Genomic DNA, 101,567 nt, shown 5'->3' on the forward strand with positions numbered 1-101,567 from the left:
TAAATATCACGACGGGCCGATAGTCACTTCCTCCCTCTTTGCAGTAAGAGGAAAAGCGGTAAACAAACATTGCAATTATCAAAATAGCAAGCTGGAAATAGCTAAACTAAACTGGAAACATAACGAAATTAATTGCTACGCGAACGTAGAGCCAAGGAAGAAAGTCCATCGTTGATCTTTGCAAATGTGTGGTTTATTTTGTTGCCGATGTTAGAGTCCGCTACTGCGGAAACAAGGTTGTACTTCAAAGCAAAAAAATGTAGGGATGACTTCAAGGGTTTATCAAATACAAAAATACACGCGATCGCAGAAAAGGGGTAAAAACACAATGGGTCCTTGACAATAGGTCGACGGGGATCAATAAAATACTAACCTAAGCGGTAGGAAGAGCACTGATAAGACTACAAAACAAAGGCAGCGGTATTCTTCCCTCCCAAGCCAGCGGGATTCTTCCTTCCACCCTTCTCTTGGATCGCCTGGGCTTAAATGCAGTCTTGATGAGCTTGAATTGGCTGCAATTACGACGTCGGAATGCTCCCTCCTGAACAAATCTCGATTTTACCAACGTAGTGACAGCCGATGTCGACCAAAAAGGACGTAATGTCCGGGTTATAAAATCGTACCAGCAGCCCTCCCTACACAGAGAGCGCCAGTGAGCAACACAGGACAACAAGTCTATGAAAGTGTCCAACCCGTGTCAATCTTGGGACATCTCTACATGCATGAAAGCATTGACGCAAGTAAATCCCGTGTCACTTTACACGGAAGTTTCCCTGGATATTTGTGTGAAAAGGGCTTGTGTAATCTTTACATCACCTGTCTCCCAAACCTTTACGTCTGCGGACCACATTTGGCGTGTGATTGTGATGGGGGGCCAGTGTTGGGTGGCCTGGCCGGTATAACATAGAACTCTATGAGTTGCAGCAGGCCTTATTGTGTAGTAGAAAGTATGAACAGAGCAATTGTGAATTTTCTGTGTTTTACCTGATTCGGCCCCCTCTCTCGTATTTACTGTTATACATAGCTAGTGTTTTGCAGTGACTAAAAAAGTCGGATGTGCTGCATGTGTTGACAGGTATCAGATAATACCCGAACGATACCCAACCCTAAATTGCCTATAATACGTAAGTATTCACCCCCCTTTTGATGCGTTCTCCTTTTATTGCACATGGGCAAAACAATTTGGCATTTTTAACACAAAAACTAATTGGAAAAAAACGTTTTAATATCAAAGTGAAAACAGATTTCTTCAGGGTATTGTTAATGAAATGAAAATATATAAATGAAAATAATATATTATTCACCCCCTTCAAGTCAGTATTTCGTAGATGCACCTTTGGCTGCAATCATAGCAGTGAGTGTGTGGATAAGTCTCAATCAGTCTTGTACTTTTGTCCACTGCAATTTTACTCCATTTTTCTTTGCAAAACTGCTCAAACTCTGTCAGGTTGCGCAGGTATTGGGCATGAACAGCCCTTTTCAAGTCCAGTTACAAATTCTCTATAGAAGTGAGGTCTGGGCTTTGGCTCGGCCACTCCAGAACATTGACCTGGTTCTTTTTAACCATTCTTGCGTAGCCTTGCAGTACGCTTTCAATCATTGTCTTGCTGAAAAATAGATCTTCTCTCAAGCCGTAGTTCTTTTGCAGAATGAAGAAGATTGTCCCACAGGATTTTGTTGTATTTTGCAGCATTCATTTTGCCGTCTATCTTTACAAGGCTTCCAGGTTCGGCTGCTGAGAAACAGTCCCACAGCATGATGCTGCCGCCACCATGCTTCACAGTGGGGATGGTGTGTTTTGGGTGTGCAGTGGTTTACGCCAAACATAACATCTTGTCTAAAGGCCAAAAAGCTCAATTTTGGTCTTATAAGAATTTGTGGCTGGACTTGAAAGGGACTGTTCATGCCCGATACCTGAGCCAACCTGACAGAGCTTGAGCAGTTTTACAAAGAGGAATAGAGTAAAACGGCAATGGGCAGATGTGCACGACTGCTTGAGACTTATCCACAAAGAATCTGGACTGTAATTGCAGCTATATTGTAGGTGCAATTACAAATTACTGACTTGAAGTGGGTGAATAATTATGCAAACAATTATTTTCGTTTATATATTTTAAATTCATTGCCATTACTCTGTAGAAATCTGTGCACTTTGACCTTAAAAGGTTTTGTCTCATAACTTTTTGTGTTAAACATGGCAAATTGTTTTGACCATGATTGATTTATGCAAGGGCGTAGGTTTGGTCTCAACATTGGTAGGGACGATATAACAGCATAACCTGCATGTACACTTTTAGCTGGGGACGGATCATTAATAAGACCCAACAAATTGGGTAAACGGGGGTCAGGGCTACATATCTCAAGATTATGAAACTAATTAATTGATAGGCTAAATGACTATTGCAAAAATAAACCGTATTGACTTATAATAACTTTCATATGTATTGGTTCAGGTGATACACAGTTTGATTCAAACCTTTGTTTTCAAAAACTATTGAAGAAACATTTTGAAAACTTCCAGAATAAATGTCTGGATTTTATTACTTTATTTTATTTATTATTTTATTGCAATATTTGAACATAACTTTAGCAAATTACACCAACACACACAACAAATACAAATTTGATAATAATCTCTTAACTATGCAGGAATGCTAAAAACAAAAGATTTGTCTTAAGACCACTCAACTTTATCTGTCTAAATAAAGAAATTCAATATAACTAAAAAAAAAATTTTTTTTTTTTAAAAACTTTGTAGGTGGGGGATAACAAAAATAAATAAATAAATAAATGGAGGTTTCCTTCAGGTAAAACACTATTGCTTTTGTCCATAAGACAGCCAAACAAAAAAAAAAATCAAAATAAAAAATTGAAAGCTCCTTTGGGCTGCTTTAAGACCACATAAATAAAATAAAAATGAAAATTGCGGTGAAGGGGGTACACCTGGGTTCACTACATTTCTCAGAGTTTAAAGTAGACAACAGTAGGACAGTAGAAAACACGTACAGGAGGAAGCTTCTCTCAAAGCAGCTTTCTACTTGAGTTTTGCAGGTTAGCAAATTCACATAGTTTAATGTTATGCCAACTCTGATGCAGGTTGGACTAATTAATATGCTCACTCGCCATCCTGTGGTCTGGGGTGTGAATTGCAACCTGTCAAAATGACGGATGGACTTCAGTTTTTTCCGTCACCGTTTTAAAAAACCGGTCAACGACGGAAAATATTCGGTTAACGCGACCCCTGATATATACACATATATATATATATATATATATATTTTTTTTTTTTTCTTCCCCCAAGTGGGACCTTCCATGATCCTAATACATTTAATAATAATAAAATATTATATCTATATATATTTATATATATATATATATATATATATATAGTATATATATATATAGTATATATAGTAGTATTAGTAGTAGTAGTATAGTTTTGTGAGGAGTGAACCAGCGATTCACTTGATTCGTTGTCATCCTTCACTGCATCAGTCCCTCTTTTTTCACCTCTTTTATCAACACCATCGTCGTTTTGAGGCTTTTTGAAGAAACTTCGGACACTCAGTTGCCTTGACATTTTCCCGAGTAAGGCCAACAACGTCATGCATCAAGAGAGACAATAGCTAGTTAATATGCTCACTCACCACCCTGTGGTCTGGGGTGTGAATTGCAACCTGTCAAAATGGCAGATGGACTTCAGTTTTTTCCGTCACCGTTGTAAAAAACCGGTCAACGACAGAAAACATTCGATTAACGCGACCCCTGTTACCTACATAACTGAATTTATTATATAATGCAAATAATGTTGCTCAGAAGTTGGTGGGGACAATTTGACCATCCTGAAAAATTGGTAGTGTATTGTCCCTACCGTCCCTATCCAAACCTACGCCCTTGGATTTATGAATGCAATAAAAGGGGAGAAAAAAATCAAAGTTGGTGAATACCTATGATAGGCACTGTATCTGAGATCTATTGGCTGATCACAATCGATGTATTGGTCAGCTCCAGTCTACGTAAACAACTACAACCTATCTAAAAGAGAATGCTTCTTATTAGTTTATACATCTGACTTAATCATTTAAACATATACCCGAAGTGACATCACAAACTCTAATTCAAGTTTTAACTGAAACAAAAGGAAGAACAGTTGAAATTGTTCCAATGTGGGCCTATACATCAATACTGAACCATAGTATAGCTGAGTATGTGCATTTTTTCCCCAAATTGCAGCGAATACTGTGTGAAGAATATACATTTAAAAACATACTGAAATAAAGAATCTGATTTAGTTAAGTTGACTTGTTCCATTATTACATGATTCATGCAACACGACTTCATTTTCACAGAGCATCAGTTTTCCGCTCCTTGTTTTCTTTGACAGCACTGCTTCTTGTTAACATGACATTGTATATTGACTGTTGGGTTTTTATCTTAAATATGTCAAATCTCTCTGGGATCAGTCCCTTATTGAACAGCAGTGAAGCCAGGTAGGAGAACACCAAGGTAGAGATAAAATTGCACAGCATGCATATTGTACTAACAGGTGCGTGCTGCACATACACTCCATTTTCAAATGTGCACCCTGGAAAGGGGAGGGTAACAGGTAACCCCAGAGACGGTTCTCCGCTCAGCAGGCGCAATATCGCCCCAATAAGGAGGCCCGACATGGCGCCGTAGCCATTTGAGATGTCAACGAAGAGGACGCAAATGAGTTGAGGAAACAGAAAGACATAAGTTATGGTGGATCCGAGGACCCAGTATGACATAATGCTGACCTCGAGGAAGGCAAGGGATGTACCTGCGAGACCCGTCAAGAGCATAGTAATCTTGATCACCCACTGTACTTCTCTACTGGATGCCTGCGAGTATGGAAAACAGGGGACCTGATATCTATATGATATTATTAAACCTCAGGAAGCAGTATCAAACTCTGTTACCTTTGTTCTCAAGATACGCTTGTAAATGTTGGACACAAAGAGAGATGCTACCGCCAGCAGAAGTGAGTCCATTGAAGACATGACAGCAGCAGCGGTTGCTGATATTCCAAAGATGGATATGTAACTTGGGGTGAGGTGCTGCAAAGTGATCGGCATTATAAGACTGGTCTGTCCACATTCTAATGGAGATGGTGATCCATATCCCGTCTTATTCCAGTCTATTGCCAGACATAAAGTTTGAACATTGACAATGTACACCGATTTACACTACAATTTTCTGTACCTGTGGATGCTGCCACTGCTCCAATCAGGATAGACGGGATCGAAAAGACGAGGACGGTTGGTGCTGCAATGAAGCCGATGATCCTGGCTGTGGCTACAGACGAGGCTGACAGAATCCTCTGGTGGTAGTCTTGACAGGCTAGGTTTCCAAAAATCTAAAGTAAAAAAAAATCTGTCGTCAACAAAAACTTGACTGACATCAATAGGCCAAGGTGCAAACACAAGTACCAATGTTTTAATCCAATGTTTATTTATTCATAAAAAATACACGTACAGTTCATGAATATCAAAAGTCTAATCATCCCAATACAAATGCTATGACTGAGAAAAAAAAGCGGGGCGCGGTAGGAGTGCAATATTGCTTTCATTGGACAATAACACATTTCCTCGCATTTGATTGGAAGAATCTGTTAAGGTCCGATGCAAATAAGATTTAAAATTTTAGTCACACATTCAAAAGGCATGGTACTGTAGGCACAAACACAACACTGCTCATTAGTACTAAAAGAACACCATACACACAGTGATGCATTGTGGTAGCACCGTGGCAGCATCATTCTTTGGGGCAGTTTTGCTTTAACCCCTTCTTGCCAAATGTATCACATTTGATACACTTAGAATTTCATGATTTTGAGACTAATTCAGACTATGAATTCAGACTCACTAATTCATTTCCTAAAAAAAAAAAAAAAATGATGCAAGTCACCTCATGCATCTGCAGGTTCAATGAGAAAAAAAGGGTTAGCAAGGGTTATAGATATTAGAGCGCTTATTACACATATTAATTTTTTTTCTTTTTTAATAATTAAAAAAAAGACCTTATTTTTCAAATTTTGTGATTCACTGAAAATTGCTTCATATTGCAGGCATTAAGGGGTTAAGCTACAACTAGGACCTTTGACAAAGTGGAAGAAAATATGAACACTTCCAAACAGCAGTCAGTGGCAGCACAAAGCTGTCGGGCTTCTACTAGGAAGAACAGTCGTTAAATTATTCACCTTGTTCTCGTTAGTTAAAGGACACAAAAAGATATTCGGACCATTGTAGACTTGTCGAGGTACACATACTGGAAGTAGTACAAAGCTCTTACCAAAAGCAAAAATTGATCATTCCACCTCCACGCTTTGTCTGATTTAACAGAAGTGATCCAGGGGCCTTGGTAAGTAAAGTTGAAAGCCGTTTTAGTGATGTCTGCTGAATGCGGATTCATCAACAGGAAAGGGACGCATAGCCACTAAAAGAAATACAGTTAGTTACGATAAATGTCTGTGGAATTATGTGAAACTAATTACTCACCAGACCAAAGAACATTAGCATCAGCTGAACAATGTCTGTGTAGGCTACAGAAATGAGTCCCCCCAGCAATGTGTAGACAACGGGCACCTAAAAGTGACAAAGTTGTGACGTGCAAATTTGTATTCATGTTCTGGATTGTGCTTTCTAATGAACGAAGCCATCTTTTATGTGAACAGCAACATTTTTACTTACCCAAGCCAATGAGAGTTGCCGGCACCCACACAAGATCAGCCATGATCAGTGCCACAGACAGGATGACACTTATTACCGTTCCATATTTCTCACTGAACGGGTTGATCAGTGTCACATAATTTTTCTCTCTCATTGGCTTAGCGAAGACGAGACCTCCTTTTGTCACACGTAACTGTGAATGTTAGCGCCAACCAAGTGAAATTTAGATATCCTCCTTTAACCACTGAAGAGTTATTAACATACACGTTTTCATCTAACACAAAATCTATAATTCCGATAGGGAAGAACTAAATAAAATCAAATAATAGACCCAAGGGAGGTTCTTACCTATCAGAGCACATAAGCTCATTATAATTGGCATGACAGCCCAGGCCAGTCCCAAGTCTGGATTGTAAACTACCTCACTCAGTCCAACAATGAATCCCCCTCCAATGAATGTAGCTGTAGGATGCAACACATACATTACAATAGTTTGATGAGAACAAGAGTGTCCAAACGTCTTTTCTCTAAAGGCCACTTTCAGAAAAATCAAAAAATGCAAGGGCCAACTTGAAATCCATAAATAAGTCACCCTCGACTATAAATTGCAGGATTCAAAATGAGGGGAAAAAGTAGCGGCTTATAGTCCGAAAATAATGGTACTTCTGGCCTCAAATAGGCTGCAGGGAAGCTGTAGAATGCAACTTATTGTGGACCATTTGACTTAGAGGCTAGCACCGAGTTGTTTGAAAAGCAAAGAAATACGTAATTGCATATTGATATTTAGTGCATAATGAACAGGTAGAACTTCTCGTTAATCAGTACACAAGAATTTGAGTTGCTGTTTCAAAAAGGTAAAATGGTAAAATGGTGAAATGTCACACACGTCATTCACCACAAAAAACCCACAGTAAAAAAAAAAAAAAAAGTTTGCCACCACAAACAATTTGTCTGGTGCCTTTTTAATTCTTTAATTTTATGCATAATGTGCTAACCTGGATGCCCTGTGGCATGGTTTTATCAAACAGGTTTGTCTTTGAACTACTACAAGCTAGTACAGTACAGTCCCGTGTGAGAAAACGGGATAGTTGGTGGATCTTTTCTTATTAATCGTGGGCCGTGTAGGTCACCACATAGCAGGACTAGTAAGGAAAGAATAACATTTTCTAATTTTGTCCTGATGTTAAAACTGGACTGATGAGCAGCATGCTGTCTTTTTTTGTTGTTGTTGGTAAAAATGTTGTCTTTGGTGTCACAGAATGATGTATCCTCCAACGGCTTCCAATTATGCATGCATAATTCATATTTCATTAAATATCAATGTTTTGAGCACCTTGAACCGAGAAGAAATATTTGTACTGTGCAAAGAAATATATTTTATTGCATCTAATATTTAAACAAGGGCGTAGGTTTACATAGGGACAGTAGGGACATAACACTACCAACTTTTCAGGATGCTTCAATTGTTCCCACCAACTTTTAAGCAACCTTATTTGCATTATCTAATAAGTTCAGTTATATAGGTCATTTAGATTGTCTTCCCATTTGTTGTAAGGACAGAATTGACCCTACCATTATTAAGTGAATTATTTTCAGTATGTTCAGATTTACATTTACCCCCTTTCACTTTTTAAATGTGCTGATCCATTTTTTTCCTCAACCGCCCGTTTGATTGGCTGATGACTTCACAACTTTCACACGTACACGTACATGAAGCCAGCCCCAAGTCCTACGACACAGAAAAACAACATTCCGCCTCCTCCGCCCTCCTTCGAAGAGGAGGGATATTACAAGTTTTGTTTCGGCCAGTTGCAGCCACAGTAAGTAATGTAAAAGTTGTCGTGGAGGTGGGAAACACACCACTTACTTTGCTACTGAAAGTCCGACCTGCATCAGAATTAGCATTACATTGGTTCTCAAGTTTACTGTGTAAACTTGAGAACCTGCTGCTGTAAGAAGCTGCTTAGAGAGAAGTGTCCTCCTGTGTGTGTTTTCTACTGTTAACGTTAAGTAAACTGTAAGAAATTTCGTGAACTCTGCCGCAAACTATAGAACCACAAAAACATGAGCAAGAAGCTGCTTAGAGAGAGAAGTCTCGAGACGCTAAAAAATACAATAAAATACGGTGGGGCAAATAAGTATTTAGTCAACCACCAATTGTGCAAGTTCTCCTACTTGAAAAGATTAGAGAGGCCTGTAATTGTCAACATGGGTAAACCTCAACCATGAGAGACAATGTGGAAAAAAAAAAACAGAAAATCACATTGATTGATTTTAAAGAATTAATTTCCAAATTAGAGTGGAAAATTGGGATTTGGTCACCTAAAAACAAGCAAGATTTCTGGCTGTCAAAGAGGTCTAACTTCTTCTAACGAGGTCGCTCCACTCGTTACCTGTATTAATGGCACCTGTTTTAACTCATTATCCGTATAAAAGACACCTGTTCACAACCTCAGTCAGTCCAACTCCAAACCCCACTATGGCCAAGACCAAAGAGCTATTGAAGGACACCAGAGACAAAGTTGTAGACCTGCACCAGGAAGACTGAATCTGCAATAGGTAAAACGCTTGGTGTAAAGAAATCAACTGTGGGAGCAATTATTAGAAAATGGAAGACTTACAAGACCACTGATAATCTCCCTCGATCTGGAGCTCCAAGATCTCACCCCGTGGCGTCAAAATGATAACAAGAACGGTGAGCAAAAATCCCAGAACCACACGGGGGGACCTAGTGAATGACCTACAGAGAGCTGGGACCACAGTAACAAAGGCTACTATCAGTAACACAATGCGCCACCAGGGACTCAAATCCTACACTGCCAGATGTGTCCCCCTGCTGAAGAAAGTACACGTCCAGGCCCGTCTGCGATTCGCTAGACAACATTTGGATGATCCAGAAGAGGACTGGGAGAATGTGTTATGGTCAGATGAGACCAAAATAGAACTTTTTGGTAGAAACACAGGTTCTCGTGTTTGGAGAACAAAGAATACTGAATTGCATCCGAAGAACACCATACCCACTGTGATGCATGGGGGTGGAAACATCATGTTTTAGGGCTGTTTTTCTGCAAAAGGACCAGGACGACTAATCTGTGTAAAGGAAAGAATGAATGGGGCCATGTATCGAGAGATTTTGAGTGAAAATCTCCTTCCATCAGCAAGGGCATTGAAGATGAGATGTGGCTGGGTCTTTCAGGCAAGACAATGATCCCAAACACACAGCCAGGGCAACAAAGGAGTGGCTTCGTAAGAAGTATATCAAGGTCCTGGAGTGGCCTAGCCAGTCTCCAGATCTCAACCCCATAGAAAATCTGTGGAGGGAGTTGAAAGTCCGTGTTGCCCAACGACAGCCCCAAAACATCAATGCTCTAAAGGAGATCTGCATGGAAGAATGGGCCAAAATACCAGCAACAGTGTGTGAAAAGCTTGTGAAGAGTTACAGAAAACGTTTGGACTCTATTATTGCCAACAAAGGGTACATAACAAAGTATTGAGATGAACTTTTGGTATTGACCAAATACTTATTTTCCACCACGATTTGCAAATAAATTCTTTAAAAATCAAACTGTGATTTTCTGGGGGGTTTTCCACATTATGTCTCTCATGGTTGAGGTTTACCCATGTCGACAATTACAGGCCTCTCTAATATTTTCAAGTGGGAGAACTTGCACAATTAGTGGTTGACTAAATACTTATTTGCCCCACTGTACAACACATGCTGATGCTTTTTGTTTCTTGTAAACACCCTAGTTTAGAAGGAAAGAAGTTTAAAGCATGTTGTGACTTTACACTTTTTAAACTAAATACATATTAGCGCATTTCATTTATTAATTAAAATGTATTTATTTTCAAAATTATTTTTTCAACATAATTTTCAATTGCATCCTATGCAAAAAAAATTTTTCAGATAATCATTCATTGATCATAATCAAGGTATAAAATTTAATTCATATATAAGAGATTATTAACGAGTTTGTATTTATCATGTATGCTAGTATAATTTACATTCAAATATTTCCATTTAAGTTTGCTTATAAAATCCAGACACTTATTCTGGAAGTTTAAAAAAAAAAAATTGAGATGTTTCTGAAAACAAAGGTTGGAAATGAACGGTTTATCACTTGAACTAGTACACATGAAAGTTAGTATATACTAAGTCAATACAAATTTAATTTGCAGTGATCCTTTAGCCTATCAAATTAATTAAGTTCATATTCATGAGAAAAGGAGCACTGACCCTTGTTCACCCAATCTGTTTGGTCTTATTAATGCGCAGTCCCCAGCAAAAAGTGTTCAAGTAGGGTATGCTGTTATGTCGTCCCTACCAAACCTACGCCCTTGTATTTGAAATATATATATTTCTAACAGTTTTACAAACAGTTTCTCCTGATAATCTTTCCAAATCTGGCTATACTGAGTACCACATAAATGAGTACCACTTAAAATCATTGAAATAATTGGATTTGATGTCCATCTTCTTGTTTATACTTTACCTGTCATGGTGAAGACTCCCACTATGAGATGTATCCCTCTATTTCCCAGCAGTGTGATGTCCATCTGATTTGCCTGCCAGTTCTTATGCATCCTCTTGGTCTTCCTAGAAGCCCAGATGCCAGTGCCCAGCACCAGCAGGTAGAAGACCACTATCAGGGCAACACCTGGGATGTTTACACTCATTTTGCTCACAGCGAATGACTTGTTTGCTACTCTTCACAGACACTTTATTTCAGCATTCCAGCTCTAAAAGGAGTTTGCAATTTTGATCGTCGAGCCAAACAGGTTTGGAATTTCGCATTCCCATTGAACAAACTTTACATTTTTAAAACATCATTTTGATGATAATGGTAAGTAAACATGTACAACCAGTCATAGAAAACCTTCAAGTTCCATTTTCTTTACATGCTAATCACACACTAGCATCAAGACATACCCTGAAGCAGCCGGAATCAGGTTGACCTTATAATCTCTACATCAGTTGTCCCGGCACGGGAAGTCGGGTGCTGAGGGTGCCACAGCAACCCCTGGCTTGGGGAGTAAAAAAATAGATTTTTGGTAGATTTGTTATTATTATTTTATTTATTTATTTATTTTTTTCTTTACAGTTTTTCTCAATTGCTTTGGTGCGTTTCTCAGATCACAATTGCAATTCTCAAGAGTACTTTTTCAATCCTCTCAACATGTCGCACTAGTAGCAAAACAACATGGATTACCTGCAAAAGCCATTTTTTTGTGCAAAATACTTAGTCTATCGCTCTATCGCGACATGAACATGTCCTTGTTCATTGTGTACAGACAAGATAGTCAAATGGCTTAGTCATGCTCTCAATTGAACAGTTACTCTGGTGGAAGGCTCTGATGCTGAAGATGGTGTACGTAAGTTTTGATGAAAATTGCAAATTACACCTTTGTATGTGGGAGATTGATTGCAAGAGACTGGACAAGACTCAGTTTCCACTTTTATTGTTTAACAATTTCTTGACAGACCATGTCATTGCGATACAGAAAGCAAAAAACAGCAATGAGTATCACAAAGAAAAAAAAACAAAAGCAAAATTAGAAATGTGAACATAAGACAATTGGCACAAATTTGAGTGCTACATGTCGGGATTTTCCCCCCCATTCTTTCTACACATCTTGACATTCTTCCCTGTTGGGCCACATTATCATCCACGTTATAATTGTTGTCCTCTATTGCTCTATAAGCTTCTTGAATGCCTTATCCAGCCTCTGCAGGCATCTCCTGTGATGTCACTGCATGCTGCATTCATGACATCCAGAAGAGTCATCTGAGTGTGAGGCTTGCGATCATACAGTTGCCATTTCCATGTGGAGAACAATTCTTCTATGGGATTGAGGAATGGGAGTATGGTGGGAGGAACTCCATTACCATTCTGTTGTGGGCTGTAAACCATTCCCTACAGTGGCTGAGAGGTGTCAGGCAAAATGCAAAGTACAAACACTTTGCAAAAAGAAAAAAGCATGAACCCCAATTGCAAACGCTTTGCAAAAGAAAAAAGCACAAATGCAAAATGCCATAACACCATCTCCAATTGCAAAAGCACTATTGCAAATTGGCAAAAGCACGAACCTCAATTGCCACAACGCGATTGCAAGAAGCCACAACACGACAACAAACTGCCACAGCACAACAGCAAGAAGCCACAGCGCGACTCGAAGAGGAAGACCCAGAAGTAGACTACATTTCATGCAAGTAGACATGAGGACTACAACTCCCACACTCCTGCGACCGCGTAACCCCAACTGATCATTTCCACAGTGCAGAGCTGGAAAACATAATTTACAGAAATTTGCTCACACATTCACAGTTTGAATATTTCTAAATGTGCTTTGTGACCATCTCTACAGACCTTCACGAAGTCGCCCCCCCATCCAACGCAAATTTATATAAAACAGATGTCAATCTTTTGTGCTGTAAAAGTTTCGTTTTAGTATTTACAATTCTTTTATAGGTAAATCTGTGGTCAGCTACCCCCCCCCCCCATCATTTCGATTTAGAAGTGTTGTTATTCGTTTGTGCTGGAACGGTTTAGAAGATATTATGCTTTTAATGAGATATTAATTCCGAGTGGTGACGTCACCCGTAGCTTTTCCGTAGCCTAGATCCTGTGGTTAATGGAGCGTACCCAATCGCTCAATAACAGAGGGGTGTCCAAACAACTAGCATGAACGTAGCACAAACGAATGGTACCACTTTGGGTCCATTTTGCAGTAAATGAGGGGCTGAGAGTGATGTAATCACTCGAAATTAAAGTGCCTACGACATGATTAAAAATTAGTCTTAAAAAACATTATTATGTGAATTACAATCATATTTTGAGACGATTCGACTATATACAACAATTTGGCAAAGCGAAGTTGACGAGAAATTAGTCTTTTAATCTGCCGTTTAGCCACACCTACCATTATAGGGCTCTAGCGTTCCCAACAGGAGGATGACGTTGGCAGGATCATGGTTTCATCTGATTTATAATTCAGCCCATTGAGGGGGAATTATTCAGAATGAGGAAAATGCGACAAGGAGAGCCACAAAATGTCATTGTTTCAGTCTCTCTACTCCAATATTTTGACAGGATATTCTTTTTATTTATTTTTTCTCCAATCGCTAAATAAATAGTATGGTCATGACAAATAAGTCTTGTGTTAAATGGAATATGAAATATTAAAAATACATTTACTCAGTACGGCATGGCGAAATTTACTTCATAATGGTCAGAACGCTCCACTTCTTGCACCTCCTAACTATATTTTATGCCACCACAATTAGACCGGCTTTTGTCATTTCCCTGCCCCGGCTTCAGAGAGCGTAAACAAACCAGGAGGCATGACAGCTAGCCGACATGCTAACCAGAACTGAGTGATGTTTCAAACTCTATTCTCGGCTTTCGAAGCAAAAAAAATCACTCAAAACTACCCGGGAACATGTCACACGGTGGTGGGGTTGTTGAATGTCTTCGCCGATCGGCAACCCGCCCGATGCTGAGCAAGTTACAGCTCGTAAGTAAATATTCCTTTATTTAAAGAAAGTTTTTAGCGTTTACTTTGTAATCGCTGTATTCGCGGCCATTTTTAACACAAAGGAAAATTTGACAGAACACCGGGCACACGAAGGGCGCAATAAGCCAAGTATAGCGCTCTCCAAGAAGGGGGAAATGCAAGCCACCTCTGTATTAAAACTTGTGCCATGATCCCAGTATTTGACGTAATACAAAACACGATGTTTACTCACTTCCTCGTAAGTGCAATGGTCCCACAGTTGTCGCACACTTGTTTTGGCTGATCTCGGGGTGAACGGGAACTTTCTGAAACCCAAAAAGGCTCACACGCCTCTCCCTGGTGCAGCTACAAAAGCCTGCAGCCGTTTGGTGGGTGTGATGCGAAAAATAAACAAATTACTCTACAAAATCAGCTGAATCCGCAGTCCATCTGCATGCTATAAAGCAATGCTGTATTGTGAGATGCTGACCCGGGTGACGTCACATTCGCATTTGTCTTAAACCCTATACTGGGGCCGGAAATCACTCATTTTCGTGGCGCGGAATTCAAAAAATTGAATATTTAAAACGATCGCTTCAACACTCATCCAAGCGGTCCATTTCATTCAGGAGCATGAAATATGAAATAAACATGCTTTTTGGTGTTATATGCACTTTAATATCTCAAGCCCCCATTTAAAGCAAAACGGAGTCAAATTTCTTTGTGATATGTTTGTTGTTGTGGACACCCCTTTGTTATTGAGCTCTGTTATTTGGTACGCTCCATTAGCCGCGGGATCTAGGCTACGGAAAATCTACGGGGTGGCTAGCTGAACTCATATTTACCATAAATATCTCTAAAACTACAGCAGCACAAACGAAACTTTTACAGCACAAACGACTGACATCAGTTTATATAAATTTGCGTCTGATGGGGTTGGGGGCGACTTCGTGAAGGTCCGTAGAGATGGTCACTAAGCACATATAGAAATAATCAAAGTGTAAATGTGGGAGCGAATTTCTGTAAGTTACGTTTTCCAGCTCTGCATGTGTGTGGAAATGATGAGTTGCGGTTACGCGGTAGCAGGAGGAGAGTGGGAGTTATGGTCCTCATCTCTACTTCCGTGAAATGTAGTCAGTCTACTTCCGGGTCTTCCTCTTGGCTGTGGCTTCTTGCTGTTGTGCTGTGGCTATTTGCTGTCGTGTTGTGGCTATTTGCTGTCATGTTGTGGCTATTTGCTGTCCTATTGTGGCTTCTTGCTGTTGTGCTCTGGCCATTTGCTGTCGTGTTATGGTTATTTGCTGTCATGCTATGGCTTCTTGCAGTCGCATTGCCATCCATTTGCAGTGACGTTGTGGCAATTTGGGTTCGTGCTTTTGCCAATTTGCAATTGTGCTTTTGCAATTGTGGATCGTGTTGTGGCAGTTTGCAATAGTGCTTTTTTCTTTTGCGAAGCGTTTGCAATTGTGGTTTGTGCTTTTTTCTTTTTGCAAAGTGTTTGGATTTTGTATTTCACCTGATACCTCTCGGCCACCGTAATTCCCTGATTATGTTGGAGTGGTGGAAACCCACATTTTCCCAAAGTATCACAAATTTTGGCAGGTTAAAATAAGTTACATAAAATAAGTAACGAAAATGCTTAAAAATAAGTACAGATTCTACATATTCTGACAACATGTGCATGCATTTTGCATGTAAAGACTTATGCAATGAAGTAATGACTAAATGTTGTGGGTGGTGAGACTGTTCTGTGGAGATCCATGATCATCCATTTTGACCATCATGACAGATACAACTAATAATGTAGGAAACAGCAGAGACTTGTTCAAAATCATCTGCATGGATGCACAAAAACATCAGCAACTTGCCCAAAGAAAGGAGAAACTTGCTTTTTTTTATGTGCACTAGAGATACAATGTTGCGAGGATTGAACAAGTAGTTTTGAGAATTTCTATTCTGATCTGAGAAAATTAACAAAGCAATTAAGAAAAACTGCAAAATAAATCAGTAAATAAAACATTGAAACTATAGCGAATTTACCTTTGAGGATTAAATGGATATGTTGGAAACATTTTTATCTTGTTAATAACACCACCTGACACCTTGCTTGCTACCGGGTCCCATTGAATAAGGAACTATAGGAACGGAAAAGTAAACTGTAAACAGAGGAGGTGTTTCCATGGCACAAAAATGAATTAGCGCATTGTTTTTTTAACAAAAACTGTGAATTTTTCTGAAATTCAATTTCAAGATTGTTATTTCAAATAGGTAAGACATGCCTTGCATTGCAGCCATATTATTCTTTGTCTTTGCTGTTAAGCTGCAGCTGTACAGAGCTCTGTTGGATATTTGTGTGCAATTTTATTTTAGTGTTGTGAAAAGGGGGTGTTAAACTGAGTCTTATTGGCCCTTTTAGTCTTCAAATGTTTTCGTGTATCACTTTACGGTCTAGTTGTGTGGATTTGCATTAAAATACACGGGCACTTTTATTTCCAATACAAAAACTCCAACACACACCGTTGGTGAAATAGAACGCTGTCTTTGTAGTAGCCTAGTAGTATTAAGTAAACCAGCATGTGTGTGTACTGCCATTGTGCATGCCTTGTATGGAGAAAACACAAGAGCATGACAAATTAGGACCGAAATGGCTGTTTTTGGATGGGGGAAAAAAAAGATCCTCAGCACCCCCTGCTGTGAGTGACTTCCAGCGCTCCTGGTCTGGGGACCACAAATAGCTCATGACTGTGATGGGGGGCTGGGGTTGGGTGAGCCGTATAACATAGAATTGTATAACTAGCAGCATGCCTAATTGTGTAGTAAAAGGTATGACCTTAGCAGTCGAGAGTTTTTTGTGCTTTACCTGTTTCAGCCCCCTCTCTCGTACTGTAACAGCCAGTGTTTTGAACTGACTAAAAAGGTCAGCTGTGCCACATGTGTTGAATTAGGTATTGGTTCAAGAACAATTTAGGCACTGGAACCGCATAAAAAATATACTGAGTAATAAGGGGTATCGGATAACACCCAAACGATACCCGATCCTAAATTCTATCATAAGTATTCACCCCCTTGGATGTTTTCCACTTATATTGTATTCATAAATCAATCATAGTCAAAGCAGTCTGGCATTTTTAACACAAAAATTTATTAGAAAAATATTTAAATGTAAGAGTGAAACCAGATTTCTACAGAGTAAGTTCAATGACTCTAAAAAATATAAATGAAAATAATTGTTGGAATAATGTTGCATATTCACCCCTTTCAAGTCAGTATTTTGTGGATGCACCTTTGGCTTCAATCATAGGAGTGAGTCTGTGTGGATCAGTCTCAATCAGTCTTGTACTTCTGCCTGCCCACTGCAATTTTACTCCATTCTTCTTGGCAAAACTGCTCACGCTCCATCAAGTCACGCGGGTATCAGGCATGAGCAGCCTTTTCAAGTCCAGCCACAAATTCTCTATAGGACTGAGATCTGGCATTTAGCTCGGCCACTCCAAAACATTTACCTGGTTGTTCATTTTTCATTCCAATGTAGCTCATGCAGTGTGCTTTGGATCATTGTCTTGCTGGAAAATAAATCTTCTCCCAACTCGTAGTTCTTTTGCAAACTAAAGAAGATTGTCCCGCAGGATTTCGTTGTATTTTGCAGCATTCATTATGCCGTCTATCTTTACAGGTTCGGCTGCTTAAAAACAGTCCCACAGCATGATGCTTCCACCACCATGCTTCACAGTGGGGATGGTGTGTCTTTGGTGTGCAGTTTTTAGTATACTGTATGCCAAACATAACATTTTGTCTCATACCTGTCAACCAGAGGCCGTTGGCAATCTTACAAATAGTGACGTATTCCCTTACAAATTGATGACTAATCTTACAACGTTTTATATAGCGTGCAATATGAAAGAAACAAAAACAAAAAATAAATAATATGAATTTATTGGTAATATTGTCACATATAACCTTGTGCAATCAAAGAACAATCAATATCTTCAGCTACATCATGATTACTAAAATTTCTTTTTATGGCTGCACTTCATGGCACTTCAGTTCGCAATTCAGTTTGACTTGAAGGTAGTTTGTTATCAATCAATCAATTATAAATTAAAAAGGTCAATTGATAAAATTAACTTACCGATGCAATCTTTGAGTCAGGGAACATTTCTTTAGTTTATTCTGAGAAGTGGTCAGCAATAGTTGCAGGCAAATTGTGTTCGGCAACAAATTGGCAGAATAAAATCTCCGCTTTCGTCACTTTTCATTCTGCAGACTGCATCTTTATGACCAGTGTTGTTAATCTTACTTTAAAAAAGTAATTAATTACAGTTACAAATTACTTCTCCCAAAAAGTAATTGAGTTAGTAACTCAGTTACCTGAATGTAAGAGTAATTAGTTACTTGGCAAAGTAACTGGTTCATGTATTTTTTTTTTCATTTAAAAAAAGAAAAGAAAAAAAAAAGAAAGAAAAAACATAGTAACCTTTGCTATGTTTGGAAGTCATTTAATGTTGTGAATCAGCCGTAAAAGTTGTTAAAATTGCTCCCGTTTTTGCATTTGTTCCCTTCTTTCTACTTTCGATATGTGAACGTTTTAAAACTGTTTCATCATTTAAAGATAAATTCAAGTCAAGATTCTGCTGATTTAGGAGAATTTTAGATAAAAAGTTACTTAGGTTCGCTAGGAAGGTTCATTACAACAGAGCCTTTCTGAGAAGTCTACTGCTTTAAAATGGCGGTTGTTTACTAACGCCGCCGAGTCTGTCATTTCGCATCTAGTTCTATATGCATATGATATCTAGTGTTGCATCAAGTGGGCATAGATTGTAGGCTGTCGGCTACAGTCAGGAAATATTGGAGCCACCTAGCCTAGCATCGCGTCTGCAACAGCGTCACAACTCTTCCTTTCTTCCCACTCCCGCTCATCTCTTTCCGTGTCTCTGACTTTTATCTGACTCATTCAACCAACGTAGGAACGCATAGTAACGCACAATGTCTCGCTGCCGAAACGGTGACAAAATCCGAACAGAGAAAAAAAAAAAGTAATTCACGAAAAATGTACAGATTTTGAACGTACGGCGTACACGTTTAAAAATCAGTGCGCACTTGCACAAATTACGCCGAAACCATACAATTTGACAGGTATGCATTGTCTGATGGCCAAAAAGCTCAATTTTGGTCTTATCAGATGAAATAATCTTCTTAATTTTAGTCTTCTTTAAGTTTAAGACAGTGTTTTAAGTTTCAACCTGTGTGCCGTGCCACATGAGCGTGTCATGAGAGATCGTCTGGTGTGCCACGAGAAATTAAACAATATTGTTTTATTTTTGTTTTGCTTTTTGGTTGTTGTTTTTTTTACGTCGTCGGGCAGAGTTGCAGTAGGATGCAAGGAGTAGGTAGAAGGTTCTTGGTCGTGTGCAGATGATCGAGGCATTGCTCATGTCGCATTCAAGAACTGCTCGGATTTCTAGCCATCAGCCACATCACTGTCTGCGACAATGTGGACCCCAGCACGTCTACTGTTCATCATTTGATTAGACTCGTCAAGTGTCGATACACATGAAAGTGTCCTTTCAATTTTATCCATATTTGACCGTCAATCCTCCCCGTGTTTTATTCCAACATATTGTCAAGGACAGCAAGGTGGCTGATGGCTAGAAATAAGAGCAGATCTTGAATGAGACACAAACAATGCCTTGCTCACCTGCACATGACCTAGAACCAATTCCTTGTGATGCACACACAGGTCGTGGTGGCAGTCATGGATAACTTTTTAAAAAAAGCACAACTTCGAAATCCAAATTGAGCCTTGGACAAGATTCTGACCCAGATGAAGGCCCTAGTATGAGTGGTACTAAGAACGGAAAAATAAAAAAGCGAAGACTGAGAGCTGAAATGCAAGGCAATACAGTGAAAGCTATGTTTCGTTCGGATTTACTTTCACTGGTTTGAGATGACACCTACTCCAATATGTCCTGCGTGTGGAGAGAAGCTATCCAACCGTGCCATGGTGACAAGGAAGTTTTAAAGTGCCTATGACAGCAAAAAGCATGTTTATTTCATATTTCACGTGGTATTTTATGCTCCTGAATGAAATGGGCCGCTTGGATGTGTGTCAATTTATTCAATTTTTTTAATCCAGCACCATGAAAATGAGTGACTTCCTGGATTTTGGAAGAATGCGAATGTGACGTCAGCTGGGTCACCATCTCACAATACAGCCATTAGCCATAGCATGCAGAAGGGCTGCGGATTCAGCCGCTTTTGTGAATTAATTTGTTTATTTTTCACATCACGCCACCCCAATGTGCTGCAGGCTTTTGTTGATCCACCAGGGAGAGGCGTGTGAGCCTTTTTGGGTTTCAAAAAGTTCCCTTTCACTACGCGGAGAATGGCCAAAACAAGTCCGACAACTGTGGGATCACTGGACCGACGAAAGGTGAGTAAACTATGTGTTTTGTATTATGTCAAATACTGGGATAATGGCACACGTTTTAATAAGGCGGTGGCTTGCATTTTGTGGGTGACAATACTCCCTGTACACCGAAAAGCCCACTGGCGGTTTGTCACATCCCCCAGACCTCTTCGCGTGACCGCCCACATAGCGCTTTCCTCTGCTTTGCCCCGAGCAGCCCCCTGCTCCTCCGTCGGCCGGTTTGTCCACCGAGAATGCGCTATTTTTGGCGTTCAGGCCCGTCTCCTCTCTCTGTCTGGACGCTGGAGCTGTACGACGAGCCATAACTTGCTCGCCGCCAGTGTTCTGTCAAACTTGGTTTTGCACCCCATCAGAAATTGCAACTTTGTGTTAAGAACTGCAGCGAATACAGCGGTTATAAAGTAAACACTACAAAATTTCTTTAAATATAGGAATACTTAGAATACTTACTTACGTTTGATCATGGACGGACATGGAGAAAAGTTCTCAGACACATCCTGCCATGTTAGCTGCACACAACAACTGCACGCCTCTTCTCACTGTTTACGTCTTCGCTGTGTCATTAAGCATTAATTTACGCCATATTCGTGTTGAACATGTAAGTTTACGATGTTACTTGTTTATTTAGCATCTGTGGATAACATTGAGAGTCCAACTGAATGTAAAAGAGGGCTTATTCACCGCCATAACAGCTTTGGGAGCAAAATATTATAAGGGTGCAAAATTTGGCAGAACACCAGGGGCTGGCCGATCGGTGATGACAGTCAACCCCGTCGCCGTGTGCGACATGGTCCGGGTAGTTTTGTGTGATTTTTAGTTTCCAAGAGGTGAAAAAAGACTTGGAAACGCTGCTCGGTTGGATTTAGCATGTCGGCTAGCTGTCACGCCTCCTGTTTTGTTTATGCCCTTTCCTCCGTCTCCGAAGCCGGGGCAGGGAAATGACAAAAGCTGGACTAACTCTGGTGGTATAAAATACCGTTCGGGAGGTGCAAGAAGTCGGCAGTTTCGTACAGAATAAACACATTTTTTATGTCATATTCCATTTAGCACAAGACTGTTATTTGTCATGACCATACCATTTATTTAGCAATTGGGGAAAAATACTTAGATAAAAAGAATATCCTGTAAAAATATTGGCGTTGAGAGATTGAAACAATAATGTCATTTTGCTGCTCTGTGTCGCATTTTCCTCATTATGAATCTTCTCCCTCAATGGGCTGAATTCTAAATCAGCTGAAATCGTGACCCGGCCAACGTCATTATCTAGCTGGGGATGCTAGAGTGCTATAATGACAGGCGAGGCTAAACGCAGATTAAAAGACTAATTTCTCGTCATCTGCGCTTTGCCAAATTTTTGTATATAGTCAAATCGTCTCAAAATATGATTTTATTTCACATAACAATCCTATTTAAGATTTTTTTTTTTTTGCTGTCACAGGCACTTTAGAAGTAATCTCCAAACAAAACACCCGTCGCTTCATAACAAGTCGATGGACTATTTTGTTCGCCTTTGTAAAAACACAGAGAAACAGGCAGCTTCTTGACAAAAACTACAAAGGTAAACAAAAAAGCCCTAAAAGCCAGTTACCTTGTTGCTGAATCCAAAAAGTCCCCTTCAGTGGCAGAGACATTAAAACTAGCTGCCTGCAAAGCCATTGTCAGCGAGATGCCTGCCAAGATATCAGCTTAGTGTTCATCCAAACAGGCTCAAGTTTCATACCTAGTAAGAATAATTAGAGAGAAATTACTTTATAATTAAATATAGTGTTGTAGCGGATGATGTTGTTGAGTCTCGATAGCTCGTTGAGTAGATGTATTGTCGTGTTCGGCCGCTCGTGTCTCTCGTGACTCTCTTAACTCTAGAGTGTCTGTGCCGGAAACGCACGCGACAACAAAGTTTTCCCCCTGGAACACAACATGCCCCACACCAGTTCCCTAGGTGAATTCTGTTAAGAGGTAGTGGTCACTACACTGTACAGAAAGTAATTTTCGAACATTTTTGGTTTGTGGAGTGCCGCAAGATTTTTTCCAATCTAAAATGACTCAGAAAAGGTTGAAAAACACTGGTCTAAGAATCTTCTTTTTTGTCTGATAAGAATTTGTGGCTGGACTTTAAAAGGGCTGTTCATGTCTGATACCTGTGCAACATGACAGAGCTTGAGCATTTTTGTAAAGAAGAATGAAGTAAAACGACAGTGGGCAGATGTACAAGACTGATTGAGACTTATCCACAGGAATAATTATGCAAACAATTACTTTCGTTTATATACTAGTATAAGGGGAAAACATCCAAGGGAGTGTTTACTTTTGATAGGCACAATATCTGAGATCTACTGGTCGATCACAATTGATGTATTGGGCACCACGAGCCTACATGAACAATTAGAACCTGTTTATTTGAGAATGCATCTTATTAATTCGCACATCTGACTTAATCATTTAAACATACGTCCGAAGTGATATCACAAACTGTAATTGAAGTTTAAACTGGAACAAAAGCAAGAACAGTTGAAATAGATCCAATACAGGCTGATACATTAATATCGAACTATCGTTTAGTTGAGTATGTGCATTTTCATTTTCAAATGGCAGCAAATCCTGTGTGAAGAATATACATTTAAAAACAGTATATAGGAATAAAGAGTCTGGTTTAGTTAAGTTGGCTTGTTCCATTATAACATGATTCATTGAGCTTCTTGTTAACATGACGTTCTATTGTGACTGTTGGGTTTTCACCTTACATATGTCAAATCTCTCTGGGATCAGTCCCTTTTTGAACAGCAGGGAAGCCAGGTAGGAGACCAACAAAGTGGAGCAAAAATTGAAAAACATGCAAATAGAACTAACAGGCGCGTGCTGCACATACGTTCCATTTTGAAGTGTGCACCCCGGAAAAGGGAGGGTAACAGGTAACCCCAGAGACGGCTCTCCGCTCAGTAGCCGCAACATCCCCCCAATAAAGAGGCCCGACATGGCGCCGTAGCCATTTGAGATGTCAAAGAAGAGGACACAAATGAGTTGAGGAAACAGAAAGACGTAAGTTATGGTGGATCCGAGGACCCAGTATGACATAATGCTGACCTCGAGGAAAGCAAGGGATGTACCTGCGAGACCCGTCAAGAGCACAGTAATCTTGATCACCCACTGTACTTCTCTATTAGATGCCTGCAAATATGGAAGACAGGGGACATGATATCGAGACGATATTTCGAAACCTCAGGAAGCTGTAGCAAACTCTGTTACCTCTGTTCTTAGAATACGCTTGTAAATGTTGGACACAAAGAGAGACACTGCTGCCAGTAGAAGCGAGTCAATTGATGACATAACCGCAGCAGTGGTTGCCGAAATTCCAATGATGGATATGTAATTTGGGGTGAGGTGCTGCAAAGTGATCGGCATTATAAGACTGGTCTGTCCACGTTCAAATGGAGATGGTGATCCATATTCCGTCTTATTCCAGTCTATTGCCAGACATACAGTTTGAACATTGACAATGCACACTGATTTACATTACAATTTTATGTACCTGTGGATGCTGCAACTGCTCCAATCAGGATAGATGGGATTGAAAAGACTAGGACGATTGGCGCTGCAACGAAGCCGATGATCCTGGCTGTGGCTGAAGAAGAGGCTGACAGAATCCTCTGGTGGTAGTCTTGACAGGCTAGGTTTCCAAAAATCTAATGTACAAAAAAAAAAAATCTCCCATCTACAAATACTTGCCTGACATCAATAGGACAAAGCCAAGATGCAATGACAAGTAGCCTACTAATGTTGTAATCCATGTTTATGTATTCTTAAAAAAATACATGTACAGTGCACTGCAAAGTCTACTCATCCCTATCCAAATGCGAAAATAGAGAAAAAAAAAATTGGGGGGTGGGGAATAATGGGGCGGGGGGGATCGATCTTGGTTTCTGTCACGCCTGGGTGAGAGTTGTCCTGTCTAGGTGTGACAGTTTCATTGGACACATGTCCTCACATTTCATCGGAAGATTCTGTTAAGGTCCAATGAAAACAAGATTAACGGTTTTAGTCATACAGTGGGGCAAACAAGTATTTAGTCAACCACCAATTGTGCAAGTTCTCGTACTTGAAAAGACTAGAGAGGCCTGTAATTGTCAACATGGGTAAACCTCAACCATGAGAAACAGAATGTGGAAAAAAAAAAAAAAAAACAGAAAATCACATTGTTTGATTTTTAAATAATTTATTTCCAAATTAGAGTAGAAAATAAGTATTTGGTCACCTACAAACAAGCAAGATTTCTGGCTGTCAAAGAGGTCTAACTTCTTCTTACGAGGTCTAACGAGGCTCCACTCGTTACCTGTATTAATGGCACCTGTTTTAACTCATTATCGGTATAAAAAACACCTATCCACAACTTCAGTCAGTCACACTCCATACTCCACTATGGCCAAGACCAAAGAGCTGTCGAAGAACAGCAGAGACAAAATTGTAGACCTGCACCAGGCTGGGAAGACTGAATCTGCAATAGGTAAAACGCTTGGTGTAAAGAAATCAACTGTGGGAGCAATTTTTAGAAAATGGAAGACATTCAAGACCACTGATAATCTCCCTCGATCTGGGGCTCCATGCAAGATCTCACCCCATGGCGTCAAAATGATAACAAGAACGGTGAGCAAAAATCCCAGAACCACACGGGGGGGACCTAGTGAATGACCTACAGAGAGCTGGGACCACCGTAACAAAGGCTACTATCAGTAACACAATGCGCTGCCAGGGACTCAAATCCTGCACTGCCAGATGTGTCCCCCTGCTGAAGTCAGTACACGTCCAGGCCCGTCTGCAGTTCGCTAGAGAGCATTTGGATGATCCAGAAGTGGACTGGGAGAATGTGTTATGGTCAGATGAAACCAAAATAGAACTTTATGGTAGAAACACAGGTTCTCGTGGTTGGAGGAGAAAGAATGCTGAATTTCATCCGAAGAACACCATACCCACTGTGAAGCATGGTGGTGGAAACATCATACTTTTGGGCTGTTTTTCTGCAAAGGGACCAGGACGACTGATCTGTGTAAAGGAAAGAATGAATGGGGCCATGTATCGAGAGATTTTGAGTGAAAATCTCCTTCCATCAGCAAGGGCATTGAAGATGAGACGTGGCTGGGCCTTTCAGAATGACAATGAACCCAAACACACAGCCAGGGCAACAAAGAAGTGGCTTCGTAAGAAGCATTTCAAGGTCCTGGAGTGGCCTAGCCAGTCTCCAGATCTCAACCCCATAGAAAATCTGTGGAGGGAGTTGAAAGTCCGTGTTGCCCAACGACAGCCCCAAAACATCACTGATCTAAAGGAGATCTGCATGGAGGAATGGGCCAAAATACCAGCAACAGTGTGTGAAAAGCTTGTGAAGAGGTATAGGAAACGTTTCGCCTCCGTTATTGCCAACAAAGGGTACATAACAAAGTATTGAGATGAACTTTTGGTTTTGACCAAATACTTATTTTCCACCACGATTTGCAAATAAATTCTTTAAAAATCAAACAATGTGATTTTCTGTTTTTTTTTCTTCCACATTCTGTCTGTCATGGTTGAGGTTTAGCCATGTTGACAATTACAGGCCTCTCTAATATTTTCAAGTGAGAGAAATTTCACAATTAGTGGTTGACTAAATACTTATTTGCCCCACTGTACATCCAAAAGGCATGATACAGTAGGCACAAGTAAAAAACTGCTTATACCTAAAAACAAAAACAAAAAAAAAACACCATACCAGAGTGATTCCTTGTGGTAGCACCGTGGCAGCATCCTGCTTTGGGGCTGTTTTGCTTTAAGCTACACTGCCGGCCAAAAGTGTTTGCACCCCTGCAATTCTGTCAGATAATGCTCAATTTCTCCCAGAAAATGATTGCAATGTTAGTCGAGGTTCTTTATCCACCATCCGCACAATCTTTCGTTAAATTCTCTCATTAAAAAAAAAACACACAGGAACATTCAGGTCTTTGAAGATGGACTTGTAGCCTTGAGATTGCCCATGCTTCCTCACAATTTTGCTTCTCAAGTCCTCAGACAGTTCTTTGGTGTTCTTTCTTTTCTCCTTGCTCAATGTGGTACACACAAGGACACAGGATAGAGGTTGAGTTAACTTTAATCCATTTTAACTAGCTGCAAGTGTGATTTAGTTATTGCAACAACTTGTTATGTGCCACAGGTAAGTAACAGGTCCTGTTAATGACACAAATTAGAGAAGCATCACATGATTTTTCAAAGGGTGCAAATAATTTTTTCTGGCCTATTTTTGGAGTTTTGTGTAAAATGATAATGATTTTCTTTCAATTCTGATTCAACAAAAGTGACCCAAAGGGCTTGATTGAAAATCGGGCCGAATGCACCATTTTTCATAGGACCGGAATCAGGTGAAAAGGATCGGATTTTAGTTTTTAAAATATATTGATGTTTTTCTGCTTCATGCTCATACAGCCTCTCACTCTCCGTCCTGCTGCTTTTCTTGTTCAGGGTGCACTGGAGTTTGCGTATTGAAGTTAACGATGATTGAAAGGTTTGACTCTTTGATCTTGCCAGAGTAGCCTGGTAGCTCTACGATCAAAGGCGCAGATCTGTCAATCGTCATTCAGCTTGTTAAACTCTAGCGGTAGTTTGCTCTGGCAACTCATTGTGTAAGTGAAGCGAGGCAAGTCTCAGCAGCGTGAGCATCAAAGCGTGAGTGAATTTGAGTGATGTCACTCAATGAAGAATTTAATAAAGGAAACCATTTTTCGACGCGATTCTTGTTTTAAAATAATTTACATTATGAATGTGGCACGGTGGGACACTAACATTAAAAAAAATATTTTTTTCAACAACATTGTTTTTCAGTATTGGACAGGGACTCTGTATCGGCAGATTCTCAAAATCAGGTGACTCAGACTCGGGTGCAAAAATTTGCGATTCAGACATCCCTAGCTGGGACTTTTGACAAAGGGGACGGAAATATGAACAATTCCAAAGAACCGTGAGGCTTCTGCTTTGGAAAGAAGTTGTTAAGTAATTAACCTTGTTCCCGTTAGTAAAATGCCAAAAAAAAAGATATTTGAACTTGTGTAAACTTGTCAAGCCACTGTAGGTGCACATACTGGAAGCAGTACAAAGCTCTTACCAACAGCAAAAACTGATCAATCCACCTCCACATTCTGTCTGATTCAACAGAAGTGACCCAGGGGGCTTGGTAAGTAAAGTTGAAAGCCGTCGTAGTGATGTCTGCTGAATATGGGTTCATCAGCAGAAAAGGGACGCATAGCCACTAAAAGAAATACAATTAGTCACGATAAATGTCTGTGGAATTATGTGAAACGATCACTCACCAGACCAAAGAACATTAGCATCAGCTGTACAATGTCTGTGTAGGCTACAGAAATGAGTCCCCCCAGCAATGTGTAGACAATGGCCACTGCAGCCGAAATCCAAATACAATGCACGTATGACAAATCCAAGATCACACTCATTGACGCACCTAAAAGTGACAAAGTTGCGACATGCAAAAATGTATTCCTGTTCTGGAATGCGTTTTCTAATGAACCATGCCATGTTTTTGCACTTTTTCTATTATGTGAACGGCAACATTTTTACTTACCCAAGCCAATGAGAGTTGAAGGCACCCACACAAGATCAGCCATTATCAGTGCCACAGACAGGATGCCACTTATTATCGTTCCATATTTCTCACGGAACGGGTCCATCATTGTCACATACTTTTTCTCTCTCATTGGCTTGGCGAAGACGAGTCCTCCTTTAGTCACACGTAATTGTGAATGTTTGCACCAACCAAGTGAAATTTAGATATCCTCCTTTAACCACTCAAGAGTTATTAATATACAATAACACATTTTCATGTAATATAAAATCTATATTTCTGATAGGGAAGAACTAAATAAAATCAAATAATAGACCCAGGGGAGGTTCTTACCTATCAGAAAAGATAAGCTGATTGTAATTGGCATGACAGCCCAGGCCAGTCCCAAGTCTGGATTGTAAACTACCTCACTTAGTCCAACAATAAATCCTCCTCCAATGAAAGTAGCTGTAGGTTACAACATTACAACATACATTACATTCATTTGATCAGAACATAAGTGTCCAAACGTCTTTTCTCTGAGGGACACTTTCAGTAAATCAAAAGATGCAAGAGCCAACTTGAAATCCTCCCACTTGCAATTGCTAAACAAAGGATCGGAAAAGGGTAAAAAAGATCAGGTTTTAAAATGTGTTTGTTATAAAGTCTTAGCTCATTGGCCACCATTGACAGAGTCAGACGATTTTACAGTCGTTGCCAACCCTCCTAATCAAATTGGATTGGACGTCTACCGCAGTAAGTGGCCATGCAACATGATCACTCAAGCTTTTCAGTTGAAATTGATTTGATGTCTATAAGTGTCAGCAGCAGTGAATGAGTTAAGGGCTACAAGTACATCTAATCCAGAGGTATAAGGACATTGCAAATTATATATTTATATTTACACTTCTTAAACAAACTTTGCAGACAAAGAGAAAATGCCCAGTGACAGCAATAAAAGTCATGAAAATCACAACCAAGCTTGCAATTTATCTTATTGGATTATCTTTTATATAAATTTATGTAAAAAAAAAAAAAAAAAATACTGAAATTCTACAGTTTCCTCCATTGGTTTCAGCATGTCAAGGTCTGATGCCTGAGCTAATGGCGCTTACTTGACAAGCTATCCAAAGTTAAATCTGGGCTGTGCAACAGAATTTATGCTAAATTTAAGCTTCTTATGCCTGCCATATTCAATGATAGTTTCTTAATTTGCTGCGGGGCAATAAAAACAGGGCAGTGGGCTGCAGTTGACCCACAGGCCATCGTTTGAACACACCTGGATTAGAACATTCTCAAGATAAAATGTCTTTGTCTTTTTCTGTCGCTCTCTCTTTTTCTTGTGTCTGCTGCGTAATTGCTGGCTAGCTGCTATAAAGCAATGAAACAATAAAACAGTCACACTGTTAGAAAACCTGCTTTATATGGTGCCCCTCAGGCAGTGTTGTTTTCGTCTTCGGGGCCGTTTACATGGTGACTCTCCGAGAAGACGAAAAATTTCATGTTTGCATTTAAATGGTTCCGTCTCCATTCGAACAATGTCACAATTCTGCATGAAAACGATGTAGTATTCATGCCAGGCCTTAGGCGGCAGTGCAGATTTACAAGGCGACAGCGAATGATGCACTCTGACCTCCTCAGCCCGGAAGACAACATGCCCGCCCATTCCAAGCAATGGCATTTTCTTTTGTTCAAAAAGGCACAAAAATTAAAACATTCAACATATTTAAATTAAAAAGATTATAAAAACAGTAAATTAAAGCCGATGTTCAGCCATATTTGCTGTTTTTAATGTTTAGTAGCACCGCTGCGCACGCCCAATGTGACGTGTACAAGTTGCTGACGAACTTTTGATATGCATGCGGAGCAAGCCCCCCCTCACGCCCCCGGAATTAAATTCTTCCACTTTGGAGGCAGGATTCCAAGGTTTGCATCTTTGCCTTCCTTCTTTGCCGACACCATACGAACGCGAGGCCACTCCGCAACAAAGTCAATGTGTCTTTGTGTCGCAGAGTCGCCATGTAAACTGCCCCTGAGTCTTATGGATGATAATACTAATTAGTCTTAGTCATATTTTAGTCATTTCAAAATGTGTATGTCTTCCTCTGGTTTTTGTTGACGAAAACTGAGACTAATTTCATCTAGTTTTGGTCGACGTTTACTCAATATTTTCATCTGTAAAATTAGAAAGTTATCCTCCAAAAATAAAGAGATTAAAAAAAAAAAGTGTTTCCAACTGAATGAACATTGACAGACGAGCACATACTGTACTGTACATCTTTAAATGTATCACGCGATAATACACACTTACCAAGAAAACAGTACATTATTTTCAATTAGTTATACCCACCTGGATGCCACGATCTGTATGTAAAAAAGTGTTGTCAGAGAGTTAAAGAGGACGATCGTAGTTAGCAATAGCCTAATGCTAACGCGAACATGAATGCTATGCTAATGCTACGAGTTACAGTTGGTGTGTGGTGATCATTCAGCATAGACCTTAAAAGGCATATTCTCTCTTGCCAAGATAAGAAGACAAATCTTACCTTTTGTGACTCAAAACAACAATGGAGAGACTGGAGAGGACACTCGTAGGTGAGTTGGGGGCGCAACACGACACATGAGTGACACTACCAGACTCTGCTACGATGCAGGCTAACTACACATAAAATTTGTGAACATGTGACTGAACCTATGGCGTATTTTCATCTCGTTCTGGTCTCGTCAGATGAAAACTGACATTCGTGTCGTTATGTTTTCCAAAGACACCTTTTTAGCTCGTTATAGTCTCGTCCGTGTCATGAAAAAATTGTTCGTCAATGAAATATTTTCGTTATAGTCATCGTTGATGGAAATAACACAGCCCTCAGGCAATGCGGGTCTCTACGCACAGATCAATGTGCACGTTTTGGGAGTGGCGGTTCTGGACTACTCACACAATTAAAACAAACGCAGTCAGCAACATGTACAGTGCCTTGCAAAAGTATTCGGCCCCCTTGAATCTTGCAACTTTTCGCCACATTTCAGGCTTCAAACATAAAGATATGAAATTTAATTTTTTTGTCAAGAATCAACAACAAGTGGGACACAATCGTGAAGTGGAACAACATTTATTGGATAATTTAAACTTTTTTAACAAATAAAAAACTGAAAAGTGGGGCGTGCAATATTAGTCGGCCTCTTTACTTTCAGTGCAGCAAACTCACTCCAGAAGTTCAGTGAGGATCTCTGAATGATCCAATGTTGTCCTAAATGACTGATGATGATAAATAGAATCCAACTGTGTGTAATCAAGTCTCCGTATAAATGCACCTGCTCTGTGATAGTCTCAGGGTTCTGTTTAAAGTGCAGAGAGCATTATGAAAACCAAGGAACACACCAGGCAGGTCCGAGATACTGTTGTGGAGAAGTTTAAAGCTGGATTTGGATACAAAAAGATTTCCCAAGCTTTAAACATCTCAAGGAGCACTGTGCAAGCCATCATATTGAAATGGAAGGAGCATCAGACCACTGCAAATCTACCAAGACCCGGCCGTCCTTCCAAACTTTCTTCTCAAACAAGGAGAAAACTGATCAGAGATGCAGCCAAGAGGCCCATGATCACTCTGGATGAACTGCAGAGATCTACAGCTGAGGTGGGAGAGTCTGTCCATAGGACAACAATCAGTCGTACACTGCACAAATCTGGCCTTTATGGAAGAGTGGCAAGAAGAAAGCCATTTCTCAAAGATACCCATAAAAAGTCTCGTTTAAAGTTTGCCACAAGCCACCTGAGAGACACATCAAACATGTGGAAGAAGGTGCTCTGGTCAGATGAAACCAAAATTGAACTTTTTGGCCACAATGCAAAACGATATGTTTGGCGTAAAAGCAACACAGCTCATCACCCTGAACACACCATCCCCACTGTCAAACATGGTGGTGGCAGCATCATGGTTTGGGCCTGCTTTTCTTCAGCAGGGACAGGGAAGATGGTTAAAATTGACGGGAAGATGGATGCAGCCAAATACAGGAACATTCTGGAAGAAAACCTGTTGGTATCTGCACAAGACCTGAGACTGGGACGGAGATTTATCTTCCAACAGGACAATGATCCAAAACATAAAGCCAAATCTACAATGGAATGGTTCAAAAATAAACGTATCCAGGTGTTAGAATGGCCAAGTCGAAGTCCAGACCTGAATCCAATCGAGAATCTGTGGAAAGAGCTGAAGACTGCTGTTCACAAACACTCTCCATCCAACCTCACTGAGCTCGAGCTGTTTTGCAAGGAAGAATGGGCAAGAATGTCAGTCTCTCAATGTGCAAAACTGATAGAAACATACCCCAAGCGACTTGCAGCTGTAATTGGAGCAAAAGGTGGCGCTACAAAGTATTAATGCAAGGGGGCCGAATAATATTGCACGCCCCACTTTTCAGTTTTTTATTTGTTAAAAAAGTATAAATTATACAATAAATTTTGTTCCACTTCACGATTGTGTCCCACTTGTTGTTGATTCTTGACAAAAAATTTAAATTTTATATCTTTATGTTTGAAGCCTGAAATGTGGCGAAAGGTTGCAAGGTCCAAGGGGGCCGAATACTTTTGCAAGGCATTGTACCATACCAACCCCATTATGAAACGGATATTAACCAGTTAGGCCCAATGCACCCCAAGTATACAACTCAAAAATGTTTACACAGCGGCTAAAAGACCACAGATATCAATGTGCAAATTAGGGCTGTCAAAATTATCGCGTTAACGGGCGGTAATTATTTTTTAAAATTAATCACGTTAAAATATTTGACGCAATTAACGCACATGCCCCGCTCAAAGAGATTAAAATGACAGCACAGTGCAATGTCCACTTGTTACTTGTCTATTTTGGAGTTTTGTCGCCCTCTGCTGGTGCTTGGTGGGCTTCAGCACCGATGAGCATTGTGTAATTATTGACATCAACAATGGCGGGCTACTAGTTTATTCTTTGATTGAAAATTTTACAAATTTTATTAAAACGAAAACATTAAGAGGGGTTTTTATTATATCATTTCAAAAACTTGTACTAACATTTATCTTTTAAGAACTACAAGTCTTTCTATCCATGGATCGTTTTAACAGAATTTTAACAGATTCATATTTTATAGATAGTTTGAATTGCGATTAATTACGATTGATTTTAAGCTGTAACTAACTCGATTGAAATTTTTTATCGTTTGACAGCCCTAGTACAAATACACATTTTTTGTCATATTTAATCTCTTTGTGTGGCTGTTGAGACTGTAGTTTCAATTTTCCTTACATAATGACCATAAGGTGATGCATACTTAGATCAGTAAAACACGTCACACCATGCTCTGAGCAAAAGTGAGCCACACTGTCAAGGGACGACTTACTCTTAAAGGGAAATATTTGACCTGAAGCTGAGGCCAGAGGCGAGTGTCAGTTTAAAGTGTCTTTATTTACAGTGTTCAAAAGGCTAGGCAGAGAAGTCCGCACTTAAGGGAAGTCCTTTGAAGCAGGTGAGTGTATTTTTCCAGGTGTCTGAGTGAGAACTCCAGGAGACACTTGGAGAGAGGTAAACAGAAAAGAGAGGTGAGTGCCCATGAAAAAGTCAAAAAATCCAGCAAAAGAGCAAAAATCTTTTGAGAAGGATACAAATTAGAGTCAGAGTAGTACAGTGGCCAACTAACCACGCACAGGTGAGGAGAGAAGAGGGTGCCTCCCTTGTGCTGAAATAGTGTTGTGAGTCGCTGTGTGCCTTCAGGTGTGAGGCAGGCAAGTGGGGTGGCCAGACCCACTGCAGGCAGAGGAGTAGCAAGGATAGGAGAGGCTTCCAGCAGGGATTAATCCCCACACCGGACGCTCAGAAGAATATCAACAAACGATGTTATGAGCGCCTGCGGTTCGAGAGGCTGACTATTGATTTTATCTTTCCTTAGGAACTATTCTGAGAATCTTGCAGAAGGACATTCAAAATATTTGGGCCAAGCTATACAGTTAGAAGGCAATGGTACCAGATACAAATCTATTATACAGTACGTGAAGGACGTAGGTTTGGTCTCAACATTGGTATGGAAGATATAACAGCATGTACTGTTTTTTCAGCGGACGGGACCAAGCAGACCATTGAATGGGGGTCAGGGCAACATTTCTCACGAATGTGAACATAATTAATTAATGGGCTAAATCAGGGGTCGGGAACCTATGGCTCGCGAGCCAGATCTGGCTCTTTTGACGACTGCATCTGGCTCGCAGACAAATCTTTAATTATTTAAAAAAAAAAAAAAAAAGTCTTGCTATGCTCCTTTGCGCATTGCGCGAAACAGCAACGGTAACAGGCCACTAGAAGGCCGGTTCACAGTAATTTTAGTGGGAAAGTGGCAAGCATACATGTCGTTGTGTCTGTCTGTCTATCTATCTATCTATCTATCTATCTATCTATCTATCTATCTATCTATCTATCTATCTATCTATCTATCTATCTATCTATCTATCTATCTATCTATCTATCTATCTATCTATCTATCTATCTATCTATCTATCTATCTATCTATCTATCTATCTACTGCTCAAGTGGGGTCTTCGTATTTTGCTGTTGAAAAGAGCGGTCGATGTGCGCATGTGCGTGAAGTAAACTACCCTCGTTTTTAGTTTCATTTTTTTCATTTGTCAGCTAATTTTAGAAACCCTTTTGAGAAGACGGCAAAAAAGAAAGACGAAGAGTATCGTATTTTTCAGCAGGAATGGACAGTGTGTCTAATATGCAATGATAAAATTGCATCTATGAAAAGGTCAAATATAAAGTGGCACTTGGACACCTGCCACACTCTATTTGCATCAAAATATCCTGTGGGATACAACAGGAAGAAAGCATGTCAAGAGCTACTATCAAAAGTGAGAGCTAGTCAGCAGCAACTCCGTGTTTGGACTCAACAAGGTGACTGAAATTTGGCTAGCTATTGTGAGAAACAGAAAGCCATTCACAGTTGGGGAGTATGCCAAAGCATTCATGCTTGATGTTGCCAATGAACTTTTTGACAACTTTTCGGATAAAGACAAAATTAATTAATTAAACAGATAAAAGACATGCCTCTGTCGGCAAGAACTGTTCACGATCGTACCATTATGTTGTCGAATCAAATTGAGGCAATGCAAGTGAAGGACATAAATGCGGCTCTGTTTATTTCTCTCGCTTTGGATGAGTCAACAGACGTAAGCAATTTATCCCAGTTCAGTGTGATTGCAAGGGTTTGACTATGAAAGGGACAACAAGAGGGGAGGATTTATTTAAGTCCTTCACTAAGTTCACTAAAGAAAAAAATCTACCGATGGATGACCTTGTGTCGGTGCGCACTGATGGTGCTCCATGCGTGGTGGGGAAAAACAGGATTTGTGGAGCTTCGTGAACATGAAATGAGACGCATCCTAAATTTCTCAACGCCTGCATGAAGCTTAACCCCACCAAGTATCAACCAGACTACAAAGCCATCAGCAAAACCATGCAGCACCAGAAGTCACATTAATGGTAAGAAATACTCATCATTGATTACCAACAGCATAACAATGTTATTAAAAGGAATTCAGAGACTTACTGTACTTTGAAAGTGTTGAAATTACATAAAATGCAGACATTACTTGTATTTTTAGTTTTAAACATTTTTCATGGCTCTCACGGAATGACATTTAAAAATACAGTGGGGCAAATAAGTATTTAGTCAACAGTTCTTCAAGTTCTCCTCCTTGAAAAGATTAGAGAGGCCTGTAATTGTCAACATGGGTAAACCTCAACCACGAGAGACAGAATGTGGGGGGAAAAAACAGAAAATCACATTGTTTAATTTTTAAAGAATTTATTTCCAAATTAGAGTGGAAAATAAGTATTTGGTCACCTACAAACAAGCAAGATTTCTGGCTGTCAAGGAGGTCTAACTTCTTCTAACAAGGTCTAAGGAGGCTCCACTCGTTATCTGTATTAATGGCACCTGTTTTGACTCATTATCGGTATAAAAGACCCCTGTCCACTGCAGACTCCACTATGGTCAAGACCAAAGAGCTGTCGAAGCACACCAGAGACAAAATTGTAGACCTACACCAGGCTGGGAAGACTGAATCTGCAATACGTAAAATGCTTAGTATAAAAAAAATCAACTGTGAGAGCAATTATTAGAAAATGGAAGACATACAAGACCACTGATAATCTCCCTCGATCTGGGGTTCCATGCAAGATCTCACCCCGTGGCGTCAAAATGATAACAAGAACGGTGAGCAAAAATCCCAGAACCACACGGGGGGACCTAGTGAATGACCTACAGAGAGCTGGGACCATAGTAACAAAGGCTACTATCAGTAACACAATGCGCCGCCAGGGCCTCAAATCCTGCACTGCCAGACGTGTGCCCCTGCTGAAGAAAGTACACGTCCAGGCCCGTTTGCGGTTCGCTAGAGAGGATTTGGATGATCCAGAAGAGGACTGGGAGAATGTGCTATGGTCATATGAAACCAAAATAGAACTTTTTGGTAGAAACACAGGTTCTCATGTTTGGAGAAGAAAGAATACTGAATTGCATCCGAAGAATACCATACCCACTGTGAAGCATGGGGGTGGAAACATCATGCTTTGGGGGTGGAAACATCATGCTTTGAGGCTGTTTTTCTGCAAAGGGACCAGGACGACTGATCTGTGTAAAGGAAGGAAGGAATGGGGCATGTATCGAGAGATTTTGAGTGAAAATCTTCCATCAGCAGAGGCATTGAAGATGAGACGTGGCTGGGTCTTTTAGCATGACTATGATCCCAAACACACAGCCAGGGCAACAAAGTAGTGGCTTCATAAGAAGCATTTCAAGGTCCTGGAGTGGCCTAGCCAGTCTCTCGATCTCAACCCCGTAGAAAATCTGTGGAGGGAGTTGAAAGTCCGTGTTGCCCAACGACAGCCCCAAAACATCACTGCTCTAGAGGAGATCTGCATAAAGGAATTGGCCAAAATACCAGCAACGGTGTGTGAAAAGCTTGTGAAGAGTTACAGAAAATGTTTGGTCTCTGTTATTGCCAACAAAGGGTACATAACAAAGTATTGAGATGAACCTTTGGTATTGACCAAATACTTATTTTTCACCATGATTTGCAAATAAATTCTTTAAAAGTCAAACAATGTGATTTTCTTTTTTTTATTTTTCCACATTCTGTCTCTCATGGTTGAGGTTTACCCATGTTGACAATTACAGGCCTCTCTTATATTTTTCAAGAATTTTCAAGTGGAAGAACTTGCACAATTTGTGGTTGACCAAATACTTATTTGTCCCACTGTATGTGGTATTCATGGCTCTCTCAGCCAAAAAGGTTCCCGACCCCTGGGCTAAATGATCAGTGCAATATTAAATCTGTATTGACTTATACTATCTTTCATGTGTATTATATAAACAACTATGTTTTTCATTTCAAATAAATTGGAAGATCCAATTACTTGTATCAAAATGTATTCCAAATATATGTATAAAAAAAAACATATACTAAGAATATTAGTTTTCCTTGATCGCTTTGGTACATTTCTCAGATCAGAATTAAAATTCTCAAAAATACTTGATCACTCCTCACATGTTACAAAAGTAGCAAAACAGCATGGATTACCAGCAAAAGCCAGTTTTTTGTGCAAAATACTGAGACAAAATACTAATATCGCTCAACATTAAATTTCTTTTTTTTTTTTTTTTTCGTTTTTTATGTGCACTAGTGATATGCTGTTGTGAGGATTGAACGAGTAGTGTTGAGAATTTCAATTCTGATCTCACAAACATACCAAAGCGATCGAGAAAAACTGTAATTAAAAATTCCCAGTCTTCCAACATATCGGACATTCTGGAAAAGTCCCTCTTGGAAATGGTTCCATCCGCAAACAGCAACCGCCGTCAAGTGTAACGTCAATGAGGGCGGACTGAATGACTTGGCTCGATTTGCTGCTCAAAAATGAAACATCAAGCTTTGAAAAGGAAAAAAGAAAGAAATGAGGAGAGGAAGCTGTTGAAAGTCCAATTAAAGTGAACATAGTCTTCTCGAGAAAGCCACTGTTGCTGTTTGTATGTACATGTACATACGTACGTGGGCGAGTTACCCACTCACATTGGTATGCAGAGAGCTAGATCTGCCTAAAAATGGCTTGAAATATTTTGCATCTGCAACAAGTTCTGGCAGCTCAGTGGCTCTCCATCCTTAAGGCATTTGAATGATATGTGAGGCCAATCATATTATTTCAGGTGCTGAATGAAAGAACCACTCATCAATATGATTTAATGTGAAAACCCTTTTTTTTTCTTTTTTTTTTTAAATCGGGGTTGTACAGGGCCCAAAATTTGGTGCTACGTTCCTGAGATGAGAGAACCAAACATTTTTATTTTGCAATCACAGCAGTGAGCTCAACAAGCTTGTAAAAACTTTACCTGTCATGGTGAAAACTCCCACTGTGAGATGTATCTTTCTATTTCCCAGCAGTGTTATGTCCATCTGATTTGCCTGCCTGTTCTTACGCATCCTCTTCGTCTTCATAGAGGCCCAGATGCCAATGCCAAGCACCAGCAGGTAGAAAAGCACCATCACTGCAACGCCTGGGATGTTCACACTCATTTTGCACGGAGGGAATTATTCTATAACAACACTGCAGCAGTCTGCAATTACATTGGTCAACAAAGCATGTTTTAATAACAAAATGTGCAAAACACTGAACATTGAATATCTTCTTTAGGTAGTGTATACAATACTGTAAATATAAGTTTAATATAATTTGCGAGTCATTATATTCTGTTTTCACTTACAATTTGCACAAATTTCTGACTTTATTAGAATTAGAGTACGTAAGGTAGCAAGGGACATTAAACTCAATGGGACATTTAGCCCCAACGTCTGATGAATACAAGTCCAAGGTGACCAGAGGTGGGTAGTAACGCGTTTCGTTTACTCCGTTACATTTACTTGAGTAACTTTTTGAGAAAAATGTACTTCTAAGAGTAGTTATACTAAGCCATACTCTTTATTTTTACTTGAGTAGATTTGTGAAGAAGAAACACTATTACTCCACTACTTTGGGCTACACTTGTTACATTTTTCCTCTTTATTCTACATATTAGATTTTACTTTTTTTTTTTTTTCTGACAGATGCTAATAGTGGCGCTACCAGTTTCACCAAATGAGACGTCACAACAATAATCACATGACTCCATCATACCAATCAGAGTCAAACTTGCCGTTCTATGATCACGCCGGCCTGTTGAATCATGTGATGTCCTTGAAGCACCGTAACAAAAAAAGGGTATTTGACATAGAGCGCTGCCATCAACATGAATCGATTTTAATCACTTCCAGTTTTTATTTGGCACCGATTGGCTATGGAAAACCGGAGCTGTGATCCTTTTAGTTTCATAATAGGAAATATGTTTTCTCCGCTAGAGGCACTAATGCTCTTTTGACGAATGATGCTTCGTTTCAGTATTAATTTTTTCTCTCGCTGGAATTCAATGATTTTTTTTCCCTTTGTTATGTAATAGGTCATCGTCTTCTTCTTCAAAGTATAACAATAACAGTTCATATAGATTTTAAAAAATGTTTTTTTAAAAATCAAACATCATAAGCAGTCACTCACAATGTTACTCATTACTTCAGTATTTTTTTTTAGTATATTTTAACTTGTACCTGTGTAAATTTTTGGATGACTAATTCACTTTTTGCCTACTCTACCCGCCTCTGAAACCTTGCTACCTAATCCCTGATTGGTCAGGAATGTTGTGGTATGTAGGTCTTAATTTCCGTTTACTCAGCAGCAGAGATAAACAGCTTTTTATTGTAGTTCATCAATAGTTGGGACTTGATGCCCATATAATAACAACTAGTTTTTATTATTATTAATACTGCAAAAAGGTCATGTCAACATACTGTTATAAAGATTTTCCATAAAGTAAAACCACTAATCTAGTCAATCATACAAATTTTTATTTACATTATGCCTGCCTATCTTGATTCTGTACATGTCCGTATATCCTCATTAAACATTTATCAATGACAAGGTTTTCAAATCGTGGATTGATGAGTGCAAAAGCTTGTGGGCTAAAGGTTTATGCTCACAAGTACAGAATGAAAACAAAATATCGGGAAACAAGATTAATGAAAGAAAAATATTTTATTCATAATGATTGGGGAAAAAAAGTCCTTTAAATGGGCATCCTCCTGTACGAATGCAGTCTTGAAATCTACGTTTGAGATTTGTCATTGAAGCATCTCACTGTCGATTTCATCTTGAATTCACTACAGTTACTAAAATAGCGTACCACACGTAACACGTGACCTTTGCTGATTAATATTCATGACATTAGCAGCTGTTGCTAGGGGGTCAAACTCGCGTTTGTCACTCATGTTACATTGTAAAAAAACAACCTATAGAATTTATTCAATAAAATTACGGTAAAAATTCACACTCAGTTTGATAGTGTAAAATTTAGTAAGTAATTGAGTAAGTGTTACCTAATGCGTCAACAATAATATACACAAATAATTTGGGTAAGGTTTACTTAAACTTTTGAAACAGATTATATCACGTAATAACTATTAAAATTGAGAATTATCTACTCATGATTGTAGTGTATTTTATTGTATATTTCACTGAAGGTTGTTTTTTTTGGGATAAATATTAATTAAAATATCAACTTAATAATTGCTATTATTATAATAACAATAATCATGCATTTTATTTGTAGAGCGCTTTTACCAATGCTCAAAGATGCTATTATAGATAAGGATTGTTTTACTCTAAAGCCTAAAGTCATTGCACACAAGAGAAACATTTGATTGGCAACTGTTTTATTGACAATTTGCTCATTCAACACTGAACAAATTGTCTGCACAATATAAATTGCATGCAACCCTTTTTTTTTTTTTTTAAATTTCATAATTTGAGTTTAAGAACAGTACAGCATTATCTAACGAATGAAGAACATGAGAATGGGTCACCAACTCCGATCCTCGAGGGCAGTCTGCTTTCCATGACTCCCTCCTCCAACACACCTGAATCAAATAAGCAGGATCTTTATCAGGCTATCAGATAGCTTGCTGATGAGTTGTTCCTTAATACATTTTGACTAATAAGAGTTGTGGTTTTTAATAATTAAATTGATAATAAATTGTGTTTATTAATAGTCATTACTGGGTGTTTACACGCCACAGTAAAAGCCTAGCGTCATTCAATGGAAAAAGTTTCGCTGGCTTGCTGCTGTTGGCTGTGTGTTCCGGACAGGTTTAGGGGGAGGGACTTGCCACTCAATTATACTGAAGGGAGAAAATTTGACAATACTGTACGCCGTAACTGAAAGGTTAATTAAAAAATAAGGTTAATGGTTCAAATGAAGCCACATTATTACCAGCAACTCATGTTGCTAAGCTCTGAAGAGCATTGTTAGCTAGCTATCAGGAATGGCTGTTGAAACCCAGGAATAAAATATACAAATATTTTTACCATCGGGGCTTCTTAATCTAACACGCAGCATACCAGCCTTGTTAATGTTTTCGCATTGTCAATTTTAAAAGAAACAGTAAGTTCAAACGTACCTCTTACTGGACGTTGCTATCCAAGATGGAGTGAATCATCAAATAAAACGGTTGTATTTTCAGTTTCCAAGAAGACACGTTGAATACACATTTGAGTACACACCTAATATTTTTGGGTGGATATTATCTTGTTTGTTCAAGTTGAAGTTTTTACTGATTAAAATTAGGTAAAGAGAGTTGATTTTAACCAATTTGTTTCATTTCACTTGCTTACCTAAATATTTTTTGCATAAAATTACGTGGATCATAACTACTACCCACAAAAAACGTTTTTTTATAGTGTAGATGCATGTAAATAGCATACGAACGAGATGTTTACTGAGCTAAACCTACCAATTCTGTCCGAAAATGATGTCGCTGGTGCCAAATTCACTGGTAAAGATGTGGAAGAACATACAAATGTTCAGTTAAAGATATGGCTTGAGTGTCGAGGGTTGAATAGGACGAGAAAACGAGCCGACCTGATCCAGAGTTTTTATCGACACCTTTTTCATTGCCTTACGACACTGACGATGACATTCTCCTGTTTCAACAAGCTATCCTTGCTAGCTATCCTAGCTATTACCACCATATGCCGTGACTTTCTAATATATTGTATCCTCTGTTCGTCTATGTCTCTGACCGTTCTTGGGGGTAATTTATATTGCTATTTTCGTGTGGTCCGATCGCAAATGCTACTTAGCAAAAGCCAACGAACACTATGTTTTCATTAATAACACATCTTAATTCTAGTAATTTATTTACAATTCCCCCTTACTAAAGTTGTTTGTTTACAGCAGAAAAGGTAAAGCTGTTAAATCTAGAGCCTACATGTAGGCCTGAACAGGTTTACAACAAGTCCAAACATGGCTAATTTATTTAAATATCCGAATTTTAGAAAAATTAGTGTTCACATTTTTTCCCAGGTTTTTGGCTTCGGGAAACGTATGAAGAAAACATCCTTCATATGTGGACGGTGGTCATGTCTAGAGTTGTTTCTACAAGCCCCATAGCAACAGTGTTTACTCAGCATGTTCTTTTTTGAAAGATTACTGGCAGAAAACAAGCAGTACCAGCATTGGTCGAATGCGAGCGCACTTCAATGTAGACCGCCTTCCGGTTTATGATGGTGACGTCACGCAGCCTTGCGGTCTATACTTTGCATTTGTGCAGTACTCTATTGCAGTGTTTACTTGCTCAAGGTCACTGTCCGTCAGTGCGGACACTTGCTCATGTCCGATTTCAAAAATTCCCATTTCTAAACAGTGGTCCACAGCATATTTCAAAAGTAGCTTCGTACAGGAGGACACCTTTTGAAAAAAATTTAAATTCCATAAATGTTTCTTAAATGGCATGTTTTAAAGTTTCGTTTTCTGTGAATAAATATTTTTTCTTCCATTATTGTTGGTTTTTTATTGGAGTGCTAAAAGTTCCTGTTTTTTTGGGTTACCCTGTATTCAGAGATAGGTAGTAATGCGTTACATGTACTCCGTTACTACTAGCGCTACTAATTTCTCCAATGAGACGTCGCAACAATTATCACATGACTCCATTACACCAATCAGACACAAGCTACCAGTTCAATGCTTACGCAAGCCTGTTCAATCATGTGTCTTTAAAGCACCGTAACAAATGAAGTACATGAATTGAAAGCGCAGATTTAAAACACTCTCCCAGTTTTTATTTGGCACCGATTAACCACGGAAAACCGGGGATATGATCCTTTTAATTTTATAGTAGTAACTATGAAGGAACTACAGTATTCACTATTCAAACTAAGAACTATTTTCTCCACCAGAGAGCAGGGTACTCATGCTCTTTGGACGATTAACGCTTAATTACTGGGTTTTTTTCTCTCTCTCTTTAATGATTTTTTAAAATTATTCCTTTGGTTTAATGTGGTTATGTAATGGGTTATTGTACAGTATCACTATAACAAAAATTCATATAGATAATTTTGTGCTGAGAGAAAAAAGTACTAGGGCTGTCAAACGATTAAAATTTTTAATGAAGTTAGTCACAGCTTAAAAATTAATTAATCGTAATTAATCGCAATTCAAACCATCTATAAAATATGCCATATTTTTCTGTAAATTATTGTTGGAATGGAAAGATAAGACACAAGACAGATATATACATTCAACATACGGTACATAAGTACTGTATTTGTTTATTATAACAATAAATCAACAAGATGGCATTAACACTACTAACATTCTGTTAAAGCGATCCATGGATAGAAAGACTTGTAGTTCTTAAAAGATAAATGTTAGTACAAGTTATAGGAATTTTATATTAAAACCCCTCTTAATGTTTTCGTTTTAATAAAGTTTGTAAAATATTCAATCAAAAAATGAACTAGTAGCTCGCCATTGTTGATGTCAATAATTACACAATGCTCATGCGTGCTGAAACCCATAAAACCAGTCGCACCCAAGCGCTAGCAGAGGGCCACAAAACACCAAAAAAACACAAGTAACAAGTGGAAATGACACTGCTGTCATTTTAATCTGTTTGAGCGGGGCATGTGCGTTAAATGCGTCAAATATTTTAACGTGATTAATTAAAATAATTAATTACCGCCCGGTAACGCGATAATTTTGACAGCCCTAAAAAATACCATTGTTTTAAAAAAAAAATCTTAATCAGTTACTCATAATGTTACTCATTACTTGAGTATCCTTTTCACTGGATACTTTTTTAATTGTACTTGAGTACATTTTTTGGATGACTAATTTTACTCTTACTTGAGTAATATTATTTCGAAGTAACGCTAATCTTACTCGAGTAAATTTTTGGGCTACTCTACCCACTTCTACCTGTATTTTACTGAGTGTTTCGAAAATCATTCCCACCTTCTTCCCAAGCCCCCCTTTCTTTCCGTATCTTTAGGAAACATTTGGCTAATAGCACTTGCAAGTTTTCAACAATTGTAAAATGATATGTCTTGCGGTTAATTTTGCATAAAACTTTACTTTGCAATGCACAAACACTCCTACCTGTCTGCTATGAGTCGCTCATCTACACAAGGGCCAAAAGAAGAAGAGGATGAGGAAGGTATCCAAAACTGTGAGCTCAAAATCTGCACAATTCACAAAAGTATCTGCAGGATAGACTGCAGTGTGTGTGCGCGGGTGTAGGGGCGTGAGTTCATGGTAATGTGTGTGCGTAAATATGTGAAGGAAGGAGGGGGCTTCTGGAGCCTTGCGTCTCGGGTCCCCATATTTGAGGCCACGCCTGTGTGCGCTTCTGTATGTAGTTGTGTCTAAGTGTATGGGGGTTTGTGTGTGGAGAATGTGAGTTTGTGTGTGTGTGCATGCTTCATTATAAACTACTTATCATTACAAAATCCTGAAAGTATGACTAAAATGCGAGTGCTTTTTTCAGTGATTGATTTAGTTCGAAGCAAAAACATTGTGAAGTTGTGAAATCAAATGGTTTAAGATTGCTGGCCCTCACAGATGGTCTTTCATTTTGACTTTTTTTCCCGTCAGTGTTCATATTAATAGTGTTAATAATAAGTAATATTAATAGTCCAGTATATATTTGAGTACTTATTTTGAACACTTGGCGCATGGTGTGGAACCTGGACCTGAGAGGGAGGAGGGACCATGAAAATCCTGATTTAATAAAAAAAAACAGAAAAAAAACAAACATTTTTATATTCTAAATTAATTGGGCCTCCAATTAATTGATGTCATACTTTATTTCAAATATAAATAAATTAATACACTGATAACATTAACTTTCCCAGACCTCAAACATATATGACATTCAGAAGTTGTCAACTGCTTTCTTTCAAATAGGTGAACTAAGTGTACTTGTTATGCTACGTCGACATAGTCCACTCCAGACAGCTGTTGCTGTTTGTATAATAATGATAAGTCTTTAGCTTAGCTAGTTGCTTGCTTGTGGCTATAATTATTACAAGACAAGACGGGCCAGCGAACATTAGATCTCAACATTAATCAGTTCCAGAAACTGATAGTGGTGCTGGGACAGCAGCCGTAGCAGTGGCCAGTTATTCTGAAAATGAGGCAGAGAATATTGTATTAAGCAACTTGTAAGTAGGTGGTAGAAAGATAGAAAAACAAACATTTCCCCCAGCAATCTGGCTGAAAATGCCTTTAGATATTTTTGTCTCTGCAACAAGTTGGGGCATCTCACTGGCCCTCCTCCATCCTTGAAGCACATTACTGCAACTAGGGCTATGTTCACACCTCAGGGTCCAATTTGGATTTTTTTGTTGATATCAATTTTCTGTGTTGTAGTTCATAGTGCACAAACAAATGCGACTCGCATTGTGAAGTAAATGCACCCATGACGACAAATGCATCACGTATTGCAGCATTTACCGAAATAAATATGGTCCCTTTGGAAAGTCTCAGCCATCATGCTTTTGTGGCAACTTTTTATACTCCTGGAGCCTACTTTTTTTAACCTACCTACCTACCTACCTACCTACCTACCTACCTACCTACCTACCTACCTACCTACCTACCTACCTACCTACCTACCTACCTACCTACCTACCTACCTACCTACCTACCTACCTACCTACCTACCTACCTACCTACCTACCTACCTACCTACCTACCTACCTACCTACCTACCTACCTACCTACCAAGATTCAACAGGCGGATGATGCAAAACATATCTCAAAGATACATGTGCTGCTAAATCAGTGAACTTCATTGAGAATTTTAATCTTTTGTTGTTGCAGGCATCTCATTAAGGAAGATAGATTCCACTACATATAATATTATATATATATATAATAATATATATAGCAGTAGCATGTTTTATATTTTGCGTCACAGACAATTCATCTCAAGGACAAGGTGTCCATAAACAATGGATAAGACGATGCTTTGGTGAGGAAGCTGGGATAAGGCTGACATAAAAAGACAGCAAGGGGATTCTTGAAGGTCATTGTTTCCCTAAAAAGTGGAGTCTTCACCAGCCCACCAATGAGAGACTCACCAAAACTCTCGCATCAAGGCCCCACCTAGCCCTGAACTCTTACATCTCCAGATGCCACCAAGTTTACGCACTCTATCCAGGCAGTCTGGATTTTACAGAGAGCATTTAGAGTCATATCAATATTGGAATCCCGCTCTCAGAAACAAATTACAGGTATATTATGACATTTGCTAGTATTATTAAGACCTGAGGAATGCAAGGGTGTTATTTTCTGAAGAGATCTTTCATAGAACCAGTAGGAATGGCTGCACACTATTTTCTGTAGTAGATAGCGTGGCAAAAAAAAAAAAAAAAAAATACAGATAAGACAAGCAGTGTGCAGCTCCAGCTCAGGAATGAAAACACTTCCTTCTCACTTCTCAGTAATTCTAGTATATTTTACCCTCCTAGATTACAAAACTCTAACGGCAACTGTCAAAATTAAAGCCCTCAACATGCTGTCTTCCACCGTTTTAAAAACTATTTCAATTGCATAGCTCTGGGCGTATCGCAGACTATAAATGTACTTCTCTCCAGGCAGCAGAGTTTCTGCAGACTTTTAAACCGCAGTAAGGAATCCTCTTTTAAACCAAAATCTGGAATCTTTTCTCAAGCTGAATGCAAACCCCCCCCTCCAAAAAACAGGTAATCATTTTTGGCCCAAAAGACTAAAGGTCGAAGGTCTGTGCTCACCTTGGCTCAATGTCATTGCCAGCTACAAATCTTGGTGCAATTACTGACTCTGGCCGAGACTTCAACAGCCATTAAGGTTTATCATTAAACCTGAAAATTACTACCAAATACATAGTAATAATTAGGGGGTTTCTGTCCAAATAAAACATGGAGACATATGCTTTCCTTTTTAGGTGATTACATTTTTGCAATGGTATATTTACAGGTCTTTAAAAAAAAAAAAAAAAAATCTGAATGCTGAAGCTAATCCAGAACGCTACTGCCAGACTCCTCGGAAATACAAGTCAACTCGACCACATTGCACCATCCATAAAATCATGCATTGGCTTTCTCTGAGTCAAAGGATAGACAATAAAATCTTACTGCATGTCTACAAAAAACACATGGAGCAAAATACATGCTCTATTCCCTCAATCCCTGCAAAGCATCCAGACCTTTAGGTCATCTGGAACTGGTTGTGTTCAAACAAGTCTGAGATAATTCGAGCAAAATGAAATGGCAGATATCCAGCTGGAAGTAGCTATAAGAAGATGGGTATTCTGGGTTCTTAGAGGGCTGGATATGGTCAGCAACAATACTAGGATGTGGTAATTGGATGTGTCTCTGCAACGATGCTCAGTTGATAAAAAATGGCCAAAGTGGGCCAAGAAAATATCCCCCAAACCATTACACCCCCAGCAGCCTCTCGTTAATACGAGGCAGGATGGATCCTTGCGTTCATTTTGTTAACGCCAATTTCTGATCCTGCAATCTGAATGTTGTGGCTAGACATGTGCCGATTACCGGTTTGAAGGTATACCGTGGTATGAAAACGTCAAGGTTTCAAAACTGCAAAAATTTTCCGTCATACTATCCCTATGGTACTAGCTTTTTTTATGTCCCAAAAATGCAGGGAGAAATCCCTCGCTTGCAGCTGCAAGGCTCAACCCTCCCCCACCGGTTCTTGCTCAGTGTCAGTGAGTAAGCTGTGCTACACGATGGCTGGAGGAGGTGAAACTCCTGAACTTTTTACCCCATCGAAGAAAACGAAATCGCTGTTATGGGTATACTTTGGCTACAGAAAAGTTACAGACGGCCGCGGCTTAGAGAAGGAGGGCCAACTGACATGTACTGTAAAACATATTTGCGGAGGGTGGCTACCGAGGAGGCAATACCTCTGATATGATTTTGCGTTTATACATAATTAAAGGTTAGTAAACACTGTCATGAACATTTCCCACCTGCTACGAGAGTAAACTCCAGCGTGATTAGTGTGTCTAGTGTGTGAATAATGTTAACATGAATTATCAATTATTTTTGTTCTGATGGTAATAAAGTTGAGCTGTGGCTGTGGGTTTAGGCTCACCTAAAGGACTACATTTTATTTTAATTTTATTTTGAATATTTCTTTTTTTTTTTAATTTATTTTAACTTAACATTATACTTATGTTCCAATTTGCTAATATGTTTTGAAAAATAAAAATCCTGTTCAATGGTTTTTTTTTCTTAAACAGATATCAAGAGAAACACATTTTATAGCTGTAACTGCACTACCGTGAGATTTCGGCTTAAGGTTATCATACCGTCAGAATATCATACCGGCACATGTCTAGTTGCGGCAAAACTCGAGATTCATTAGCTCCGGCAAAGTTTTCCAATACATGTTCAAAGTCTCTTGAGTCACCTATCTTATTCTTATTCTTTCCTATTCTGATGGTCGGTTTGAACAGCAGCAGATCATCGTGACCATGTCTACATGCCTAAATGCCTAAATGCATTGAGTTGCTGTCATGTGATCAGCTGATTGATGTGCCAAATAAAGTGGCTGGTAAGTACACCATGGCTTGAATAAGAATAATATACATTAGAATGTAAATCAAAATTTATCATAAATAACGTATTAATAGAAAAAGTTGATACTTCTATAACGACCTTGCTGGCCCTGCCTGTTCACCATTGGTGTTAAGTGAAGCACTTAATTACCTTGTATTGAAATAGTACAAATACATTTGCCTTACCTGCCTGTTTTACGAGAGACCGCGAGAACCAAAAGTGGTATTCGCCATGTGGCAAAATGGATTTTGCCATGTGACATTTTTTTTGCCATGCGGCAAAATTGATTTTGCCATGTGGCATTTTTTTCTTTGCCATGTGGCATTTTTTTTCTATGTGGCAAAAAGGATTTTGCTATGTGGCATTTTTTTCTTTGCCATGTGGCATTTTTTGCAATGTGGCAAAATGGATTTTGGCATGTGGCATTTTTTTTGCCATGTGGCAAAATGGATTTTGACATGTGCCATTTTTTCTGCCATGTGGCAAAATGGATTTTGGTTTGTGGCATTTTTTGGGGGAGGAAGGTGGCATTTTTGGGGGGTACATGTCAGATTTGCAGGCCATGCACTACAACGTCCATGCCATTGATGGCTGTGCAAGTCCAAATTTTCCATTCATATTAAATGGCAGAAAAACGTGTGGCTGTGATTTCTGACCATACACTTTATATTACAGCGCACTGACATTCAACATTCAACCCCCCCCCCCCCCCTCCCCCCGAAAAAAAAATGCAACACACCAAAATCAATTTTGCCACATACCCCAAAAATGCCACATGGCAAACTCAATTTGCCGCATGGCAAAAAAAAATGTCACATGTATTTTGCCATATACAAAAAAAAAAAAAAAAAAAAAAAATTGCTACATGGCAAAGAAAAATACCACATGGTAAAATCCATTTTACACATGGCATACAGTACCACTTTGGTTCTCGACCCTGCTGGGATTTGCGGTCTTTCTATCTGTAGCGCCACCACATGGAGAAAATGCCACCAGCCGCCACTAATGGGTCTTGATTTGAAGACGCTTGGGAAAGGCAGTTTTAGTGAATCGACAAAAAAAAAAAAACGGTAAAAATCCCCAATAGGTAGCAATAATGTGCATTGTGTGATGCAGATAAGAAATTATGTTTGTCTTAATCTTTTCTTTAATATTTTTTATGTATGCAATCTGCCGCAGTGGGTTTGCGTCGCTGACTGAAGTGCGCATGCGTAGTGTCGGTCCACACAACTGCGCTACCCAAACATGGCGGCGGCCGTCGACAGTGTTGTTAAAGTGTAAGTTTTACCTTTTTATTTCTTTTGAGTGAAAAAACACAAAGCGAGCCAAGGTTAGTTTACAGTGGGAAAGCAAAGACTCGGGTTCAAACTTTGGGAAAGCAAAGACACATCTCACACGTTTTCCAATACAGAGTAGCTCCCAAGAGAATAACGTTATTTTGTGAGCTAAGGATAGCTTGTTAGCCTTGGGCAAAGAAGAGAAGCATTTGAGGAACTGAATATACACACTACGCACACCATGAATTTAGGTTGGCTACTTTGTTTTAATGTGCTTCTTCGACCGAAAAGGAGGCTGGCTGCTTACTGATAAACCTGTGTTGGCGGTCGCTTTGTTGTTGAAGAGATAGGGGTGCTAACAATCAACCTTTTGTTCTGACGCCTCTTCTCTCCATTGATAACATTCTACCACTTTGGTTGCGTGCGTTTGTTCACACAAAGTATACTTAAATACAGGTTTATCCATTTCATTGTGATTGTCAATCCTGGATTATACGAATAGACTGTTCCAGTATTTTGGTTACTTAGTTTGGCTTCAGAATCATATATCAGGAATACATGATATTACTATTATTCCTAGTCCTGCCCATCCGCAAACTACATTATTAAAGTCATCTTGCCCTATACTTTTATTTTCACCGTAAAATTGATGACATACATTTGTTTTTCTGCAGGCAGTCTGTTTTCCTCCAGTATTCCTCAAACATCTTTTATAACTGAAGACTAAATTGTGAATTAGGGGTGTGACAAAATATCGAAATGGTGATATATCGTGATACTTTGTATCCCAAAAGGTTATCGATAAGCTCCTGCAAGAATCGAGATATCTTCCACCATAATAGAGTCTCATTTAACTCTAAGGCGGCCTTGACTGTGCTCGACACCCAATCCATTTAGACCGGGAACGTTCATTCATTTGAAACGAGCATTCAAAGTCATTCTATCAGATTATCTGGGCATTTATAGGTCACTTGCTGTTCTTTTTAGGGCATTTACAGGTCATTTTCTGTTGAGTTTGAGTCACTGCCTATTCATTTGGGTGATTCCCAGGTCATTTCCTGTTCTGTAACTCAAAATCAACAGGAAGTAACTGAAAATGAACAGGTAAATGACCTGGCATGCCTGGCATTGGCTGCGAATGATGGCCATAGACGTGGGAGGGATGGCAGCGAATGAACGAATGTTCATTTGCTGCCACCCTCCCAGTTCAAATGGATTGGACGTCTACTCATGATAAACTCCTTCCAGTTCACAGCAAAAGTTTGTTTTTCTGTTTATTAGTTGTTTGTAGAAAATCCTACAATGATTTCCTGACCAATGTATCGATAATTGTTGTATCGCCATATCGTCAGATCATCGTTATCGTGAGCTTTGTATCGCAAATTGTATCGTATCATGAGGTACCAAGAGGTTCCCACTCCTATTGTGAATGTGTATTGTTTTTCTACCCTGCCTCCAAGTCACCCATGATCCACACACCATAAACTTGTGCATCAAATGTATTAGATGTCCTGCTCCCCGGTTGATCCTGTACAGGTGCGATAAGTTCAGACACAATGAATTTTTATGTACAAATCTATCGCGCATATAACTACAAAGCTATCTCGTGTATTCTTGCTGAGTATTGGATTGAGACAACACATGACAGCTCGAGAGGAAGTGATGCATATGCAGTCACAATCGATCTTGTAGTGACACCGAATACTGATATGTAAGTGTGTGTGTGTGTGTGTTTTTTTACTTTTTTTTTTTTTTGGTGATTGGGATTGACCGTATTACAGGCTGGGCGAGCAGTATTACCGAGATGCCATGGAGCAGTGCCACAGCTACAATGCCAGACTGTGTGCTGAACGCAGTATCCTCATGCCCTTCTTGGACTCACAGACTGGTGTGGCTCAGTCCAATTGTTACATCTGGATGGAGAAGAGACACCGGAGCGCAGGTATGCATAAAAAATTAGTTTAAAAAAAATCTTCTATCGTAATAAGGGCTATTTAAAATCTGGATAAAATACCACGATATGGTAAATTTTGAATTATTAAATGAAAAATTATACAATGATTATGACAACTCGCCCCCAATGTATTTTTAAATGTTATTAAAAAGACATGTCATGAATGGTGAAATGCATAAAGTACAGAATTCCCAGCATGCCTTGCAGCAGCTTTTTGTGAAAAAAAATATTGATAATTGCACACTATATTGCTTTGTTTAGTGGCTATTTCTTTCCCATTGTAGTAGTCGCCCAACTCATAATTTATTTTCTTTAACTACTTGTTTTATTCATGCACCATATGTGTAGTTATGGTGTGTTCTCACTTAACCCTTTAAAGTCTGGGAATATTTTGTCCGATTTTGCATGCCTTTGGTGTTGCCTTTGCAGTCCCTGACAAAATTCTAGGCATGTGCCGGTATGATATTTTGACGGTTTGATAACCGTGAGCAAAAATACCGCGGTTTTACGGTATCACGGTATTGCAGTTATGGCTCCAAAAAATTTTGAGATGTATGGGTTAAAAAAAAAAAAAAAACTTTTTTCCATTGAACAGGATTTTTTTTTTTCAGACCATAGTTGCAAATTGGAACATGAATATATTGTTAAAATAAATTATCAATGAAATTTTTTTTAAATAAAATTAAACTAAGTATAACTTATAGACTATACTTACAGCCACAGCTCAAGTTGCTCAAGATTAATTAATAATTTCTATAAAAAAGTAAAAACACTTCTGAATAAAATTAAAAAAAAAATTTAATACTGCATGACTTTTTTGAGGGTGGAAAAGCGTAAGTGAAGTTTCGCCATTTTCAGCCACTGTGTCAACTCTAGTCTACAAAAAAAAAAACATTGGGAGTGAGACCTCTCCTTGATCCAGCGAACGTGGATTTGTGCTTAGGGCAAGATCATCTTTAGCAATTAGCGATCTTTGACGCTATCACTTATTCCCCTTCATTCAAGCGAATCAAGCTTGTTTTCTCACTCTGCGGCTGTCACACTCAACGAAGTTGCTCTCCCAGCTAAGCCTAGGCTAACATTCATCTGTGTAAGCTTTTAGTTAGTTTGTATATTGAATTTGAAAGGAAAATGTGTGTTTTGTTTTTGGCGAACTTTTTCCATGGTGCTAATCTGTTGAAGCTACTCACATGGAAAAATCTAATTGTACAACATTTTAAATGTATTCATTTTGTATATTACACTTTCCACGATTTGAGAGCTCAATAAATTGAAGAACAGTACGCCTTATGTTTGGAGTATTTGGTTTTGGGTTAGCTGGCTGGCTAGTAGGGCTGGGCGATATGGCCTTAAGTACGTATCACGATAAATTGAGCAGATTTACCTCGATAACGATAAATGACGATAAATTCGCCCAAGCAAACTGTTATATAATTTGAAAATTTGAATCAATGCATGGAATACAAATTAAGTTTCTCGTTAAATGTATTTACCAGCTTTCAATTTAAAAATTGCACATGCAGTCTAAACATTAAGTATTAAAAAAAAAAAAATCTTGTAAACAATAAGAATTCTTGTGTGAACATTTATAACAGCTTGTATGACTTGAAAAATATCATCACTTGAATTTCATTAAATTCATTCCGCATTGTTATACACTAGATAGTGGCATGCGTTTAGATATTTAGAATAGATACAAATACGACACATCCACCCGCCCCCCAGAAATTATACTTAATTAAAAAATAAAATGTTTCACAAACCTTTCCTTTCTTTTATTCGGCTCAGTTATTTACATCTTATGATTTTAGAAATCCTTACAGTATGCAATAAATAATATTGCTGTTCCCAAGCACTGTGCTTACTGTACTGTAATTTTTACAAAAAATAAGCAATACATAGTTACTCCCCGTCATCTAGGACGAGCCACTTACAAGACTAGCACTGTCGTGTTTTACAAATACTGCTTTGAACACATCTTCACAGACAAAAGCAATGACACAGGCTTAAGGAGGTCAACTTTAATTGTGTAAATCACACTTAATGACGACACGATCTCCTGGTTGAAATAGACGACATCCACTTAATTCTATTGAAGATATGTAATGCGGAGGCAATTTGTCAACTTTACTTTTAAAAAGAAACGTGCACTGTTTATCCAGTAGATGGGGCTCTTGCAGTGTGTCAAACAGTGATTCAATTTAGGGCAATTGTCTTAAAAGTGGTTCATTGTTTCAGAAAGCCTCGGTTTTTCCATCCCTATCTGGAACCCGTCAAGAGTTTACTTAATGTCGGGTGAAAGTTTGGCGAAGCTAACTTAAGCCCGACTTCATCCCGTTTACTTGTAGCGTTAGCCGCTAGCGTTAGCAGCTAGCGTTAGCCTACCGGGCTTCTGTTTGATTGGCTTCCTGAAAACCATGCGACTCCAAACGTAAGCGCACTGTCTGCTTTCTTAAAGGGGAATGAACATAGCCGAACAACACAGAGTTAAAGCGGGATGAAAAGACTATATTTTCTTCTTTTATTAAATTACCGAATTTACCGACATGGTCAAAATTACGTCGGTCATCGTGAAGAATTTCGGTAACGGTAAATTTTCGGTTTACCGCCCTGCTCTACTGGCTAGCCGATAGCGTCACTTTCACACACAGCAACAAACGGGAGGGGGTGAGCGTTGCTGCGCCAAGCCGCTTCTGGCTGCATTTTTGACACAAGAAAAATAGCGAATACTGTACTACGGTCTGATGGAAAATTTTAGTGGTTTTGAAACTGCGACATTTTCACACCACGGTAAACCGTGAAACCGATAACCGGCACATGCCTACAAAAGTCTTGTCGCTTATCCATTTTGTAGAAACAATTGCTAATAACTTGACTTTTAATTATTCAGTTGGTTTCAGAAATGGCTCATATGAAAGCTAAGACCCTCCTAAATGATGTTGAATGTACAAAAGTATATTTGTTTCACTGAAAAAAAGATTTATCATTTAATGAAGACATAAAGGTAAACTATTAGTAAGACAAAAGTTTTGTCGCCTACAGAAAGAAGTGTGAAAATTGAACAAAAAATGTACTTCAAATACAAAAATATGTTACATAAGCAAATTAAGTAGTGGTGCTGTGAGATCCAAATTTAATATTTTGTATGACTTCCATGGGCTTGAAGGACTGCATCCATGTGGTTCGGCAAGGATTCATACAATTTATTGATGAAGTCATCAGGAACATCAAAGAAAGCAGTCACGTATGCCTCCATGAGTTCATCAACATTCTTGGGTTTCGTCTTCCATGCTTCCTCTTTCATCCTACCCCAGACATGCTATTTGATGATCATGTCTGGTGACTAGGCATGTGCCGGTATGAGATTTTGACGGTACGATAACCGTGAGCAAAAATACTGCGGTTTCACGGTATCACGGTATTGCAATTATAGCTCCAAAATTTTGAGATGTATGGGGTTTTTAAAAAATAAAAAATAAAAATAAAAAAAATAAAAACTTTTTTTCCATTGAACAGGGTTTTTTTTTTCAGAACATATTTGCAAATTGGAACATGAATATAATGTGAAAATAAATTAATGTGAAAATAAATAAATTAACAAAAAATAACAAATGTTTTATATAAAATTAAAATAAATAGAACCTAGACTATACCCACAGCCAGAGCTCAAGTTGCTCAATAATAGAGCAAGAACAAAATAATTGCTATAAAAAAGTAAAAACACTTCTAAATAAAATTAAAAATATATACTGTATGACTTTTTTGAGGGGGAGAAGCTGAAGTTTCACCATTTTCAGCCACTGTGTCAACTCTCTTCTACATGATGTCATGCCTCTGTGTTAAAAAGAACAAAGAATTCATAAGTTAATAAGTTAGTTAAAAATGTATAAGTTAGTTTTATAAGTTAGTTAAAATGTAAATATTGTTGAGGTTTCAAGGTTTCATCTAAAACAAAAAGTGAGGAGTGAGACCTCCTTTCGCAATTAGCGATCTTTGACGCGATCCTTTTTTTTCTCCCCCCTTCATTCAAGCTTGTTTCTCACTCAGCGGCTGTGAGACATAAAACGTCGACGAAGCTGCTCTCCCAGCTTAGCCTAGGCTAACATTCATCTTTGTAATTTTTAGTTAGTTTGTATATTGAATTTGAAAGGAAAATGTATGTTTTGTTTTTGGCGACCTTTTTCATGGTGCTACTGCTATCCTGTTGAACCTACTCACATGTGGAAAAATACAATTGTATAACGTTTTAAATGTATTCATTTGTATATTTCACCACGATTTGAGAGCTCAATAAATTGAAGAAAAGTACGCCTTGTGTTTCGAGGGTTGTTTTTTTGGGTTTGCTGGCTGTTTAGCAGAATAGCATTACTGACACTCACGGCAACAAACGGGAAGGGTGAGCACTGCTGCACCAAGCCACTTCGGCTGCATTTTGGCACATGAAAAATAGCGAATACCGTACTAAGGTATGACGGAAAATTTTAGTGGTTTTGAAACCGCGACGTTTTCACACCACGGTAAACCGTGAAACCGGTAACCGGCACATGTCTACTGGTGACTGGGCTTGCCAGTCCTGGAGGATCTTGATTTTCTTTGCCTTGAGGAACTTTGAGGTAGAGATTGAAGTATGCGATGGAGCACCATCCTGCTGCAGAATTTGTTCCTTTTTATGGTTAGGAATGTAAGAGGCAGCTAAGATTTGTTGATATTTCAGACTATTTACCGGTATGTCACCTCCTGAATTACACCACAGTCGCAGCAAATATTGCAGGAGACCCATTGGAGCCCGCATGGATCCGAGATTCACTCAGAAAACAGTGAAGTTTGGCGGTGGCAAAATCATGGTCTGGGGTTACATCCAGTATGGGTGTGTGCAAGAGATCTGCAGGGTGGAAGGCAACATAAATAGTTTTAATAATTGTTTCTACAAAATGGATAAGCGACAAGACTTTTGTCAGGGACTGTATATTTCAAAGAAAAAAAAATCATAATGACCTGGTTTGGTCCCAATATCTAGGACACCATAACCCTCAAGTCCAAACTGTTTTTTTTCTTCACCGACTAATTATAATCAACATTTTGGACCCAAAAAAAAAAAAAAAAAAAATCACAAACGGTTTTGTCAAAATTTGTAATCTGTCCCATTGACAACCAAACATGCTCAACGAACCGTTTGGAAGCTTAATAAAATTTATTCAACTTTTTAGGATAAACATTCAACAGAAAAAAATTAGACTGAATAGTTTTATATTTGATAATTCAACAGAAACAGCAGGTATGGTCCTAGGAGTTTTTGTCCTTTACATACTATGGTCAAAACAGGTTTTGTGAGGTTAGGTATTTCACCCATCCCCTTATGAAAGCATTATACATAGAATCAAGTTTCTCAAACACACATCTATGTACAAATTGAAAAGACTGTGGAAAAAAAATATAACATTGAAAAAAAAAAAAAGTATTTTAAACATATTTACAATGAACCAGTTCAGTTTCTTAAGGCATGCCACTCAGTTTCGTCCTGAAACAAGACACAGGGCTACGTCACGCAGCCCACACTTCCAGGGGGTGTCTTCCGCCTTCCGCCCTTCACGCATCGCTGTCACTCTTCTCACTCGCCAACTCGTGCAAAGAAAACTGTAACAAATCTCACCCATCCTCTTCTTCGAGTTGATGAAACAACGCAATTGCTTGCGCCAAATTCAATTTTCGATTCATTCTGCACGTTACACAAAGTCGCTCGCTGCCTTGCCTCCCTCTTGTTAGATGGCTTCCTTTGTGACCTTACAATGGCCCCTGGGATATATAGTTTTTGTTGTGCTTTCCATTTTGGAAAAAGGACAAAAATAATGGAAATGTAGACACATGGTCCGTGCAACGTTTTAATGTTTGTTTATGAGGGCAGTAAAAGTATAAAACTCAAATGACATTATCTCTCGTTTTACTCGGTCGATCAACTTAAAAAAAAACAAAAAAACAAGCGTCGACCTCAACTTCCGCACTTTCTACGTGTTCTGCGATTTTTAAGGGTTAAGACACCCCAAGTATGTTGATTCGGAGACTTCTAGATGCATTTCTGTCATATTGCTGAGAAATGATGTTTGACTTATGCCTAATAAATGACGATCGATGAGATCGGATCACGCACTGGAATAGTTTGTAGATAACAGAAATAATGAAAAGCTGCAGCCCTAGTCATATCTCAAATGTTGGGCCTTCAATGTGTTGTGTAGGTGTTGCTCCAGGTCAACTGTATACGTACCCAGCTCGCCGTTGGAGGAAGAAACGGCGCTCCCATCCGCCCGAAGACCCCCGATTGGCCTTTCCCCCTCTCAAAACAGGTGCTACCCCTCAAGAAAAGGGTTCAATCGGTACAAAAAAGGAAAAAAAAAAAACCTTATAAACAGTCGCGTTGTCATCAGGATGTATGTCCTGATTCACTTGCGTTTGTATGTGTTTAGCAGATGTGGACCTGGGCCTGAAGCGTGATGCCTTAGGGGCGGTGGATGGCAGCAGTCTGGAGGCGCTGCTGAAAGGCGAGCCTCTTGACAGGAGAAGCGCCGTGACGGACGTGCGGGCCGCCGCTGAGGACGATCCAGCTACCGTAGACCCCCCCGCTAGTTCCACGACAACTCACACATCTTCTGGACGTGTCCGCAAGGTTGAAAACACCTTTAGTTGTCGCTCCCAAAATTGTTTAGATTTTTGTTTGTTCCGCTCGTGTAAATACCAGATAGTTGGTTATTGAACAAATAATAGCTGTGTATGCACGATAATGTGTTTAATATGAGTTTAAAGTTGCCTTGACCTTCTCACTGCAGAGAGTCCTCGACCACGATGACTATTTAGATGACTTAGACGATGAGGACTTTGAGGATGAGACTCCCAAGAGGAAAGGAAAGAGCAAATCCAAGGTGAGGACCAACATATTAAATCTACTCAAAACAAGAAATGTTATATTTTTACGGATAAAAAAGCAGCAAGGACAGAGTTTTTAGGCCATATTTAAATTAACCAAAAGTTTGAACAGATCCAAAGAAGTTTCGAATAAAGAAAAATACTTTTTTTTGAATTATTATTTTAGGGTCGCAGTGACAAGAACGGTAAGAAGAAAAGCGAGGCTGCAGCAGCAGCTCTAGAGGAAAGAGACAAACCTTACGCCTGCGACAGTGAGTCCAAGCTTTCTCTTTTTTTCACCTGTGTTCGTGTGTATCATCCTTGTCGGCTTTTTCTCTAAATAGACCATGACAAGCCTACTTACAGTGGGGAGAAAGAGTATTTGATACACTGCCAGTGGGAAAACCCATTGGCAGTGTATCAAATACTTGTTCTCCCCACTGTATGTGCATGATGTGACCTGAAAGACTTGTCATTAACTTCAGTTGAAATGTAAAAGGTGCTCGCTTGAAAGTTTTTCACCACTTTTTTTCTCCATGGCTATAAGAGCTTCCCACTTGCCAACAAAAATACATTTGATGTCGATTAAGTTAAAAGAAAAATGCTTGCTGTGGGGCAGTGAGCACCTGAAATCTTCTTTTGGGACAGTGGTATTTCAATTCATATTCCCTGTGTATTACCGTGTGTGTGTGTGTGTCAGTCTGTGGGAAGCGCTACAAGAACAGACCGGGCCTGAGCTACCACTATACGCACTCTCACCTAGCGGAGGAGGAGGGCGAGGACCGTGAGGAGATCGAGGCACCACCCACTCCTCGCCAACCTGAGGAGCAGAAGAGTGAGTCACCCAAGTATTGAGATACACTTTGTTACATATTCATTATTTGTTTTCCCCCAACAACTCATTGTATTTCGATAATTAAACAGGTATTCCCCGCGTTACGACGTACCCGACTTACATGGCGTCGTCCGCAATTTTGTCTCCAATTGTTTTTGGTTTTTTTTTTAGTTCGCGTAAACAGCAACTTATTGTTGGTCACAGTATCTTATTTTTTTGCTTTATTTTATTATTGACTTTTCTGCTCTTTGGCGAAAAGTGTATTTGATTATAATGTTGAGTTTTGTGATGAATGCTTTTATTTCGTAATGGCTAGAGTCGTTTCTACAAGTTCCAAAAAAGCAATGCGTGATCGGCATGTTTGTTTTTGAAAGATTACCAGCGAAAAGTAGCACAAATTACGTTGTTTCTATGCGAGGGCGGGTCTATAATGTCCCACTTCGGCTTTACTTCCGCTTTACGATGCGACGTCACGGTCTAAAAATGGCATTCGTGCGGTACGCCATTGGAGGAATGTATTTAGCGGTAATATGTAAACACAATGAGCTGGCGGACAATATGGTGGCTCAAGTCAGGGGGGCGGAGTTGTGACGTCACGTGAATGGGGTCTGTACTAGTGACGGGATCTGTCGTTCACTTGAGTAAACGAATCCATTCCGGATCGTTCAGTAAAAAGATTCGTTCAAACAAATCGTTCGCCCCCCCATCTCCCTCCCCGCCCAAATGAATCGTTTGGTTAGTGAACGGGAAGTGACGTTGCCGAACGAATCACCAAAGACCGCTTCGCAGTATAACTGAACAGGAAGTGACATTCTTGGTCCCTCCCTCTCTCTTGCACACAGGCTCCTCATTGACCGCTCGTCGTAGTTTCAGTAATGAGTGACAGGCGATATCATTCTGCTTTCACAGACAGCCTCGTCTCCCTCCCGCTGCTGCAAAAGCGAGGGAGAACTTCCGCGTCGTCTGTCCTAGTTCTATGGGCTCAAAGTCATGGCTCGTGCTTGCATTTCGATTTAGGACACGGTTAAACATTTTCCTTTTGTGGGGGGAGTGGGGGTTTGGGGTCGGGGGCGCACGGACTTTCTTTAGCATGTTCTTGATCACATATACAATGCTGCTGCTAGCCTGCTACCAGCCAACGCAGCATGCTTGCTGTCACGAAAATAAAAATAAATCGAAAGTTTAATTTCTAAATATGGAACGACCAACACATCATATTTACCTCTCGCTCTGTTGTATTTTTGTTTTTATGCTCATCACTATTATTTTTAGTCACTATTGTTAAAACTATAAGTGTAAATAGCTAGTTGTCGAATGTGCTGCTATGAAATAAAGACAATACTACATTTTGATATTTGACAGTTTAATTGCAAATCAGTATTAAGATGATCGTATTGAATTTTTGCACTGGTATTAATAAATAAAATAATCCGGTCAGCTCCCCTGTCGTCCCCGCATCTCAGATCGTCAAATGCTGACGAGAAATGATTGTTTGCTCTTTACGATATCGCCTTTCTACTCTCATTAGTCTGTTAAGAAAAATGTAGACATATTGCGACATCTCCCGTGTTCATGTGCGTTGTTTTGGGGCGCTTGAGTAGCACATGATGGACGGATTGACATAATTTGTCAAACCAACCAACACCTGACACGAAAAAAAAAAATAAAACACTTGGAAAAAATGGACATGTGTATACCGTTTCATTGCAAATCAGTATTATGGTGATCATACTAAATATTCTTTTTTTCTGTGCACATATGAGGTAAATATCGCTGCCATGAAGCCTCCATATAGTGACAGTTCTTTGCCCCCTTCATTGCCGTCACGCGACCGCAGCTCAGCTTTTGCTTGCCTCGTAGCTACCCGTGTTTTAAATTACGGTAAATTTGATAGTATGTCGTAATAGGTAGTCCCGAGTCTGTTGAGAAAAGTAGTACACTAAACCATGCTCGCTAGATTTGTGTGGTGTTTTTGTCTTTTTGAGCTGCATTTGATAGGCTCCACGTTAACAAATATGTGACAAAGTCCTTTCCTTTCATTTTTTGATTCGTTCACCGCATAGTCATTACTGGAAAGTCAAGTTAGCAGCAAGCTAGGTCAGGAACCGGAGGACCGAGTCACTGAACGGGAAGTGACAAAACTCAGTCTTGCCCCCCTGCCTGCACGCTGGCTGCTTATTGGCCACACGTGGAAGTGAGTGACATACGCCCTGATTCTGTTTCCGGTCCCTCCCCTGCCCGCGATGAGGCTGGCGTCTGATTGGTCGTGTGCGATGTCAGAAGACGCTGCCGCTTGCTCAACGCCCTCCCACGCAGTGAACAAGCACCAACTTCATAGAACGAATCAGTGCAGATGATGATTAGTTCGGTCTCGTTCACCCAAACAATTCGTTCAAAAAGAACGAATCGTTCGCGACCGATACAACACTAGTCTGTACAGTGGTACCTCTATATACAAAGTTAATTCGTTCCAGGACCTTGTTTGTAAGTCGAAATGGTCGTATGTCGAGCCGGATTTTCCCATAAGAATACATTATAATTCCATTAATTCGTTCCACAGCCCAAAAACCTATACTAAATCCTTAATAAATACTGCTGTTACTATTACAAATAGCAATTACAAAGAGCAAAACAAATAAATTATGAATAAAAATTGGAATGATAATATAATAATAGTAATAAAAATAATAATACCTGTAATAATGTAACGATTCGGGTTTTAATGTGGCGGATGTATTTTGCGTGGTGTAAGTGAGAGAGTATATTAGAGTTTTTACTTTCACTCTTCCGTGTTGTTGGGTGTTAGCTGCGGGGGACAGTAGGCATGCTGTTAAGGCAAGTTCTGAAATAAATGATTAAAAACCTGACGAAGCTGGCGATTTCTTTGGTGATGTTACACTAATAATAATTGTCACATTAACTTATAAAGACTGGCGAATAGAGGAGGACCGCCGAGCTCGTCGCCATTCTACAGCCGTATTGTCAAACCAGTTTATGAATGCGGACACCACTCTCATATTTTCCTATCATTTCAAATTTCATTTCAATGGTAAGCCTCACCTTTTTCCTTTCCCACCACCTGCACTAACATTGTTGGAACTCATGTTGATTTATCTCACAAGAAAATCCACCGTGCGTCCATCTTGTGGGAAAACAAAGACACTGCCGGGCTGTCAAAAAATCGTCGTATTTGGAGTATGTCGTCGGATGTAGAAACAAATGGCGAGTCAAATTTTTCGTCAGATGTCGAAAGGATCGTGTATCGAAGCTATCGTATTTCGAGGTACCACTTTATGATTTTAAAATCAAGAGTTTTCCGGTAAATATTGTGTATATAAGTTGTAAAGCAATAAAACAAACAACAAAAATGAATGAAATGACTGTCATTTGCTTTGGTTAGCCAAAACCACCTGTGGACAGAAGAGGCAAGATAGATATACTTAATTTTTTTCAAACCGTTCAAGTGTTCAAAAGCGACAACAACTACTGAGCAAGAGCCAAGGATTGAAAATGTGGACCATGAAGCGCCGGAGAGCCAAATGTTAAGCGGAGTTTCAATTTGCCCCACTAAAGACGCCAATTGTACAACAGAGCCACCACCGGTGGGCGTACCATATTCAATGGATGACGATCTTGGTGAAAATTGTAGCTGTCTTAAGCAGCCTGATTTAGAACTCCCCTCAAAAACGATGGGAAACAAAAAATGCTCATTTTCAACTTATTATAAATATTCCTGTAAGTTAATTTTATTGCTGACACCGCGTTACGAGGTCATCAAATTGTCGCGTACCAAATGCGCTACTGCCCTCCAGTGGCCAGTTTTATTGCTTTAAAATGGATTTTCAGCTTTGTGCTTTGGAGCTCATTTGAATCAGAGATATCTCTTATGAAAAAAAAACATGTCTTTAGGACACTGAAACAATTAAATATAGAACGTATTTATACGTTTTTGGGAGCAAATGTTGGGAGTTAAAGGGTTTATTCCAATTTACTCGGAAATTCGGGTTACGCCGCCAGCGTAGGAACGGAACTCGTTCGTAACCCAGGGACTATCTGTATGTAATTATTATATATATATTTTTTTAATCAGCAAGAATAGTCACTTGCCCAATAAAGTGTTAAAATAATAAGTAACATCTTTTGTGACTTGCATTTGAAGTTTTTCATCAGAAATCAGTGGTAACAGTCTTTAAATGTTTCTGTGTTTATTTGCCTGTGAAGCAACAAAAAAGGGTCCGAATGGTCTGGCACTACCTAACGATTATTGCGACTTCTGTCTGGGAGACTCCACCTTGAACCAGAAGACCGGCCAATCAGAAGAGCTCGTTTCCTGCTCGGACTGTGGACGTTCAGGTATGGGGGGGCCATTTTTTTGACTCGACAGCTCTACTTATTGTGCATGCGAATTTAAATCGGAATGTTGATGGAGTGCCGTGGTTGTGTCTGTTCTGTTCCTCCCTACAGGCCATCCCACATGTCTGCAGTTCACGCCTGTAATGATGGCTGCTGTCAAGACATACCGCTGGCAGTGCATTGAGTGCAAGTGCTGCAATGTATGCGGCACGTCAGAGAATGATGTGAGCATGTCCGAGATCATACCTAACTAAACAGCAACTCTGCTTATAAGCTCTGAGGTCAAAGTCATTTACCGTATTTTTTGGACTATAAGTCACTTTTTTTTTTTTTCATAGTTTGGCTGAGGGTGTGTCTTATACTCTGGAGTGACTTACCTGTGAAATTATTAACACATTATTATATCATTTCACATGTTATTTTGGCGTTTTAAAGTGACACTGATGGTTTGATAAATTTGTTAGCATGTTCTGTATGCTATAGTTATCTGAATAACTCTGAAAAGCTATGTTACGTTAATATACCGGCCACGTTCGCATTTCGTTGTTCATGCATCATGTAACATTATCATACTGTACACTTATTCAGCATGTTGTTCTCTATTTTTATTTATTCAGCATTTTATTCTCTATTTTTATTTTAAATTGGCTTTCAAGATGACATATCTGTTCTATGTGTTGGATTTTATCTAGTAAATTATCCCCCAAAATGCGACTTGTATAGTGCAACTTATATAGGTTTTTTTCCTCTTCGTTGGGCATTTTATGGCTGGTGCGACTTATAGTGTGAAAAATACAGTAGTTACTTTACTGATTACGTTGTTATCAAAGTAACTAAGTTAAAAGTAATTTATCGGTTACTTTTTACCAGTTTTTCCTCCCTTTGCCGCCTCAGCATAAGAATGACAACAGAAAAACGTCATCGCATGTAATTGACTTCCTGATTATTGTACTTTAAGGGGAAGATCAGAATTTTTCACATAAAGGCTTAATCTTCGAATTAGTGGAGGTTTAATTAGTCGATGGAGTTGATTTCAACCACCATTGACTCGCGCTAGCTTAGCCAGTGCAGAGCCCTGAAACTAACAAATAACTGACAAACGGCATGGAATTTGTTGAAATCAACTCCAACAACCAAATAAACCCCGCTAACTCGAAGATTAACCCTAATGTCAAAAATTTTGAATTTCGGGTTAGGGTTAACAGCATATCAGTGTCAATATAAAACAATGCAAATTGCCTGCACAATAATAACACACAAATGAATTGCACAGTGCAATAAACACAAAGATGGGGTGGAAATTTTGGCAGAACACCAGAAGTACGCCGTACACACACGCGATCAATTTTGCCACAAAACGTGGCGACAACTAAGCACTTTACAGTCAATTGGACTGGACCTACAACACATCCCAAAGGTGCTAAACGAACACATCACCTCACGGCATAAATGTACAACACGTATATGATGTCGCCGACCACCCGCCATTGCAACAGCAAAGCTACGAAATGGCCACGCATGTAGCAGCTCCGACCTATCGATGGAACACTTCAGAATGAAGGAAAAATACGCACGTTCATTCATGGACGCACACAGATCAGCATTCCCTCGCACATCTCAACAGGTGGCTGCACTCCGCTCGAATGTGCATCTGCGCTGGCACATGCCTTTCTCAGTCCCAAAACACTTAGCACGTGTGACTCGAAACCAAAACAGGAAGAACTATGAGCGGTTACCATGGAAACGAGCACGTACAGGGAACCTAACATTTTCTATTCAAAATGCTCTTCGTACATAACTACAATATTCATTCTATGTAAATTATGAGGCAAAAACAAAATAGTAACGCACAGACACTAAGCAACTTTAATCGAATGCGTTACTCGTTACTGAAAGAAAGTAATCAGATTACAGTAACGTGTTACTTAGTAACGCGTTAGTGACAACACTGCCTATAACCAATACAGCAGAATTGAAATTTGAATCTGAAATTTCAAATTGGCCCTCACTGAACTCATTTAATGAGTACTCTCTAATGGTTAAAGTCATAATTCGATCAATAAAGGGTTACATTTTTTTTTTTTTTATTACCAAAAATGTTTCATATCCTATAAAGCAGTGGTCTCAAACCGGTCCTCAAAGGGCCGCAGGGGGTACTGGATTTCATTCCAACCAAACGAGACAAATACCTTTTCACCAATCTGGTTTCTTACAAGTGTAATCAGTTGATTGCAATCAGGTGCTGCTTATGTTAGTAGAAACCTCATTGGTTGAACTATTTGTGCTGGATCTGTTGGAACAAAAACCAGGACCCACTGCGGCCCTTTGTGGAGTAGGTTTGAGACCGCTGCTATAAAGGGTCAATGATAGTTCGTGTATGTGTATTTTCCGTTGTTTTTACTATTCTGTGCCTTCGTTGTGACGCACGCAAACATGGAAAGGCGTCACTGCCAATATTTTAGGTGATGAAGAAAGGGCAACAGGAGCAAACGGATTAATAATAGCGTCACTGCACGCATTGCATCATTCCATCGCTCATGCTCCATCATAGCTTCAATGCAAACCAGGAAACTGTAGTACACTACAAAAGTAGTACATGTTCAGATGAATGGAAAAGCCTAACTAATGAATTGTCAGGTCCTATAATTGGGTTTGGAAATGCTGTTAATCAAAGGTTTTTCCTGAGAATTTTTTTTTTTTTTTTGCAGGATCAGTTGCTATTTTGCGACGACTGTGACCGAGGCTACCACATGTATTGCCTTAGTCCTCCGATGACCGAACCGCCAGAGGGTAAGACATCAAAGAAGCAATATTTTAAAAGAGGTAATATTCGATAGTATGCAATTGCGATCATTCCATTGATGTGTTTTCACAGGGAGCTGGAGTTGCCACCTGTGCCTGGCTCTGCTCAAGGACAAAGCCTCCATCTACCAGCAGAACCAGGGCTCTGCTTGCGAGTGACCCGGCACCGGTTTGCTCGTCTCAGCCGCCCTTGTCACACGACCACTATTTGAGCAAATCAACACGTCAAGAGCGCCTTCTTCAAAAACAACCGTTTCCAGTCCTGTTCAAATGTAGCTAGGCCAACTCACGGCTCAGCAGCTGAGGTCTCCTTACATCTACTTGGGTGGCGGCAAAGGGTCACAATGACTGCAAAACAAACCTCAGATCAGTTTACCCTGCCGTAGTGGCTGTCCTAACACATAAATACACACGCCAATGTCCTGGACTGCTGCTATACACCAGATTTGAGAGAACATGCGGTAACCATAGCAACAGCTGTCTCCATGGGAGCTCTCGGGAGTAAACGGAGTAGCGTCGCAATATAACATCCGCATCAGCACTGTGGAGTGTTTTTTTTTCTGCCAAATGATCTATTTTTACTTGCAGGATGCGGCGGGGGCAAAACAACAAACGATATGTTGCTGGAGAATTATTTGTACTGTTCTGGTTACTAGTGGACTTTTGTAGTACATTGTCTGTGTGCTTTGTCTGACCTTTTTGAGCGTTTACCATTGACAGGGTTTTCATTATCAAGAAAAGTGATTTATAACTCAACCACAACAGTTATGAGCTGAAGCCACAGAGCTCATTATGTTGCTGTTTAGGTCAAATACTTCAAACACCATTTTTTCAAGTAAACTGAGCATAAATGAACATTTGACATTTTTTTCTTTAAGTATTTAACCACCAAATGGTGCTCATAGTCTTATAGTATTGGTTCACTGTAATGCCTGTTACCACAGCCAAATTCATTTCAAGAGATGTGGAAACCACTTGCCGTGACATCAGCAACACAGTGTACACATTTGCCTTTTTTTTTTTTTTTTTATAACTGTTTTATATATTACATAATATTCCATTGGTATTGGGAGATTTTTCTAGTCTTGTGAAGTGTGTGATGACCACTTCCACCTATACAGCTTCTTAAACATATGTACGGTTTTGCCTTGTTTGTATTTTTGTTAACATGTTTGAATTCGTTTGATTTTGGATATGTGAGGCCTACATTCTGCGTACTTGTAAAATGATGTACTATGTTGTACTATTTTTATTTTTTTTTTTACATTTGTTCGGTGACTGCACCGTCTAGCGTGACAGAAATAAAAATCACTTCATTTGAGTTGAGGTGGATTTCCTTCAGAAATTCTTAATAGTTGTAAGCAATGGTATCTGACTAGCCAGTATTCCAGTATAATATGAATTAATGGCCAGTAGCTGTTAACACAATAACATTCATGTAATGCAGCTTTTTTCTTTACCTGACAACAGCCAATCAATCCTCCTGGCATGCACATTTAGAAACATTCAAACACGTCTTTTTCCAAGCACAAAAAGTTCTGTGCAAGTGCACAAAGCAAAGATGTGAGCAGCAGAGTGCACCTATATACTAGTATGGTGTGATCATCCAATCATTTACAAATACATCAAAGGCATGATAAAAATGCTTTGCAAAAAAAACAACAACTGCATGCTTTGTAATTCCATTAAGCGTAATAAAAGGAGTAATTGCGAACACTAGCACAGTACAAAGTACAGCAGGGAGAATACAAATTGTGTCTGAGCTGTGTGCAGTAGTGGCGGTACAAAACCATGTAAAATATTTATCAAAAGGTAAGTTTTAGATGTAAGGTGTGAAATTCATTCCAGTGAAAACAGCTTTTCGAAGATGATGGAGCATAGGAGGAAGATAATGTAGAGCAGCATGAGCCAGAGGCCCAGCCGGCGGTCCAGCTTCCACCGGTTTAGATGGACGGACAGAACCTGGACAGTATATGACGAGAGAGGACATTTTCACATTTCTTGTCATTTATTCAACGTCTAACAAGATTTGAGTTGTTGCCGCTTACAGTGAGTGTAACCGAGGCCAAAAGCAGGATAACAGAGTACACCAGGCCCCTGCTATTGATTGTCACCTAAAGACACAAAAGCATGGTTACTTGGAGCAGTGATTTACAACTACTTTTCATGAATTAACAGATTTTAGCACATGCCGCCATATTTACCTGCAAACAAACCTGCTAGATGTTTTTGGCTCCTACTTTGTATTATTAGAAATTAGGGCTGTCAAAATGATCGTGTTAACGAGCGGTAATTAATTTTTTTAATGAATCACGTTAAAATATTTGACGCAATTAACGCACATGCCCCGCTCAAACAGATTAAAATGACAACAGTGCAATGTCAACTTGTTACTTGTGTTTTTTTGGAGTTTTGTCGCCCTCTGCTGGCGGTTGGGTGCGACTGATTTTATGGGTTTAAGCACCCATGAGCATTGTGTAATTATTGACATCAACAATGGCGGCCTACTAGTTTATTTTTTGAAAATTTTATAAATTTTATTCAAACGAAAACATTAAGAGGGGTTTTAATATAAAATTTCTATAACTTGTACTAACATTTATCTTTTAAGAACTACAAGTCTTTCTATCCATGGATCGCTTTAACAGAATGTTAATAATGTTAATGCCATCTTGTTGATTTTTTTGTTATAATAAACAAATACAGTACTTATGTACCGTATGTTGAATGTATATTTCCATCTTGTGTCTTATCTTTCCATTCCAACAATAATTTACAGAAAAATATGGCATATTTTATAGATGGTTTGAATTGCGCTTAATTACGATTAATTAATTTTTAAGCTGTAATTAACTGGATTAAAAATTTTAATCGTTTGACAGCCCTATTATAAATACTTAAGCAATACATACTCATGCTTTACTGAATGAAAGCCAAGCTTACCACTGAGCCATAGCTGACAATGAGTGTCCTCAGTGCCCAAGGGAAACCCAAGCCCAGCAGCACATCAAAAATATTACTGCCAATGGAGTTGGACACGGCCATGTCACCCAGGCCTGCAGCCACAGTGGGCACAATAAAATCCACAGTTTAACACGTTCAGTGATTGTGATCACTTCAATGGAAATCTATTCAAATAATCATTAGCTCATCTCTTTCACTTCCATCAAGTTGCAGAGAATAAATTGTGGTATTTAGTAAAGGAGGGTGCAGTGGTATGAAAAAGCATCTGAACCTTTTGGAATTTCTCAAATTTCTGCAAATAATCAACATCAAATGTGATCTGATCTTTGTCAAAATCACACAGATGTAAAAACTGTCTGCTTTAACTAAAACCACCCAAACATTTATAGGTTTTCATATTTTAATGAGGATAGCATGCAAACAATGACAGAAGGGGGAAAAATAAATAAGTGCACCCTATGCCTAGGGAGACTTAAAGAGCATTTGAAACCAATTTTTACCAATCTAAGTCAGGTGTGTGCCCAATCACTGATGAGTGGTTTAAAGCTACCCTGCCCACTTTAAAACACACCCCAAGAATTGTCTTGATGGGCAGCATTGTCTGATGCGACTCATGGCTCAGTCAAAAGAGCTGTCTGAAAGACCTGCGATCAAGGATTGTTGATTTGTATAAAGCTGGGAAAGGATACAAAACCATCTCTAAAAGTCTGGATGTTCATCAGTCGACAGTCAGCGAAGTTGTCTACAAATGGAGAGAGTTTGCCACTGTTGCTTCTCTCCAAAGGAGTGGCCATCCACCAAAGATGACACCAAGTTCAGCGCAGAATACTCAGAGAGGTAAAAAAAGAACCCTACAGTGTCTGCTAAATACTTACAGAAATCACTAGCACAGTCCAATATCTCTGTGCACTCATCAACTATATGTAAAACTATTCCCAAGAATGGTGTTGATGGGAGGACTCCATGGAGGAAGCCACTGCTGTTTAAAAAAAACATTGTTGATCGTTTAATGTTCGCAAAAAGGAACTTGGACACTCCACATCCGTTTTGGCAAAATATTTTGAATTGTTTGGGAGTAAGACACAACGTCATGTGTGGAGGAAAAATGGAACAGCTCACCAATATCAACACCTCATCCCCACCGTGAAGTATGGTGGAGGGAGCATCATGATTTGGGGCTGTTTTGCTGCCTCAGGGCTTGGACAAATTGCAATCATTAATGGAAGAATGAATTCAAAAGTTTATCAGGATGTTTTGCAGGAAAACCTGAGGCCGTCGGTCAGACAGTTGAAGCTAAAAAGAGGATGGATGCTGCAGCAAGACAATGATCCAAAACACAGAAGTAAATCGACTTCAGAATGGTTTCAGAAGAACAAAATACACGTTCTGTTGTGGCCAAGTCAAAGTCCAGACTTCAACCCCATTGAGATGCTGTGGCATGACCTAAAGACAGCGATTCATGCCAGACATCCCAGGAATCTGACTGAACTACAGCATTTTTGTGGAGAAGAATGGGCCAAGATTAGTGGTGATTGATGTGCCAGACTGATCTGCAGCTACAGGAAGCGTGTGGTTGAAGTTATTGCTGCCAAAGGGGGGACCACAAAATATTAAATGTGATGGTTCACTTACTTACTTTCCCCCTTCTGTCACTGTTTGCATACTATCCTCATTAAAAAAAGAAGAAAATCTATAAATGTTTGGGTAGTTTTAGTTAAAGCAGACACTGTTTCTTCATCTATGTGATTTTGACTAAGATCAGATCACATTTGATGGTGATTTTATGCAGAAATGCGAGAAATTCCAAAAGCTTCAGATATGATATGAAGTGATATTTAAAACAACTATTGATGGCAATAGACAAAAAGGGTAAATATATAAAAAAAAAAATCTCGACCACTTCTTGATATCGTGATTTCTGCATCGCGACCCTTGTTATATTACCATATTTCACCCATAAAATCCCCCCCAAATCTGGCTGTGGCCATTCACAGCTGTGTCTTGACACTCGGTGATACATGCTGCTACATGAAGTTTTTGGATCGAAAAGAGGTAAGTACGCGATAATATCTCATTAAAATCATGGCGTCTTTAATTATGCTCTCTCATGCCCTTACCTCCAGTTTGGATTTTGCTGTTTAAAATCTTTTTTTTTAAGCCCTCCTGTTCAAAAATTTTCCCTCCCCCAGAAATTTGAGATTTTAAGGTTTCCAATAATGTAACACACATGTATATCGGACAATTTTGAAATTTGACCAAATTGGAGGTCTCAGAGCGGAACTTCAAGTCACCTGAGTGTTTTCCGCCATACATTTTTATTGCCCATCGCAAAATAACATGCGGGCAACGGTAATGCAACAATTGGATGTCAAATGGGGGCTGCCAAATATTTTGCTGCAGGCCACAATTGTCCTGTGCCACAGATTTCAGACCTCTGTCCTATATGAATGTAATTAAAAATTAGGGGAGGTGGGGATCCTAATTTGTGCTTGATAGGGTTAAGATGGCAAATGAATACTTGAGAAAATGCACGAAGGAAGTAAAAAATGAGGACTACCTTGTGTTTGCACGATTAATATAAACATTTTTTTCTAATAAAATTAGCCCTCTCTTCATTGTCGAAGGAACAGGTACAGTGGTGCATTGAGAAATGAGATTCATTCATTCATTCCATGGTGATCCATGTAAGTCAAAACACTCGTATCTCAAATCCCCACTCCTTCCCTAATTGATGTGGACAGAAACGCACCTCGTCGGGCAACAATGAGGCTGGCCATGCAGTCAGGTACGCTAGTGCCGGCCGCCAAGAAGGTAATACCCATGATCACATCTGGAATTCCAAGTGTGTAACTGATGATGGTTACCTGGAAAACCCCCCCAAAAACAATTCATTTACAGTGGGCTAACTCCATTTTTGAAAAATGACTATTGGTGAAAGACTATTGAGTGAATGAATATTGGTCAAGGTTCAGTTCTCGTTTTTATTTATAACAGAACGTCAATATTTTAGTCTCTGAATCTTTTTCTACTACTAATACTGGGCCAAAATCCTAAACTATGAGGTTAAGAATTTGTTGTTAGAGAGTCTAGAGCAGAGGTGGGTAGAGTAGCCCAAAACTTTACTCAAGTAAGAGTAGCGTCACTTCAAAATAATATTACTCAAGCAAAAGTAGTCATCCAAAAAATGTACTCAAGTACAAGTAAAAAAGTAATTTATGAAACGAATACTGAAGTCATGGGTAACATTGTGAGTAACTGCTTACGATGTTAAATTTTTTTTTTTTTAAATAATGGTATTTTTTCTATAAGTTGTCTATATTAACTGTTATTATTATACCGTACAATACTCCATTACATAACCACTTTAGGCCAAATAAATACAAAAAAATATCATTGAATTCAATCAATCAATCAATCAATCAATCAAATGTATTTCTTAAGCCCTTTACAAAAACCCGAAAGGTTCTCAAAGTGCTTTCCAACAATGACAAAACATAGTACATGATGGATAAATGGCTGGAAAGTACCATACAATGACATTAAGAAAAACAAAACAAAAAAAAAACAACAGATAATATCTGAAAATATTAAAACCCTTAAGAAATAAAACAAGGCTACCCTAGTCTACGAGAGAGAAAAAAATTACAAAACTAAAGTATAATTCGTCCAAAGAACTTGAGTGTCCTTAAGAAAGAAAATAGTTCCTAGTTTGAATATTTGAATAGTGAATAGTTCCTTCATAATTCCTATTATGAAATAAAAGGCTCATATCTCTGGTTTGGTCAATCGGTGCCAATTAAAAACTGCGAAAGAGGTTAAAATCTGTGCTTTCGAGTCATGTTGATGGCAACCCTCCATGTAAAATAATTTTTTACGGTGCTTTGAAGATGCCACATTATTGAACAGGGTTGCATGATGAGGGGGAAAAAGTAGCAGCTCATAGTCCAAAAATTACAGTAATTATTGGTTTTCTGTGTTGGTTTTCACTTGTTTTCAGTATTGTGGCAACTAATGGGATCCGAATACATCAAAAAATTAAACAAACTTGTGGATAAAATTGCTGTTATATCCTGCTAAAATTGAAAAACAAACACACAATCTATGTAAAAACAAGTACATGTGTCCAGAACAAGTAATCTAATCATTGACATGTATATAACCAATAAATAAATCCCCCCCTTCCCCTTTTTCAAACCAAAAACTTTAAATCTTTCTCCTGTTGAATGACAATTGCCCACTCTTTGAGCCGTGGCTTAATTGTGTGTGTCTGTATTTTCTTACCATCCAGACCATGAGGTAGGAGAAGAGGGCGATCCAGAGTGTGGAGGCCAGGAAGGTGAGTAAGAACCAGCGTTCCCACTGTGGAAGGTTGCAGTCAGGCACGGTGCAGTGAAGCATGAGGTTCACTGGCCAGGAGAGAAGCCACTTCACACGCACACACCAGCCATCTAATAATGTACACAGTAGGCAGCCCCCGCCCCACACACAGAATAACTACATATTCAACAATTATCATCACAAATGGGATATTCGAATTAGAGCTGTCCCAACTAGTCGACGTTGTCGACGTCATCGATGACATAAATGCGTCGACGGGCAAAACATGCTGTCGACGGATAATGACGGGTTAAAAAAATTACATGCAGATAGGGCAAAACATGCCATCGACGGATAATGACGGGTTAAAAAAATTACATGCAGATAAAGTTTAAAATGGCGGGTGCTCGCGATGCAAGCGGTTGTTACCGGCAACGCCAAGGAGGCCGCTGTCATTATCAATGTGACCGGCATTGTCAGATTGAGTGGAGAGAGAGAAAGTGGGCAAGCGAGAGAGAGGGAGGGAACGAGATCGGTGAGAGTTGGAAAAGTGCGCGGGCAGCGCAGAGTTAAGTGGCTGCATCCATCACGTTTTTGTTTTGGTCAATAAAAGTATCCATAAAAAGCCATCCAACGCCTCTCGGTGTTTTTATGCACGCCGCCGGCTTCCTGAGGAGGAAATCGGACGAACCGACGACGAGTCAAGTGAATCGCCCGTTCACTCCTCACTGCGGCGAGCAGTTGAAAACACCGCCAATTACCAAGAAGGGCAGAATTGGTAACACGGTGAAAGCGGCATAAAGCCAAAAAAGCGGCCCAGACTAGCCAGAGCCTGAAATTATTTCAAGGAAAATATGGAGGGTGCCACCACTGTGTGTACTCTTTGCTAAGCTGAGCTAGCATACCACGGTAGCACGTCAGCTATAAACGAACACTTGAGGCGCCGTCACCCAAGTGTATTTCGGAAGACAACAGGAAACAACAAGCTAGCGGATTGTAAGTCCATACAACTTTCTAACGATTTTTTAAAAATGGAAGTTGCCTTTATGTTCGTCGTATCAACGTGCATTTTTATTTAATAATAATAATAAATTAAAAAAAAAAAAAAAAAATATATATATATATATATATATATATATATATATATATATATATATATATATATATATATATATATATAAAATGGAATTATATAATATTTTATTATTATTAAATGTATTAGGATCATGGAAGGTCCCACTTGGGGGAAAAAAAAATATATATATATCCTGTATATACATAATATAATAATATATATGGAAACACAGCACTGGCCTACTTACTGTAATCCATGACTGCACTAATGTTAGTTACTTTATATTATAAAGTATTATTGTATTATTGTGTATATACATATAGTAGTATACTATAAAATTAATACTATATATTTAATTTTTGTTACTATGAGTGCCTTTCATTCAAAATAATTGAGGTAATATTTCAGTGTGCCCTCTGCTTTATCTATTTTTAGGTTAAAACAAACAAAAGTTGAACAGTTTTCCCCTCCCTAAAAAATGCGGAATCCACACCAGAAAGAGCATCTGAACTCACACAAAGTATTCTGAAAATGATTGTCCGGGACATTGCAATTCATTCTAACATTTAGAACAATATAGACAATGACATACCGCAAAAAGAGTAAGAACTGTTTTGACTCTTGTTAAAAAGGTGAAGTCACAGTGTTTCCGTTTACATTTTTTTGCACCAGTTAATGCCAGCAGCATTTGACCTCATTGTTGGTGATTTATTATCGATATGTTTATTATTTATACGTTAATAAAGAATTTAGGTGTTCCAAAATGTTTTTTGTGAATTAATAAGCTTTAACAAATATTTCATTATTAAATTAGTTTACCAAAAAAAAAAAAATTAGATTAGTCGACTAATCGTAAAAATAGTCGGCTGACTAATCGGGAGGAAATTAGTCGTTTGGGACAGCCCTAATTCGAATCCACAAAGCCGTCAGGTGCTCACCTGGAATGATGAAGGGTCTAAAGGGCGCAATTTCTTCTTCCCCCTCCTGTTCTTCCTCCTCCTCTTCCTCCATACCCTGCGCTGCGATTCCCACCTGTCGCCCAGTCTCGTTGTCTACCCTTGCCCCCACATCCAAAGGCTGACAGTCCGTGTCAGCCGCCGATCCGTTTTCTCTCCCGCTGCCACTGCAGCCATCTTCTGCTGAAGCTGCGCCATCTTTGGCTATGACCTGAGCCCGGATAAGTCTCTGCCTCTGTGGGAAAGGAAGTGAGTGAAATCCGTGTACCAAGAAAGAGAGCAGAGATCACCAATTGACCTGAGCTGCAGAGTTCTAGGGGCTGAGCCACGTGCATAGGTTCTCGCATGCAGCTCATACAAAGAATATAAGGTATTAGAAATGGCAAGGTTGCATGCAGGTGAACAGAGAGAAGGATAATGAATTGAGTTTGCAGCTGCTTTTGCACTTTTTTGGTCATTTTTTTCAAACTGTTGTTGCTGGGCTTGCTTGATTTTATATTGGGAGAAAATAAAGGGGCACCTCGTGATTAAAGTAGTATTAAAGTAGTATTAAAGCGTTCGGACAAACTTGTTGCCTTGACTTGAAAGAACCTTTGCTAAGTAAGGAGGTAGTCAAGTCAACTCAACTCACTTCATTTGCTTGCAATGTAGTGAACAATTCTTCAAAAAAGAGGCTTCAAGCTGTTTAACGCCTCTCCAAGTTGATGTTTACTGTAAAACTAAACATAAAACAAGGAATTACATGTGCGTAATGTTCATACTTCAAACACTTAGCAGAATACTATTGACTAGGGGTGTGACAAAATATCGAAATGGTGATATATCGTGATAATTTGTATCCCAAAAGGTTACGATTTGCTCCTGCCAAGAATCGAGATATCATTTTAAAAACGTGTCAATGTCTTTAAAAAAAAAAAAAAAAAAAGGAACACACAAGTTGCTACCAAAATCTTCCACCATAATAGTGTCTGTTAACTCTAAGGCTGCAATAGCGGTGCTCGAAACCCAATCCATTTAGACTGGGAATGTTCGTTCATTCGAAACCAGAGTATTCACAGTCATTCTGTCCGATTTTCAGGCGCCTTTACAAGTCATTTGCTTTTCATTTCAGGGCACTTACATTAACTGTTGAGTATGAGTCACTGCCAATTCATTTGGGTGATTCACAGGTCACTTCCTGTTCTGTAACTAAAAATAAACAGGAAGTGACCCATAAGATAAACCCAAAATCAACAGGAAGTAACTGAAAATCAACAGGTAAATGAACTTAAATGGCCCCAAATTACTTTAATTAATCATTGCCTGGCATTGGCTGCCACTGACGGCCATAGACGTTCAATCCGTTTGAGGTGGGAGGGATGGCAGCGAATGAACGAATGTTCATTCGCTGCCACCCTCCCAGTTCAAATGGATTGGACGTCTACTATTGATAAACTCTTTCCAATTCATAGCAGAAGCTTATTTTTCTGTTTGTTAGTTGTTTGTAGAAGATCCTAGAATGATTTCCTGACCAATGTATCGATAATCGTTGTATCGCCATATTGTCAGATCATCGTTATCATGAGCTTTGTATTGCAAATCGTATCGCATCGTGAGGTACCAAGAGGTTCCCACTCCTACTATTGACAGTTTATGCATAGCAGCAATTGGCGCGGCAATAAAACCTTCTAAGCAACAGATATCTAAACACAAACGCAGAGAACTAATAAATAATTCGTTAACAACCGCAATCTGACCTGTGTATCTTGACACATAATTATGCCTGTCTACTCTATTGAATAATCCAAGTAGAGATTTTTGTACGTCATCCTCTAGTGGTTGGCCGCCATTACTGGGGTGTTGCAGACCTAAAGGAGCCCAGCGTCAGTCAGTGTAACGTTAGCCGCTGTTGGCTGTGTGCTGCGGGCGTACACCTCAACAATGGCGGATGGGGTACTTTCGGTCGTTTTGCTCGGTTTAGTCAATAAATATAAAAATAAAACTGGATAGGAAGTCGTCATTGAAATCCATTGGAGCTAGAATCTGGCATCTATTTTTGAGATCTATGAGCGCTTGTCCTCGATAATGACGCAGGCGCATCAGATTTGTTCCCGGAAATAATAAACCCACACGTTAGCGAAGATGACTGAAAACCAGAAATCTCAGCTTTTTTTATGGGGAAAAAGCCACCTGCTGAGCCAGAAGAGGAGCCTACAACCAGTGTTGTTAATAACGGCGTTAGAATATAACGGCGTTACTAACGGCGTTATTTTTTTTCAGTAGTGAGTAATCTCATTAATTACTTTTCTCATCTTGGCAACGCCGCTACCATTACTGAGGCGGGAAAGGCGTGCGTTACTATGCGTTACTAAGTTGGTTGAATAAAAAATGTCTGAGAGGGACGGACTCACGGAGACGACAGCAGAGCAGGAGTGGGGAAGACGCCGTTGCAAACGCAATACTAGGTGGCTCCAATAATACCTGACTGTAGCCGATAGCCTACAAACTACGCCCACATGATACGGTAGATATCACATATTATAGAATTAGATGCAAATGACAGACACGGCTGCATTGGCAACATGTTTTAAGGACTACATGCGTTAGTAAACAGCCGCCATTTTAAAGCAGTAGAACTCTCAGGAAGGCTCTGTTGTAGAGAACCTTCCTAGCGAACCTAAGTAACTTTTTTTTAATCTAAAATGCTCCTAAATCGGCAAAATATTGACTTAAATCTATCTTTAAATGATGAAACAGTTTTAAAACTTACACATGTTGAAAGTAGAAAGAAGGGAACTAATGCAATAACGGGAGCAATTTTAACAACTTTAACGGTTGATTCACAACATCAAATGACTTCCACACATAGCAAAGGTTACTATCTAGTTATCGCAATACCCCTGTGTCTAGTTAAGTGGAGGGTAAAGAATTGGGCTAGGGCCAATTGTCCCAAAAACCCTCCAAACTTCACATTGTGTGACCTGTTTTTTTGTTTTGTTTTGTTTTTTTGAGAAAAAAAAAAAACATGAAAATTATCACTACTTACTTTGCCAAGTAACTAATTACTCTTACATTCAGGTAACTGAGTTACAAACGCAATTACTTTTTGGGAGAAGTAATTTGTAACTGTAATTAATTACTTTTTTAAAGTAAGATTAACAACACCGCCTACAACCAAGTCCATTCTGCATAATATGTGGCTAAAACGAGGCTACAAAAACAAATGCACTGAGAGCATCATACCTCATTGCGAACCGTATTGCTAAAGCCAAGAAACCTTTCATGATTGGAGAACTCATTATGACTGTGCGACAAGTTTTAGGAGAAACCGCAGTTAAAAAAGGTTGATTCAGCGTATGATGAGTTACATTTTCCCTGCACTTATTGCTCATTTTTAGCCCTGCCGTGTTATTTGATGTTGTCTTTAAGTTTCTGTCAAACATTGATGGTCCGTGGAAAAAAAAGGCCCACATCACACCGGTCCGTGGTGCAAAAAAGGTTGGGGATCACTTGTCTAGCCTATCTATATTATATAAAGGGTATTGTTGGGACTGAATAAAATTAGCTCTGTAACCTTACTTTATATGCACGTACAGTGGTACCTCTACATACGATCGCTTCGACACACGAACTTTTCGACATCCGACGTAAAATTTGACTCGCCATTTGTTTCTACATCCGACGACATGCTCGAAATACGACGACAATGGCAGCACCGCAGACGAATGCACGGCGGATTTTCTTGTGTGACAAATCAACACAGGTTTCAGAAAAGGTTGGTACAGGTGGTGAAACAAGGAAAAAGTTGACGCTTACCTTCTAAATGAAGATGCAAATGACAGAAAAATATGAGCGTGGGGTGAAATGGCTCAACAATACATCTCCACGGTCCTCCTCCGACCATCGTTCGCCAGTCTTTATAAGTTAAGCTGACAATTCTTATTGTGGTAACATCTCCAGAGAAATCGCCAGCTTCGCCACGTTTTCATCATTTCTTTCACAACTTATGCAACACAAAACGCCTGCTGTCTGCCGCAATTGACGATGTTCTCAAGAAAGCATTGAAAGCGAAAGTAAACTCTCACCCGCTCCCCTCCCTCTTTGTCACGTCAGCCCCGCGGTGCCTTCAGGTACAGAAAAAAACGTCCGCCTTATTAGAACCCGTTTCGTTACACTATTACAGGAATTATTATTATTATTATATTATTAATCAGATTTTAATTTATTATTTATTTGTTTTGCTATATGTAATTGCCATTTGTAATAGTACCAGCAGTATTTTTTAAGGATTTAGTGCAGGTTTTTGGGCTGTGGAACGAATTAATGGAATTATAATGTATTCCTATGGGAAAATCCTGCTCGACATACGACCATTTCGATTTACAAACAAGGTCCTGGAACGGATTAACTTCGTATGTCGAGGTACCACTGTATATAACTATAAACGTACTAAGTTAACACTTTGATTTTACATTACTTGATCATCTAATAATCATGATTATTAGTTTGATTACACTTGTTTATGAATCTAATCGCATAACTTCTGGTGTTCTTCACACACAGTGGGGCTACACAGGCACACGTATAAATCGTTAAGATCAGTAAACAAACATGTCAACAGGACACAACGACTTCAGACACAGAAGCGCAGAAGAACGGGGGCCACCTCCACGAGAAAAGCCAAAGAGACACCTAATCTGTGACTGGTAATAGAATACTAAATAATTATGCCTTCGAGTAAAAAGGTTGCATGCTGGCTGAAACAAAAGCACTGATACTTCCACTATTGTTTACTTAGTGAGGATAAAAGAACTAGTAACCAGAATTCTGTATTTGTATTTGCCATATCTCTGGACTCGGCAAATTGCTACATCAAGTCTGTGAGTCTTTTCTTCTTTACTTTCCATTCACTGTGATTAATGAACACGCAGAACACCAGAACGCAGAAATAATATAGTTACACTCGATCTCTACTAGGGTCCTGTGAATGTTAAAATGCTAATTTCTAACAGTAGATATTCTCTAGCCAAAATGTTTTGGGTAAGCTGGAAAAAATTGGCACTTTCATTCATTTCAATAGAGGAAGTTGATGAAACAGTCTTTTGAATTGAGAGATGTGGTGTAATTTTTTTGTTTGACCCTTCTTGGCTGGTTATAGATACAGTGCATCAACTTCATTAGTGAGGGCATTGACTCTTAAGCAGTTCATTCATTGTTGCAATGAAAAAAAATCAGTTCCCTTTCAAGCAACTAATTGGAGTTGATGGTTACTCACCATATGTGTTTTAAATGGTTTACTAGCACACTTAGACCCTACAAACCCAGCCCAAAAAGCAGGAAGTTAGTAAAAGGATGCAAGCCATGCGGTGTACCTCACTGATGACCGTGCGTCCTGCCATGCGCAGACGGGTGAAGGGGGGGAAATGCGAGGTCATGAGAAGACGGAGGCTTGCCTCTGAGAACGTGAGCTGGTGAGGATATAGGTTAAGCAGCTCATCCACCATCACCACCCCCGTGTCTTGACCGACCACAGCGCAAGAGTCTGGTGAACATGTTGGCGGTAAACAGAGGAAGAAAAAAAGTTAAGAAAGCAGAGATATATATGGCGGAAGCACAGACAAGGCTGAAAAAGCAGTTTCTACTCTTGCACCCCTCTTTAAAATAAACTGCTGTATTTCAAGCCAAAAGAACTGCTGTGTTTGATAGATCAATATGTCTATATGCAGCCATAGCAGTTTCATGGCGCATTAAGCCCCCCCAAACTCTTTTTAATTTGTCCGTTTACCCTGGAGACCCCCCTTTACAGACACCGCACAACCGCTTTTGTTTCAACCCCACCATAAAAAGAAGTTATTATATTTATTATTCGAAATGTCTATCATTTTTAGCTTAGAATCATTAATTGATGTCTAATATTTAGTTGGAAAAAAATGACGAAATGTCTATCATTTTTAGCTTAGAATCATTAATTGATGTCTAATATTTAGTTGAAAAAAAATGACTTCATAAAATTATTCACTTGCATATTTTAAACTTATAAACAAATTACGTTACAAAGAAAAAAATACTGTCTTTAAATAGGTCACAGACATCTACCTCATAACTATCGCTTAATTGTATTTTTTTGTTACTGTCGCATTTTCACCGATATTTTACACGATGAATAATCGATCCAAAGAAAGAAAAATTGAAAAACGTTTAAAAGGGTAATTATCTGAAAAAGAAAATCTCGACCACTCCTTGATGTCTGCGATTTCTGCATTGGGACCCTTGTTATATTACCGTGTTTTACCCATAAAATCCCCAAAAAGTCCGGCTCTGGCCATTTACAGCTGTCTCTTGACACTCGGTGAGACATGCTACACAGAGTTTTTGGATCGAAACAAGTACGCGATAATATCTCATTAAAATCATGGCTTCTTTAATTATGCTCTCATGCTCTCACCTCGCCTTAGGGTTTAAATTAGTTTAAAAAAAAAAAAAAAAATTATTAAATGCTGTCCTTCCAGAATTTTTTTTTTTTTTTTTGAGATTTGAAGCTTTCCAATGATGTATCCCACATGCATATAGGACAATTTTGAAATTTGGCCGATTTGGGGGTCTCAGAGCAGAACTTCAATATATTAGTCCTTCTAAAAAAATTAGCATATTGTGACAAAGTTAATTATTTTCTGTAATGTACTGATAAACATTAGACTTTCATATATTTTAGATTCATTACACACGATTAAAGTAGTTCAAGCCTTCTATTGTTTTTATATTGATGATTTGGGCAAAAAAGTCAAGAAAAACCAAAAATCCCTATCTCAAAAAATTAGCATATCATGAAAAGGTACTTTAAAGAAGCTACTAACCTAATCATCTGAATCAACAAATTAACTCAAAACCCCTGCGAAAGATTCCTGAGGTTTTTAAAAACTCCCAGCCTGGTTCATTACTCAAAACCGCAATCACGGGCAAGACTGCCAACCTGACTGCTGTCTAGAAAGCCATCATTAACACCATCAAGCAAGAGGCTAAGACACAGAAAGAAATTTCTGAGCGAATAGGCTGTTCCCAGAGTGCTGTATCAAGGCACCTCAGTGGGAAGTCTGTGGGAAGGAAAAAGTATGGCAGGAAACGCTGCACAACCAGAAGAGGTGACCGCACCCTGAGAAAGATTGTGAAGAAGGGCCGATTCCAGACCTTGGGGGACCTGCAGAAACAGTGGAGTGAGTCTGGAGAAGAAACATCCAGAGCCACCGTGCACAGGCGTGTGTGAAACAGCAACAGAAGCGGCTGACCTGGGCTACAGAGAAGCAGAACTGGACTGTTGTTCAGTGGTCCAAAGTACTTTTTTCAGACGAAAGCAAATTTTGCATGTCATTCGGAAATCAAGGTGCCAGAGTTTGGAGGAAGACTGGGGAGAAGGAAATGCCAAAATGTCTGAAGTCCAGTGTCAAGTACCCACAGTCAGTGATGGTCTGGGGCACCATGTCAGCTGCTGGTGTTGGTCTACTGTGTTTTATCAAGAGCAGGCTCAATGCAGCTAGCTATCAGGGGATTTTGGAGCACTTCATGCTTCCATCTGCTGAAAAGCTTTATGGAGATGAAGATTTCATTCTTCAGCACAACCTGGCACCTGCTCACAGCGCCAAAACCACTGGTAAATGGTTTACCAACCATGGCATTACTGTGCTCAATTGACCTGCCAACACTCCTGACCTGAACCACATAGAGAATCTGTGGGATATTGTGAAGAGGAAGTTGAGACGTCAGACCCAACACTGTGGATGAGCTTAAGGCCGCTATCAAAGCATCCTGGGCCTCCATAATACCTCAGCAGTGCCACAGGCTGATTGCCTCCATGCCACACCACATTTAAGCAGTCATGTCTGCAAAAGGATTGCCGACCAAGTATTGAGTGCATAGCTGATATAATTAATTGAAGGTTGAATTTTTTTGTATTAAAAATACTTTGAGTTAGGGATTTTTGGTTTTTCTTGACTTTTTTGCCAAAATCATCAATATTATAACAATAAAAGGCTTGAACTACTTCAGTTGTGTGTAATAAATCTAAAATATATGAAAGTCTACTGTTTATCAGTACATTACGGAAAATAATGAACTTTATCACAATATGCCAATTTTTTGAGAAGGACTAATATATATATATATATATATATATATATATATATATATATATATATATATATATATATATATATATCAGAGGTTGCGGTAGACTTTTTCGTTGTCTGTCATTTTGACTGACAGGGTGATAAAAATCCGGTCATAATCTATTTTTACCCATCACTTAAATTTTTTAAATGATGATAATGACATTGTGGTGACCCTTTGTTTGGCATAATTCACCTTCCGTACTTGTGTGTCCATTTGGCCGAGCGCGTTACCATCTACGACAGTCACGTGACAGAGAGGGGGCTGCGCGCGGTCCCCTCACTATCCACTCGCTCTCGCTATATGATTGGCCGAAGAGTCGAAATGCTCTCCCGTGAAATGCCTGTTTAAAAATGTTCCCGTTGTTACTTCTTGCGTTCGCTTATAAGTGCCCATTTAAAAAGGAAAAGCGATGGATGATACTACACACAGAGCGTATTATTAACAAATGTTAAAGTTGTTAAGTTAATCATATAGCGAGAATAAGGAACACAACTGACAAGCGCAGGCCCCCGTGAGTGGATAGTGAGGGGTCTAGGATAGTGCGCCTACAGCTAACAAGACTCTTAACATTGCATACCGCTTAAACATATTCAATAGTATTTAGTTTTCATTCATTTTAAATTAATATTCTGTCCGAACAAGCTTAACAGAGAATCCACACCATGCCATCACACATCAAGCAGATGAATATGTAACTTTTTCTCCGCAGTGACAAAAACAGCTGACTGTGGCCCCAGTAGTTAGGTAGCCTACCATATGTAGCATATGGAACAATGAAATTAACAGTTCACCTGCTGTGGCCTGAACGTAGTCTCACACTTTCCTCCTGGTGCGCATGGACTTGAATTGCGTGCCCACTTGTGCAGTCCCTGTTTTTTCACCTCTTTTATCAACACCATCGTCGTTTTGGGGCTTTTTGAAGAAACTTCGGACACTCAGTTGCCTTGACATTTTTCAGAGTAAGGCCAACGACGTCATGCATCAAGAGAGACAATAGCTAATTAATATGCTCACTCGCCACCCTGTGGTCTGGGGTGTGAATTGCAACCGGTCAAAATGACGGATGGACTTCAGTTTTTTCCGTCACCGTTTTAAAAAATCGGTCAACGACGGAAAATATTCGGTTAACGCGACCCCTGATATACATATATATATGTGTGTGTGTATATATACAGTGGGGAGAACAAGTATTTGATACACTGCCAATGAGAAAACCCATTGGCAATACTTGTTCTCCCCACTGTACATATTAAATTTACTACCCTACATAAGTTAGTGGTCCTCAACTTTTTTTGAAAGACAGAGTTACCATAACAGAATACTCTGATGGAGTCGAACTGGGAAAAAAATGCCATTACACTGAATGTAGTCCCTTTTGCCTAAACTGATTTCATCTTGCTGCTCTAAGTGGACTGTTGAATTTCAGTTCAATAAAAGGGAGAAACCCTCATTTATCTGACTGGTTCAGCCGCAAACAGGCATGCTTACCTGGCTTTAGCGGCACAATATCGGCATCACACTCTGTGGCGTTCCCCACCGCCGTTGCCCGTCGTAAAGTGCTCAAACATGGTTGACCTGATGGACTACAGTATCTCACTACTAGGCTGCAGAGAGTGCTGTTATACCTACAAACACACATACATTATCACTGCTGTAGACGGCATGGCAGCTTCATATAAGCAATGAAAGTAAGGAGATAATACTCACTTCATAATGATTATGTAAATTCCATACATGGAGATCAGTATAATGGTCTCCCACCTGCAGGCACACCCAGATACACATTCAGAGATGCTCAAATTTGTGGGTGAATATTATATGATAAAAAAAATCTCTTATCCTACCACTGGACTTTTTCATCGTAGATCACCTGCAAGTCCAGACAAAAAGTTGATGACAGTTTGCTGACACAAAAGATTAAATTGCATTGTAGGTTTCTGATTATGTTATTACATTTGAGTTTTATTTGGAAATAAAAATATTGAGATTTTTCTCACCACGATGAGCAAAATTATGGATAAAATGTAGAAGGCAGCATCGCGAAACAAAGGCCACCAGCTCAACAAAATTGGCTGGAAAAAGAAAACCAACATATCTGATATTTATTCCTCAGATCCAGCATATACGACCTTGACTGTGTATGTTTGTATGCGAGACCTGTCCTGCGAAGATGCCACAGATGCCAATGATGACCAGGATGTTAAAGACTGCTGAACCCACGATTGTGCCCACGCCTACGTCTCCTTTTGTGATAAACACTCCTGAAAACATTGCAAGTCTATAAGTAAGTAATTAATTGGTCCATTTCAAAATTAAAGCATATTAAAATGCATTGTTTAATAACAATTATCATATATGGTTTCATTCAAAAGGAGGGTCATACTACAGGTTTCTAGTTGAAATAAAGCTTTACTAAATTATAATTGGTGCTGTCATCATGTTGTTCCCCCTGCAACAGTCAGTTGTTTTTTACCCTGAGAATGGGGAATCCTCAGTAAAAGGCTATCTGCGCTAGCCTCTCTAGTACGTGAAGGAAGAAAAATCGGTGTTCTTGATGCATTGTGCTTTCCAAAGGCGATTCGACATGCATTTATTAGCTGTACCATTTATCGTCAGGGCACAGAGAAACAAACAACCATTCATGATCACATTCACGCAATCAGTATTCAATCCATCTACCATGTCTTACAGCTATTTGACAGCTGTTTTTAATTGATTTCTGGGTGTGGAATCCATAATTGATCTCAGCTTTCTCTATCATGTCAGGCTTTGAACTATAAAATCCCCGTTTTCGATGATAACAGTAGCTCTATCAGTTTCACCAATGAGACGTCACAACAATAATGACATGACTTACACCTATTAGGCTAGGTTCATACTGCAAGGTCTTAATGCATAAATCCGTTTTTTTTGCCGTATCCATTTTTTTTTTTGGCGTGCCCGTTCAGACTGCCTTTGTCCATTGAGACCCTTCAAGTATCACGCGTGCGCACTAATTTGCAGTCCGAGATGCGCTCAGCAAAGAGACCCGCATGCACAGAAGCATTAAAACAAATTACACATGCGAGCTGTATGTCATTCCAGAGTGATCATATTTTGATTTCCAAAAAGAGGACACAAATAACAGACATTAATAATCCCCGTTTAGTCTTATATTATAGTTGATATGGACTGATAGAACGCATACACGTACACACATGAGCCATTACGTGTGTGCGTGAAATGACGTGGGTGCGTCAGTTTGCCCCGACTCGGTCATGTGTGCAAGGATGAAATATTGCACAGGATGAAAATCGAAAATTGTAAGGCTTATTCTTTTCGTCATTTTACTTTTTTATGACTGTTGTCAAGCCGCTTTATGGTTAAAAGCAGAGTTCAAGCTAGGTGCTAATGCCTAAATGGCTGCCGTCCTCCGTGCCTCTTGCTCTTTGCTGACGTAATTGCTGCATGAATTCCGATTTGGGAGTCTTGACAGTTCAGACCGCCAGTCACGTTCTGAAAAAACGTGGCCCAGATCGGATTTGAACCACATACGAAAATGACTCAGATCGGATTTGAAATGGTCCACTTCTATGCGACTTGTCCCGTCCAGACCGTCAAGTTAATGCCCGAGTCGGAAAAATACGAAAAAATCGTATTCGTGCATTAAGACCTGTAGTATGAACCTAGCCTTAGACTCATTCTATGATCACTGCAGGCTGTTCAATCACGTGGCGTCTTTAAAGCACCATAAAAAATGTAGTCTTTGACATTGAGCGCTGCCCTCAACATGACTCAAAAGCATGGATTTTATCCCCTCTCCCAGTTTTTATTCGGCACCAATTGAGCACGGAACTATGAAGGAATTATTCAGTATTCAACTATTCAAATTAGGAACTATTCTCTCCACTAGAGGGCACTCATGCTTTTTGGAAGAATGGCGCTTCAATTCTGCAGATATTAGATGATGGATGGGTTCATATAGATAACTTTGTGCTGGGAAAAAAATACCATTGTTTAAAAAAATAATAATAATCAGAAGTAGTATGCAGTTACTCACGTTACTCTTTACTTGAGTGTTCTTTTCACCGAATACTTATTTACTTGTACTTGAGTACATTTTTTGGATGACTACTTTTACTCTTAATTTAGTAATATTATTTTGAAGTAACGCTACTTTTACTTGAGTACATTTTTTGGGTACGCTACCCACCTCTGACTGGTTTTCTAAAAATGTTCAATTACGGCCCATGCTACATAGCTACTAAGTTTTAAAAGGATTAGTTCATGAATGACGGGGGAGTAGGACTCCAAAGCGAGATTCAACAGGAAGAACAAGGCTACTTGAATCTCACCTTGAAAGGCCTTCAGCCTTTAAGAAACGAAGATCAGTTTTGGAACATAACATTAGTTAACAATAGCTGTCCGAATCAGACCTGAAACATTTTTTTTAAATTGTTGCTGAGTCTTAATCATTCATTTTAAAATCATAGTGTACTGTTCATCTGAAGCTTGCGTTAACTGGTAACCCTTAGGAATAATTAGGTTCTAAGTATTAGCTCTCAGTTTTCAAAAAGTTGGTGACCCCACAATATGAGAACACATTTAGATTTTGTTATTATTATTATTATTATTGGATAATTAGATACTATTTATGATAACATTCAACAGTTGTCTCAAAGTCCTCTTTGTTGGAAAAGGAAAGAAGCGGGATTACTAAACTGCTTCTCGGATATTTGTTTCCACAACAAGCAAAACACCCAAAATTAACTGTGATAATGAACCGGGGGATAGAGAAAGGCAGAATGATGTGGAAAATGATTAAATAACACATTTTATCTTCATTACTTTTACTACTTGCATCAAATCAGACCAGTCCTAGCCACCAAAGATCGTAACTGTGGAATTTTCTTTCATTCTACAATGCCTAAGAGGAATGTTTCCCCACCCATCCATTGACATTGGTTAAATTGGTGGTCAGCAACCCGGGGCTCTAGAGCCGCATGCAGCTCTTTTGCGCTGCCCTAGCGGCTCCCTGGAGCTTTTTCTGAAATATTTGATAATGGAAAAAGATGGGGGAGGGAAATATATTTTTTGTTTAATATTGTTTCTGTTAGAGGACAAATATGACACAAACATTCCTCTAATTCGTTGATATTGTAACGAAGTTAAACTTGAGACGGCATCGTACAACAGAGTAGTCACGTGGTGCGTCATTCTCTATGGGATGCAAAAACATTTAGTCATGAAATCTTATTATGTACTGTATATTTGTAGCCAATTTAGTCATTTTGATAGTAGGCTAATACACTGCTGGCCAAAAGTATTGGCACCCCTGCAATTCTGTCAGATAATGCTCAATTTCTCCAAGAAAATAATTGCAATTACAAATGCTTTGATATTAATATCTTCATTTATTTTGCTTGCAATGAGAAAACACAGAAAAGAATGGGGAAAAAATCAAATCATTATCATTTTACACAAAACTCCAAAAATGGGCTGGACAAAAGTATTGGCACCCTTTGAAAAATCATGTGGTGCTTCTCTAATTAGTGTAATTAACATAATTACCTACAGCACATAATAGTTGGTGACAATAACCAAATCACACTTGCAGCCAGTTAAAATGGATTCAAGTTGACTCAACCTCTGTCCTGTGTCATTGTGTGTACCACATTGAGCATGGAGAAAAGAAAGAAGCAAAATTGTAAGGAAGCATGGGCAATCTCAAGGCTACAAGTCTATTTCCAAAGACCTTAATGTTCCTTTACCTACCGTGCGCAGTGTTATCAATAAATGTAAAGCCCATGGCACTGTGGCTAACCTCCCTAGATGTGGACTGAAAAGAAAAATTGACAAGAGATTTCAACGAAAGATTGTGCGGATGGTGGATAATGAACCTCAACTAACATCCAAACAAGTTCAAGCTGTCCTGCAGTCCGGGGGTACAAGAGTGTCTACCCCTACTATCCGTTGGCGTCTGAATGAAAAGGGACTTTATGGTAGGATACCCAGGAAGACCCCGATTCTGACCCAGAGACATAAAAAAGCCATGCTGGAGTTTGCCAAAACTTACCTGAGATAGCCAAAAACGTTTTGGAAGAATGTTCTCTGGTCAGATGAGACAAAAGTTGAGCTTTTTGGAAAAAGGAATCAACATAGAGTTTTCAGGAAAAAAACAAGGCCTTCAAACAAATGTATACGGTCCCCACAGTCAGACATGGCGGAGGTTCCCTGATATTTTGGGGTTGCTTTGCTACCTCTGGCACTGAACTGCTTGACCGTGTGCATGGCATAATGAAGTCTGAAGACTACCAACAAATTTTGCAGCATAATATCGGGCCAAGTGTGAGAAAGCTGTGTCTCCCTCAGAGGTCATGGGTCTTCCAGCAGGACAATGACCCAAAACGCACATCAAAAAGCACTAGAATATGGTTTGAAAGAAAGCACTGGAGACTTCTAAAGTGGCCAGCAATGAGTCCAGACCTGAATCCCATAGAACACCTGTGGAGAGATCTGAAAATGGCAGTTTGGAGAAGGCACCCTTCAAATCTCAGAGACCTGGAGCAGTTGGCCATAGAGGAATGGTCTAAAATACCAGCAAAGCATTGTAAGAAACTCATTGATGGATACCGGAAGCAGTTGTTCGCAGTTATTTTTTCTGAAGGTTGTGCTACCAAGTACTGGGCCTAGGGTGCCAATAATTTTGTCCGGCCCATTTTTGGAGTTTTCCGTAAAATGATAATGAATTAATTTGAATTTTTTTTCTCTCTTTTGTGTTTTTTCATTGCAAGCAAAAGGAATGAAGATATTACTGTATTGGCCCGAATATAAGACGGCCCTGATTTAAGACGATCCCCTCTTTTTCAAGAAAAAGACTTTTTGAACACCAAATTAATTTTTATACAGAAAATAATTACAGTACATCTGAAACAAATGATTATAACAATATATTTGAGAGAAAAAGCATGTTATTTTGCCGCATTCAAATCTTAATATCTGAACATTTAAATATATAAACTAAAGTGCAATCACATTCGTAAACGAATGGCTTCTGGTTTTTGAAATGTAAATAAACCAATCTGTTGTGATAAAACAACAAAATTGCAATAACTGCATTAACCATCAAAGTGAAGTGTAACTGTAACTGTAGTCTTGAAACAAATCTGAATAAGGAAAAACAATGAAATAAAATAATTAGGGCTGTCAAAATTATCGCGTTAACGCGCGGTAATTAATTTTTTAAATTAATCACATTAAAATATTTGACGCAATTAACGCACATGTCCCGCTCAGAAAGTATTCTGCCTTTTGGTAAGTTTTACAGCAAGACTTTTTGTGCTGTCCAACAGCGAACTCTTGTGGTCGCTTTGCGACATGGTTTATTGTTTTCTTTCCAGTTCATTATGGCTGCACGACGTCTCGGGCTGATAATGTTGTGCTTATATGATCCTTGGACAAGATTTGTCCGTAAGTATGGTTGTTGTAAAGAATGTACATATTATGTCTGTAAGCGAAATGTTATATTTTTTGTATGAGACGCTTTTTGTTTATGTTTAGTGAACCTGTATAGCGTGCTAAGCTAACGTTGTTGCTCATGCAATGCTTGTGTACTTTTTTTTTGTAGTTTTACAATGGTCTAAAGAGGACAATGGTTTGAGGCCATTTTATTAATAAATCAGATGAAAAAGGAAGAAGTCTAATTATTAAGGCGTCGTTCACTAGCTGTCTAGCTTTGGAAAAAGTAGACGCTTCGGAGTGAGGACAGCATACATAGATTTAAATGACAGTAGAGTGAAATGCCCACTACAGTCCTTTTGTACCGTATGTTGAATGTATATATCCATCTTGTGTCTTATCTTTCCTTTCCAACAATTTATTTTACAGAATATATATATAATTTACAGAAAAATATGGCATATTTTATAGATGGTTTGAATTGCGATTAATTGCGATTAATTAATTTTTAAGCTGTAATTAACTCGATTAAAAATTTTAATCGTTTGACAGCCCTAAAAATAATGCAAACTGGTTAAACTAGTAGCTGAGATCTGTCATGACAGAACATCGCTTCAATGTTATCTGGCACCATCTACAGTCGTGAATGGGTAGAGTAGCTGAGATCTGTCATAACCAGTGTTGTTAATAACGGCGTTACAATATAACGGCGTTACTAACGGCATTTTTTTTTTCAGTAGTGGGTAATCTAATTAATTACTTTTCTCATCTTGGCAACGCCGTTACCGTTACTGAGGACGGAAAGGCATGCGTTACTATGCGTTACTATATTGGTCGAAAAGTCTGAGGGAGACGGACTCACCGAGACGACAGAGCAGAGCAGGAGTAGGGAGGAGGCAAGAAAGTTGTGACGCCGAGCAAACGCGATGCTAGGTAGCTCCAATAATACATGTTGTAGCCGATAGCCTACAAACCACGCCCGCATGTTATGGTAGATATGGTAGACATGGTAGATATCACATGTACTGTACATAGATATAACTAGATGCAAAATGACAGACATGGCACTAAATGAGTTAGTAGACAGCCGCCATCTTAAAGCAGTAGACTTTTTAGGACGGCTCTGTTGAAGAGAACCTTCCTAACGAACCTAAGTAACTTTTTATCTAAAATACTTCTAAATTCTAAATAAGTAGAGAGAAGGGAACTAATGCAATAATGGGAGCAATTTTAACAACTTTTAACAGTTGATTCAGGGTAAAGGGTAAATTAGGGTAAAGAATTGGGCTCGGGCCAATTGTACCAAAAACCTTCACAAAAAACTTCACATCGTGTGGCCAATGTTTTTTTTGTTTTTTTTTGAGGGGAAAAAAAAAGTAATTATCACCAATTACTTTGCCAAGTAACTAATTACTCTTACATTCAGGTAATTGAGTTACTAACGCAATTACTTTTTGGGAGAAGTAATTTGTAACTATAATTAATTACTTTTTTTCAGTAAGATTAACAACACTGGTCATAACAGAACATCGCTTCAATGATATCTGGCGTCATCTAACGTCAGGAATGGGTATCATGTTTAGACCGTAAATATAAGACCACCCCCTCTTTTTCAATTTTATTTCAATGCAAAAAACACCGTCTTATATTCGGGCTAATACGGTACTACCGACGCATTTGTAATTGCAATCATTTTCTGGGAGAACTTGAGCATTATCTGACAGAATTGCAGGGGTGCCAATACTTTAGGCCAACAGTGTATAGCTACATACAGCATGTGCTGCCTTCATTAAAAGGCTGATATAAGGCTTTTGACTCATTGAAGGGCGAGCAGTTAAATGTGAAGATGTAACGATTTCTTGCAGTTTGATTTGTAAACTCTTGACTTGGTATTAGATTTAAAAAGTAGACGACTGACCAATCAAAGAGGTGAAAAGCTCAGGGGCAGAGCTACCAGCGGCCATGAAGGTTGCACCAGCGACATCCTGGCTAAGTTTTAGGTTCTAGAATGCAGAAAAGGGAGGTTATTTAAAGGTGGAATGTTTTAATGTTCTACTTTTTACCAAAATAGCAGAACTAAGCGTGTTTGATTTGGAAATGCATCAAACATCAATCCCATCAAACCTCAGAGACTTTTTCCAGTGACGGCACGAAATAAACATCACACACAATGGCTAGTGCATGAAACATGTAGATTGCCTGCAAAGATAAGAAACGTACTCATGTCATACTTAAAGAAGAAATTGCAATGGTTCTTTTTTTTTATTTTTATCTCAGCCGTCCGTTAACTCACACAGAGCACATGGAGGACGACCGCTCCCTGTCTCCGCTGCTCCAAGGTAAATACGTCTTCAGGAAACTCGCTGATGGCTGAAAAAGAGATGACAACAACGAACAAATTTGGACTATAAACTGGAGCATTAATAATGAATTCATTCAGGTTTTCACCAACAGAATAAACATTGTAAAATCATTGTTGAGGCTCATTTCTTCACCGCAACTTCACTTCCCCATTTTGTTTCTGTGAAATAAATGTTGCTACTTCACATGCATTAGAACTGTTCAAAGGTTAACAAAAAGTCTGACATAAGCTTTGCTCAGTGAATGACTTAGCTGCTTTTCTTGCATCCTAAATTACTTTTCTCCCCTTTTTTCTTGTGACTTCTCACTATCTGTTTAGCCATCTCCCAGACTTTTCTCAATGATGTTATTCACATTCAAAAGCCACAAAGCTGAACTTGAGTGGCATTACCGGAAAGGTCAGATACTTGAATACACTCAAGTGTGACAGATGTGAGGCTAGACAGAGGAGGCCATTGTACACTCAAATACATTTTGTAAAAAGATGCCTGATTGAATATTGTATTGCCTTCAAATTAAAAGTCTTGGTTAGAAGTATATTCTTGATGATCACCAATGCACAGCTCCTCTCCAAATACGTTGAGGTGATGAGAGCGCTACTGATGAAAAGGGGTACTAATCAGTAGGTCATTACAGCAGGTCACTGGTGCTTTGATTCACTCAGTTTCCATCAAGAGACACATCCTTCAGTTCCTTAGCAACCACATCCTTTAAAGGCTATGTGAGTCTCAACGTCTCGATGTGCAGTGTAGGCCCGTGGTTGTTGAAGTAGTCAGCGCTCTGGTGTCCACATGATTTCGCCAAACAGTGCACACAGTGTAATATCATAAGAGATGATTTGTGTGTGGCCTGATCATTCAGAGGTGACTAATAAAACCAAGACGGCAATCAATAAGGAATTAGTATAAAGATATGCATATGCCCTTATTGTTTTAAGACAGTTATTCTCAAAGTGTGGCAGTAGTTTTCACAGTATAAGTAATAGTGTTGTTGGACAATTGTTGGTTCATAAAATAAATGCTTATTGTGTGACTGCTTTGAGAATTCACACGATATTGTCTATCTTGTGTATCTTCTAATCCGTTTGCTTTTTTAGCCAATTCTCACTTTTCAGATTGTTTCCCATAAAGTCTCATTTCATTTTCAAAAGGTGATTCAACACCTAGATTAAAATTTATTTGGATTCAACATTTCAATATGGTCACAAAACCATTTACAATTCCCAAAAAAACAAACAAAAAAAAATGGCGGAAAACACAGACAAGGCTGAAAAAGCAGTTTCTGCTCTTGAACCCATCTTTAAAATAAACTGCTGTATTTTAAGCCAAAAGAACTGTTGTGTTCGATAGAACAATATGTCTATATGCTGCCATAGCAGATTGCGATTTCTGCATCGTGACCCTTGTTATATTACCATGTTTCATCCATAAAATCCCCCTAAAATCCAGCTGTGGCCATTCACGGCTGTGTCTTGACACTTGGTGATACATGCTACATGGAGTTTTAGGATCGAAAAGAGATAAGTACGCGATAATATCTCATTAAAATCATGGGGTCTTTAATTATGCTCTCGCATGCGCGCACCTCCAGTTAGGGTTTTGCTGTTTATTTATTTATTATTATTTTTTAAATGCCCTCCTGTTCAAAAATGTTCTTCCCCCAGAAAATTGAAATTTTAAGCTTTCCAATGATATATCACAAATGCTTATAGGACAATTTTGAAATTTGGCCAAATTGGGGGTGTCTGAGCGGAACTTAAAATCACCAGGGTGACTATATATATACTAGAATATATACACATTTTTCAACAAACCCCTCCCCCATTCATTCCCAGTGGCCCATTTAAATAACAGGTTCACATCTTGCCCCCGAAAAATAGTGTTTCAGGGGATTCAAGTCACGTTGAGAGTAATGTTTTTAACTTTTCAAAACTTCAGACCAACAAAAAATTCCTCATTCATTCCGACGGACTTTCAAGTTGAACACAGCCAGAAACTACAAACTTCATTCCACAATCACGTCCATTTACTTTCAATTTGGAACCACTGAAAGAATTCCACGTTCATTACCATTGACATTCAACTTGGACCCTACAAAAAATTCCACCAAATTATCCCCATCATTCAACAGTTTTTTGCATTTCAGCGTGCACACACAATTTCTACAGGAAATACATCCTTATGTTAGTCAACGAAATTAGTGGGTCCCAGTAACTAGCCATGTATACATTTTTTTTTTTTTTTTTTTTAAATTTGGTTACAACTCTTTTGAACCAGTTTATGCTCAGAGACTACAGTAATAATAATATGTATGATGTATTAAAATAATTTATAATTATTTAGGAAGCAATCGGCATCAGAATTCTTGATGTTCAGTTATCTTTATACAGTGTAAAAAATAATTTGAAACAAAAAATTTGGAGAACACTATTCTATGACTGTAACGACCTGTTTAATGACTGCAAACATAAGAAAGCTGATCTTACCAGTTTTAGAAACTGTGGATAGGTTGTAGTCATCTTTCTGTGTCTTGACCTCCTTCTTAGATAAGACACCCACAGAGGTTGCAGAAGAGTCTAAAAAGAGAGGTTATACAGTCATTTACAGTACATTTCACTGTGACGATTGGCGCTAGAATGTACAGTGTTATTGAAGAAATAGTAAACTTAATGCATTTTCAATAGAATCTTGTATTCTGTACTCAATTACAGACGAAAAACATAAATGAGAAAATATATATTATTTCTATAAGCACCGGTAACATCATTGAGATGCAAAACCCAGGTGACTGCCAGCAGACCGACTCCACAGACGCAGAGCCGGGGGAGGAGCAGCGTCTGCCTCGGTCTCCTCGGCGCCTTCATCCCGCCCGCCGGCCTATACACTCAGAACATGTCGCCTTTCTTTCTCACGTCTCGTGGCCACTCCCTTGTGCGCCGATACGACTAAAACCGAGCCTGTTGCTTGAGATTTGAGGCGATCGCCTCTCTCTTTCTTTCTTTTTTTTTTTTTTGTCTCCAACGGATACAGAAGAAAAGAGTGTCAGGCACTCATCACATCAGCTACTCAGCATCCAACACCGATGGAAGGAATCCGGGTGAACGCGTCGCTTCCAGTCGTAACGTCAACTAGCTTTAATGTGAAAACCTCAGCGTGTCTTCATGTCCTTTCATCTCGAGTCACAAAAACATCAGATCGCACGCCTAAATAGGACCGAGAAGGCGGTTTCACAGAGCGATTGCATACCACTACCGCTAGGGGACGCCCGTTGGCTTTCAGAGCTGTAGTACCTGGTGCAACAAAACATCCAGTTGCAGTGACGTTTAGATAAAACCTTGTTAAATTAAATCAACCTGGATCTATAATGATTGTTAGGGTTAGATTCAGTAGATTCGCTTCAATGTTTTATGCAAGGACCTAAACTGGTTTTTCAAAGATTAAAATAAGTAAATATTTGCAATAAAAAGCATGCGGAAGTATGACTGCTACTTTACACAATTGGTGTTCTAAACAACACATTTCAGATCAAGTTTAGTTATGCACAGTGGCCCTAAATCACCAAAAGATTCCAAAAACGTCAAAAAGAAAAAGTGGACATTAGCTAGATGACGGTAAATTAAATGGAATGATAACAATTTTAGATAAATATTAGAAATAAAAATCAATGGTGACATTTCCTCATATAACACCACTCTTTCATACGACCAGAGGGGGTGGGCGCACAGAGAGAGCAGACTTCTGCCTAAGCAGACAAAATCAAAGTATCGCCATATTTTGTTGAGTTGGCAGTGGACATTTCCTTTAAGTATGAAACAAGTTATGGCAAAATTATTTTTCTGATCTCTGTGGCCTTTGACCTCATGACCCCAAAGTTTAATCAGCTCTTCTGTGTCATACTACAAACATCATTAGCCTAATAACCTAATTCCTATTTTTACATTTTCGGGAAAATGGGAATTTATTTCTTTTGCAAACATATTAATATTTTCATTACTAAGTCAGAAAGTGTTTTTGAACAGTTCTGATTGGCTTGGTAGAAAAGCTGTAAGGAAAGATGATCAAGTAGTGGTAGGAGGAACATTATGTATTAATCTTAAAAGGCCGAAAGTGTTTTTGAACAGTTCTGATTGGCTTGGGAGAAAAGCAGTAAGGAAAGATGACGAGGTAGTGGTAGGAGGAACATTATGCATTAATATTAATTAGGACAAAATTTAAGCAATTATTCTTTTTAACTAACGATATCCTTCAAGTTTGATAACAATCCCTTTCTTCATTCTTCAATTAGCTTGAGCATAAATATGTATATTCAATTTGGCTCTGTGACGTGTGACCTCATTACCCCAAAATTTAATCATCTTTTCCATTTCTTATTACAAGCATATCCTACAAGTTTGATAATAATCTCAGTCTTGGTTCTTGAGTCATCTTGAACATAATCATACAGACACGTGGAAGTGAATACATAAGCAGTCCATACAGCAGTTTTGATCAACGTCAGTAGAACAGAAGGAAAGTGGCAGTAAAAAAGGGCCTACAGTATATGTAAGTTTACCTAATTGCAAGTAGAGCTGGGAATCTTTGGGCACCTAACGATTCGATTACGATTACTATTCAGAGGCTCTGATTCGATTATAAAACGATTACCCCCCTCCTTTTAAATTTTTTAAAAAAAAATTAAAAAATGTTTTGTACATTAGTTCCAAAATTGTTCAAAAATATTCTCAGGCTAAACCAAATTACTATTTCAGTATCAAGTTAACATATAGCAGTAAAAAATATACAAAAATAACAGTAAATAAAAAACTCTAGTCCCCATTCGATATCAGCAGCTTTAAACTACATTCAATTATTTTAATGTTGTGAATCAACCGTTAAAGTTGTTAAAATTGCTCCCGTCATTCCATAATTTCCCTTTTGTCTACTTTCGACATGTGAACGTTTTAAAACTATTTTAAAGATAGATTCAAGTCAATATTTTACCGATTTAGGAGTATTTTAGATAAAAAGTTAATTAGGTTTGTTTGGAAGGTTCGCTACAACAGCCTTGCAGGGAAGTGTACTGCTTTAAGATGGCGGCCGTTTACTACGCCCGCATCTAGCTTTTTGTTGCTGTGCTGCTAACGCTAATGCATCTAGTCCTATATAAATGATATCTACCGTAACATGTGGATGCCACTGGATGTACTTTGTAGCAGCTTTTCGGCAGCAGTCAGGTATGTTGTTGTGTTTTTTTATAACGTGGCATGAGTTGAGCTAGAGCCATGAGTTGAGCATTGGCATTACCTGACGGGCCGGGTAATGAGAAGCATGATGTTTGGCTACTCTCGCTCCGTTCTTCCTCATTGCTCCCGAAGACCGCGCGACGCGCCGAGTGTGTTATACTGTACTTCCGCTTTACTTGGCATATTTCAATAATCGGAATTTGGATGTTTGTGAATCGTTTTCGAATCTTCTACGGCCGAATCGCGAATAATCTAAGAATCGGAAATTTTGCACACCTCTAATTGCAAGTATGTAAAAATAAGTTTGGAGGCAAAAGTTAAACATTTTTTACTGAGTAAGCCATTCTAATTTTCTATACATACAGTCATGGATGAAATTATTGGCACCCCTGGAATTTTTCCAGAAAAACAGCATTTCTCACAGAAATTAATGCAACTGCAAATGTTTCCAGTGTTTATTTCTTGGATGTGCATTGGATAAACACAGAAAAGCTGAGGAAAAAAGCCAAAATTGACAAAAGTTTCAACTAAACTAAAAAAAAAAAAAAAAAAAAATAGGCTGGACACAGTTGTTGGGACCCTCACCTCAATATTTGGTTGCACATCCTTTGGAAGAAATAACAGATAATCGCTTCCTATAACCATCAACTGTCATGTTTGTGTGCATTCTCAATTGCTTTTTTTCTTCATTCAGCACCTGATTGAGCTGGATGGGCGAGGCAATGCGACACACCTGTGATGCATTAGGAAAGCTCAATATTTAAGGATGCCTGTGCTGTCACCAGTGTTGGACTATTAGTTGCTTACTAACCGCTGTGTGCGTCTTCTTGAGAGCGCTTGCCTTTTACAGTTGTATTCTTTGTATACAATGTTTTGTTGGTATTTTTGTTGGACTTTGCTATTATTTGTTTTGGCCTTTTCTGGGCATTGTTGCCTTCCCCTTGGTTCTCTCGCCAACTCAGTTCGGGCCATTTTTGTTTTGTATTGTTTCTCGTGTGTTCTGGCATGCTCCCTTATTTATTATTACAAAATGAGAACTATTAAAAATTTCCACGTCTGTGTTTAGATCCATATTTAACGGCTCGCCCTTTCATAACAAAGTTTTGTGCACCTCTCAGATGGAATATTGGAAGACGCTTCTTTTGTGAACTGTGCCAGGTCTCTCAGATTTGAAAAGTGCCTTCTTGCAACAGAAATTTTGTGATCTCTCCATGGTGTTCAATGGGATTTATATCCGGACTCATAGACAGCCACCTCAGAATTCTCCATTTCCTTGTCTCCAACCATTTCTTGATGCTATTTGAGGTAAATTTTGGTCATTGTCCTGTTGGAACACCCATGACCTTTGACGCAGACCCAGTTTTCTGACACTACAGCCTACATTGCAGCCCAAAACATTTTGATAGCCTTAAAATTTCATGACTCCTTGCACACTGTCAAGGCACCCAGTGCCAGAAAAAAGAATGAGGGCTACAAAGAAAAGAACACTGTGCCTATAGTCAAACATGGTGGATGTTCAATGATGTTTTGGGGTTATTTTGCTGCCTCTGGCACTGGGTGCCTTGACAGTGTGCAACGAGTCATGATTATTTTGGGCCGCAATGTCGAATATAGTGTCAGATAACTGGGTCTGCGTCCAAGGTCAAGGGAGTTCCAACTGAACAATGACCCAAAACATACCTCAAATAGCACCAAGAAATGGTTGGAGACAAACTGCTGGAAAATTCCGAAGTGGCCATCAATGAGTCCAGATCAAAATCCCATTGAACACCTATTGGAGAGATC

The 101,567-nt window shown here is 39.0% G+C and overlaps 3 protein-coding genes across 19 annotated transcripts; 1 reads left to right on the forward strand and 2 right to left on the reverse strand.

Moving 5' to 3' along the window:
* Positions 1 to 3,666: 3,666 nt before the first annotated feature.
* Positions 3,667 to 44,854, reverse strand: LOC130924446 (high-affinity choline transporter 1-like). 13 transcript variants are annotated; one of them, XR_009064880.1, is made up of 13 exons: positions 44,726 to 44,854; positions 38,597 to 38,821; positions 28,538 to 28,651; positions 28,205 to 28,360; positions 27,936 to 28,084; positions 27,731 to 27,874; positions 24,137 to 24,290; positions 23,854 to 24,071; positions 23,477 to 23,775; positions 22,199 to 22,330; positions 16,224 to 16,318; positions 11,620 to 11,714; positions 11,238 to 11,286 (listed from the first exon to the last, which is right to left on the reverse strand). XR_009064880.1 is itself a non-coding variant. In XM_057851028.1 (11 exons), exons 2-10 carry the CDS (start codon positions 38,778 to 38,780, stop codon positions 11,656 to 11,658), a joined length of 1,473 nt encoding a protein of 490 aa, XP_057707011.1. In that variant the 5' UTR covers positions 38,781 to 38,821; positions 44,726 to 44,854; the 3' UTR covers positions 11,191 to 11,286; positions 11,620 to 11,655. The 13 variants fall into 13 exon arrangements, 8 of the variants coding, with proteins under 8 accessions (XP_057707005.1, XP_057707008.1, XP_057707006.1 ...); XR_009064876.1 differs by lacking the exons at positions 16,224 to 16,318; positions 22,199 to 22,330 and adding an exon at positions 7,109 to 7,151 and having other exon boundaries at positions 11,183 to 11,286; XR_009064877.1 differs by lacking the exon at positions 22,199 to 22,330.
* A 5,532-nt stretch (positions 44,855 to 50,386) lies between these two features.
* dpf2l (D4, zinc and double PHD fingers family 2, like) lies at positions 50,387 to 68,630 on the forward strand. Of its 4 annotated transcripts, none has more exons than XM_057849930.1 (11): positions 50,387 to 50,471; positions 52,253 to 52,413; positions 58,656 to 58,793; positions 58,884 to 59,083; positions 59,244 to 59,336; positions 59,507 to 59,591; positions 60,020 to 60,154; positions 64,376 to 64,507; positions 64,619 to 64,731; positions 67,216 to 67,297; positions 67,383 to 68,630. In XM_057849930.1, the coding sequence occupies exons 1-11, from the start codon at positions 50,440 to 50,442 to the stop codon at positions 67,466 to 67,468; spliced, it is 1,257 nt and encodes a 418-aa protein (XP_057705913.1). In that variant the 5' UTR covers positions 50,387 to 50,439; the 3' UTR covers positions 67,469 to 68,630. The 4 variants fall into 4 exon arrangements, with proteins under 4 accessions (XP_057705913.1, XP_057705914.1, XP_057705915.1 ...); XM_057849931.1 differs by having other exon boundaries at positions 58,887 to 59,083; XM_057849932.1 differs by having other exon boundaries at positions 58,656 to 58,763.
* LOC130923850 (sodium/potassium/calcium exchanger 3-like) lies at positions 62,014 to 97,809 on the reverse strand. Of its 2 annotated transcripts, none has more exons than XM_057849929.1 (17): positions 97,316 to 97,809; positions 97,047 to 97,136; positions 94,494 to 94,570; positions 94,325 to 94,399; positions 94,119 to 94,203; positions 86,921 to 87,024; positions 86,761 to 86,835; positions 86,608 to 86,633; positions 86,471 to 86,524; positions 86,252 to 86,388; positions 82,054 to 82,142; positions 76,604 to 76,856; positions 74,555 to 74,721; positions 73,023 to 73,137; positions 70,253 to 70,365; positions 69,358 to 69,423; positions 62,014 to 69,271 (listed from the first exon to the last, which is right to left on the reverse strand). In XM_057849929.1, the coding sequence occupies exons 1-17, from the start codon at positions 97,422 to 97,424 to the stop codon at positions 69,149 to 69,151; spliced, it is 1,758 nt and encodes a 585-aa protein (XP_057705912.1). In that variant the 5' UTR covers positions 97,425 to 97,809; the 3' UTR covers positions 62,014 to 69,148. The 2 variants fall into 2 exon arrangements, with proteins under 2 accessions (XP_057705912.1, XP_057705910.1); XM_057849927.1 differs by having other exon boundaries at positions 81,973 to 82,142.
* Between the last annotated feature and the right edge of the window lie 3,758 nt (positions 97,810 to 101,567).

The sequence above is a fragment of the Corythoichthys intestinalis genome, chromosome 11, assembly GCF_030265065.1.
Source record: "Corythoichthys intestinalis isolate RoL2023-P3 chromosome 11, ASM3026506v1, whole genome shotgun sequence".
Classification (NCBI taxonomy): Eukaryota; Metazoa; Chordata; class Actinopteri; order Syngnathiformes; family Syngnathidae; genus Corythoichthys; species Corythoichthys intestinalis.

What these genes read in the sequence shown, in the direction of transcription:
- LOC130924446 (XM_057851022.1), bottom strand. Translation starts at nt 38,780, where the DNA reads ATGAGTGTGAACATCCCAGGCGTTGCAGTGATGGTGCTTTTCTACCTG. An exon ending in GTATTTGGATTTCGGCTGCA is followed by an intron (nt 6,606 to 28,022) that starts GTGGCCATTGTC and finishes TGTCACTTTTAG; the next exon opens with GTGCCCGTTGTCTACACATT. An exon ending in AGCAGTGGCAGCATCCACAG is followed by an intron (nt 5,159 to 5,223) that starts GTACAGAAAATT and finishes GTCTGGCAATAG; the next exon opens with ACTGGAATAAGACGGGATAT.
- dpf2l (XM_057849930.1), top strand. Translation starts at nt 50,440, where the DNA reads ATGGCGGCGGCCGTCGACAGTGTTGTTAAAGT. An exon ending in CAAACCTTACGCCTGCGACA is followed by an intron (nt 59,592 to 60,019) that starts GTGAGTCCAAGC and finishes TGTGTGTGTCAG; the next exon opens with TCTGTGGGAAGCGCTACAAG. An exon ending in CCAACCTGAGGAGCAGAAGA is followed by an intron (nt 60,155 to 64,375) that starts GTGAGTCACCCA and finishes TTGCCTGTGAAG; the next exon opens with CAACAAAAAAGGGTCCGAAT.
- LOC130923850 (XM_057849927.1), bottom strand. Translation starts at nt 97,424, where the DNA reads ATGAAGGCGCCGAGGAGACCGAGGCAGACGCTGCTCCTCCCCCGGCTC. An exon ending in GCATCTCAATGATGTTACCG is followed by an intron (nt 97,137 to 97,315) that starts GTGCTTATAGAA and finishes CTCTCTTTTTAG; the next exon opens with ACTCTTCTGCAACCTCTGTG. An exon ending in TGGCCTCGGTTACACTCACT is followed by an intron (nt 69,272 to 69,357) that starts GTAAGCGGCAAC and finishes TATACTGTCCAG; the next exon opens with GTTCTGTCCGTCCATCTAAA.